This window comes from Dipteris shenzhenensis, chromosome 8 (genome assembly GCF_047967505.1).
Source record: "Dipteris shenzhenensis isolate YYH24624 ecotype China chromosome 8, Dip_SZ_1.0, whole genome shotgun sequence".
In the NCBI taxonomy this organism is placed as follows: domain Eukaryota; kingdom Viridiplantae; phylum Streptophyta; class Polypodiopsida; order Gleicheniales; family Dipteridaceae; genus Dipteris; species Dipteris shenzhenensis.
The window spans coordinates 30,814,596-30,938,078 of record NC_141603.1 but is presented as its reverse complement, the minus strand read 5'-3'; the positions used below and the strand labels follow the sequence as shown (position 1 = coordinate 30,938,078).

The following is a 123,483-nucleotide window of genomic DNA, read 5'->3' as shown; positions in this document are numbered from 1 at the left end:
GGATTAATGCTACAAATGCCATTTTTTTGTGTGTATTTTGCAGCATGAAATGTTTATGGCATTTTTCTTTTAAAAAATACAAAATTGTTGTGATTAATTGCGCTACAAACAACTCAAGCCGTAAAGCACCATGGATTAGTACAACAATATACATCACAAATGGATGCATACACTCATATACATCACCGATGGATGCATACACTTATACTCACATCAATTTCCAATATTGTATTAGATAGACCCTTAGCATATATGTGTGCATAGAAGACCATTTCCTACATTGATCCCTGATTTCATAGTTAAATTATTCCCTTTCTCACATTCTAACATGTGAAGATTTAATGTACATGCATTATGGGCACATTATATTGCAGTTTATGACTAACTTTTTTTATGAATGCATGATACTTGTATATGGTCAAGGAAGGTATATTATCATTTTTGAATGACAACATTACTCTATGCTCCATTTTATCCTATATTAGAAACTATGATCACTAGATATTACATAAATGTATTGCTTCATTATATCCTATACTAAAAACTATTTTGACCCAAATACATAATGCCAATTGAGGTTAGTACTGATGACAAGTGATGAAAACAATCTAATGGTATGAATGAGATCTTGTAAATTTTGGATATATAATATGGGTACTATGTTGATTGAGCTATTTTTTTAAGGGAATATTTTCAACTTAATTACTAAATACATACTTACAATGGTGACCTGATTCCCATCTATATATGTATAATCAAGTTTTACTTTGTGTTAAAAAAAAAGCTTTTGCATAAGGTTAAAATTTGAATAGTATTTATATTTGTTTAAGACTACCCATTGAGCTGGCTCCTATCCTTATATTGAACATGATAATGTTCATAAAGATTTTATGAATACAAATAGATAGCATTGGCTCTCTTTTTAGTGGTTGGGAATGAACCCTAAAAGTACCCTAAAATGACTATGTATTCCCTTATTTGTAGCATGGAAGTGATCAATGTAGAGTGGCATAATCCCTATTTTGCTTTTTTCATAGGTTCTTTTGCTACTCATGGTTGGCGGATACACCACGGCATAGATCCGAATAGATATTTGGTTTTTTGCTTCAACTTGCTTGACTAGACTTTCCTTGATGATTGTTTGATTGTGCATGATGAGTAGTCACTGGCTTAACTGATGCATTAAGTGAAATGTTTTCCTTAAAGTTTTTCATACTACAAGATACGAGTTTGCTTATACGGGTGGAAATAAAAGCTTGTTAATGCCTGGTGCATATTTTTCGTTAGATGCAGTAGGATACTAGTTACCGAGTGTCTTTGCCAATTATTTCACTTGAGTCATGCTCCTCTTATGCTTGAGTTTGTGGTCACGTATTGACTTTAACATAATAGTCTATAGGATACTGGTGGATGAGTTTAGATGCATTCATTTCTAGTTCCGATAGTTCTATAATAGAAATATGGAGGGCTAAAATCCTTTTTTGGCTCCCTAAGTTTTTTAAAGCATGGTATTGTCCAGATTACATAGGTATTTTCACTAAGCAAAATTAATCCTTATGATGAAAATGTATTTTTTTTCTTTTGACATAGTTAGTTCTGTTTCCATGTTTTTGGATCGAATGTATGGATGATCTTCTGCAAGCATAAAAGACATGATATGTATATGTAGCACATGATCATGTTTACATATTTTCAGTCATATATTCTACATTGTGATCTATCATTATCTTGCTATGTGGATGTTCAATCTGAGTAGTGTTTGCTTTTTTTATCGCAAATTTTATGTATTGTTGTGTCTCTACCTCTCCACAACGACTCAAATTGATAGTATGGGGATGAAAGAGAAGTTAATTGTGAGTTTCAGGCATGCCTTCATTGTTGGAATATGTTTAATTTGCTTATGATCAGATCAATTGTTCCAATGATATTGAGAGGAATAAGATGCTGGATGAGGTTCTCGCTCGCTTGAAACCTATTTAATCTTGCTCGCTTATTTGGGGCTGCTCACTTTTCTTCGCTCGCTTTTTGGTAATCCTCCATCACACCAAGACTAAAATTTGGACATCCCAAGTTTCTCAATAGTCCAAGATAGGTAGAAGGAGAGGGTGGGGAGAATTCAATACTTGAGCCAAACGTTCAGCACCAAATAAACTTGCAATCCTTTGTTGATAGTTTATCTTTAGACCAAAAAGAATTACAATTTGAAGCTCAAAATGAGGCACAAAGGGTTGATTAGGTACAAAGGGATTCCTTGGTCGAAACATTACCAACCATAGCCGAGTCTTAGAAACCTTTGTAGTGAGATTGAGAATAAACCATTCAAGATGAGCTTGTCCACAGGAATTAACAAGCAGATGCACCAAATCTCCCCCCAAGCTTGGGGAGCATCCCACCCTTCGATGAAGGACACCCTTTTAATTACCTTCGAAGCAGCAAGTAGCTTGATCATCGCACAATGAGTAGAATTAAAATCAAAGTTCTCCCAGTGCATCAATAGTTCTTCACCTTGAATCAATCATGGTGTATCATCCCACCCGTCGTCTCCTTGAACAATTCACTGGACAATCAGTTGTTGAAGGTTGATATGAAGATCAAGAAAGAGATCTCACCAATTGGTAGCCGTAATGAGCGGAGGACCAGGCACCAAATCCTTAAACTCATCGAGAAGTGACATAAATATCCACCCTCCTCGTGTGGCGTGCGTCCATGAAGTGAACTTGGAAAAGTTTCGAATCGGCGATCTAGTAGGAGATGTGAATAGAGCACATGAAATGAAATACTTTTGCTTTTTACAACAAGAGTAAACTCCCCATGATTAGAGAGTTACAGTTCCCGAGATTTCAATATATAAGCAAAAATCATTACATTTTCATCACTTCCTACTTGTTGGCCCAATGATAAGTCTCCCTTTTGTGAAGGGGGAGGTCTTGGGTTCAAATCCCACTCTTTAATAAAAAGAGAGGAGAGAAGAGGAGAAGGAGAAGAGAAAGAGAAAGAGAAGAAGAAGAGGAGAGAGAGGGGGGGCACGGGATCTATTACAATTTTGCACAAACCCAGAAAAACTGTCCACGACTAGAAGATGCAGGAGCCCAGAAAACCGTCGTGATCTGTCCGCAATGCGCACAAGTGTACACAGTGGACGTGCGCAGGAGCTCAAAGGGAGCATAGATGTTACAGTTCTGTAGATGCGACCGATACAAGCAGAAGATTTGCCAGCCAGAATACACGTAGGAACCGTGAGCAGAAAGTAGGCAGACTGGAAGTGCAGAAGCAGGGAGGTTTTGCAACCGTAGAGATAGGGAAGGCACACAGTTTGGAGGTGCAAAAAGTAGAGAACTGCGCACGGAAGAGACCGCAGAGCTGCACCCAATTGTCGGAGTAATAGATTTTACACCACTAGCCGTGGAGATTTCGATCTTAGCAGCCACACCATTTCTATTAGCCAGAAAAGAAATCAAGATAAGAGGCTAGACACTAAGCATGGTGATGCTCAAGGGCCATAGAGGAAAGGAGAACGTGAGGGCGAAATGTTATCATGGGAGGGAAAATGGGATTAGAAGGGGAGGGAATGAAGAGGGAGACTATGGCAAAAGGGGAAAGGGAGAGGGGGGAGAGAAGCATGTACATGATGGGAGGAGGAATGTAAAGATGGAGACATCAAGGGAAGAGGGCTATGCTTTATTTGAAAGGAAGGGAAGGGGGAAATCAAAGTACTAGCTAGGTGGCTTTACAAGAATGAGTGTGTCTCATCAAGGAATAGCCCCCTCCTTTTATCTCTCCCAATAAATGCATCCTCCCACATGCATGGTGTGTGTGGAAAAGTCTCCCATGTGGGCTAGGCAGTTACACACTCTCAATTGTGTGCGACAACCCTTTGCCTCATTTTTCCACATAAATCAAGCCCCATATCTCAAGTCTATGATACTCCCTTGGTCTCTCCCCAATTTTATAATACGTTCAAACCTCTAGGAGGACAAGTGGAGGGTTGGCACAAGGAATCTTACCACCTCATCCTACTTTCCCCATTATTTAACTTGCATTCTTGGACCTTCTATACCTCCCCCACATGGGCCTATCCTACATGGAGGGAATAATCCAATATAATATCCATCTCCACCTATTTTATATTACTTCTCCCATGGACTTTGGGCCATATCTCACTAAATGCAGCCTAGGTGGAGGGGTGGCACATGGAGCAGCCATGCCACCTTACATTTTATAATATTACTACCATGGATTATGTACAACACACATTATGGGTCTTATGTGGAAGGGTGGCACATGGTCATGCCCTACCACCTCAACCCTGGGCCCTATGCACTCCATATTTTATTATACTATTGGCACACATACAAGCACACACTCATATTTATGCCTTTTTACTTTGGTCAAATTTATCCATAACGATGGCATTTGTTCTTCTTGGTCATGCACTGAGTCCTCTTCGAGGCTATCGCTTTGGACCACAAATGCCTGTGGTCATCGCGGTTGAGAGGATGTAGATGGCTGCAAACTTTGGAGGGGGTCTCTTGGTTGAGGCGGTGGACTCTTTCTGTGCATCCTCTTTAGTGGCTGCATCTTTTCTGAACCTGCATCCATGTGCGTACCACTGATCATTAGATTGGTTGGCATGTAGGGATGACCTTTCTATGTGTTTGTGGGAGATCTTATTTTTATACATGCTTTGAGAGTGTGGAATGAAAGTGTGTGGTACAATTATTCATGCAATCATCTATGTGTCTAAGTGAAAGCGTGTGAGTGCACGTGACCTAGTAGCTAAGTAGGGACTAACTATATGCTTTTTTTATTACTGGGATTTTTATAGGGCAGCTAGAACTCAGGCATCACTTATGAGCCCTAGGTTGAAATTGATTGATGCTACCTATATGTGCGAAGATGTACATATGCAAGTGAGTGCTCGTGATACAATCTAATCCTAACTAAGGAAGACTTGGTTTTCCAAATCTTCATTTTTGTCAGGGATGGCTTGCGTGTTGAAGTAGTAGCGCTTCAGTCGGCTCCCGTTTATTGTTGTGTTGAATTGGACTCCATCCAATGTTTCTAGCAACACAGCTCCGATGGGATTCATCTCGGTAGGGTCCTTGACCTAGATAATTCAGTTTCCCCTTGTGTACTTTGGCATTGTATAACAGGACCAATTCACCTTCTTTGATGTCTTTAGCTTTAATATTTCTGTCAAACCATGCCTTTCTTCTGCGTTTTTTTGTTGTCATGGCATGGTAGGTGACTAGTCTTGTCTCTGTATGCTTCTCCAACTGATAGAGTCTTTCTTTCAAGGATTCATGGTCTCCCATGCATTCCTGTACTGCTATGCATAGGCTTGGTATTACAAATTCTAGTGGGACCACAACCTCAAGGCCGTACACCAATTGAAAGGTGTGTTCCCTATACTAACCTTGAGATTGGTTCTGTATGCCCATAAGGCTGCATTCAATTTCTCTGCCCAATCAGAACGTTGTGGTTCTACTACCTTGGTGAGGATAATGCATATTATTTTGTTGGTGGATTTAGCCTGTCCATTCCCTTGGGGGTAACAGGGTGTGCTTTTTCTATGGATTACCATAAAGCCAGACAAGAGTTCTTGGATTACCTCATTGACAAAATGTGTGCCTCTATCCGACACAATTTCAATGGGGCATCCAAGTCGGGTGATCACATTTTTGTATAAGAATCTTGCTGTACTTCTGGCATTTGCCTTTCTGACTACTTTAGCTTCAGCCCATTTTGTAAAGTAATCAGTGGCCACAATGATGTAGCGTGCCTGTGTTCCTTTTGCTATGCTGGATGGATGGGACCGACATAGTCAATCCCCCATTTTTCAAATGGTTTTTGTGCAACAACTATTGTTAAGGGATTGAAGTCTTTGTGTTGTGGTTTAGTAGTCCGTTGGCATACATCACTCCCCTTTACATATTCATAGGCATCTGCCCACAATGTTGGCCACCAGTAGCCTGCGAGGAGAACTTTTCTTGTTGTGATGGTTGTTAGAGTGTAGAGCTTGAAATTTTGAACATTTCTCCTTTTTACAAAAGCACATTCTGACACAACCACCAAAAGTTATGGGCAATCGATGATTAAAGATTCTAAATGCCATAACCCAAAAGAAAAATTAAAACCACCTCCCTAGTCAAACTTGGACAAATTCAAACGTGCACATGTGTTTGACTAAATCCACAGCTCCCTCCTTCCCTATAAAAGAGCACCCATCCCTCTCATACTTTTTCTTTCACATCTTGCCTCCATCCTCTTCCCCATTCCAAGCACTACGCAAGACATTCCTCTCTCTCCATCGACCACCACCCTACTCCCATCCTCATATGGTACATCATGCACAATTGTGTAGTAGAGTGCAGGCCTTGCTCAAAGGAGAGGGCAATCCTTGGTGGCATGGTTTTCGGTACAGATCCCACACCCTACGTTGTCATGCATTGGGAATAGGTGGGGATTACTTGGCCCTTCCCTTATCCATCCTCCCTTAAGTTGTTGACTCACCCGATTTAAGAGGTCGATGGCCACCTCATCTATACTTACACCCTTGGTGAGTGGAATTGCATCCTTGGCTTCACTCGCACTAACGGTTTTACTAGTGTGGGACACATTGGAGGAAGCCACCAGTGACTTTTCCACTTGGGCCTTTTCTTTCATGATGTCATCTAAGAGCACGACAGTCTTGCTGCATAACTCAAATGATGTGGATTCACAGTAAAAAGATGGTCATGAAGCTTTGGATCCCATAGTCCGTTGAGGAACCATGGCAGTAAATGCTCATCGCTCATCCTCTTGTGAGGCTTGCAGTGAGAGTTTAAGCATTTGATTCTTGCAATATAATCCCACAAGGATTCAGTGTCTTTTTGCTTTACCTCATATAGTTGGTTGATGGGACTCCACTTGGAACCAGTCGAGGGAAACCCCACTATGAAGGACTTTTAGCAACGTGTCCCAAACCATTGTCTAGCTTTGCCATCAAGGCTTAAGCCAAAAGAATTGACCTTGTCTAGATCCCCGATATCACCAAACGTCTCGCAGATCTGTTCAAAATTCTCAACATGGGAGATTGGGTCTCTTTCCCCTAAGAACTTGGTGATTAACTTGGAGATCACAATGGGTTTACTTCTAGAAAGATTTTGGTCTCTTCCCATAAATATTGGAGGTCTAGTGCTCGCACTAAGATCCTCATTGCCCCATCGGTAAGTACCGTTTGCAGTTTAAGCGGAGCTTGAGGATATGGTGACCTTGCTCTGTGTATTGGCACTCCCGATAGAGGGTTCCATGTATTTGATTACTGTACAAATGTATGATCTGAGGATCCCGACCCACTAGGCATTTGCATTGCAACTTGGGGATGGTCAGGCCTATCAGGCTAGGCTGGAGGTCTTCTAGGGAGTGGCATACCTTCTATGTTCTGTGACCATCTAGGAAATGAAGGGACTTCGTAGGTGCGATGTCTTATTTGTGGACCTTCTGGATTACTCATTTGTCCAGTTAGTTTCAACATTTGAAACTCTTGGGGAGGCTAGGGCCAAATTCACCCCTATGTGACCTGGCTTTCATTAAAGAATGGATGAGGTGGTGATTGATGGCTAGTAGATACAATGGGACTTTGTTCCCTAATTGCTTCTGGCATTGATGGTTGGGCTGACAGATGAAGTTCCACTGGCATCCCATTCTCCCCAGTAGCAACTGGGTTTAGCATGTCTGTTGGTGCCTTTAGTCCAAGTCTACCCATAAAACTAGATAAGGTTTTCCTTAATCTAATTATTGTCAATGGGGTAGGAGACTGGGGATCATTAAGGCTGGTGCTTGGAGCCATTGAGGCTCTAACATTGGCAGGTTCTCCCATGTCTCCATCTAGGCTTATGGACTCTTCTTAGCTAGACAAGTCACCTTGTGGTGGTTCATGTAAGGCGCAAGAACCGACTTTCAAGCTTGCTCACCCTAAGGATGTAGAGCTAGTGGGTAGGTCGACAAGAGGGTATTTGAGGCACTATCCTCAGGTTCAAGGTTAGCTCCTAGGACTCTTCTCAAGCACATGTGTTGATCAGCAGAGTTGAGGCCCCAATTCTAAGTTGATTTCGCTTTGGTGTGGAGTCAAGGGCCGGCAGACCCTTGTGGCTTCTACAAATTTCATCATTTTTTCTAAATCTACAGCAACTAGTGAACTACTGATTTTTAATCGCATTGTGTTAATGCTAACGCAGCAGGTTAGATATAGCAGCAACTTAGTTAACGCAGCAAGTGCTTAACGTGACGACTTGCTAATACAGCAGCGATTGCTTAAGGTAGACTAGCTAAGGCAACAACTAGCTAACGTAGACGACTTGCTAACGTAGTGGCTAGCTAACTAGCAACTTCTTAATGCAGTGTCTGGCTATCGCACCAACTTCTTAACGCAACGACTACACAGTGGTTGGCTAATGCAACGACTTCTTAATGTGGCGGACTCGCTAACGCAGCGACTTCTTAATGAAACAATTGGCTAATGCAATGACTTTTTAACGTGATAGCTAGCTAACACAATGAGTTTCGGACTCACTACATTAAGCTTAACGCAGTGACACACAAACACGCAGTTTCATCGACTAGTTTTTGGGCATTTTCTTTATTTTTTGAGTTTCTATTTAAGATTTTTTGTGTGGGGGGGTGCTATACTACCCGATCTACCTACTTAATGCTAAAAACAATAAGAAAAAATAACTTTTGAAGGACAAATGGGTGCTTTGCAAAAAGGGACAATTTTTCCCATTCAAACAACTTTGAAAATCACTCCTAGCATCATTTCTTAGTGTTTTTGATAGGATTTGCTATCATGCACTCCTTAGTAATCACGTGATCTACCTTTCTATAAATTTTGAACACTAAAAATTACTTCAAAATCACTCCAAATGACTTTCAACACGTCTCACTCTATGCACCAAAAACCAACAACTTTTCTCTACGATATTCAACATTGGGCAATGGGTGGGTAATGAGAGAGGCAATTGCAATGCAAAAGCACACTTCGAACTCCCCAGCAACGATGCTAAAAATGTATAATCTCCCACGATGACTCACGTCTCATGGGGATCTTGCATGAACATCAATGGAGTACTCCTCCAAGCTACTCTAGGTTGAGAGCAATGCATGCAAATGCCATCCACTAGTGTCACTCTAGCGACTCCCAACTTGTTAGAGTCATGAATCCATAAGGAGAAGAAGAGGGAGGCAATGGGGAAGCGGACAAGGGAGAGGAGGAGAAGAGGAAGAGAAGGAAAGAAGAGAGCATGGCATTCACGAAAGGCACTATGAGGGAACAAGAGACAACTCCAAAGAAGAGGAGGAGAGTTTGTATTCCAATGTTTGCAACCAACAAGTGAAGACGAAAGTCAACCATTTGGCCTTTTATACATGCCACCTTTTCAAGGGAGGGCCAACCCTAATCTCTTTATACCATTCTCTTTCCTCATTCTTTACAAACAACTTGGGCCTATTTGGCTCCAAGCCATAATCTTAGCTCTATGGACTTGCAACTATCCATCAAATGACATTGCTAACTAATGTAGTTAACAACTTAACAAGCACATGATGACTTGGAAAGGATGGAGGCTTGGAAAAATCAGCAAGCACATGATGACTTGGAAAGGATGGAGGGTTTCCTGAAATCAGCTTTAAAAAACATGCAAGATGCCCAATCTAAGCTGAAGCGTATGGATTAACATAGGAGATACTTGATTTTCAAAAAAGGGATTATGTGCATCTATGTTTCCACAAAAATCGATATGCTCCTTGAAAGGTAGCGCCCACACAAAGCTAGCTCATAGGTATTATGGCCCTTACAAGAAAGGTTCGAGAGGTAGAATATCAATGGGAGCCACCACCTTCCTGGAGGATCCACAATGTGTTTTGTGTGTCCTTGCTAAAATCGCAGATGGTCGAGGATATGAATGTTCTATCAAAGTTCCAACCTATGGATGAGCAAGGCCATATCTGCTATGTCCTTGAGCACATAGCAGGTGTCAGAGATCCCAATAGTTCATAAAAAAATATACTATGAATACCTCATCATATGGAAAGGACTGTCAGAGGATGAACATTCATGGTGGTAGCTAAATAGCATTGTGCAAAGTACCCACAACTGTTGCCAAGATTATGAGTACCGCTTTGCTATTGCAGCACCTCTATGTGATAGCCATAGCATATAATTTTGAGTGCAAATTTCTTTAAGAAGGGAAGCCTATGGGGGGAGGAAATGGCCTGACTTCAAGGGTTAGCTCTAGGCAAATGGTTACGATAGGTTAAAAATTGCTACGATGCGGTGTGCTATATATGCCCAAGCCTATTGGAGCACACATTTTGATGTGGCATTCCTACTCTAACCTATTCGGGCCCTCTGTGTGTGTGTGTGTGTGTGTGTGTGTGTGTGTGTGTGTGTGTGTGTGTGTGTGTGTGTGTGTGTGTGCATGTGTGTGTGTGCTATCTTTTCCCCCACTCTTAATATCAATCGTCCCGTCTTCCTTCTTCAAGTATGCTAACTTCCAAATTTCAATAAGTCAACCCAAGAACATTTAACTATTTCTTATTTTGATAAATGCATTAATACACAAAGAGGGATCTACAAAGTCTTATATGCATCAAAGGCAATCGGGTTCTTCCTACCGGGGGAACGCGAGGCCGCAAATCCTATTGGTGGTGCACTTTTGTTTTGGGGGAGGGGGGGGGCACCGAGCAAAAAATGTTTCGCTTCATAGAATCCAAAACACTTTTTTTGTCTAAGAAGAAAGCAAAACAACCACCAAGGGGGGGAACTGGTTTTGCAGTTGGTGGCCCTGTAAGGACAAAACAATGTTTGACTGCCATGTGTAAAGCATATCGCTAGCAACCCCGATCTGTAGCCATAATTTCCCCTTTTCTATTTAGTCAGCCTACTTGAAAGTCAAGATATGTAGCCATAATTTCCCCTTTTCTTTTTTGAAAAATTCACTATGCAAAATATGACCTTTTTTTGAAAAAATTATAATTTTAATGAATTTCTGGGGGAATCTTAAAATAGGTACCAATGTTACACACTTGAATTAGATGTTACACTATTCCCTTAGAATAAAATATCATTTGTGTGCTAAACATCCATCAATAAAGCATCCCACAAGGCAATCTGGGCCTATCAATGCATCCAACAAGGATTGCAATGCATCCAAATGGCCTATAAAGCATCCATTACAACCCAATGCAAACCACAAATGAGCGCACATGGATCAGACTGCAACCAAAGTGATCTACATAAGGAAAGCAAGACAATCTACAAATATTGTTGAGATATCGAGCTCCACTCATGATATTCCAGGGTGACCATTGTGCATTTATGTCACTGACTTGTTAGCTGCAGATGCGGTTGGTACACCGCCCATGAATAATAGCTGGATGACAGCTATATTTATGTACTCTAGTTAGTGGCTCAGTTAGTATGCCACCTTAGTTAGCTGAGTTTGGTTTGAGACTCACATATAGGGTTCACCTATTCTTTTGTACTTAGAGTTCTTTTGGCTTTCACAACTAAGAAGAGGAAAACTGTATTTAGCCTCCGCCTTTGTATGTATTCCCCCATTGTGTATGTGAGAAAGCTACAAGTGAGACTCCTTCCTTCTCTCCCACTCTCTTCACATGGTATTAGAGCTCGGTTCGTGGTAAGGAGCTCAAGAAAGAAAACCAAGTTCGTGGTGTCTTGGTAAGAGGATCAGCGTTGCTTTCCTTTTTTGAGTTTGGGAGCAAATCTCTGCAGGTAGCACAGCTGGAAAGTGCAAGAGTGCACTGTCTCAGATTGGGACGCCCTTTGCGGTGTGGTGAGAGGGCATTTTGGGGCCCATTTTAGTGGTGGAATTTTTTCGTAGGCACTCAGAAAAGCACCTTGTTTTTGCTGTGCGAAAACTGTTCTACAGGTCGGTGAAAAGTTATCGTAAAAATTGCATCGTATGCCTGTGCGCATAGATATTGGGAGTGATAGAATCATTCTTATTGCCTGTTGATGGAAAATCATCACTAGGAAGTGACTGTGTGGTCAAATACCACTTTCGTCAGTTTTGCAGATTTGCCCTTGTGAAAAAAGTTGTGTTTTTTGCAGTGACGGAATATTTTTGCAATGTTCTGTAATGGCATCTGATGCTCTTTCACAGATAGTCACTGAAAAGCTTGGCAATAACAACTTCCCAGCATGGAAGTTTAGAATGACGAATTTCCTTAAGGGAAAAGGCTATTGGGAGTTCATTACTGGAGCTGAACAAGAACCAGTTAATCCTAATGTTTTCAATCGACAGGAGTTGCAAGCATTTAAAAGCTGGCATGAGAAAGCCAGAAAATTTATGTATTGGTTGTCTATCAGTATTTCAGATTCTATGATTGTGCATATTCAGGATGCAAGCACGCCGAAGGAGGCGTGGGATACTTTGACAAAAATGTGTAGCACAAATATGCAAGCCAGGAAAATGCAGCTCAAGCAGGAGTTGCATAATGTGCAGAGAGAAAATATGAGCATCAATGACTACCACATGAAGGTGAAGAAGATTGCAGATGCACTTGCTTCTATTGGGTCGCCAGTGGAAGATGATGATTTAGTTTCTGTGACCTTGAATGGTCTAGGAAAGGATTATGCACAATTCCTGACATCCATTGCCATCCGTGAGAATTTTCCTGATTTTGAGGAGTTGGTTGCTCTTCTAATTTCTGAAGAGCAGAGAAATGGTGGTGCATCTTCTTCAGAAGGAACTTCAAAAGAAGTTGTCTTCTACTCAAATGCTGGAAGAGGTAGAGGCAGAGGTAGAGCAGGCCGATTTAGAGCCCATGGCAAAAATCAAAATATGCAGCAAATTCAAGAAAACCAGTCTTATGGAGGAGGAGGTGGTAACCTTAGAGGCAGGGGGAGCCAAAGAGATCGTGGCGGATGGCAAAGAGGCCAAAATGCAAACAGCAATGTTGAATGCTACTACTGTGGTAAAATGGGTCATATGGTTAAAGACTGCTATAAAAAGCAGAATGACATCATGACTGAAAATTTCAGCGAGGCAATTATGCATCCTCTAGTAGATAGGGTGATGACATAAATGAGCATCTGTTTATGGTGCAGCACATGACCAATTCTGTGACAAGTGCAGAATAAAGCAATGATGTGTGGTATGTTGACTCAGGTGCGTCAAACCACATGACAGGTCATGCAGAATGGATGCAAGATGCAAGGAAAATGGAAAGACCAGGGTTTGTGGAGACTGGTGATGATACTGCACATCCTATTGTTCCGATTGGTAAAATTCCTTTGTCTATGCAGGATGGAAAAAGAAAATACCTGTCTGATGTACTTCATGTCCCGAATATCACCAAGAACCTAGTTTCTGTTGGTCAAATGGTTGAGCAGGGCTTACAGGTCAGATTTAATCCTCATGGATGCTTTGTTGAGGATATGAAAAATAAAGGTCACTTGATAGCAAAATGGAAGAAGAAGGTCAGGATGTTTACGTTGGATGTGAACATGCCTGAATTGAGTGCAGCAATGTTTGCACATGGGACCCGTGTAGTTGCAGATATTTATATCTGGCATAAACGCATTGGTCATGTTAATGTACAATGACTTAAATTAATGCAGGCCCAAAATATCGTTGCAGGATTGCCTAAGTTCAAGGTTGCAGAAATGCATAAGGTATGTGAAGCCTGTCAATTTGGAAAACAGGCAAGGAAACCATTTCCTAGACATGTTCAAGAGAGTAAGAGGCCATTGGAATTAATCCACTCTGATGTGTGGACTACAAAAGCTGCATCTATTGGAGGCTCTCATTATTTTGTCACTTTTATTGATGACTATAGCAGAAAAGTTTGGGTGTATTTTATGAAAAAGTCAAGATATAGGGCCATAATTTCCCCTTTTCTTTGTTATAATACTTGAAAGTCAAGATATAGGGCCATAATTTCCCCTTTTCTTTGTTATAATACTTAAAGCTCTACTTAATTCAAAAGTGTCTAACCTTCAATGAGCATGATACCAAGCCCAACATTTTTCTATTTTGGAGTTGAAATTTCCCAACTCGGAGAGAGGAGGGGAGGAGGTGAGCTACGCGTGAGAAAGAAAGAAAGAAAGAAAGAAAAAGAAATTTATTAATTCGGAAGACCGATGGGTCTATGAGACTGTGAAAATCCTGATACAATGAGCTATGGTAGTGGAGCTACTAAACGAGCATCCATACCAATGCAAAATGCAAAATGCAAAAAATGCAAAAATGCAGAATGGTAGTACTAAGTCCTAAGTACAACATAGTCATGTCGATGGTTGACTATATATCAATCTTAGCATCATCATCCCCAGCAATAGCAAGATATCAGGATGGATGAGGCAGTGGAGGCATGAAGTCGGCAATAGAGTGATGTCGGCCACTCAGAGGTGTGGTCCTGGCACGTCTCCTGGTCGTAGCTCTACGTCTAAGCAGGGCTACTGTGACCCCCGTCGGTCGGGCTCTGACTCTAAACAAGGAGGGGATGTCTCCAAGTGTGCTTCGCTCAGCCATTATGAAGTTTCATTACAGCATCCTTTACCCCTCCTCTAGTGAAGAGGGTGCAGGATGTGGGACGAGGCATGTGTGAGAGGCTAGGGACTGTGTGGCTAATTTGGGATGTCATAAAATGTGCATGCATAATCAAACCAGATCTGGGTGTCAGTGAGTGGCGGATGGGACCGTCCTTCTAGAAATCTCTGCCATAAGTCCTTAGAGTTGTTACTAAACAAAATGTTCATTAGCTCCTCCTCGTTTCGACGAACGAAGTCTAGTTTCTTCCTCCGTACTAGTCTACGGTATTCACGTAGCGTATCTGGTGCGCTCGGAAGATTGTTTTTGGTTTCGAATTTGAGTTGATGGTGTAAGGCCTTACACTCATCATCGTACCAACTATTATAGGGTACGGTTCTAGGGGGTGGTGGGCGGGTGGAGCGGGTGGTGTGGGCAAAAGTGTGAATGGTAGCCTCGTGTAATGAGCGGGTGACAAGGGCAGCATGATCCTCTAAAAGGGGTATGAAGTCAATATAAGCGAGAAGTATGTACAGACGGCCAGAGTAAGAAGGTGAGTGATCCCGATCAAAGCGTATATTGTGGTAGGTGGAGTAAGCACTGAGTGGGGTGGAAGGTGCTGTGCGAAGGGAGGTGGATGCGAAAGAAAAGGTATGTATGATCAGCCCCTAGGGGGAGAGGTGCTACAGTGAAGTCAGTAATGCGAGATGTGAAGACAGGGGATCCCATGATGTAATCAACAACACTGGAGCCCCCCCCATGTGGAAAGCATGTGAAACCACCTGAAGCGGGCCATCTGTCAAGACCATTATAGATAATGAGATCATGTATCCTGCCTAGGTCTAATAGGGCCTGCCCATAGGATGAGAATGGACCTCGCCTGTCAGTCGAAACCCATAGCATACCTGCCTCCTCAAGGTCAACATCTACCAATAGAGTGGAATCATCTCTGAAATCAAGAAGTGGTACCTGACGGGCCCTTGTCCTCGCATTGAATTCCCCTACTAGAAGGACTTCTCCGCGGCTAGAAAAGTCAACGATGGACTGATAAAGGGCAGCAAATGGGGATGTCTCATCATCACCTCGAATATCTCTGGCAAAGTGGGAGGTCTCCGGGGGGAAGTAGCAAACTCTGACAAACAGATCCTGGCTGTCCATGTGTTGTATCCGGATCCAAAGAAATCTGGAATGTGTATCTCTCTGCTCTACTGAAATGATCCCCCGAAGTGTGGATTTGAAAGGACTGCAACTCCACCTAAACCTCGAACTCCTCCTATACCCCTCGTCTCATCTCTGTAGGCAGACTCCCATGTATATCCGCTGACTATTGGAAGAGGGCCCTCTGGACTCTGATGTGTCTCTGTATAGAAGACTATGTCGTGGCCTGTATAGGATTCCGAGAAGTTCCCTGGTTCTGACCATAAGGTACCATTATAGTTCCAAATGGTGCAGGACAGGGTCTCAGATATTTGAGTCTCATAGACCCCGCTTCCCTATGTAGGGGAGGGGGCAGGTGTCCTACGGGGGCCTGTAAGAAGTCGTCCCTCTCGTACCACTGCCCACTTCCCCTCCTTCCAGGCCTGATCCCGCTGCTACAGCAAAGAGCGCCTCTCCTCAACCTATAGAGGTGTGAGGTCCTCATCCATAGAGATCGCTGGCTGATCTCGAAGAACTAACCTGCGTCATAGAGCTGAAAGTCGTGCCTGAGTGTCATGAAATCGTATGATCAGGGGTTGCTCTCGGTTGGGATCTCTCCCCACCCGCCATGCCCTCTCTATCCTGTGCTCAGCCACACCCAGGGTAGCGGTCACGAACGCAGTCGCATCTACCATCGGTGTAGCCTCAGTGCGTGGGATCCCACGTACTCTGATGTTGAGAGCCTTACTGGCTCTCTGCTGCTGCTCCATGAGGGTAGCTGAAACGGTGACCCTTGCGGGTTCCCGTTTGGCCACATCAACCCATCTGGAAGTCTCCTCAATAGCAGATTGCATGCTCGCAATCTGTGCCTCGACCACCGAGGTACTCCCTGGGGCAGTGTGTATGGCTGTGACCTGTCAGAGCTGCATGATATCCTGTCTGAGTCCCTGAATAAGACCCGCCTGCTCCCGAATGGCCCTAGCCGCCCGCTACTCCTGTATGATGCGGCTTTGCTCCTGTATGATGCGGCTCTGCTCCTGGTTGAAGCGGACCTGCTCCCATGCGAAGCGAGCCAGCTCCATCTCACGCTCGCGAGAACTATGTATCTCCGTGAACAGGGTCTCACGGGCCTCTGGTGTATCAGTCCATGCATGTCCATGCTGAAACTGTGGTGACTGTGGCATGAAAGAGTGGGACTGAGTCCGAAAACTGGACGGTGGCTGAGTGAGGAACGGAGATGACAGTGGAATGGATGAGGCAGACCCAACGGGGTGTGGGAGGGTGGGCTGACTAAGAGGGAGAGGGGAGAGTGAAGCGTAATGCGGCACAGTGTATGACACCTCCGAAGTAGGGTTCATAAGGTATGCGAGAGCTGTAACAGAAGAAGAGGGAAAGGGAACAACAACCGGCGCCATGGGCATGAGTATGTCACTGATCGTAGATGTAGATGGAGCTGAGACTGGAACTAGAGCTGGGCCTGAAGCAGGGACTGAAGTCTAAGTAGAGACAGAGAAAGAGGGAGCTGAGGTTGGAGCTGAAAACGAAACTGACACTGTAGTGGGAGTTGAGGTTGAGGTTGAGGTTGAGGTTGAGGTTGAGGTAGAGATAGAGGCTGAAGAAGCTAAGGCGGGTGCTACCTTTGCCTTGCTGTCTACCCCGAGTCCACTTCGGTTGTAACGTGTGTTCACATCCTCCAAATTCAGTTGTGTCGTTTGCTTTTTTTTGTTGTTGTTATTTTCGTCTTTCTTGGCTTTTGTCCCCCATTTCTCTTGGGGTGCGGGTGCAAATCTTAGTGTTATTGTTCAACCGAGAGCGGGAGCATCGGTTCCCCCCCCATAATGGGAGGCACGTCCAGTGCGAGGTGGTGTAGAGGTTGGGCGGAAGCCTGAAGTGGAGAGGCAGCCAAGAGGTGGAGAAGGAGGAGAGGCTAAGATGGCGATGATTTTTTTTTAAAGGTGGTTATGGTTTCTTTTTTTCTTTACCCACCACCCTTGCCCCCTCCTCCTCTCCTGCGCAACAGGCCCCCCCCCTCTCCCCCTTTACCCACCACCCTCTCCTCCTCTCCTGCGCAACAGGCCCCCCCCTCTCCCCCTTTACCCACCACCCTTCCCCCCTCCTCCTCTCCTGCGGAACAGCCCCCCCCCCTCTCCCCTTTTACCCACCACCCTTGCTCCCCCCTCCTCTCCTGCGCAACAGGCCCCCCTCTTCTCCCCCTTTACCCACCACCCTTCCCCCCTCCTCCTCTCCTGCGCAACACGCCCCCCCCCTCTCCCCCTTTACCCACCACCCTTCCCCCCTCCTCCTCTCCTACGCAACACGCCCCCCCTCTTCCCCTTTACCCACCACCCTTCCCCCCTCCTCCTCTCCTACGCAACAGGCCCCCCCTCTCCCTCTACCCACCACCCTTCCCCCTCCTCTCCTACGCAACAGGCCCCCCCCTCTGCCCCTTTACCCACCACCCTTCCCCCCTCCTCCTCTCCTGCGCAACAGCCCCCTCCCCCAAAAAAAGAAGTTCCCAAGGAAAAAAAAAAAGAAAAAAAAGGGGGGAGGAAAAAAAAAAGGTGGCGAGGGGAACAGAGAAGGGGGGGGCGGTGGATGAGCGGAAAAGGAGGGAGGTGGCTGAGTGAGCGGGTAGCGTCGAGCGAGGGGTGGCTGAGGGGAGCGAGTGGTTGAGCGAGGGGTAGCGGGGAGCGAGGGGTGGTTGAGGGGAGCGAGGGGTTAGCGGGGAGCGAGGGGCTGAGAGCTGCGAGGGAGAGCATGAGCGTAGAGGCAACGAGGGAGCGTGAGCGAGGGAGCTGAGCGTGAGCGAGGGGGCTGAGCGTGAGCGTGAGCCAGGGGGCTGAGCGAGGGAGCGTGAGCGAGGGAGCTGAGCATGAGCGAGGGGCGAGGGTGCGGGAGCGAGGGGCTGAGCGTGAGCGAGGGAGCGGGGAGCATGATCCCCTACTGTCCCTGGCCTGGATCACCGGAGGAAAAAAATACAAAACCTCGTAAGAATGCAGAAAGAGCAATTGCTACAAATCGAAAGAGAGGAGAGGAGAGGAGAGGGGGAAGGGGGGAGTTGAGCAAGAGAGGAGCGGCTGTGAAGCTCGACGGGGTGAGGCAAAGTGCAAGGCGAGGCTGAAGAGGGAGAGGGAGGGGGAGGTGCGGACGAGGGGGGATGAGTGCAAACAAAGCCCAAGGGAGGGACGGACGGACGGAGCAGAAGAGGGGAGGGACCCGAGTGTGAAGTGCCAAGCAAGAGGCTAAGCAAGAAGAGGAGCGTAGATTCTTCCCCTCCCATATTATTCCACCCTTTATGAAGACACCTCCCACATTCACATTGCCTTCTTACCAAAACATGCTAGACATGCCTGTAGAAATATATCAATATACAACAATAGTGGTATCTTGTATCAAATATCATACTTCCAAGTAATGTAGTTACTTGAGATTACAACCACAAATTGGTTCCAAAATTTTTTATTATCATTAATGATAAGACGTATCTTAAGGATACTTTATTTGTTATAACAATTTTTCACACTGTAAAAATTTATTTCTATTAAGTTCCAAAAAAATAATGTTCCTTAAACCTAGATAGATCATCATGGAATAACACTATACCCCAAAGATTCATACCAATATCAACACAAGCGAAATCCGTAATCAATACGGAAATCAACTTTCTTTCTTTCCAAGATATAGACTTTTTCTTATCTTTGCGCTTTATGTAGGGGATATACACAAGTCTCAAATGGCACATCTCCATTGAAAAAGCCTAAGTAACACATGTCCTCCAAGAATATTCCCATCTATCTAGTTTAACAAGTTTCTAATATTTTATTTACCTTGTAGCTACTTTCTAATATTTTGACAAGTCTTCCTCACATCCGTGTTTTATACTCAAAATTCCAGGGACAGGTTTCAACCAGCCTATTGTGTGATTTCTTCATATTCTAGAAATTAACTTTATCTGGATCTCCAGAGTCATGTGGACATGAATATATTGAGCACTTAGCTGCTCAATGGCTTCCCAACATTTTAATATTAACAGTTCTGTTTTCCACCAGAAAAAAAAACAAAAAGGGCCTGCCAATCTATGCCTCACGAGTCACAAGACAGCGATCAGATAGAAGAAGACACGTTTGAAAATCAGGAGTCTGTACATGGCTCTTCCCGTGCAGCAACAGCACAAGCCTTTCTTGGTTTTATGTTTTCAATAAAAAGAGAGAGAACTTGCAGTAAACTTTCTTGGAGCGCTTTCTTCTTCCCCCCAAAAAACTCAAGAAGCTCCCGTTGTTCTGCTATCGCTTTGATGTCTAAGTGCCTGTTGGCCTTCCGCAAAATGACAGAGACCACATCATACATATTCTGCGTAGGAGCAATTCCAGCCCCTCTCATCTCTTCATATAGTTTCAGAGCCATCTTTTGATCTCCCACCCTGGAGTACATTGCCATGATGGCTTTGTACTCAAGTTCACCAGGACTCCTTCCTGATTCCGACATTTTGAGAAAAAGTGAGTATGCCTTCTCAGTTTTACCGGCTAATCCAAGACAATCTATCAGCTCTGCGCACGTAGCACCATCAAGTTGGAAACCTGCATCCTGCATTGCTTGTAGCATCTGCATCGCCTTCCTGCCTTGCCTGTTCTTTGCAAGACCCTGAATAACTGAAGCATAAGAAGCCTCATTGGGTTCCAAGTTGAAGTCTTTTATACGATCAAACATATCCAGAGCCCTTTCTACTTCACCATCATCAACAAAGTGTCTTATCACCATATTGAACATAGGAACAGTAAATTTCATTCCGTCTTTCATCATTCCTTCAAAAAGCTCTTCCAACAGGGAAATCTGCCTCACCAAGGAAGACGGAGACTTAAGAATCCTCTGAATCATCAGCATGCAGCTGTATCTATCATGCTTGAACCCTTCTCTATTTTTCACCCAGTGAAAGAAGGGCCAAGTCGTTTCTAGATCTCTAACTCGCCTTAGAACTTCTAGAACAAGGGAGCTTCGCCATTCGACATTTGCTTGCTCGAGCATCTCTTCCACCAACGGATTCCAAGAATACAGGGCTTGTGAAAAGGCATTAACATCAAAACCAACATGCGAGCATGTGACAGACCTCCATTCAGTCATAAGACAATCTGACGCAGCCGAACCATCTACTGTGTCTGCGTCATCATCACTTGATTGTCCATCAATCTCTGTGATTTCACTTAGATCCTTTAAAGGAGAGTCTGGCCAAATATCTCCAACTAGAGTTGCTGCATCCTCCAACCTACCTGCTTCTCGCAAGGCTTTAACAGCAGGAACCAACCGTTTGCTAGGTCTGTGGAATCGTTCTCTCATTTCATCCAAAAGCCTCAGCACCTTTTCAACATTGCCTGCTTTTGCATAGCCATTTATGAGGAGTTCATACGTAACCCTGCTGGGCACAACCCTCATGTTTTGCATAATATTCAGAATCCTTGCAGCAGGTTCCAACTTGCCAGCGTCAACAAGGTGTTGTATGAAAAGTGTGTATGTACGACTGCTTGGAAGGCATTCTTCCTTGAGCATTTCTTCATAAATATGAGGTATTTTTGTGTACCGTTCTGTCCTTACAAGCAGATCTATGTAAGCAGTATATATTGCTTGAGAGGGCTTGCTTCCTGCCCGCCTTAACTTCTCCCAGTGGCGAACAACACCTCTTGCATCCTTCGCTCTTGAAAGCCAAAGCATGACACTGCTTAGAGTCACAGACGTCACCTTGACACCCTCTGACTTCATCTCCTCAAACAATTCCTGCATTTCATTCACCCTTCCAACTCTTCCAAGTGCATTCATCATCACACCGTATGTGAATTCATTATGCCTAAATCCATTCTGACTCTTCAGCCATTGGAAAAAACTCAGTGTCACATCACACGGAATGTCAACTCTAAGAATCTGAGTGACCAGCGGAGTGTCAAAAGTCACTGATAATTTCCTTAAAGCCCTTTGTAATTCTTCACCCCATGTCATCTTTTTCAACAGATCCACAATTTGGGCAATTACTTGTGCCCTTTCCAAAAACTTCTGAACAGCAACTTCAGCTGGCAACTTCTCTGTTCTCTTTTTTGACGCGTCCTCAGACGATGCAGCATCTACTTCAGCTGATGCATTGTCCGCCTTTGTCAGACCTTCAAAGCTTGTTTCTGCCTGTGACTGATTGCCAAACTCTAGCTGCGAAAGTTGCATATCCACTGCCACTGAAAAGCTTCTGCAAGGTGCTGATACTGCTGGAGAAGATATGAGCATATGTAATGATGAAGGGGAGAAAATCCCCTGCACATTTCTTAAACTAGATGCATTCTCATTCTTGCTATGACTAGGCAAAGAAGAATGTGATGGGACCCTCGTACATAAAAACCGCCTCTTATAAAACTTTAACCCTCCATTGTCCGCAGATCGCAGTAAACTTGTTACAAGCCAACGCCACCGCATGTGCCCCATCTGAATCGACTGACGAACATTAGTACAGATAGTGGCACGTTAAAATCAATAGAATCTCCGTTGTATCTAGCGCTCAGCACACACTTACGTCAGCAAGTTTTCCAGTGTTCCTTGCTCATACTCGATCTAAAATTTCAGATCGGTACTCTCGATCCTCGCAAAAGCAACCCATTTCCACTTCAGTTCTGCAATGAAAATCCGTACAAGAGAGGCGTTACCCACGAAATGCGTACGAAAAAGGGTCGAACAATCGGAATGCTATAGGAAGCGCGGCCACATCTTGAAGGTACGAAATCCGTAAGTGACATTCTTGATAAGACATAATGATTGGGTAAGAATTGTTAAAGCTAACAGAAAAGAGAGACCTCTACGCACCTGGAATGCACGTCGTGCCTCTGGTCGCACAGAGATCGTTTCACAAGTCTGTCAAACGGAGCAAAACGAGTGCAATGCTGCGACCAAATGGACAAAATGTGTTGGAGCTGAGAAGACGAACTATAACTAAACCCTAAACCCCTTAGTTAATAGCTAATTACCACATAACACTAATGGCCCTCCATGAGGACCGATACCAGCACAACTTACTTCCAACTATCACACCAAGCGACTAACACGTCCCGTGTGCATGGGCCGGTCTTGAGTTCCCCAAGGCTTTGTCTTGATGGGGGCACTTCAATTTCAGTACAACACCCCAAAAAAAAAAAAAAAGATAGGTCTATGTAGCCCACCCGAAGTTGCCAAGTGGTAGGTGGGTAAACAACTCAAATTTCAATATGTCTGGATTATCATAAGGCAAGTTTTACAAGCGTCCGTCCGCCCTGCAGATCAACAAACATAGCAGGCGGCCAAAGGCATCTACATACCGGCAAAAGGAACAGTTTCTCAAGCATCCACCCATTGTGACTCACGCCTAGGCAAAGCTAGAGTTTCATCCAACGGGCGTCTGCGGGCTGATCGGAGCCCAAGCACAAATTTAACCTAGGACCCTCAAGCCCCAGGCATCAACTTTTCTAATATCCATCTAGATGAAAATGCATTTGTTAGTTCAAAACTGGTGGCATCCAAGCCCACCTTCACTCGTCCCCAACAGATGCTTATGAAACGGCCTAACTTAGCATGGGAAGCATGATTCTCAAGTCATTGGCATACAAATGGATGGGCTTTTGTCAAGGACGCTATGCAGTGAGAGCTCACTTAGCAATTCCCATATTCATCTCCCCCCCCCCCTCCTACCCCCTAAAAAAACAACCAAACCCCACTCCATTCATTGTGGTCTCTTTGTGTTGAAATGTCTATTACTTGTGGGAATGGTAGTCGCATGTGCTTGCATGCAAAGCAATGCATGGGGCATGTGTTGAAATGTCTATTACTTGTGGGAATGGTAGTCGTGTGTGCTTGCATGTAGAGCGGGCATGGAGAGGTTAGTGGAGGTAAGTGTCAAGTGTCGTATGAGTCGTCGTCCTACGCCTTCCCTAGCGCAGACTCAAAATAGGCCCAAAACAGGCCAAAATGACAAAAACACCATTTTTTCAATTTTTATCGGAATATGGTCATGTTGGTACTCAAAATGACCGGAATTCGACGAGGAATCCAAATATGAGGTCAAACCTGTCAAATTATACACTTTGAAAATGAACAAATTTCCCACATGCTCTCCCTTCCCCTTTGCATTTAGTAGATGAACATAACTTTCACATTCCTCATCCTCTCTCTCCTCCTTACACTCCTCTTTGCATACCTTATAAGTTCCCCCTCTACGTTCTCCACTATGATAACAAATATATGTTCCAACTCCCCTCCCCTCCCTTCTCCATGCCACCTTACCCATGTGCCCATCCCTCCCCTTTCCTTTATCTCCCCTCCCCCCCCCTCTCTCGTCTTAACTGCAACCACAACCCAAATTTTCAACCCACCCTACTCCATGAACCCCCCCCCCCCTCTCTCTCTCTCTCTCAAGTGAATGAAAAGCTCGCAATATTCATGAAAATTGAAAAAAAGCTCATGACAAAAAGCTCACCAAAAAATCACACCCAGGATAACGGAAGTTATTTAGAACTAGGCTCCTATCAGCAAAAGTTTGCCTAATATCCTCTCCATCTATCAAGCTTCTTTTAAACCTCTCCAAAAACCATTCCCACCTATCCTTCATGGATACATCAAACCCCATTGGTATGGCTAGTAGTTTGAAAATAGCATCTGAGCCGATTCAGAATTGTGTGGTCCACTCCACTCAACATGGCATATCCTATCTAGAGTCATTGATTAGAGACCTTGAGGCAATGTAAAAGGTTGTATTGAAGCACTCCAAAACCCACATACTTTTTGATTGCTGTTCTTGGGTGTAAGATTTGTATCATTTGCAAAATGCTAATTAAGTAGCTGATTTTTTAAGGGTAGTTTAATTCCTTTAATAGTTGAGATTATATCTCTTGAGGAGCCACCCCAAGGAGTCAATAGCTATGGCAAAGAGTAAAGGAGCAATTGGAAACCCTTGTTGATAGACCTTTTTAGGACAAAAGGTTGAGTCATTTCCCCATGCACACACACTTTGGTAGTGGTATTTGTGAGGAGGGGCCTGGTATACAAGACAGCAATAGAGCCTAGTCCCATATCTTGAAGAGATTGAACCAAGAAGTCCCATTCAATTCTATCATATGCACTATCAAAATCTACATATGTCTTGACCTATGTCCTCGACATGTTCACATCCTTCCCAAACATTGATTATTGCCTCAAGAACATGCCTGCCTTAATGAAGCCATGGCCCCTTTTTCTCTTGCATAATCCAATTTTCCCATCTTACATTGTATTCTTAAAGCCGAGACCTTAGCAAATGTCTTGCAGATACAATTAAGCATAGTAAGAGGCCTCCACTTTTTTAGTCCATCCTTGTTACTCTCTTTGGGAATGCGTTTAGTTATTCTCCCATTGATGTGGCCGGAAGATATTGGGTTATGAGGCTTTCTTCCCATACTTTAAGAGGGCTATTAAGCTCCCAAAAAACTTTATAAGAATTTAATGGGCAAAACATCCTCTCGGGGTCTTGCCATCTGTCATTATGTCCATTGCTTCTTTGAGCTCTTTTTGAGTTAGAGGTGTCTCCAAGAAAAAACTTTCAAATTTCTATATTGATTTATCTCTAGCTACCTAACACTCCTCCCTAACTCCCTCTAGCACTTCATTTGCCACCATAGAAGTGGAAAGGAGTCCTTTGGAATTGATGTTGAATTATCAATAGGTTTTCTTAGATTAGTCATTATTCTTTAAAAGGGGGATCTCCTCATTAATCCTTTTCCTCTGGATGAGTTTTAAAGTCTATTTAGTAGGCCTATCTATCTCACTAGCCCACCACTCTCTATAGTACACTTTTGTCTTTGCAATTCTGAGCTGTTCTTTTATTCTAAATTCTCTCTTTGCATTACATAGTTGCTTTTGAGCCATAATTCCCCTATCTAGCCATTGTTTCAAGGTTTTCGATAGTAGTTGTAGCGTAGCTGCCACATGGCAACCTACCATTGGATGCGTCGAGTACGAGGGGGTCCCACTCCCCTACCTCCTAGCCACGCATAGCCTCCTTTAGCCCCAAGCAAAAGGTCGGCGGGGCTAGAGGGTCTCTCATTTTTATCTCATATATACCAAGGGACCACCAATTCACCATAATATGTGGGATTTTAATCCCTTCATATATCCACATGTCACCTACACATCAAGGGGCTCTGATACCCCTCCAATCATTCATATTACCAACAGTACCACGAGTGGGGTTTGGACCACACAATAAGGCCCATATTGCCAACACCACCCCGTGGGCCTAACCCCATGAGCAGATCTGACCAACCAACAAACTCTGATCATACTTGAATAGGCCAGATCAGACTAATAATACAACCTCCTTCAGCCCCCAGCAAAAGGTTGGCGGGACTAAAGGAGGATCTCTCATTTTTACCTCATATATACCAAGGAACCACCAATTTAACATGGTATGTGGGAATTTTATCCCTTCATATATCCTCGTGTCACTTGCACATCGAGGGGCTCTAATACCCCTCCAATCATTCATATTACCAAGGGTACCACAAGTGGGGTTTGGACCACACACCAAGGCCCATATTACCAGTAGTAGCTTTGATGTTGTCCATTATCTAAGCTCTGTTTTTTTGGGAAATCTTGAGAATCCTCTAGGATCCTTCTGCTACAGTAACCAAGGATCAACTAAAGCTCTTTGTTTAGCAAAATTAGCAATCTAGAGACTTTGAATTTGTTCTTGTACCCTCTTCAATAGGAAAATACTCGGGTTAGCTTTGAACAAAGAAGTTTTTCTCTTGCCAAAGCCAAATTCACATATCATGAGAAGTAGCTTGTGGACAAACAACAAAAGGAATGAGTGCACTCGAGTGTGGATTGGAGAGCTAGACTACACAAGTCTATAGACAAGTAGCACCTGTCCAATCTTGCTTCTCTTTTATTGTTCCATGTTTTTCTACTACTCTAAGTGTAAGTACTAGGCCTAGTTAAGATGGGTTGCTCTTTAATGCCTTATGAAAGGGGTGGACTTCATAGTGGTGTCAATAATGCCCCAACAGGTACTCAGAGTAGGATTGAAACTTGGGAGTCACTTACGAACATAAGGGGAAATGCATTTGTCAAAGGTTTTGACATGGTAGAGGACAGGGTTTGGGCAAAGGCTCAATCATTAAAGGATTAGAATTGCAGTCTTGGGAGGAGTTGGAAGACTCGATGCATACGAACTTCTGTTTGTTTGGTTTCATTATTGTTTTGACTATCCTGCCACTTATTTTCTAAAATTGCCCAAGTCAACCCCTCAAATCGTTGGACATATCACAACATGCAGACCGACGTAGGTCATCACTTCCCACACCGCCACACCTTTCATGCTACCATCACAGTCTTACATAGTTAGTGTCATCCATCTCCATAATTGCGCAAATGCCATGGCCTGCTTTGAGCTGTAGGGTAGTTGCCACATGGTAGCCTACCATTGGATGTGCCGAGTACAAGGGGTCCCACTCCCTTGCCTCCTAGCCATCATCTACCCAATCTATTTTTACACCATTTTGAAAGCAAGAGAGAACCCCTATTGTTTCTCCTCCTCTACATTCCTCATCTTTGATGTAAAAATAAATTCTTGTCCTATTTATTGATCTCAATCTAGCCTCACGTTCAATCTCGTGACCTTAACTTCTTGAATGGCCAAAAAGTAGGGGAAAGATTGTTTGCTCTCAGCCATCTAGCTACTTCCTCTTTTGTAAGGGGTGAGTGAACCCACACACATTGAGTATGAGGAAGTTTGCTTACTATTCTTTTTTTGCTCCTTTTTGTCCTAGATTTTCTCCTATGAGGGTGCCTCTTTGAGATGTGAAATAATTTCTTTTGTTTTTCTTAATTGCCACAGCTTTAACTTGTAGCTTGAAGTCTTGCTCCTCTGGTCCTACCTATGGTAGTTCTTCCTCCAAATCATTTTAATACAGGAGGTAAGTTATCATGTCATCTCCCTTGTTAATCTCATCTTCAAAACCCTTTGACTAGCCTTGCTTTATCTTTCTGTCATCAAAAGAATCCTGATGAGCCTAAATTCACTCATGAGTTTCTTAATTGACAAGAACTTCAAAACATTTTTTGTGATGAAGGAAATATCCTCTTTCTCTTTCCTTTGTTTTTTAAAAGCACTAGAGCTGCTTTTCTTCTGCTGTTGAGGAGTTCTTCTTAGAATGCTTCTTAGAGACTTTAGGTACCCAAATGTCTTTAGCCATTGATGTAGGTTTGGTAGGTCCTACTACTAGATTTGGCTTTCCTTTTTCTTAAGGGCAGTTTTTCACTACGTGACTAGATAGTTTACAAAAGCAAGAGTTAGACAAGTTTTTGTGAACGAAGGGCTACTCCTTGGAGACATCTCCATTTTTCTTTAGAATGACCAATGAAGGTTTGCAACTATGTCGAGTTTAACACAAACTTGAGGTTTCACCCTAAGATTGATAAAATTTTCCTTCTCCATCCTCACTATTTCCCCTAGCCCTTTGCACAAGGAAGTAGCTTGATTGCACAAGGAAAGGGATAAGTCAAGCAAGTCCACCCAAATAGGAGTTTTTGGTGGATCTCTACTTATCAAGAGAGAAAGTGTTAGATCATTTCTCTAAATAGAGAGTATAGTCTACAACCCTTGTTGCAATGTTTTAGTTGCTATCTTGCCCCTCTCAAAAAGGAAAATGAAGTAACCTCTTCTTAGACAACGAGCATTCGTAACAACCAGATCACTTTTCACCCGATTAGCTCTGACCCATATTTCTACGAGGGGGCATGACGTAGGCAGAAAACCAACAAGTGCATGTGTCCTTAGCCACTCAATAGAGTCATAGTGCATGTGTCCTCAACCACTTGTTGATAAAGTTTGAATACTAATCCTTGTCAATGAAGGTAGAAACACTAGTACTTGAAATATCAGTAGCCTCCTTTGATTGAGCTGGGAGACTTGGAGTAGGAAGTTTTCATGTATCCTCTTGTGTGTTGCTGACATTCTTCCAAATTTTTCTATTGGCACAAGTTTTGAAAGCTCCTCTTCTTCCTCAAAGATATCTTCCACCTCAATTTCCTATTGAGAATTTCCTTAGGAGTGCGAGCTACTTTTTCTTGGTTGCCTTCTTTTTCTCGCTGCACCATGCTAGCATGACCATCTTTGTTTTGCAAGACCTTGGAAAGTGGATGCTAAAGAAACCCCTCCCCAATTTGTTTGGAGTGCAATCACAAAGTTGGGAGGGAGAGAGGGAGCTGGCTTGTCCACTCGCATGTTTGTTGGGTGTTGTTCCATAGCCATTGGCAGCTGACCCACCAAATTTTCCTAAGCTTCTATTGATAATCCCGACAATTGCATCGCCATGGGTTCCATCATGCAACAATCTTCTATTTTGGAGCGGAGGAGACTGGAGGTTGTCTCCTAAGCCTTTGTCCCATGCAAACGGCAAGTTTGGTAGTGGCAGTGTATTCGTGGTTAAAGTTGTCCCATCATCTCTTCTAGGAAAAGGCACAAATCCATATCTATCTCTTAAGACTTGTGTGTGAGCATCACTATGGGGAAAGGGGAGGAGAAGATGAGCTATTCCATTTGAGTCTCCCTCCTCTCCTCCCGATCTAGATTTCCTATCTCCTTTATAATAATCAAAAATTTCCTTTCATGTATCATGACCTTCTATACCATCTATCATGTATTTCACATAGTTTGAAGTAGGAGCTTTGATGATTTCAAAACTCTATTTGAGATAGGACCTTTGATAATTTTAAAACTAGATTTGAAAGCTCATGAAAATTTTTATCGTCTCATATGTCCCAATCCTTTGAGTGATTTTTTATTTTAATGATGCACACGGTTGTGCATTTCTTGCATATTCCATGAATTGTTATTTTAATATATATATATTTTCCTATGGATAATTATGGAAATTGGATATAATGGATGGGTATTGATTCAGATGTGACATTGAGAGATAGTGCAAGGGTACCAATTGAGGTGTGACACAAAGGAATCAAAATATCTAAAAAGGTGTTAGTCTATGTAGTACCAAATTGTGAAAACAACACTCATGCATAGTCTTTGATTGATATCTATAGTAACCCAAGCACCAAATTGTGATATGGAATGGTAATTAAGGTTGGGAAATTAAAGCAATATTGGCAATCAAAGGCTAATTCTTTTGCAAAGGATGAGGCTAAATCTAGATGATAACCTATTTAGTGAAGATAACACAAGTACCAATTTCGATGCATAGGATGATATTCCAATCAAAAGTGATGGAGAATATGTGCCTTCTCTAACAAATACATTCATATAGATATGCTACCCAACCACTAATTAGTTTCAAAAGCAAAGGGTTTGTGTGTGTGTGTGTGTGTGTGTGTACATGTGCTCGTGCACTTGTTTGTACACGTGCACTCGTGTGCACGTGTGTGCATGTGTGTGCTATCTATCTATCTATCTGTCTATCTGTTATCTGTTTGTCTGTCTATTTGTCTGTCTGTCTGTCTGTCTATCTATCTGTCTATCTATTTATCTATTACTTTTGAGTCATAATTTGTACTGGAGTCACTTTCTCATGTGAATGCCATTGCTATGATTAGAAGATTGATTGCTTCTTTTGAATAATTTTTTGCTAGAAATGATTGTCCCTTGCATAATGCTTGATAATGTTTTGGAAATTCCCAACGCTTGACTATACTGTTTTTTGCAAGAGCCTTACATGACATAGTGGTAATTCCTATTGAAGGTTTATCCAGATTGTTGGTGATGATGGTACTCACACATGGAGCCATTTTGTTGCTTAAGGTTCTCCCTTTTGAAGTCCTACCTTGATTAACTGTTGTGCTCACCACTAGAGGCCTACCCAACTTGATAAGCATTATTCTCTCTAAAAAAGGCTCCAAAATAATCTTATTGTGTGAATGTGCTTACTTGTGTTGATATAGGTGCTCATTGATGGAGGCTTACACTTTGTAAGAAAAAACATTGTATTTCTCTGGCATTAAGAAAGACTCGTGCCTGACTTGTGCACCAAAAAAGACATGGAGTATGGCACACTATAGACCTAAACCTTGACTTGGACAAATCACACACTTGAAGAATGATAAACAATGTTAGGGAGGACTATTTAAACAAATAACAAAACACTATCACAATGAGAATTACGTTAATGCAAAGTCTTTGCACAAAATTAATTTGTGACCTATTTGAAATGTTATGCAACAAGTAAAATGATATGCTTAATAATAGTCACTAGGCATTTCAAAAGCATGCAAAATGAACTGAGAACCATGTAACCTAATTAGTATAAATAATGACAAAATAAAGTCTTGGCATCGATGTGTCGCAGAAAAAATCAAAATGTCCTTTTTTTTTTTGTCTACATGGTTACTATTGTGGGTAATTCATGTTAATTATAGTGTCACTGGTGTGACTAGTTTTTTTACAATTGCACATATTTGATGGCTGTGTATTTTGATGTCTGTATATCAAGCATGATTGGCAGCTTCAGTATATATGATCTAGATAATGAAGAATAGAGATGGTAAGATAATACTGATTGAGTGAAATACCAATTGTTTGAAAAAGGCCATGGGCCAATATTGAAAAATACTGTTAATTAATCCATGGGCTAATTTGAATCATTAATATTGGATGAGCGGTGATTATGCCTTGTAGAGCTATGCTAAGGATCCCTCCAATCATGGACAAGGGATGCTTCTAGATGTACTATTATTGGATCTTTGCTTCATGGAATAGACAAGTATGTATACTCTATTAGAGCTACCATCTAGACGAGGCATATTGAACCCAATGCTGCCTTATGTCATCTCTTTCTTTTGAGCTTTCTTCCTTTCTTTTAGTCATGCTTTCTTATTCATAGTTTTTAGGTTGGTGTTAATGTTTGTTTTGGTTTCATTGCAAGTGATCAAAATTTGCTCTTATCTTCTGCACAGAGTTCATTATCATGAAAGATCACCATAGATTGATGGAAAAGTTCCAAAACTGAATGATGATATGCCAAGATTGTCTTGCAAATCTAGGTCATGCTAGAAATTATGGATTATCATAAGTAGTGAAAGATTTGTTGACTAATAATATTGCATATTGGCTCAATGTTGGTGATTGCTTTTGACTTGTCATCATTTGTTAAAAATTATTGTCCCTTGCATAATGCTTGAAAATGTTTTGGAAATTTCCAAGTCTTGACTGTATTGCTTTTTGCAAAATGAAGCTCTAATTGTAAAATTTCTGTTTTGGCCCGATACTTTTTTTGGGTTGCCCCAGTAGGGGAATGTCTTAGTGTTGATGTTCTCCTTGAAAGCGAATGGCATCCATCGGTCCACGTGGTTTTGTGTGAGGGCCTTACTATTTAACCTCCCATGCAATCCACTGCGCTAGCCCGAGTTTGTTGCAGCATTGATTCGGGATTCGTTTTCACACTGTTCTCTCTTATACACCACACTTATGGCAAGGAGGACCCCACACACTACCCTTTCGGATTCATTTTCACACAGTTGTCTTGCATACACTACACTTTCGGCAAGGAACCCCACGCGGAAGCGACGGACAAAGAAAGCAATTCAACTAGTTGTTGGGAGGTCAAAATACATGTTGGGAAAATAACTTACAAAGTCGGAGTGAAGATACATGTTGGCAAAAAAAAGAACGTGCAAATTTGTCAAAATAAATGTGGGCAAAAGCACTTAACAAATTTGTGTGCAAATGAATGAAGGTTTTTGAAAATGTGGGAAAGAAAACCTTTGTAGTAGTAGAGCTGATGCATTGCCATCTTCATCGTCATCTTCATTTTTTCCTACTACTGGATCAAGCCATTTCTGCTTCTCCATGTTTCCCCTAACCTTCGACCTTTTCGCCTGAATTATGCAGAGATCTTTGCTTTCCAATGGAAGTGGAAAATGCCTCCCTTTGCAACGTTGTCATCAAATTCCTGCTGGATTCACAGTATCTGCTCACCGCTTTCGAGCTTATGCACGAGCTCATTGAGGATGGGCATGCTGATCGGGCCACCAGACTTGCGCAATTCTTCGCGGATGCAGATATGTTCCCTCCTGACGAGATGCTGCGCTTACAGAATTTGCATGGTGAGCTTCTACATACGTGATAAAACTTTTATTGCCTAGGGAACGTGTTGTGCTTTCTTGATGAATCTGGCCTCATAGATCTAGGCAGGTGGGAAAGTGGGGAAAGGAGATTTTCTTCCTATCACAGCGTGTGTTAAGGCAAGCAATGCGATATTCGTCACATCTCAGGCGATCAGCTACAGGGCTGCCAAGGTTATGGGAATACTTGAAGATAACCGTTTGTAAAATACAAAATTACAAGTGTGAGATTTCAAAGTCTGAGGCCTCTCAGATTCTGTGGCAAGAAGTTCCCACTGCTAGATCGGTTGTACCTTTAAAATTTTGTTTGTTTATTTGGGGTATTTATTTCGTTTAACATTGGCTGTGTCAATTACACAAACTTGACCCAATGCTGCATCAACGTTTGTTGACAGGCCTAGATCGGTAGTTAGTCCCTTGCACCTTTACAGTTTTGTTTGTTTATTTGGAGGTACTTATTTGTTGGTGTAACATTGGCTGTGGTCCATTTACAAAAACTGGACCTAGGCTGCATTTGTGCACCCCTTGCTTAAGCTGCCGTTCTAGCTCAAATGGTAACGTCCTACGATTTGATCATGGTGAAGCGCCAGAACAACAAATCACCACTGACCCTCTTCAGCAAATCAAAAGCTGTTGTAGCAGACCAACCCATCTTTTAAGATCCAGTAGTAGTCAAGCTCCTAGCTATCAATTTCAAAATGAGAGAGAGAGAGAGAGAGGTGCGTATCCCCCCCCCCACACACACACACATTTTTTTTTAAATAGTGAAATCTTATATTTCTGTGTGGGAAACCTCAAAAGAGGTAAAAACTCACCAACAAGTACAAGGAAAAAATTTACAAGTAAAGCCTCAGAGCAAAAGTCATGAGGCAGCCAAGTAAAAAGTTACATATCAAGTTGGAGGAGGATCAAACAGAGCATTCTCTAGCTTCAAATTATTGCTCTGTAAAAACTGATGCAGTGATGGAACCACACCATCAATAAAAACAAGCTGTTTTTTGCCCTTGTGATTCTTCTTGATATAGGTTGGCCGAAATTTCTGAATCACAAGGTCAAAAACCTATTGTAACATGGGATGAAAAGATTCCAGTAAAAAAGTCACTTCCGCATCCCGAACAGAAGAAGACTCTGGCACAGGCATCAGAGGCAAAGGAGCTAGATCAACATTTGGATCCTCCGACGAAAGAGCTACATTTGATAAAGCAGGACTCAGCATTTCAGCTTCACTTCAAGGATCAACCTGAGAAAGCGCATGTGCAACATCCTGTATGATCCCCTCTGCAAGGGGCACATCCATATCTAGAGGAGAAGGAGGTTGATGATGCTCAACGGGATCCTGAACTTCTTCAGCAAGAGAAAGATTAATTTGTGATTTTTCTACCTTCCTCCAGTATTGCTTCAAAGCAGTAAAAGAAGGCTTATCCAGTAAAGCCTTAGCAGAAGCCGGAGGAGAAGGAAGAGTAAACTTTACAGTTGAAGAAGGAGCAGGAGGAGTGGTCATGGAAGCCGAAGGGCAAGCACGTGCAAAATGACCAATCTGCCGGCACCGATAACATGCTGTAGGAAAAGAGGCAAAATGCAGCCTGATGCGCATCGGATGAGCCCAGAGTAGAGGGCACGGGCTGCATCATATCCCATAAAATACAAAGGCGAACATCCCATGTAGCCTGTAAAAACTTGTCTCGGAACATGTAGAGGCCTCCCCCCCCCCCCCACACACACATATGTATGTATGTACATATATATATATATATATATATTCCTCATATACTTGTGCACATATATACAATCTTTCCACTTTGTTCTTTAAATGGTGCTGGAAAAAAAATCACTTGCAAGTAGAAGAAGCTGAAAGGTAGCCCCTTGCGTAAATGGGAAATGTCAAAGGGCCACATCATTTGAGATTGTGCTTGCTTAAAGAGGTTGCTTCTCGCAACAGCTTAGTATGACCAGAGTATTAAATAGAAAATCCCACGAAAGTGAATGTCAAAGTTTGTTGCTCCATAACAAGACTATGTGAGAAGGCCTTAAACAATCACTACTCTTTAGTATGGCTTCAAAACACTGAATAATTTGCATTATGGAAAACTCTTAAAGAGCTAAATGCTACGCTTGATCAAGTGGCAAAAGTTGGCACAATCTTGTCTTATTGCTTCAATTCTGTATAATTTTTCATCAGACAGCATAAAAAGATTCTTGCCAACGAAAAGTAAGTTTTAGAAATTTCAGACTTGTAGCTGCAAGATGAAGGCGAAAAAGGAGACAAGAAGAGGGTGATTTGTGAGTTGGGAGACAAAGACACAAGTGTCAACTTTCTCAAGATCAAGACGTTAACTTGCACAAGAGAGACTTCCTCATCATACTTACTTCGGTAGATGGATCTGAGAAGCGCTGAAGACACATTTCTACTTTGCACCCAAATTGGCCTCCATGGGATCCCTTGTCGACAAGAAGGTGTCTAGGAGGTGAATTGCATAGAGTAAGTGCATAGAAAGTGGTTGCCAACCACAAGCAGGCTTTCATCACTGTCATTATTGGTCAGTACCCCATCATGTGCAACAGGGTTTATTAGGGGACTTCTTGGAGGGGTGAGAGAGGGGAACGGAGGTGAATTTGAAGGTGAAAAGAGCTGAGATATGAGCTGAAACTAAGAGATGGGATCTGAGTGAAACTGAGAGATGAGATCTTGAACAGGTAACTGAAAGGCTCAAGCTATAAACTGGAAAAGAGCTGAGGAAACAGAGTACCAAACCGCTACCCCATTTGCTGTCCAAATGGCAAAGTGCTAAGTGACAGGCTGCCATCAAATCGCGATTGTATGGCTGAGTGGACGGCTGCTTTAGTTGGTCCTACTGCTGCACAAGGCTGGAACTGAGGTCTGCAAGCTGGAGGGCTGAATGCTGAAGAATGGGACCAAGGGCCCCCTAGCCAACCGCTTTGAACGCCAACCTGGCCAGCTAGCAGGTTGGTTTGTTTGGCTTGGTTGGCTGGCTGGTAGGGCCTGCCAAAGGCAGCCCTACTTGGCCGACTTGGGGGGGCTGAGGCTGCCTATAAAAGGTGCCTCTCCCATCTCCCATATCTATCTATCTATATTATGAAGGAGAGCTTAGGGCATCGCTTGTCCACCTGTTTCAACCTTTGCTTGATAATTTGTAAATAACTCTTTGCCATATACATAATAATTTTTCTTAGTGTCATTCAACTTCCGACTATAGTAAGCCATGGGTTTGTCTTCTTTCTGAATGCTGTCCTGATGGCCACATTATTTACATCTGTGATGATAGGAAAGGATCATCCCAGGATGCTATCTTCATGATTGGAGTTGTGGTCGAAAATCGTTGTAAATTGTGGAAAGGTTGTAAGGCTTTGCCAGTGACTGAAATCTTTTGCTGGTGTGTTTAAACCCCTTTTAATAAATCTGTGAAGGGTGCTGCAATTGTTGAGAATTACACCATGTGAGAGCTATAGGCCTGACAAAGCCTAACGAAAGAATGGATCTCGTGAGCTATTGTGGGGATTACCCAACTTGTGATGGCTTGAACTTTTTGGGGGTCTTAAGCGAATGTCATCTGCACTGACGATATAGCCCATATACTTTATCTCCAACAGCCCAAATTCACTCATCTTAGTATTGAGGTAGAGCTGATTGTCACACAATAATTGAAGGGCATGCCACACATCTTATAAGTTCTGCTTCGCTGTAATTGAAAAAATAAGGATATCATCCAAAAAGATTAATAAACACCCTTCTTTGTACTCAGCAAATACCTGTGACATCATCTTGTTGAAAGTTGGCGGTGCATTCTCGAGACCAAATGGCATAACCCTGAACTCGTAATGAGCTCGCTGTGTCCTGAACGCCGTCTTTTGGATGTCAGCGTTAACGAATTGGATCTGATGGTAACCACTTTTGAGGTTTATCTTGGAAAAGTACTTTGCGGCATTGAGTCTCTCCAAAGTTACTTAATGCAGGGCATCGGGAACTCATTGTTGACTGTGAGTTTATTGAGTGCCCTATAATCAACACATAAGCATGTTGACATATCCTTTTTCTATACAAATAGTATGGGAGCCGCAAATGGTGATGAAGACAGTGGGACGAACCAAACGCGCGGTAACTGAGTCAATTGTTCTTCTAACTCCCTGTCCATAGGTTTACAAAGGCGATGAGAAAACTTGGCACGGTAGAGTCTGGTATCAAGTTGATACAATCCTTTGGTCTATGGGGCAGAAGTTGAGGTGGCAGATCGTCCGGGAGCATAATATCTTGAATCTGTTGAATGAGATCGACCATGGCTTACCCCAATGGAGGATTGGCTGAATTGCATTTTGTTGGCAGCGGACGTAGACAAGTGCACACACTGCACCCTTGCAAATAGCACGATTTGCCGGAATGTAAGAAATCAACGGTATCCCTGGAAAACTCCTATCCTCGCGAATAATGGCCGGCTCAGGTGGTCCTTCAACTGTATTGAAGGAATCTTGCCACCAATTGGGAACAGGTGAGTGCTAACGGAACCACTGGATCCCCATTATTATGTCACACTTCAATAAAGGTGTACGGATGAAATCTCGCTGGAATGAGGCCTTCTGAACTGAGAAAGAAAACTGAGTGGCCTTATGCGTGATCTATGTATGTAATCCGGTCGTGAACTGTTACATAGCAAGCTCATGAGGTACCAGAGTGCAACCTACCTTCTTAGCTAGCTGTGGGGAGATAGCATCTTCGGAGCTTCCCATATCAAATGGGACAATGTTGCCACCAGATCCTTTCCCACAACTCGATCTGCACATGTCCTAGACAGGAAGATGCCCCAAAACCCCTGGTTTGACGATGAGTGCAGAGAGATGAGAGCCCACCTCACACGTGAGTGAGCATTGGGACATTCAACTTCACCAGAGGCACAACGGATCTCACGCCGAGTGACATGGCGTAAGAAGCGGGCTTTCCTCATACACAGGATGGATGAGGTGATTGGGTCCGTTCGCGGGGGGATCCTACTACGGGCTGGGGGCTCTTATCGGAGGGGAAGCAGCCCATCCCCATCACAAATCTAGCTGTTTGGCACACATATGCATGCTCCCTTTATGATGCCCCCGACTTGATATGTCCTCTATGCCCAGGCCCACTACGTGCCACTTGTTTACAGCACAAAATGTATGGGCTGCCCTTCTTCGGCTTCATAACCGGAGTTCACCAATCATGAGGAACTACGCACTGAGCACTTTGCACATGGGCAGGAGGTCTTGACCCCGGTTCTAGCGCAGCTGTTCAATCATGCAGTATGCCATGGCTTCCTGCCTACCTGGAGCACTATAGTACTGATACACAAGGTAGGTGATCCCATGGACACTGGGAACTACTCTACTCTTACGATTGGCCACACTCTGGCTAAGATATATGGGTCGGTAGAGAGGGGGATCAGCAGCCACATAGAGGCTCACGGGCAGGCAAGTTTTCGGAGACAACACTCCACCTTCTTCACCTTGAGGGCTATCATTGAGGAGGCGAAGTCGAGGCACCATAAAGTCTACACTTGCTTTGGAGACTTTCGTAAGGCATTTGATACTGTCCCACGTTCCCGCTTGATCAGGAGGTTACAGGAGTTGCAGCTCCCAGAGATCATGATTTGGGGGTTATGAGTCTATATGAGTCCGTCAGAGGGAGAGTACGTGCCCCGAGAGGTCTATCAGATTGGGTTGAGAGCACTATCGGAGTGAAGCAAGGGTGGCCCTCTCAACAACTCTCTTCGGGCTCTATATCGATGAGATTACATCCTTTGTAGATCGTTTATGTGGAGAGGGTTCACTTCTGGCTGACCTGATGGTGTAGATACTGCTGTACGCAGATGACATAGTCCTCATATCATCCTCAGTAAAGGGATTGCAGAAACATCTAGAGGCTCTGGAGATGTTATGCAGAGAAAGAGACTTAACAGTTAACCTTGGAAAGACCAAGGTTATGATCTTCAATACCTCGTGAGTAGTGTCCCGTCGCGATAGCTTCACGTACCAAGATGAGCGAGTGGAGATAGTGCAATCTTACACATATTGGGGGGTAGTGTTCACCGGGCCAGGTTTCACGATGATCCATACAGCTACAGCACGAGTCACGAGGGCGGGGTGCTCTGGCCTGACTAGAGAGGCAGTGCTTCCAGGCACACTTCTAGGACCCTTCGACAAAGGGTTGGGTTTTTGACACCCTAGTGAGACTGACCACCATGTATGCAACACCTTTCTAGAGGAGTGACATTTCAGCGACAAAGTGGAAGAGATTCGAGAGGCTACAGGTGACTATGGGATCTAGGATGATTTGGAGTAAGCCCTTGGTCCCCCGTCATATTATACAGGCAGAGTTTGACGTGGCCCCTCTCTAGGTTGATGTCATCTTTCAGATAGTGAAATTTCTCCACTGGGTCTGGGCCTTACCCCAATGGAGATTACTGAGGCTAGCATTGGAGTCTTCCAGGCGATTGGCAGAGAGCGGTGTCGATACAGCATGGTACGCACGGGTATCCACATGGTTTGGTAGTCACGGCATTCAGATGGATAGACTTTCCCCCTTTCAGTACAGCATAGATGGACCACCCGAGATGATCCCAGTGGGGATAACCGAGGCTAGCATTAGAGTCTTCCAAGCGACTGGCAGAGAGCGGTGTTGATACAGCATGGTACGCATGGGTATCCACATGGTTTGGTGGTCATGGCATTTAGATGCACAGACTTTCCCCCTTCAGTACAGCATGTAAGCACCATTCAAGATGATCCCACGAGATGAGATCAACTATGTCATACGGTTGGACCTCCTCGAGCTTCATACATCTAGGGCTTGGGGGGGAGACGAGTTCCCCACCAAGATCCAATTTTACCATGACCACTTCCTGAGGGTCTCGGAGTATCGTCTCGTCATCAGACCTTAGTATCTCAAGGATAGGAGAGTCTCACATGCACTAAAGATTGCCATTGGATAGTTGCGAGTCTTGTAACATCAGTTGAGGATTGAGGCAGGGAGAGCTACAGGCATACCCATAGAGCAGAGGATCTATAGACTATGCCCGATGGCGGAGGTCGAGACAGAGGAGCACTTTCTAGGTGTCTGCCCAGTCTACTATGAGATACGAGGGCGATATTACTTCCTCTTTCAGGAGGGGCATGGCTTTGGTCCGCTTACATGGCTGATCCATTTTCCTGACCAGGTTTGTGTTGGGCTCTATTTGATCGAGATGCGACGACACAGAGATATAGTGATGCAATAGACCAGAGAGGAGCAGGAGGCGAGGTCATAGGTCACCGAGATTGACCGAGCACAGACACGTGCTATAGACTTCTATGCATCTCAGTCAACTACCGGGGAGGTTGAGGAAGAGGAGCTTGATGAGATGAGAGCATCATGGATTAGTAGTGAGAGTCACCACCACGATGCTGCCAGACGAGAGGCACACACTCCACGTGGCACGGAGAGTGACCAGAGCACGCATGATCGAGGTCCGGTCTATTTCAGCCCTTCTCAGAGGAGACTGCCAGAGACGAGGCATCACCGTTGATGTAGCCCATCGAATACAGAGATCGAGGAGACCACGCCCTCCGCCGCCTCGAGAGACAGCTCGACAAACGCAGATACGAGAGCTCCTCACATCCCATCAGAGAGCCACCAGGGTACTTGGATATATGAAGCCTGGGCGTGTACTTGGAGCGTTAGCTTTGAGCACCTGATACTATTTTGCTATTTTGCTCACTAGTTTAGCGCTTTAGCTTTCAGCAAGGGCCTTAGTGAGCCCTTTGCTTCAGCCCATAGCGGCTTGTATGAGTTACTTTTGGTTTTGTACTTTGTCTCATAGGCCTGTGAGGTCTCCTGCAGATGTTAATATACCTTTCTTCCTTTCTTTCTCTTTCTCCCCCCCCGGATGGCAGGTTATGCTTGGGTACTATTGAGAACATAAGCTTAGCTTTGCTTATAACTATAAATAAATAAAATTTAATTTTCTCTTTTACTCTTAGTTTTGCTTTATGTTTCGTACAAACCCCTTCTTCCTTTTTCTCTGTTTCTCTCTCCTTTGTTCTTTGGCTCGCTTTGCAACGATTTAAATTGTAAGATTGCATATATTCTAGTTTTATGAAGGTATTGTGTGACTTTTGCATGCAGTTGCAAACCCACAGCGAGTAGTAGAAGAGCGTGATGCATTAGAAGAGAGAGTCACATTAATGGAATATGAACTGCGGCTGGCCAAAGAAGATGCCAGGAGGCTTCAGGAGAAGTTGGACATGAAAGCAGAGACAATTTCTTCGCCCTACCATGATGGTATTTTCTTCTTTTTCCAAAAGTTTGTCTTGGCTGATTTTACCTTCTGATTGCAATTCAGCAGGGGGAAAATCTATGCTGATTTATTTATACCTGAATGACGTTGAAAATGGTCCAATCAGTTTAGTAACGAAAAGTAAGATTTCGTTAAAGGCTAAAGCTCAACTAAGGGGGCTGCTGATTTATCTATATCATGAATGATTTGAATGATGTACGTGCTTCTTGAGAATATTGCAATCAGTTCAGTAATAAGATTTGGCATGTTGGCAGATGCTCTGGTGGGTGAGGTTGGATTGCTTTTGTTTTTGTTTGCAGTAAGATTTTGTTAAAGCTCAACTAACGGTGTTCTGAGGGTTCAGGGAATGAACATTGACTTCTTTTGTTATGAGCTTAGAGATAAACAATGAGGAGGCACACTTTCAATTAACAATTCTTTATGCAATTTTCCTGCATATAAGACGGGGCGCCTTCTTTCTTTGTGTGATGCATTGTGTGCAAATTTCTATGTTCAAATATTTTAGTTTGGAACTCTGACAGTACAACTTATTTAACAGTGTGTAGCTTTTTTTTCAAACTTGGACATATCATCTTTGCTTTAGAAGCACATCTGCATTGTGCAAATGATACTTACACATCTTGCCTGGAATTTGAACTCCTTATTAACTGTGCTGACACCTGCATGCACACACTTCGGAAATGTCCCTTTGACGGTTTTTTTCTATTCTAATCGTATATCTGAATTATGCATGTACAAATAAAACTTTCCTGACATTCTTTATTGAGTGCTGATAATCTGCAGTGTGTCATGACCTTACCTTTGCAATGCCCTTGTGGCCCTTCTATTGACTATGCTTCCTGTTTATAGTTTTCAAGATTTGCCTTTCTTTGTGTCCTTCTGTGTTTTATGGAGTATGGTTTCTAGATTTTCTGTCTCATTGTGCTGGTGTTTTTTCCATGTGCCTTTTATCCACATGTTTCTTTCACATCTAGCCATAGTTAAAAGCATAAAAATTTAAATAGGAATATCTAGTAACATCAAATAGATAACATGACCTCGGAAGGGTCAGTGGACGTTTTCCTTTAGAGAACCAACTTTTGTATTACATTTTATTTGTTTCAAGTAAATGGTTAAAGGAATCAATGTCAAGGTCTTGCCCTTGGTAAGGGCGAAATGGTGCAGACTACGTGGTTCTAAGGCTAGGGACTTAGGTGCACCAAATAGGTGTAAAAGCCAAGGGGCAAGTGTAATAAATGTACTCCAAGAGAGGTGAAAATGGTGTACCAAGAATGGGCCTCAGAATGTCGACATGTGGCAGTAGAACCATCTAGGGAGCTGTGGGTGTGTTGTATGCATGTAGGAAGACAAGACGTGTTACCTTGTGTTCATGCTATGCAGAGATTGGCTGGGTGGTAAAAGCAGGCACCATCGTCCGTGATCTTAAGAATTGAGTTCAGATTTTTGTGATTTTGGGTTTTTACATTTACATTGTTACTTGTTGCAATGTGTAGTTTATTGTGAGAGGATCCCACTGCTTCTTGTCTTAAGAGGTTGGGCTATTTTTTGGTGAATGTAACCACAAATCAAATCAGCTAATGGCAGAAGATATTTGTAAACTACTCAACTTTATAATGTCAAGCATACGGAATGAAAAAAAAGAAATAGTATTGAGCATCACTAGAGAGAATAGATGATGGCCAGTCTGCACTCCCAACAAATTGTAAATACGATTTGCTATGATCAAAATTCAGTTGTGTCATACATACTCAGGTGTCAGTTCACTAGAGAGTCATGAAAATCCTTGAGTCCTGCTACTCATTGCTGTTCTAGGATACAAGAGAAGACTTTATAAAATAACTAACCATCTTATTTTGATCGTCACGTCACTGTCCCATATGGTGTTGAACAAAATCTTGTTATGGTATGTTATCTCTAAAGTTGTAGCCAACTAGGAAGTGTTTCCATGTTTGATTCCATGGGTTATTGCTGAACGTTCTTTTTTTGTCTTGGAGCTTGAGCATGTGACTCTCCTAAGAAGTTGGATGGCTATTGGCCATCAATATTGCACCAATATAATATTTACATTGAACTGTTTCCATTACATTTATAAAGAAATCGATTCTGTGGAGCTAGACTCTCGTTTTTGTAGAAGTGCCTCAATGCCTGTTCCTTTTAACTTCTAGCGTCCTTGAAAAGTGTTTTGTCGATGGAATATTTTCTACATGCTTTTTCTATGCTGTCTAGGATCTATACATACATAGTCTGCAATAATGCACCCTAGATGTGCAATGGTGCGGACACAACATACATCGACCCTGACCATACATTCCTTATTGACTAAATGGATTCAGCACAGTCTCTGACATTTCTGTAAAGGTGCCTGCAGGTTGGTTTACTTTGTTGGTTTCCTGCTTTTATAATGTTTTCTTTACTTTCAGTTTTCCATCATTTAGTTTTCCATCATTTACTGAATAGTCTGACTATACCTGGATATGGGTTCATTCTGTCTCAATGCCCATCATGGCAGAAATTGGGATTCTGGAATTTTCTTTTCTTGCACTGCACAAATCTAAAGTGCTGTTTATCCTTTGTTCATGTTGAGGTTGGAAATCATGTAACTTGGGACTGGGTGGATCTCAGGAATATGACACAGTCTTGTCACCTTGTAATCTTGAAATTGTACAAAGCTGCCATGATTTCACAGATTTATGCTCTGCCAATACAAGACACATAAGTGCTGAAATCTTGGAAATTGATTTTCTGTATCTATGTTACTACCTTGTGTTCTTATTATTGTTTGCTTTGTTTGATCTCAAAGATGAAATTGGGAACTCTGTTGGATTCGACAAGCAAGAATTTATGCTGGATGCCAAGAGCAAAGCTCAGATTGCTTTGGGACCTCTTTGGGAAAGTGAAAAACGGGTTTTGAACTGGGCAGTAAAGGAGTATCTTCTTGCAGCAGGATACAAGCTGACTGCAATGACATTCTACGAAGAGGTGTCTTTTACCTGAAGAAACTTCCCTTGTGTTATCTTTGGGTATCTGTTGAGATTTAAGGAACGAAGATACTGTTTTGCATAGTACTTTTCTCAGGATAAGTAGGTTTCATTACAGAAAATTCTAGAATATGCAGAAAGATAATTTGGCTTGATTCTGAAAGTCTTTTGTGGGACCCCAGCCGCATTTGTAGTTGTGCACCACTTCACTTGTCGGAAGCTGCTAGAATGCTATAATTTTTAATTGATAAACAGATAGCAGAGTTGGAAAGCTCCAACATGCATTTTTGCATTTCCTTTACATAATGGGGAAAAGCTGCCTTGCCAAATTTCCTTCTGTCCCTGTCATCCTGAGCCTGTAAAAATGTTCTCTTGTCGCCATTGGCTATTCCTTGTAAGAGATTAGCACATCCATCCTTTCTAAGATAATTGAGTTTTTAAGCACGATTTGCATGAAGATTTAGGTGACTGTCCATATGAATTATACGTATCATTCTAAAGAAGGCCTATGCACAGGTTGACCACGAACTGGATGCTTCTCAGACTGGACCAGCATATGTCCCTGATGCGCTGCGTCGCTATTATATCCATTTCCTAGCGGCATGTCCAGAAGAAATTCAGGTAAAGCTGACCTCTAGTCCTGTGTTTCCATGATTCTTATGTGCCAGCAGCCAACATGCATAGCTTTTCATTGGTTAACATTTGGGTAGGTTTTCATTGGTTAGCTTCTTATATTTTTTGTGCTTTAGGTTGAGAATTTACCAAGTCTTCAATCATAAAACAATGTTGACTTCAGTTAATAAATATATAACCGCTGTCTACATAGTAGAAAATTATCAAATCTAAAATACCTGATTTTCTTTCAGAGAATGCAAAAATCCAATTTGTTCTCACAAATCAAAATGATGATTTGATTAACGTGACTGCTGCAAACAAACAACCCTCTCATATGCATGCTCATGCTGGTTGGCTTTTTGAGATCACAGTGAAAGATGTACGATTGTCTCAACCTTTACAATTGATATTTTCTCTACCCTCCCCCTTGGACGGAACTGCATAGGTTTTGAACCTCTTGATGGTCCCTCCACTCCTATGTCTGGCAAGCTTGGTGCTCCCACTAGTAAATGTGCTATGCTCCGTCCCAAGCTTTGAAGGTTTCTGAATGCTTTGACACATAATCCAGGTTAAGAGATGCACTCCACACGATATGGTGCTTGGAGAGTTTGCAAGGCCTTACATACTGTAACAAATCCAGTATTCTTATTATAAATGTGCTTAGGAGCAGAAAGGAGACTAAGAATAGCAGAGAAGAAGGAATAGTTGTATTGCTTGAAATGTCTGGAGTGTATGAAGTGTGTGATCCATACAACAGGGCCTCCCTTATATAGAGAGTGAAGAGCCACACATGAAAAGGTGTGTGCTCCCAAATGTATGTGCATGAAGAGGTGTGTACCCCTTTTGAAGCGTGTGACCCTTGATGAGAGGGTACATTACAATAGTACAAGTAGTAGTCCTCTCCATATGAATATGTCTCTTGTGAAGGGTTGTGCCTCATGGGAAGTGTCCTGTTGAAATGATATAACCTTCCACAAGTGTCCATTCATCCCATCATCCGTAAGTCTAAGGTATTAGGAAAGGAATATGTCACAGATCGTGACACATACAAATGCATATTTTCAGATTATAACATACCTCAACAAGGCTTGCAATATGGCCAGATGGAGGTGGCTCTCTCATCATCCATGGAGCTCACAATTGATGAGGATGAGGATTGCTGGTATGAGCAGGCTGCCAGATGGTTTTTTTCTCATGGAATGTCTATTGACCATCTCCCCTTCTTGGTGCCGCCACATTACACTTGACACATAGAGGAGCCTCCTTGGTTGATTAGAGACATTGTGTGCATTCAGTGGTTATGGGTCTCTGGCATGACCACACAACACCACAATGGCATTGTACAGAGATCATTTAGTTCACCTGATTGAGGATGGCTTCATTCAAGCATTGAGTTACTTACAGATGCACTTCTCACATGCAGTACCCGATAGCCATGGGCTGACTCTGGCGGCATCTCATCACTTTCAGATAGAGGCAGGCAATGAGATTGATTAAGAAAACATTGAATGCTTTCAATAATGAGAATAGTAACATATTACATTAACTGCTCTTCATGTTGTCAGAAGTTTCCTATTCAAGATATCTTTGATGACATATCAAGCACTTGTAAGTATTTTGTAAAGATACCAATTTACAATCATCAGGACACTCGGAGGTGCAGGCTGCTCTCTTGCGGAGGCTGCCATCCAGATTCTCCTATACGCAGACGATGTAGTACTACTATCCTCTTCTGCTACTGGTCTTCAGCGACACCTGGATGGACTTCAGGTCTTCTGTGATACACATGACTTGAAGGTCAACCTTGGGAAAACCAAGGTGATGATCTTCAACACTTCCAGACCCGCTATGCACCGAGAGCAGTTCCTCTTCGCCGGCGACCCTGTTGAGATAGTTGACTCTTACACATACTTTGGCGTTGTCTTCTCAGGCCTGATCTTCATGATGCGCCCGGCCATGCAGGCTAGGATCAGCCGGGGATACGCCGCTCTTGCCAGGCTGGAGCGACAGTGCTACCACTCCCACTTCCAGGACCCGCGGACCAAGTCTCTCCTTTTTGATTCTTTGGTCCGCCCAGCAGGCATGTACGGTAGCCCTTGGTGGGGAGTCGACCTTTCAGACACAGAGTGGGCTCGAGTCGAGCGCCTACATATACTGATGTTTGCTCGGATGATCCGCAGCAAACCATCGGTACCACACCAGATCATTCTAGCAGAGTTCGGCGCCTCACCCCTATAGCGTGATGCGGCTTTTCAGGCTATCACCTATCTCCACAGAGTTAGGGATTTCAGCTCCTCCGCCGACGGCCGCCTCCGCCTACCTTGGCTAGCCCTATCCTCCTCTATGGCTTTATCCGTTGATGGGGACCAGCGATGCTGGTATAGTCGTCTTTCCAGTTGGTTCACCCGACTGGGCCTCGACTTAGACCGGTTGCCTCCTTTTCAGTACAGCCTCGACGCTCCATCTCCCCTCTCCCCCATTGACCAGGAGGTCAACCGGCTCATTCGAGCGGATCTGCTCTAGCTCCACACGTGACGGACATGGTTTCTTCACTCCGAGCTTCCTGTGAAGCTCGATTTCTACCGCCGACACTGCCTCGAGATCTCACAGGAGGGCTTCATCACACCTCCGGGTTACACACAGCTTCATCTACCACATGTGCTCCGGATCTCCCTCGGTCAGTTTAGGGTCTCGTCACACCGATTACGGATCGAGAGCGAACGTGCAGAGGGTATCCCACGAGAGGACCGCCTTTGCCCACTCTGCGACTTGCAGGAGATCGAGTCGGAGGAGCACTTTGCTTTCAGATGTCCTATCTATTATGCCATTCGAGGCCGGTACCACTGCCTCTTCCGCGACGGCTCCCTCCCACACATGCTGCAGTTCCCGGATCAGCGATGCCTAGCCGCTTTCTTACATGAGATGACTCGCCACCGAGATACCTCTCTCCGAGCACGGCGACACGAGCAACACACATAGCGTGAGGACACCCAGCGGCCTATCACTGACTTCTTCCAGCCACAAGATACCTCTTCTCAGTCTAGCCGACGACGCGGACGTGAGTGAGAGCCAGAGCCACGACAGCTGCGCCAGCGGACAGACTCACACATCCAGGTCCATGACATCTCGTCTCTGCTCTCTGCCTGCCTCACTGGGGTTACCGTTGCCCTCATTCACAGGGCCACCCGCCGCCTTCGACGACCGAGCTCGACTAGGCCGCGTGACGTCAGAGGCCAATCATCTATCGCAGGGTTTTTTTTTTTTTTTTCCGACCTCCCATTTGACGGCCCCTCTATGATTGGTCTCTGACGATCACCACCTGCACATGTATACTGTGTCTCCCCCCTCTGCCCCATTTTTGGTGCCCCCCCCTTCTTTTTTGTATCATCTGGAGGTAGACACATATTTTTTGTATCAGGACTAGACACACAGTCCTTCATAACCTCTTTTTTGTAGAAACGGTTGGCTGGCCCATTTTGAGACTGCCACCGTTATGCTCATTGTATCAGTTATCTTTAGTCTCATAGACCTTCACGGTCTCCCGAAGACTTTAATAAACTTTCTTTCTTTCTCTCTCTACACATTGCTAGGGCCCAAGACAACATGTCGGGCTGGACCCCCCCGAAGGTATTTTATTTTTTGAAGAGAATCTGTTACAAGAGTTCAACGTAGAGCTGTCTGATACATATCTCAAAATCCAAAACATGAATCCTTCATTACAAGAGCTTCAAGCTGATTTTCAAATTGGCAACATGCCACTTGTCTAAAATCTAGACTAAGTCTTATTACATGCCACTAAGGGCCATTATGGAGTCTTCAAAGCACTTGGTCATGGGAACCGCCTCCTAGATGCTTGTTAGGCTCCCGTAGCGCTTAGGAAAAATAACTCTTCCTAGTACCTGCAACAATTAATTAAAGCGCACCACCATGGCACCCATTAATTGTTAGCGCTTTGCATGCAAATAACATACTGTGGACTAATTCTAGTCACGGTGGGCGTCCCCACTGAATACATGTGCACACCTAACAAATATAAAAATATATATTTATTCTCTGGTTGACTGGAGTCAACACTCTTGATCATAATTAAGGAGCTTTGACCAAGGGTCGAGGCGCCTTAATTATAGCCAAGTCTCTCCAACTGAAGTTGGCACATCTTGGTTAACCGTGGTTAACCCTCTTGGCGTATGCCAAGTCTCGTTGACCGAAGTCAACACTCTCTGACCGTAGTCAGCTCTGTGGTTCTTTGGTTAACCGCATTTAACCCTCTTGGTAATAAACCAAGTCTCCCCGACCGAAGTCAGGTTTACTTGACTAGAGTCAAGTATCTTTGACCGTAGTCAATCCTTTGACCATTAAAAGAATTCTTTGACCATAATTAACACATATAAAACTCTTTAATTATGATCAAATAAATGGTCAACTCTACTTTGACTTAGGATTTACATTGTGGTGACATCCCCTCAGCTTCTATTTAGTTGACCTCAACTGAAAAGCTTCCTTGTAAACATCCAAAAGATGTGGATGATCGGATGACATGTCTTTGTTCATCCAAGTATAATTCTTGAATTTTACAAGATACCTGTAAAACTCCTTGCCTTGAGGGCCTTTACGTACAGTATGGTACACAATTTGCTCTGGCTGAAGGATCCTCCAGCTCATCCACTTCTGGTGGATCCTCTGATACTGGTTCTGTAGGCTCTGGCCCCTAGAATTTCTTTAGAAGACTCACATGGAATGCATTGTGAATCCTCCAATGTTCTGGCAATGCTAACCTGTATGCAACCTCATTTATTCTTTCTGTAACCCTGAAAGGGCCATAGTATCTGGGAGATAACTTTGCTTACACTTTCTGTTTGCCTTTAAACTTGCGGATCTTAGCTTTTTCAAACTTCAAAAGTACCCAATCCCCTTCCTTGAGATCTAACTGTCTCCTATGCTTATCTGCAGCTCTTTTATGTTTCTCTTGAGACCTTTCAATTTCTGTCCGGACTTGGCTGTAAGCTGTCTGGAGGTCTCTCACAAACTGATCAGCTGCAAATATTTCATCTTTGGTCCTCAATATAGGTGGCAAAATCACCTTCCCATAAATGACCTCAAAGGGGGCTTTCCTTGTAGAGCTGTGTACTGTATTATTGTAAGCAAACTCTACTAGTGGTAGGTATTTTTCCCAGTCTGAGCCTTGGTCACCCACGTAGCATTTCAGCATATCTAATGCTGTAGAATTTGCTACTTCACTTTGACCATCTGTGTGGGGATGGAAAGAAGAAGAAAAATTCAAATTCGTCCCCATGTTATCAAATAAAGCTCTCCAGAATAGACTGGTCATTCTGGGATCTCGATCACTAACAATGGGCGTAGGCATACCATGATGCTTAAAGATCTGTGCCATGAAAAGCTTAGCCATATGATAGTCCAAATCCCATCATTCCCTAACTTTGATCTTGGCAAATCAAAAATAAAGTCCATTGTAATACTTTCCCATGGTGCCTGAGGCATGGGAAGAGGCATAAGTAGGCCAAGTGCCTTCCGTCTGTCATACTTAACTTTCTGACACGTAAGGCATTCAGTAACAAACTGATGTATATCTTTCCGCATCCCTGGCCAAAAGAAATACCTCTCTAGTGCTAGAGTTGTTGCTGTAATCCCTCTATGTCCAGCATAGGGAGGTGCATGGCATTCCTCCAAAATCTTTTTCCTCATCTCCTGGGTGATGCATGGGCAATCATCTTTCATTAGATACCCATCTTTCAGGGAATAGTGACTGGTGGATTGCCCCTCTTGCATTTGCTGTAAAATCTCACCAAAATCTGCATCACTAGCATATTGCTCCCTCATGCCTTCTAGGTCCTGATGATAAGCAATAGTCACATTATTGACCTGGGGTCTTCGGGATAAGGCATCATGTTTGCCCATTTCATATGCTTCTCGGAAAGCTTGGTCTGAGTCAAAAAGTATCTCAGACTTTGGTGATCTGTTTTAACAGTAAAATCTGCACCCAAAAGATAGTGCTTCCATGTATGGATGGCATGAATTACAGCCAATAACTCTTTCTCATAGATTCCCAGATATCTTTCTGCATCACGTAATCTTCGGCTCTCGTAGGCTACTATATGTCCATTCTGATGTAATGCAGCCCCAACACACTCTCCACAAGCATCGCAATCAACATCAAAAGGTTGATAAAGATCCGGGACTACAAGAATAGGCTCTGTAGTCAACTTCTCCTTGAGTGTATTGAATGCTTTCTTCTGTGATATTCCCCATGTGAAGGCTGCATTTTTCTTAGTAAGGTCATGTAATGGAGCTGCGATATCAGCAAAATGCCTGATAAACCTTCTGTAGTAAGAACACAAGCCTAGGAAACTTCGAACTTCATGCACAGTTTTCAGCTCTGGCCATTCCTGAATGGCACGGATCTTTGCTGGATCCATCTGTATCCCATTCTTGGATATTATATGCCCCAGATAATGGATTTCTTCCAAGAAGAATTCACTTTTCTTGCTGTTTGCATAGAGCTGATGATTTCTCAGCTCTTGAAACACTATAGCAAGATGTTCCGTGTGCTCTTCCTCTGTCTTTGAAAAGACTAGGATATCATCAAAGAAAGTACCCGTGAAATGCCTGTACTTTCGGAAGATGCGATCCATCATTCTATTGAATGTGGCTGGAGCATTTGTCAACCCAAAAGGCATCACTAAGTATTCATACAACCCGAATGTAGTGCGGAATGCTGTCTTGTGCACATCCTGAGGCTGTATCCTCACTTGGTGATAGCCACTCTTTAAGTCTATCCTGCTGAAAACTGAAGCTCCATTTAACTGATCCAGCACATCATCAATGCGCGGAATAGGGAATCTATTCTTGATGGTCATTTTGTTCAGTGCGCGGTAATTGACGCACATACGGAATGAACCATCTTTCTTTTGTACTAGTAGTACAGGGGAACAAAAAGGAGACGAGCTGGGCTGAATCAACCCTTTGGACAGCAAGTCCTGTACTTGAGCCATAATCTCCTCTCTCTAAGTCGCACTGACTCTATAAGGTGGTCTGTTTGGTGGCTCACTACCAGGCATTAACTCTATCTGATGATCTTCTGGTCTCTCTGGGGGTAACTCCCCTGGCAAAGCATCGGAAAAGCAATCTTTAAAGTTTACAAGAAACTGAAACTTATCTTTGTCTACATCATTCATTTCAGCATGCATATCATTCTCTTTTTCTTTTACAAAAACCATGTACGCAGAAATTGCAGACTTTATTGCTTTACCACATGTAACATCAGATACAATGGGAATAGTCTCCCCTTTATTCTTGGCAACTAAACGCTGATTTTTCCCCCTATGCACAAACTCCAGCACTCTTTCAGGAAGAGTCAACTTCACTGCCTTCCGATGAAACCAAGGCATTCCCAAGACTACATCATGATGTTTCAGTGGAGAAATGAAGAAGTCTTCCTGATCCACATAACTCTGTACATGAAGACGGAGCTTCCCTATCAAGGGAGTGACTGGCACAGGATTCCCACAGAACATCTGATCGGCATCCAAAGCCCTGCCCAACTCTCTTGCATTCACAATCTATGCCAGTACTGGCTGTCAATTCAAGGCATATACCCACACAGTTGCCAAAGCATCAACAACTATATTGCCCTTTTTCTGGCTGCTGCAGATGACTTCAAAAAAAAAAAATCTGTTTGTCCCTCTTTTCACTGCTCAAAGGCATGCATACTCTTTTTCTGCAAATCTCTGTTTTCTCTGCTTTTCTGCTGCTTTTCTGACAGATAGGTGAAAACTGTCTTTTTTTTTTTTGGGAAGAACAGTAACCGGATGAAGTAACTGACTGGTTACTCTAACCAGACTAACTGGCTCTGGTCTGGTTAGTCTGCAACTAGACTAACTAGACTGGTCACACCAACCAAACTGGTCTGGTTAGGCCAGATTAACTGGACCAAAGTTGAACTAATTAGATACTGGTTCAGCTAACCAGAGTTTACTAGTTGTAGTTAACTTAACCACGGGTTTACTAACCACGGGTCAACCAACCAGGATTAACTCTACCAGGGTTAGCTTAACCACTGGCCTGCCAGGCTGGCTGCCACGTGTCAGTGCCACATCATCTAGTGCGCTGTCTGCCACGTGTCAGTGCCACGTCGACTGGACCTGCTGGCTGCCACGTCAGCTTCCTGTCAGCCCTGCCACATCAGCACCTACCACGTGTCCTGCACCACGTCAGCCTAAGGTTCCAAACGTTGGCTGACTGATCAGCGTCGCGCTTTGCGCCTGCGGCAAGGTGGAATTCCCCGTACCTTTACGACGTCTGCCCGCCTCGTATCTCTGATATGATCCTTCCGTCGAGCCATGGACCTGCTCCATGTATGCCTTCATGAAAGCCTCGTTGATCGTTGCGCAAATAAATAATGGGACCACACACGCAATCCATAAAAGAAGTGCCCCATTTGCTCTTACGCCATTCGTCTTGGCGTTAGCGTTAGCGTTCGTCTTCCGTTGGTCGTTCACCGACAGACCTCAACATAAGACTTCCCCAAAATACACTTAACGCGTTGGCATATTTGTTCAACGCTTTCTCCTGCCATTTCAAATGCCTTGCATCCCTTTTTGATGGCATGTCAAAGTTCCATCTCCATCGCACCCTTTGCGATCATCTCGTCGACCTTGCAAGCAATTGGGTAGTTGGCCTATGAGCAAAGGCCTCGTTCATTCTCCCATCGTCACACAGGCGCAAATTGTCTTCTCTAATCGTGATTGCCATAGAAGGCAATTCATGCCTTGCTCTGATACCAATGCAATCGAAAAGCTCTCTCTCTCTCTACAGATCCTCATGCTTTGAATTTACTGCAGAAATACTCAGTAAAGCTCTCTCTCTCTCTCTCTCTCTACACATTGCTAGGGCCCAGGACAACATGTCGGGCTGGACCCCCCCGAAGGTATTTTATTTCTTGAAGAGAATCTGTTACAAGAGTTCAGCGTAGAGCTGTCTGATACATATCCCAAAATCCAAAACGTGAATCCTTCATTACAAGAGCTTCAAGCTCATTTTCAAATTGGCAACATGCCACTTGTCTAAAATCTAGACTAAGTCTTATTACATGCCACTAAGGGCCATTCTGGAGTCTTCAAAGCACTTGGTCATGCGAACCGCCTCCTAGATGCTTGTTAGGCTCCCGTAGCGCTTAGGAAAAATAACTCTTCCTAGTACCTGCAACAATTAATTAAAGCGCACCACCATGGCACCCATTAATTGTTAGCGCTTTGCATGCAAATAACATACTGTGGACTAATTCTAGTCACGGTGGGCGTCCCCACTGAATACATGTGCACACCTAACAAATATAAAAATATATATTTATTCTCTGGTTGACCGGAGTCAACACTCTTGATCATAATTAAGGAGCTTTGACCAAGGGTGGAGGCGTCTTAATTATAGCCAAGTCTCTCCAACTGAAGTTGACACATCTTGGTTAACCGTGGTTAACACTCTTGGCGTATGTCAAGTCTCGTTGACCGAAGTCAACACTCTCTGACCATAGTCAGCTCTGTGGTTCTCTGGTTAACCGCAGTTAACCCTCTTGGTAATAAACCAAGTCTCCCCGACCGAAGTTAGGTTTACTTGACTAGAGTCGAGTATCTTTGACCGTAGTCAATCCTTTGACCATTAAAAGAATTCTTTGACCATAATTAACACATGTAAAACTCTTTAATTATGATCAAATAAATGGTCAACTGTACTTTGACTCAGGATATTTACATTGTGGTGACAGCCAAAGTGCTGCCCATGTGGCAGCCACATATTCTCTTGGTCCCCCCCCATGCTTTCCTCATGTGGGGGCTTACAGATGGGGAGGTGACCATATAATCTCGAACACCCCCTGTCACTGACACATCTTGGCTCGATGCCAACTCGTCGATGAAGATGCTCCAGTAGCTTCCATGTTGTAGCCCGTTTGAACACTTTGTCTTGATGTCGCTTCCGAGCTTTTCATCCAATGGCTCCTGCTCCATCAGGTCCGGTAACGTACAAGCAAACTACCCTAATACATAGGTCCATCTTTGGTAGCCGCAGATGGCACCACCTCCTTTAGTCACTTACCCGCCTTTGTAACTTGAGCAATCTAGGTACCAACATCCTCCAACTTTCCCCTGATGAGGGGTGAACAGCTCAGAGTCTTCTAGGCACCATGCTGTCAGGGTCTGTTCAACCCGTCATCCCTCTAGCAAGGTCTGCAACCAAATAACATACTCAAGAAATCAAATCCCAAGCATAAAGCTAGATTACCAGACATCAGCTTCCATGTGTAGTCGTGAAATGCCCCCCCTCTGAGTCACAACCATTTGACTCTGAATCCAGAGGTCTTGTCGAAGAATCCTCCTCTATGTCAATAATACCAGCCAAGCATCTAGAGTGGTCTAGGTACTCAATGTTGTGCTTCACCTTCACATAGGTTTTTGACTCCTCATCTGACCATCTCTCTATGTCAAACATCCTCACTGTGACATCGGGGTCTGCATACTTAACCTTAGCAACACCTGGAGATGTCACCAAGAAAAGCTCTTCTGTGACTACCACGTTAGCTCCTCTTCTTCCTCTGATTAGCCTTCTTCTTTCTGCAATCCTTCATAAATTGTCCTGGCTTATCACAATACCACTTTTTTTATTTCTTCCTCTTCTTCTTGTTTTTTCGTTTGAAGAGTCAGCTCCATCATCAGACTTGTCTTTCTTGGGCTTCCCTTTGCTAGGCTTACCCTTACCCTTGTCTTTGCTCCTGTTCTAAGCTATAAGGGCTTTGTCATCAGTTCCGTCATATTTTTTCTCCCGAGCTTCTTGCTACAGAAGTAATGGTACCAGCTCCTCGAATGTCATTGGTGCCACTTGCCGGTGCAAGCGTTGTGGCTGAAGTCACCGTGGGTTGAGGCATTAACTCTGTGCCTGCTACAATCTCCTACGACTCCCTCAACACTAAGTGGCTCCGGACCTTTATTTTCCACAATGTGTAATTGCTCCCATCCAACTTGCCAGTGTCCCCAAAATTAGGGATAGCATATCTCTACGCCATGACAATGGACTGAGAAGAGATAGAGTAAGAGTGTCTTACACCTATCTGAACCTAAGCCTCCCTCCTCCTCGCAAGGGTACAATCCTTCAGACGTCGAAGTAGATTCCTCCGAGCCTTGAATCAAGGTCGTCCTTCAGCAAGGTCCTTGCCTTCAAGCTCCACTTCTCGTGAACTTCCGATCAGGGTTCTGATACCATGCTAGAAATGAACCAATAGAGGGTATCCAACAGCGAAAACTCAATAGATGTGTGTGTGCAAGCCAGTAAGTAGACAATGCTCCAAGAGAGATATAGAACCAACAAAAGATATGTTTCTGTCCACAACTAGACACAATACAAAAGAGTCAAGAGTCCCACTAAACCGTGGTCCTCTCTCCTTACCAAAAGTTTCCCCGATCCCCGAGCCCATCTGCTCCTCGTCGAGCTCATGTAGACTTAGTCACCGTTCCTGCTCCCCGCACCTTGCTGCCCTAACTGTCAGCAGCCCCTACCAAGCTATGTCTGCAGCTCTTCAGCCTCAAATTGACCTCCTGGATGTAGGCCCCAGTGGTGGTGATCTGCTGCTCCAATCTTCTGGAGGACCTGCTGCTCTGGTGGATATGTTATGAGCCCAAATGGCTCTCCTTATATAGGGCTGGAAGCCCCCCAAATTGAACGACCTAGTAGGGTAGCCTGCCCTGCCTGGCCATGTCGCAGCCAGCCACTGGCCCAAGCTCTGCAGCCTCTATGCCGACCTGTTCTAGGGCCTAGATCTGGCCCAGAGCCACTCCAATCCAGGTGCCTATCTGCTGTACACTTCTTGTCGTCAACCTGCCTCTGTTCTGGCCATTGCCAGGCCCTGGAAACACTCCAAAAGCTCTGTACAGCCTGCCCCTTTGATCCGTTCAGGTCCTTTTATGTGGCAGGCTCCCATGATCCACACAGCCTTGATCCAGGCTCCTAGATCTGCCCCAAACCCCTCCGTACTGCTGCAGGGGCTTGCGTGGCAGATCCGTACTGACGATGTGGCAGATTCGTACAGCTTCAGGCCTCCAATGCCCTCTGATCTGTCCGGTATGCCTTTGAACCTGCTGCTGACATGGCAGCCATGTCCTGCCCATGTGGCAGCCCCATCTTTCTGTGTTTTGCTCTATGTGTGCTGCCCATCTTTATGTGTTTTGCTCAATGGCAGCCACATGATCTCTTGGTTCACCCTCCCCTTGCTCTCCTCATATGCGGGCTTATAGATGGGGAGGTGACGATAGAATCTCCAACACCCTGTGGACCGTTGAAATGACTACGGTATATGGAAGGTTATGATGGAGTCCCGGTTGCAGTCCTATGACTTGGCTGATAATTGACTTTATTCTGGTTGAGTTGTAAGGCCACATCGGAGGAGCTTGGCATAATAGTCCGGAAGGAGCAGGAAACCTTGGCATAGTAGTGGGATCGTGTCAGTGCTGGAGTATGTTCCTTCATCTTCCTCAACTGCACACCTCAGGTGATCAATCATGTGAAGCACAAGACGCTGGCCAGGAGCACTTGGCCTCTCTATACGAGAGTGTATCACCCATGACGTGTGTGCTGAATCCTACAAAGTCCTCAACAATGCGGGAGCACATCTTCAGCAGGAGGTCCCCTTCTCCATCACTCTTTCTACCTCCGCTTTCACTACTCTATCTTCCAGTCCTTACATTTGTTTTCCAGCACTTCCCTAGGCTCTTTTCCTTTCATTCTGCCTTTGTTCTCTTTTCAAGATTAAGTACAAACACAAGCAAGCATACCACTGCTGCCCAACAATGAAGAACCGAAGGTTCCAATTGTCAAGGAAGAAGCAGACAATGTACAACAGCTCCACAAAATGATGACCCTCAGACCCACCGTCAATTGTCCTCATCATTGTTGCAGTCCTATGACTTGGCTGATAATTGACTTCATTCTGGTTGGAGTTGTAAGGCCACATCGGAGGAGCTTGGCATAATAGTCCGGAAGGAGCGGGAAACCTTGGCACAGTAGTGGGATCGTGTCAATGCTGGAGTATGTTCCTTCATCTTCCTCAACTGCACACCTCAGGTGATCAATCACGTGAAGCACAAGACGCTGGCCAGGAGCACTTGGCCTCTCCATACGAGAGTGTATCACCCATGAAGCACATCTCCTTGGAAGTGCAGATGCGTGTGCTGAATCCTACGAAGTCCTCAACAATGCGGGAGCACATCTTCAGCAGGTCCCCTTTTCGATCACTCTTTCTACCTCCCCCTTCACTACTCTATCTTCCAGTCCTTACGTTTGTTTTCCAGCACTTCCCTAGGCTCTTTCCCTTTCATTCTGCCTTTGTTCTCTTTTCAAGATTAAGTACAAACACAAGCAAGCATACCACTGCCCAACAATGAAGAACTGAAGGTTCCAATTGTCAAGGAAGAAGCAGACAATGTACAACAGCTCCACGAAATGATGACCCTTAGACCCACCGTCAATTGTCCTCATGAGTGTTGCTTAGCCCTTTCTTCTGTTTGCTTGATTGTTGTAGAGCAGCGTGTGAACACGCTACAGTTTCCAAGCCGAGCTATAGGTGCATCTTGTCAAGTGGGAAAGGTACTCCATACCCTCCCTTGCAATTCACACTAGTTCAATGGATAATTTTTGCCCCCCAAAGCCCTCCCCGTCCCTGCTTGCATCTCATAAAGGGAGGGACAGTACCCGGTCCCAGTTATGGTAAGTTGAATCCAGACCCCAAAAATAGAAATTACTCCTCTATGTGTAGGAATGGCACCACATGCTATTTCTAAGTTATAGGGTACATTATCACTGTAAATTTCCTTTAAAGCAAACAAGGCTCATCCAAATCACCAAATAAACTAGAAAGCCAGCTTAGAGATCTCCTTTGCTGATGTACGTTTGAAAAGAATGAGAGGGTTTTGTGGAAGATTTCTCTGTTGTCGTAGGGAAGTTGGTGGAGGAGCAGTGGAGCGAACAACTGAGCTTGTGTAACTGCTGGTTTCTTTGTACGAAGCTGCACGAGAAGTGCTCTTACAATTGCATAGTTTGAGGGTTCATCATTGAGTCATTGACTGTGAGAGGGGCACTCCAAGTGCCAGACCACAATATGAAGTCACTTGATGTGTTCATTTGGTTTACCTTTGTTCTCTTCATTTTACAATTTTACTGGAGGTATCATGAATCACTTTTGATGCCTGGGACGCAATCCAAAGTAATTGAATTTGAAAAAGGAAGGTCTTATAAGATGCTATTTGTTTTCCTAAGTTGCAACCTTTTGGTCTAGCAGTCATTCTTGACCAGCAGCCTGTAAATATATCTCCCATGACAGTTTATTTCAAAGTAGAGAATCTCTTTTAATAGCTGATTGACCATTGATGCAGGAAAAAGCAATGCTGCAGGAAGAGAAAGAGGTACTGATGAAAGACAAAGAGAGGCTTCTTCTTGAAAAGGAAGCAATTGCGAGGAGTAAAGATGCTGTTGAACAAGACCTCACTTTTTGGAAGAAGTCATTTGAAGCTGCTCAGAAGGATTTGAAAGATAAGGAAAGGAAGGTAATTTCCATGTTGCTGGTTTGTTTTTATCACCAACCTGGAAGCATTCTTTGTTACTTGAATCTAACATCAATTGTACATTCCAATCCAGATTAGTCAGTTGAAGGAGTCATTGGAACAAGCTTCAAATGACTTGAACGGATGTAGGATAGAGATAACATCATTAAAGCTTGAGCTGGAGAGCTCCAGGGTCAGCAGAGGACATGAAAGCATCTCCAGGGCGGACTCACCATCATCGGTTCAAGAGAAATTAATTGCATATAAAGCACAGATTGAATCATTAAAAATGGAACTTGATTCAGGTAAGTCTAGAGAGACTGAATACATGCGTGAAGTGGCTAAGATGAACGAAGATAATAATAGGGTTGGGCCAGTACATGCTTGCTTGGAGAATCCACCTGTGGACATCCAGGAGGACAAAAGCACGCCAATAGATTTGAAAATAGACTATCCTGGGAATGATCTGAGCCCTTCAGATCTTTCAGAAGTGGTTGAAGGGATCTCTATTATTCACAAAGAAAACAGTCAAGCTGCGTCCTTGGAAGCAATTTATAATATGAATTCTGGAGCAGAGAACGAGCCTGAAGAGATAAAAAACTTGACTTCCTCAGATGAATCTATAATTCACCAAAGCGAGGTTGGCAGTGTCTTGCCAAGAAATTTGGTAAAGTGATAAGTTGAGCAACAAATCGTTGCTTTTGAGCTTTGCAGAAGTTCTGTTCAAAAAATAGTCTTGAACACAGCAACTTGTTCACGAGTCGAATGTGTGTCTTGGCTGCTTCCAGAAACAGGAACTGGAAACGGTGGAAATTCTTGCAGATTCATTGCCGAAGATAGTGCCATATGTTCTCATCAATCACAGAGAGGTTGGCATTTTAAATGACTCTATTTTCTTCCGGAAATGTATTTGGCAATTTTGCTGGCAAGCAATAAGGGTTGTCATTGTGTGTGTTTTAAACAGGAACTTTTACCGCTTATGATGTGTGCAATTGAGCGGCATCCAGACAGTAATATCCGAGACTTGCTTACTCACACTTTATTTAATCTTATTAAAAGGCCAGATGAGAATCAAAGGAGAATAATCATGGATGTGAGACCTTATCCTTCCAGATTTTGCTTGAATGAATAGTATTTAATACACCCATTGTGTTTTACATGTATTCTTTATGGTCAAAGTTTAACTGTTTTCTTCTATTTTGAAATGGGTAGGCATGTGTGTCTCTATCTGAAAATATTGGGGAAGAAAGGACAGAGCTTGAGTTACTGCCACAATGTTGGGAGCAGGTATTTTCCTTATTGCAACATTTGGAGAATCCTAATAACTCTATGCCATTTTTGGTTGTACGAATTTGTAATGCAATATCAGGAAGTCGAGTTAATACATGCTGCTTGGTTTCTTAGCGTCAGAATTAATATTGCCTTCAGTTGATAACTCGGCTTCCTTCATTTTAGATTGTTAAAAGGTGGTCTTTTCATTGTTATTGAATTCTTGTTTCTTATCTTTTTGATGTGAGTACTGCTCATAAATTCTCAAAATTTTCAGTTTGGAACTAAGCTGTGCAATTATAAGAGAGTAAAACTTCTCTTTCTGTGCAGATCAATCACAAGTATGAGGAGCGCCGATTACTGGTGGCACAGTCTTGTGGGGAACTGGCTAAATTTGTCAAGGCTGATATTCGCACTTCTTTAATACTATCGATAGTTCAACAACTGGTTGAGGACCCAGCTGCTGTTGTCCGGGAGGCGGCTGCCCACAATCTTGCTATTCTTCTACCACTTTTTCCAAGCATGGATAAGTATTTCAAGGTCAGCATTGCTAAAATATGATGGAGCAAAGTTGGCGCAGAAAAGTGAGTTTGCAAGGTGAAGAACAAAAATTGGGGGAATATCTCATAACACAAAAATTTGGTCCATGTTGGAGAAAACATGCACACGAGGTATGCCGAAATTATTTTGATAATAAGTTTACTGTGTGTAGGTTGAGGAATTGATGTTTCAGCTGATCTTGGACTCGTCGGGGATGGTGGTGGAAATGACTCTGAAAGAGCTTGTGCCAGCTGTAGTTACATGGGCAAAGCATGGAAACCAACCATTGAGCCAGATGCTTCGTTTGTTGTTCTCTCATCTCTTGGGGTCTGCACAGGTATGAGATCGACTACTCATGAACTTTTAGAAATACGCTGAGTTGAGGCTATCCCTCAAACATCAAATCAAAAGATAAGCTCATATAAGGGTGAGTGGGGGAATTGCGGATATTGTCAAGCTAAGTTGGTGGAAGGATACATTTTCAAAGTAAAGTTCAGCCATTTGGGAGTAAGCAAGCAATCGTGGAGCCTACTACTTCAATTCTTACATATAGAGTTTGCATGTTTAGTGCATATTTATTTTCACTAAGAGTTATCAATCGTATGCTATAAATGGTGCACAAAAGCTCATTACAAAGACCTTTGTATAAAGGTTGCTCATGTGTGACACTTGAGTGGAATACTTTGACCAATAGAAAATAACTCTTTGACCGTAATTGAACAAATAAAGAACTCCATAATTATGATCAAATAAGATCGTCAACTAGATCTTTTTGAGAATTTACAACTTGGTGACAATTAATGAAATTTGAGTCTAGTGGTCAAACATTGGAGAAAACAAAACTCAGAAGGCCTAATATAGTAAACTATAGGCGTGAGAAACTTGCAGTTATATGAAGGAGAGAAATCATTGAGGGTTGACTTCATAAGTGAGATGAAGCTTTTGATATTTGTGCAGTGGATAGTAACATAATGAAAAACAACAGAAAGATGGTATTGCTTTGGTTATATGTGGAAGTTTCAAATTGGAGTCTAGAAAACATTTGCTACCCCTTGATGAATCATCCAAATACAAGTATCTTAGGCAAAATAATTTATTGATAGCGGAACATACCAATACATTTCGTGAGATAGTGATGAAGATTCTTGAACCTTTTCCATAGTTTGTGCAAGTTCAAAATTAGCATTGTTATGTTGAATTCCAGTTTGTGCAAAAAGGGGTTTTAATGTGAAAGATGTAACCCCACTTTGCCATGAATGCTAGAGGAACCTATGAGCTTTGGGATGTGACGAGAATCTTGAAAATCGGAAATGCTTGGAGGAAGATACGAGATTTGTTTTGTGTAGGGACATGCTCCCATTTTGGCGGGGGGGGGGTGAGTGGTTAGTTTTTACAAACTAAGGTGTGGTGTAAATGTAAAAAAGAGGAAAGTTCTAGATGATTGGCGAATAGAATTTCTCTAGAGGAGTGTGAAGGGAAGGTGCACATGGATGGCCGTCAGGTGATTACACCATGAGGATCTTAAGAGATACTGTGTGTATACATTTTTTGGTCGTGGAATGGATGTAGAAGACTTGATGAATTTGTTGGAGATATCATAGCCAAAGAGTGTGGTGATGTGATGTGTTAGTGTGAAGTACTAGGTGATCTAGTACTAGTCTATGTGAGTGAGTCTTGTGTGAGTGCCACATGTCATCATGGGACTTATCCCATATGCACGAGGTGCTAGTGTGTGAGTGAGTAGCCTATATAAGGTTTGTACTTCACTTGTCTTGCTACACTTGATGAATTTATGAAAGCCTTCTTCATGTCTTCATTTGAGCATCATTTCCTCACACTCTAACCTTCTCTCTCTCTCTCTCTCTTCACCATGTTTCTAACATGGTATCAGAGCAGGTCAAACTTGCCATAGCTGTCCTGCCACGTCATATCCCAGTCCTAACCCTAATTCTGCTTCAGCCCTTCTTCTTGCAGCCGCCTCAGTCCTGCTCAATTCCACCTCAGATTCTACCCTTTTTCGCCTCATATCAGCTGCTTTCTACCTTTCTAGGGTTTTTGCTCAGCCGTCTTCGCTGGAATCAGTGACCTGATGCAACATTTCGAAACCTCTAGAGAGTCGCTTGATCATTTTGGAGCTGGTCTACTGAAGTGCTTCTAACATTTCGAGATATGTTGCTGCATTTGGCGCTCCTCCAGCTACCTTCTTGAGGATTTTGGATTTGCTCCAGCTTCTATTTGCTCATTCTTACACTTCAGGCTGTTGGACACATTTATTCAAGCATTTCTCAAGCTGTTGGTTCATTTCAGAGCCCTAGGCAAGCTCCTTTATTGGCTGGTTACTATTTCAGCTTGCTGCCTTTGCTACCTTAGTTTGACACTATGGAGCCTCGTCATAGTGGTGAAGATTCATCAGCACTACTTGCATCTAGGGATGAGCACAATGATAGCATTGGCGCATCTTGGTGTTAGGTTGGTCAACAAACTAGTTACTACTTCATCATCTTGACCTCACTACTTCAGCCAAGGAGACACGGGACAAGCTTGAGAATATCTACGCCACATCTACTGGACCTGAGGAGCAAGCTCTATCTGCTATATGACATAATCTATCCCTCTCTGAGGTGGTAGATGATGATCAGTGATGCTATGTGTGTTTGTGTTGAGTCGAATAAAGGTTCTCAGCCTTGATTTGTCCCTCTAAATTGAATGTATTTGGAGTCAATAAGAGGTACTCTGCCCTGGGTTGTCTCGCAAAAATGAATGTATTGTCTTTTACTTTGGTTAATGGTATTGACCACCCAGTTCAGAGTAAGGGGGGATGACGAGTGATGGTTTGCCCTTGCTGGTCGCAAGCTCACTGAGAAGTCACTATCACATGGGAGGTGTTGGATAGTTGGACTTGCTCTTTGCAGTATTGCGGTGGAGGGGGGAACGGTCTACTTTTTGCGTGTTGGGTCTCACACTCTTTGCTCTGAAGGGGGGTGTTAGAGATATCATAGCCAAAGAGTGTGGTGATGTGATGTGTTAGTGTGAAGTACTAGGTGATCTCGTACTAGTCTATGTGAGTGAGAGTGCCACGTGTCATCATGGGACTTATCCCATATGCACTAGGTGCTAGTGTGTGAGTGAGTAGCCTATATAAGGTTTGTACTTCACTTGTCTTGTTACACTTGATGAATGAATGAAAGCCTTCTTCATGTCTTCATTTGAGCATCATTTCCTCACACCCTAACCTTCTCTCAGGTCACGACATAGTACCGGTGATTGGTACGTAGAAAGAAACTAGACTTTGTCCACCGGAATAAGGAGGAGCTACTTAACATTCTGTTCAGTAACAACTCTAAGGACTTTTGGCGGAGATTTCTAGAGGGATGGTCCCCCTCACCACTCACTAACACTCAGGGGTGGTTTGATTATGCACGCGCACACTATGATATTCCAAATCAGCCAGTCCCTAACCTCTCACATATACCACGCCCCACATCTTGCACTTTCTTCACTAGGGGGGGGGGGTAAAGGATGCCGTAATGAAGCTTCATAATGGCCGAGCGAAGGATCGTGAGGGACTATGCACTGAGTTCATTGCATATGGGATTAACCTCCTAGCCCTGATCTTAGCAAAGCTATTTAATGAAGCTGTTTGTTTGGGATTTTCACGCACCTGGACCATTAACAGTATCTCATCCATTCATAAGGCAAGGGATCCCATGAGCCCGGAGAACTACAGGACCATTATGATTGGACATGTCATGTCCAAGATTTATGCATCAGTACTTGATTTCGAGGTCAGCAGATTTGCGGAGTGTCGAGGACTTAGAGCAGCAGGATAGGCCGGATTCCGGCGTGATCATGGGACTATGGACCACATTCTCACCATAGTTCAATGAAACGTTTCAGAACGTTGAAACGTGAAACATTTTGAAACGTTTCAAAACGTTTCAAAAAAATAGGTGAAGTTTCAAAAAACCAAATTGTATTTTTTGGGTCTAAAAAATATAAATTTTATGCATGCATACATTTGGTATGCCAAAACTGTGCAAAACTAGCTAAAAACATAGAAAAAGACTTGACAGAAAGCCTATAATGGCCAATGGTAGAATAGATTATAGACTCCAGATTAGAAAGCTCAATCAAGCCTTCAACTTTATCAACAAGCCTATAATGGCCAATGCTAGAAATTAGAATAGAGTGTAGATTACAAAGCTCAATTAAGCCTTTAAATTTTAGAAATTAGATTTCAGTTGCGTAGATACTAGAATCTAGATAGGTCGCAAAAAATCAGATTTCAGATTACAATTTACAAGCTCAAGCCTTAAACTTTATCATATTTCAGTTTTCACAAGTTCAGGAATCACAACCATGGAGTCTGGACATAAATCAAGTTCTCAGTTTCACTCTTGTAAATAGTCTGCTAGTCTATAGACTAGAACCTAGATTACATAACTCAAGAGTCAAGACTCAAGAGTGAAGGCATCAACTTTAAATTTCAAACAAAACTAAAGTTCAAACTCTACTGAAATCTGAAAGAAAGTAGCAAGTTAATCAGCAAGAATCAAGATCTGTAGGTGCTTGGGCATCTTCTCCCTGGCCCTCAGCCCCCTCCTCCTCCTCCTCCCCATCATCACTATCAGAATCTGCAGAAGTGGATGAATCCTCTTCTGATGATGAGGAGGTCTCCTGTTCTTCTGGAGCAGCTGCTATTAAAGTTGGTTCTGTTCTCCCTGCTCGTCTGCCTGCCTGAGATCGTGTGGCACGTGCCAACGATGCCCGCTCCTCAGCAATGAATGCATATGCATCATCATCCTCATGCATAGGATGAAGCATTTCATCCTCAGGGACTTGCACACGTATCTTATCAGGATCCACCTCCTGTGGACCTTCAATGGTCTTCATTCGTCGAATAAGTCGTAGATTGGCATGGACATATACAAGCCTACCATACACCAAATGAATTAACAGCAAATACATGTAGGTTGTAGCATAACTATAATTCAAATGCTAATAATGAACTGTGTGCTGAGTGCATATAAAAGAAAATAGATATGCCGAGGCCCGAGTGCTCACACACAAAATTATGAATTACCTGTCAAGTTGTCCAGTGCCTAGTCTATTCCTTTTTTTAGTGTGTATAAGTGAGAACACACTCCAATTCCTTTCACAGGCGCTAGATGAGCAATCTTGTGAAAGGACTCGGAGGGCAATGCGCTTCAACTCCGGCGTGCCCCGACCATACTTCTCCCACCAGGTAACAGGCCTCAACTGACCATCACGGAGACATGCACGAGCTGATCCAAACTCCCCAAAGGAGTTCCTAAATGAGAGGAGTTGGTCCTCCAAAGCATCTTGCAATATTGCATCTTGATATGCACGTTCAAGGAAACCTGTCCACCCTGCAGTCAACTCAGCATCATCCGATTGGTCCTCCCTCCTCCATAGAGGATGCAAAATGTGTGCTACTGCATGAATAGGCCTATGGAACCATGTCCATCTTTTTTCCCACAAGGCCATAATCTCTTGCTCTCTGTAGGGTGCAAATGAAATATATTTAGGTTGCTGCAAACCTAGAATCTAGATTCTAGATTCTAAATACAAATGTAACATCATACATGCAATTCCTTAAAGCTGCAAATAAGAAAATTAATTGCAGCCAACAGTGAATTGAAAAGTCAAGATTCCTGATTTGCATTTACCTTGTTGCATCAAGCCATGTGCACCCTTTCAATGCCTCTCCAACCTTCTCCATGAACTCATACACGAGTCCAATTGTACATCCTTCTCTATCAACAAGTCGAAGGGTACTGAAAAGGGGCTGCACAATCCCCACAATCTCCTCAGCTGCATGCCAAAAATCACCATCAAACACAATGTCCTCAAATGCACGTGCCTTTGGTTTGCTGGACTTATCCCAGCTCAACCATTCCTCACTGACTACCATGCGCCTTAAGTTAGGCTTCACCTTTACCAAGCGTGACAAGACTATAAAGAGATAGGCAAAGCGGGTCTTTGAGGGCTTCAGAATCTCATGGGAGCTATGTTGCCGAAAAATTGCAAGGGCTCTATGCTTCCTTGTCAAGAAAGTCACCATGCTCCGTGCCTTGTCAACCACCGAGGAAATCCAAGGAAGCTTCCCTATGTCCTCTATAAGAAGATCCAAACTGTGTGCAGCACAGGGAGTCCAAAAGATATGCGGATAGTCACTCTCAAGTAGCGCACCCATGCGCTGACAGTTACTTGCATTATCTGTAACCACCTGTACTACATTCTGAGGCCCCACATCCTCTACTGCCTTCTTAATGTGGCTGTAAATGTACTCACCTGTATGAGATTCATTTGATGCATCTATGGATCTCAAAAACATAGTACCCACGCAAGATGATACAAGAATGTTAATGAGCGGGTGCCTCCTGGTATCTGACCACCCATCACACAAAATGGAGCACCCGTATCTACCCCATGATGCCTTAATAGGCTGCAGCTCCTTCTCAACTTGCAAGACCTCTGCTTTCAGCTCCCGAGTGCGTAAAGTCTCTGAAGATGGAGCCCTAAATGAAGGGCCAGCCTCGGCCACTGCCTGAACGAACTCCTGAAAAGCTGGAGTACGAGCAAGGTTAAAGGAAAGGTCACACTCATAAAAGAGCTTGCAAGTTGCCCGACGAGTAGATGCAAGCAAAGTTGTGACCCAACTGGCTCGTAAAGTCCCTGGCCTGGGTGGTAACGTGGTTGAATTTGGAAACCTTGGAGGCTTCACAACTCGCACTGATGCCCGTCTAGTGGAAGCACTACCAATAGAAAAAGAAGCCCCTTGTGTAGGTGGTGAAATTGGAGGAGGGGGTCCAGATGTCACAGATATAACGGGACTCTTGGGAGGAGATCCAGGACGTACTAGTGTTGATGAGGCCTCAACTCGTGCCCTCTTTGACGGGCCACTTGGTGTGCCTCCCAAGGAAAGAATTACATCATCTGGAACTTCTCCTACACATGGATTGACACCCTTTCCAGTGATACCAAGAAGATGTGCTCTTACACGAGGTGCACTACCACAAAATGAGCCACCACAATGCTTACACTTCCATTGTTTCGAACCCGAAGCACCATACTGTTGCTCCACATGCACTTGCTCCCAAATAATGTCCTTTGCTCGCCCCATCTCTAAGCTATACTATCCTAAGTCCTTGGAAGTTGGAACTGGTTACAGGTTACTCTGTAGCCCTCTGACACTGCGAGTCTTTGACCTGCGAGACAACCAATAATCCCTTTGATTATTTGTCGCTTCAAGCTTGCAAGACAAATTACAATAAATTTTGTATTGTGAATCGTGAATGTAGTAGTAAGTAATACGTATTACGTATACTAATGAACATGACCAACCAACTGCTTCCAATGCTCACAGCAGCTAGCTAATAGCTAGCTAGCTGGCAATTAGCAGCATCATGCATGCAGCAATCTACTTGCCAGGCTCCAACGCAACGACACATGGCAAGAAGGAGCACGTAGAAATTCTGCCAAGTTCCAACGAACAAAAGGCCAGCGAGCTGTATACGAACCAAAGGGGCTAGTGAATCCATGAACAAAAGGGGCTACAGCCTACTATCGTCATGCATGTACAGCTAACGAACCTGCGTCCACGATGCACTTGGGCGCTCCTGTTCGTCGTTCAATTGGCGTTGGAGTAGATATCGATTGCTGCTCGTGGACCGTGGTACTTGCTTGCTAGCTTGCAGTGTGCACGTATTGCGTAGGGGCCAGGGCGCTTGAGCCTTGCAATCTGCGATTCTGCCGACACTTGGAGATAGCTAGCGGCGCAGCCTGCAGGTGTTGTCAAAAAGCCCCTAGACCCTGCATGGCTAGTTGTTGACAGTTGTGCGCAAGGGATGGCCTAGTCGAGGGCCGAGGCTCGTGGGCTTGGATTTGCAGGTAATCGAAGAGCAAGGTTGTCACCTGCACATGCACGCCGCCGTATGGGAGATTTCGCCTCTATAAATTTTTTATCTAAGCTTAGGATTACAGTACCCTAGCCACGTTTCATTGAACATGAAACGTTTCGAAACGTGCTGCATGTTTCGAAACGTTTCAAATTCAATGAAACGCGTTTCATTGTGACTATGATTCTCACGCTCAGATGTATCATCGAGGAGGCAAGGGCACGAAAGCAGAGGGTTTACTATTGTTTTGTGGATTTCTGCAAGGCATTTGACACGGTTTCGAGAGCCCGCCTCATACGGCGCCTACAGGATTTGGGTTACGACCAGGAGATCATTTGGGCTGTCATGGCACTTTATGAGAGAGTTTTAGGTAGAGTTCGGGCATGATCTGGGTGGACAGACGAGATCATGAGCACTATCGGGGTCAAAGGAGGGTGTTCATTATCACCTACCTTGTTTGGCCTCTACATTGATGAGCTTGAGATAGTGATGCAGACATGGGGGGGTAGGTTGCTCTCTTGCGGGCATGCTGATCCAGATATTCCTTTACGCAGATGACGTGGCTCTCTTGTCTTTCTCAACAGAGGAGCTCTAGAGACACCTTGACGCACTACAGTCCTTTTGTGAGTCATGATTTGAAGGTCAACTTGGGTGAAACCAAGGTTATGCTCTTCAATACATCTCGAGCCATCGTGCGCCAGGAGTAGTTTGCATTTTGGGTCACCTGTTGAGGTAGTTTCATTATACACTTATCTTGGGGTCGTCTTTTTCTGACCCATCTTCACTATGAGACCTGCGATGCAGGCACGCTTAAGCAGAGTATGCTTCATTGGCTAGACTAGAGAGGCAGTGCTTCTGATCTCGCTTTTAGGATCCACGGACCAAAGGGTTGCTTTTTGACTCCTCGGTACGTCCATGGCAGTCCATGCTAGGCGCTAGACTGTCGGGTACAAAGTTGGCCAGGGTGGAGCGGCTACAGGTTCTCATGTTATCACGGATGATCCGTGGTAAGCCATCCGTTCCTCACTAGATCATTCGGGCGGATTTACACCTCTGGGCGTAGCAGGCTACCATGGCTAGCATTGTCCTCTTCTATGAAACTTGCAGTAGGAGACCAGAGGTGCTGGTATGCACACACAGAGAGATGGTTTGAGGGACTGGGGCTCCACATGGATAGACTACCTCCATTCCAGTATAGCATGGATGCTCTGTTTTCTCCCCTCCTATCGCATGAGGTCAACCAGGTTATTCGTGAGGATCTATTACAACTACACACATTCTGGACCTGGTTGGGCCTGAATGATCTTCCAGTGAAGCTGGGCTTCTACAGAGATCACTTCTTATATATCACAGCAGAGGGTTTCATTGATCCACCAGGGTACACTCAGGTTTACTTACTCCACTCACTGAGGATCTCTCTTGGGCAGTTCCAGGTCTCTTCACATAGACTTCGTATCGAGAGCGGTAGAGCAGAGAGACCACCCAAGGAGAGGCGGATATGCACTTTGTGTGACATGCAAGAGATTGAGACAGAGGAACACTTCATCTTTAGGTGTCCTGTTTACTCTGAGATTCGAGGACGTTTCTATTGCCTCTTCAAAGATAGCGATGGGGTTTTGGCCCGATTCATCTCCTACCCAGACCAGCGATGTTTGGCAGGTTTCGTTCATGAGGCACTCAGACACCGCGAGAGGATGCTTCGAGCATGGAGACAGGAGCAGACTTTTTTCTTGGCTGATCCCTCTCGGAGCTCTATCACGGAGTTTTTCCAGCCAGATCACATGGACACCCACGGGACGAGGCCTCAACATGACCGTGACCCAGAGCCTGTGACCCGACAATTCAGACAGAGGGTTGACACACATATCACACTTGGGGACATCCCCGTCATGTTTAGAGTTGGGTCCCGTCCAACGGGGGTCACAATAGCCTTGGTTAGACGCAGAGCTATGACCAGGAGACATGCCAGGGCTGCACCTTTGAGTGGCCGACAACACTCTATCGCCGATTTCATGCCCCCATTGGCTCATCCACCCTGATGTCTTGATGGTGATGGATGATGATGACGATGAGATAGTCGACTACCGACAGGACATGACTATGTTGTACTTAGGATTTAGTACTGACATTTTGCATTTTTTGCATTTGCATTGGTGTGTGGATGCTCGTTTAGTAGCTCCACCACCACAGCTCGTTTGTACTAGGTTTTTCACAGTCTCATAGACCCATCGGTCTTTCAAAGACTTTAATAAACTTTCTTTCTTTCTTTCTTTCTTTCTTTCTTCACCATGTTACAATTTGCTCTTGCCTCTCCCTCCTCCACCTTGGCTTGCATCTCACAAATGAAATACATAGCACAACACTAAATAAAAAACACGTTGTCAATTTTGGTGGAGGTGATAGGTATGCTTGAGTTCACAGGAGGAGAGAGTAGTGATTTTGTAAACTCTTTATTAATGAAAGCTTTGGATTTAATAGAGGATTCTTATCGTGCTAGAAGAGCATGTTTGAAGTGTCAATGATACATGAGTGGGGAGCCTGTATGTGTGGGTGATTAAAGCTAATGAAAGAAGATTGCAGCTGCATAGAAGCTTTGGATTTTATAGAGGATTCATATCGTGCCGGAAGAGCATGTTTGAGGTGTCAATGATACATGAGTGGGTGATTAAAGCCAATGAAAAAGATTGCAACTGCACATAAGCTTGAATTGGAGGCTGTGAGATGGAAAGTGACGTACGTTGAAAGGTGTTGTTGCTGGAAAAGGCAGCGTGATAAAAATGGAAGCACGTGAGAAAACAATAGAGAAAGGGGATGGGGCGGAGAATCGATAGTGTGGGGTGGTGGTGGTGGCTATAGCAGCAGAGAATGAATTGAAGATGGCTATGGAGGTGGGGGTGTTGGCAGAGGCATATCAACATTGGAGCCACTGACAGGTGTACCTATTGGAAGCTATCGAGCACCCGTTGCTTCGTCGAGGGCCTTGCTTGGTGGTCCATACTCATTGCAGTCTAGAAGATGCCTTCCACTCTTCGGTGATCTGATCGAGTCCAAGTCTATCGATGACCGTAAGATTGGTAGATTGTGTGGACTTGGTTTTGTGACTTTTGCCAATGAGCAATCAATGACAGATCCGATTGAGTCCATGAACGACAAGTGGATGGCAGGAATATAAACATCAACTAGGCACATCATTGGAGGCTAATAGAGAGATGGTGGGCAGAGACAACATGAGGTGACACTAGTTTGGTTACAAATGATGTGGAAATTTTAATGCTAAGCACAAGGAAGATCGGCAATCGACTATACAGGCACAATTGAGAAGGAAAGAGTCATGATTTCTCCACATGGGAATATGTTAGGGAAAAGAAGGTTTGGGTAGGAGCTAGGTGGGAGAAAATTGCGAGTGGGAATTTTGTGAGAAATAAACAGAAATTTGCAGGTTGGAATTTTAATCGGAAAACTCAGGAAATTCTTTAAATAGAGGCAATTTTGAGCATTGTTTTCAAGGGTTTTTGAAGGGGCTTAATGCAATTAGATGTTAGTACATGGTGTTGGTGAGCAATTATGATGCATTACTCAGTCGAGAAGGCATTACAAAGAGGCTTGCTGCTGGTTTATGCTTCTTTTAGGGTTTTCTTGGCCTCGTTTCAGTCAGTTACAGGAAAGTTATGCATGAGTGAAGGTCATGGTGTGTTTGCTTGTTGTTTGCTTGGTGCCCATTTCTGGCTGCCTTTGATGGAGTTGCCAGTGTTTTGTGGATCTATTGGTCCCTACGGGGTGTCTCTGTCATGCATTCTCGTATACTTGGCCCGAGGTAGATTGGGCTGATATCTTGGGTGATTTTCTTGAGGGCCATGCAGTAATTTGGTATAGATATTTGCCTTTGATAGTGAGGAGCAGTTGGCATGCCTTGTCTAGTGTCTTGGTTGAGCAATAGAGTTTTTTCGAAGGAGTTAGAAGGGGAGTGTGTTCGTGTGTGTGGGAGGGGCAGATTTGGAGAAAGAGGATAGACTAGCAGAAGGGAAGAGATATAGGGGAAGAAGGGAGGAGAGGGGCAAGGAGAGAGTATGAGAGGGAGTAGGGAAGAGAGAGGAGTGAGAGAGTGTAGGCAGGAAGGAGGGAGGGAGAGTAGATAGGATTAGATGTCACATCAAAAGTGTCCATGTACATGAGAGGATGGCAGTTATATAGTACCTCCTTAGCCCTTTAGACCCCTCTATCTTGCAAACACCCCAAATACTAATTATCCTAACCCCCACTAACCTGACCCACTTTTGGCCTTCATTACAACCATCTCTCCTTAAAAAAAATAAAATTGTCCTCAAAATTGCAGGTGGTGGGCCCCCTGCTGTAAAGAGGACATACGCCGTCATGCCTACCACCAGGGTCAAAAGGAAATGTAATATATTCCTGCGCCTTGGGTGTTTTGGCACCTCCAGGATCATGTGCGTGGTAAGCCCTCCTGCCAGGATCATCATCATGAAACTCCATAATCACATAAGTTCCGGCTGTCCCCATGTTTTTTGTTTTGCACACCACATTGTGCTTTGCTGTCCACTTTTCTCCACATGTAAAGCATTGAGTGCTTCAATGAGCTGTCTTTGCATTGTAGCTCTGGTTATTCTGTCCTTGCCAAATGTCAAGAACTGAAAATCATCTTCATTATAGCTGTTTTGGACTCAAACAGCTCCATAAGCTTCTTCAATACCCCAACATGCCATGGATCTAGAATTCTGACAACACAGGCCTCCAATATTTGGATGCTAGCAGCATACATGTCTTTCAGATGGCTTCCGGGTGCATCTAGCCTGCGAACAGCCAAATAATCTGAGAGAGACGAATTAGGCCTGCTAGGAGTCATGTAGGCATGGTCCCACAATCTTTCCTTGTCACTGGATACACCAAAGTCCAACCCCATGACAACAAAATATTCAAGCATATTGTTTGAACCTAATGTGGCAGAACAAGGAGGGGGCATGGATGAAACAAGCAAATGCCAGATCCTGTGTGACCTCTGCTTGCTTCATGCTGAAAAGGGTCAGCTGTCCATGGTATAGTTGTAGTTCGAAGACAGCATAAACATGCCCATCCCCCAAAAGCTATCAGCCATGTACAACCCAAAGTGCATGTGGTGACCCATAGTCTTGAGTGTGCATGCCATATTGACTGCATCTGAGCACTATGGAGCAACTCATCTCTGCCATAATCTACTAACAAGCTCCACTCAAGCACTCTAATGAGTAGCCCTTCTTTCTTGAAGGTGAGGCATGAAATTGCATATGTAGATGTGCTGCAACCAAATCTGTAACAGAATTACCAGTATCTGGTTGCATGCTTCTGGCCCTTTTCCCAAACAACACCAGCAGGTTGCATGTAACATGAACATTAAGTTTGGACTGACAAGGCCTAGCCATACATTCTCATGCAATCGTTTCGTTCCAAGTGGCTCCTTCAAGCTCAGTTAGTTCTTTTGCAAAGCTGCCTCTGCTTAAGCTTTCCATATAAGGGACAATTCCCAAGATTGATATCATTGGATGGTTTCCAATCAGCTGATAAATGAGGTTCCATAAATCCTCGTTGTGAATGGACTGAAATAGTGACATGCACATACCGCTTGAAAAGAATCGCATCAAAAATTTCAGATCCATAGCCACTATGCTCCTATCTAGAAGTATAGTGGCTTCATTTTCGTCCAGGCTTGAAAGCATGTCTATCAAGCAGCCACTCATTTCAACAGCATGATTCCCCAGGCTGGACCGCTGTAATTTCATTCTAACCATGACACCGATGAGGTCTTTGAAAGCTGCCCTTGTGTAGGGCTTCCAAGATGAAATCCTAATCATCAACCAAGCGTGGGCATGGTGCATGCTATCATAAAGAATCTTGCCCTCATTATCCATTGGATAAAATCTGAAATCTCCTTCCAAAGCTGAGAGCCATTCTTCCTGTTTGTTAGGATTCTTGGTTCCTCCTTTGAATCTGTGGTCCACCAAAATATCTTTTGAGTGTCTACCACACACTTGTCCAACCAAGCCGCTGCCATAATGTAAGAAAGACAAGTTATCCCTGACCTTACATGGTATGCCCACATAGGCATGGTGTTGTTTTGACAAGGCAACATTAATGTTCCACTTGGCCTGCAAACTCATGTGCACCTTGGGCATGTGGCGTCCTTCCACATAAATCTGTCCAGACCGCATTCGTTGTCCAAGCTGCGTTTGACATTGTTTGGACTCTATGTAAAGCCTCCTATCTGATTGAGATTGAGGCCAACTCCTCTCACAAGCATTGTGCTGACATAGAGCTGAGGAATAAGTCCTCAACTTCTGTTGTGGCAAGTCTGCCTCATCCCCAACTATAGACTTACCTTGGTCTCCTGCAATAGCACTTCCATGTGGACCTTTTCCATCAAGTTGCATATCTGCATTACCTTGCTGTTGTGTACTAATGTATTGCTGGGGACAGAAAGTATTTAGACCAATGTGGTTGTGCAAGGGCTGCTTGCCATCAATATTATTATGCCCATTTTCAAACTGCCATAACAGCCATCTTCCTTTTGCTGTCCATTGTCTTCATAACTTTGGCTATCCTTTTCAGTTTGTACTGTGTACTTGCAGCTCTTGTCATTCCTACTGGTCATGAACATATGCCATCTAGGATTGTCGTCCTTCTTGGCCTGGTTTCCATTCCCTCCACTAAGTTCAGTCCTAGATGAATGCATCTCTGTTGTGTGCTTCATAGACATGTCATGTAAGTTGAAGAGTTCAAATTTTGATTGCCCTTTGAAAACTATGTCCCCAAATTTTGCAAGTGTCAATACATGGCAACAATAATTATGGCGTGCTGTACACTGCAGGAGGACATCCTTACCTTGCTGGTCAACATCTGCATCTTGTTTTCTATCACAGATGTTCTCAACATTGCTTTGCTCATCATCTATCTTTTCAACAATTAGGCCTACTTCTTTGTCACTGTTATGTAGGCTTCTGCCATCATGTGGGCTGCTGTTTATATTTGAGCAGCTATTACCACAAAACCCTTTTGCATGTGCAGCTGTAACCGCCTGAAAACAACCAGAATCTTGTCCTGCATACAGAGGCAACTTCCATGGCTTTGAAGCATGACTTGGCTGTGTACTGGGGAGAGGCATAGCATGGTTAGGCTGCATAGCTCCTCTAGGCATCATAGCTCCAAGAGACTCTTTGGGTGGATCAATATCCTTCCCATTCCCATCTTTTTGGTGCATAGGAGGAAGCATGGGCTGCTTTCCCATCATACCCTTGGGTGCTCCTGAAATGACAGCATTTGGTTCTTGCTGTTCATAGCCATTTACGCCGCTATTTTCATTAGAACACTTCTCCCCACGGTATCCTTTAGTATTTACAGCTGGAATCACTTGATAAATACTTTAGTTTTGTCCTGCATCCAAAGGCATCATCCATGTCTCTAAAGCATTGTTAGGCTGCATGTCAAGGAGTGGCATAACATGGCTGGACTGCATTACAAGCATTGGCCTGACTGCATTCTCCGCAGATGTTGGGTGTCTACTTTTATAGGCTTGCATAGCCTTTGGCATCATAGCTCCAACAACTGGCTGCTCTATGGCATTTGTGTCGCGACAGTTAGCATAGGACATCGCTGTCAAATCAAACAGCTGAATATGTAAGGTACAACCACCATCATATATATCCGGACCTTGCAAGCAAGCTGTTTCATGCTTGCAATGCACTAGCCTGTGAGGCATAGTGTAGTTCAGCTTGCAGACCACCTAAAATCCAATGCATGACAATCTTCTGAATAAGCCTAAAAGGAGAAAATAAGCGATGCAACACATCCAATGAAAGGGGGTACAACAGATTGTGGATGGTAATCGAGAGGATTCCATTAGGCTGTGAATCTCCCACGCGTTGAAGCTGCCCCAAGTTTTTGCATGCTGGCCAAAGCCCTGCATAAGCTTCCCAAAACTAGAGGCATGTTGCCCCTTGTTCCATCCATAGGCATGTGGCTGTCCCATACTATGTAACAAAGCTTTGTTGCTGTCCCACTGTGCCAAATGCTTGGTCCGCGTGGAAGCTATCAACGTGCGTGCTCAGCTTGGTGCAATGGATGTCAATCCCACCCAGCTCAAGCCCACTGAAATTGACCAGCCAGATTTCAGCACCCGGATCTCAAAAGAAAGATCGATGAAGAGGCTTCGAAACGGGCCTGAATAAGCCAAAATAGGGCTTGTGGAAAGCCCCTAAAAGAGGCTGGAAAAACTCTGAGTTTGTTTGTTCTTTTTTGTGAGGGGAGGGGGGTCCTAAGTCACCTAAGACACTTAGCACTCCTAACCTAATACAGCTAAGACAGTTAGGTCTATTAAGTCACTTCTGGTTAGTGTGACTCTATGACTTAGTCTAACCCTGGTTACCTCAACCAACTAATCCGACCCAACCTACTTACTAAGTCTTTGAAATTAACCTAACTTAACCTAACCCAGCCTACTAACCCTGATAAAACTAACCTAGGAATTAATCAAGACCTAAGTCTAAGGTCTGCATGCAGGAAGATGGGCAACGACGGACGGCGGTGGCGCGACGGACAGTGGGTCTTGACAGGCAAACACGGCATGCGGGTGCTGCGTATTTGGGGTAGAGGGCGGCGCATCAGCGTGGCATCGATAGAATAAGCAAGGCGGGTGGCTCACGAAGTTAGGGACGTCACGGTGTCGCGGAGAGGTCAGCTGCAGGTAGGGGTTGACGACTTGACGAGCAGCTTGCGGGTGAAGGCGTCACGTGGGATCTGGGAAGGCAAGTCAATCGGTTGATATAGTTGTGATGTTGGCAAGTCGTCCGTTCACATCATGGCACGCTTGCGTTTGTAACCAGATAGCGAAAGAGGTAGGTCTCGTTTAGCTTATGAGCATCCGAATGTAGGCGTTTGAGACTTCATGGCCTTTTCCAGATTGAAACAATTTCTGGCATAGATACCCATCGCTTATAGTTAGCTCCTCTATGTGTCACCAAGTTGGTCATTGTGTTGGCCATTGTGGCTGTAGCGCTTGAGTTCTCTGTTGCTTGCGGCTTGTTTGTGCTAGGACTTGTTTGCATAGCTCATTGCTTCTCTAAGCTACATTGTGTGGGCTTGGACGGCAGCACGTTGTGTCAAGGTGCTTTCTCAAGCTAGACGTCGGTCCGGATGATGGGTTGAATGAAAGATGGAAGCGGGGGAAGCAAAGGCCAGGGTCGGAGCTGTGATACCAATGTGAAAAAGAGGGTAGGGGCAGATTTGGAGAAAGAGGCTAGACTAGCAGAAGGGGAAGAGATATAGTAGGAGAGGGGGTAGGAGAGAGAATGAGAGGGAGTAGGGAAGAGAGAGGGAGTGAGAGAGCGTAGGCAGGAAGGAGGGACGGAGAGTGAATAGGATTAGATGTCACATCAAAAGTGTCCTTGTACATGAGAGGATGGTACTTCGATAGTACCTCCTTAGCCCTTTAGACCCCTCTATCTTGCAAACACCCCAAATACTAATTATCCTAACCCCCACTAACTTGACCCACTTTTGGCCTTCATTATAGTGTTTGGATGTGTATATATGTGTGACGGCATATGTTTACACTATGGTCTACACCCGTTGTTGGGCATTGATGATGTCGATGGGCATGCCATAGTGGCTAGTCCTTGCTATAGGTGATGTTATATATTGTTTTTAACTTGGTGTGATTGTCATGAGGTTGGAGGATGAGTTGTGGGCATGCTCATGGATTGAGCTTGACATATGTCTTTTTCCACATTAGAGGACATGCAAATTCCAACTCTGAAGTTTTTGTCAAAGTTGAGGCTTGCCTATATTGCTTTAATTATTTCTATTGTGTATTGGATTGACCTATTTGAAGTATGTTTTGCTTAGAAATGCTTGCTCAAATGAGATTCTCGTCTTTATAAGCACTTTTGCCTGGATGAAGAGAATGTGGACTACTTTTTGACTATCTTCGGTCATCAAAGCTATCCTTGAACTTAAGCTCATTGTTTCTCTTTGATGCATTCTCCATTTGAGAGGAAAAATATGGCACATCTTTCAATTTGCACTTGTCATGATCTCTCTCATTACACATATTCTGGAAACAGAAAAGCTATTGTGCTTTGATGGAAACATGGTTGCTTGAAAAGACCTATATGTTGTGCAAACTACGAGTTCAATCGATGGTGTGATAGTCATATCTATTTTTACTTTGTCCTTTATTCACTTTCACCTCATGAGACATATTTTGCACTGAACTATTGATGAGGTGCTGTTTACGACGTGTTGATTGCGCCCTTATGGAGAGGTTGACGGTAAGCCATTTTACTATACCTTGGGCACTCTGTAGCCTATCTTGATGGCATGTTAATTGTAACATGCAACGGTTAATGATCATGTAATCACAGTGAGACCTTCTTCAAACCTTTGTACGAGGAGTATGCGTATGCACGAAGAGAGAGATTAGGGTTAGAGCGAGAATGTAGATGACTCTAGATTGGGTCCTTGTACCCACTGAGGGCCCCCTTCCCCAGAATTTGCTTAATACTTGGAGAACTGCAAAATATACAATAACAGTCCCTTCGGAGAGCACGGGATGCAATTCTTAGGATGACTCTTCGACATTGAGAGCTGACACACGAATGCTTGAGAAGCAACCCAATCTCAACCAAGACCAACGCTGCCCACACGGAAGATGACCACCACTGTGCAAGGCTATTGAAGAGGCTTGTGCTGTCCTCGGGCGTGCAGCAGAGCTGTGTGATTGAGAGAGATGAAGGGAAGACGGAAATCTGAGATATGGAGCTTGAGTGAGCTATATGGAAGCTGAGAGAGATGGAGCTAAAGAGTAGAACTGTAAAAGAGCTGAAAACTGTAAAAGAAAGCTGCTGAAACAAGAACCCCAAACCTCTACTCTGAGCCGGGCTATGGTGTTGCGTGGACACCAACCTGGATCACCCTTAGGGACTGTTGGACTGATGACTGTCTTGCAGGGGATTTCTGGAAGGGCTAAGGCTGCATCAGGATGAAGAACTGAGGCTGAACTGAGGGGAGCTGGATGAGGAAAGAGGGCAGCAATCCCCCCTTTATATAAGGGGCTGTGGGGTGAGCCAACCAGCCGACCAGCCAGTCGGCTGGTTGGCTGGCTGGTTGGGCTCACTTCCCCACCCCTTTGCTGCCTAGGGAGGGGCACAAGGCAGCCTTCCCCCAGCCCTTTTTCCATTGATGTAGAGCTGCCTCAAGGGCCCTTTTGGGGCTCCTTCCTTGGTTGCTCCTGTCCCCAAACCTTGGTCCAGCCCTTGGGGGCCCTTCTGGGCTCCTACCCTAGGTTGAGACCTAGACCTAGATAAAACTGTAAGATAGAAACACTGACTGACTGTTCTCCAACGGGTACTAGTGAACAAGGAATTGACTTTTGACTTGACCTAAGGCTGAGAGATTGACCTATGTAGCTCGTAAGGGCTCACGGGGGTTGGCGTACAACAAAATATCCTATCATAGGAACTATTGGCACTTTGTCAATGCAGCGTGTTGTCACCTTGCACCCAATGTAGGGGTGCATGTGACATTCCCTTCTTAACTTGGCGGTAGCTGCATGGCGGTAGCTGCCAATATCTGTGGGAACTCGTGGAAGAAACCTTCGTCTAGCCACACCGCTTCATGGGTGCCTTGATCTCGAAACTTCATGTAGAATTTGTGGATCTGGCGTCCTAACCTATGCTTCCATTTGTGGAGGAGAATTGCTTTGGCTCAATGACTTCTGGTTGACACATGTAGAATCCACGGATCCAGCGTCCTGACCCATGCTTCCATTTGTGGAGGAGAATTTGCTCCGACTCAATGACTTTTGCATCATTGATCACCTCGGGCTGCTGCTCATCTGTAATAGCACTAAGTGTTGGGCCAAATACGACTTCAACCATGCCATGTGAAAGACATTATGCATCATCCAATTGTCTGGTAACCGCAGCTTCATAGAGAAGTCGTTGATCTTCTTAATGATGGGGAATGGTCCAAAACTTCTGAAGGATAACTTAGGGCATCGTTTGCCCACTTGTTTTAGCCTTTGTTTATAATCCTTAGATAAACCCAATCATTTTCTTTATAATTGACATCTCATCAGGACTTATTGGCTTGTCGCGTGTACATTGCTTGTGCTTTGGCGAGGTGGTCTTTAGGTAACTCCGTGATCCGGCCATGGATTATGTAGTTTTATTGGCTTCGAGAGATGGGAATATCATCTTGGTGAGAAGTGAAGAGAACCTCCTGTCGAAAGCTGCTTCAAACGGGGTACACCCAATACTTGAAGAATAGGTATCGTTCAATATGGCTTGTATTAATGGAAGGTACTGCTCCCACTTGGATTGCGCATCATGACAATACAATTTTAGTACATCAAAAGCCAATTGATTATATACCTCTGATTGCCCGTTTGTTTGCGGATGAAAAGCATTGGACATCTGGTGCTTGGTGCCAAAGTTTGCGAATTGAGCCCTCCATAGATGTGAGGTGAATTTGGAATCTTTGTCCGTGGTAATGGTATGTGGCAATCCTCCAATCAGGTACCAATACTTGATAAATAAGCGGGCTACGTCTTTTGCGCTAGCCGTTTGCTTGCACTGAATAAGCATACAAAATTTACTAAAACAATCAGCAATGGTTAGACATTGAGTGTTTCACACGCTTGCAGATAAGGGGTCCCATAAAATCCATTGTGATGTCCTGTGAAGGACCTTTGGGGATCGGTAAGGGTTGAAGCAATCCTGCCACCTTCTAATAGGACACTTTTATCTTCTGGCAGATTTGGTATCTCTGCACATAGCTATTCCGCATTTTGGTCCTAGTTTCTCCAATGTACTATTGATGCCTCTATGGCAACCTGTGAGGGTGTCATGGAGCAGAGCGTGCCGCTTGTCTTTGAGCACACAAAGTCTTTGCTTGTAGAATAACCATCCATCTTGGATTGAAATTTGAATAATGGCCGTGTGTAAGAGTCGAGGCAAAATGATATTGAGTGTCAAACTTTGCGGAGTCTGCGTACTTTGTTTTCCCTTGAATCTCTAGTACAGTGGCCTTTTGTATGTTTGAATGGAGGCTTTCCTGCTAAGAGCGTCGGCAACGGGGTTATTCTTTCCAGAGACATACTCAATCATGCCCCTGAATTGCTAGAAGATTTGACTCCATCGAGATTGCCGATCGCTCCACTAGGAGCTATATATTCTCTGCTATATATTGTTTGCAGCCACTTTAAGTCTTCGTGGTCTGTCTTGATCGTGAAGGTCCATCCATAAAGGAACGGCTTCCAATGTTTTAAAGCCTGGATGCCGCCGAGTAATTCTCTATCGTAGATCAAGTAATTCTTTTCGGCAGGGTTGAGCTTTTTGTTCTAGTATGCCACATGTCTGTTGCAGGGTTGAGCTTTCTGCTGTAGTATGCCACATGTCTTTCTTCTTGCTGTAAAACTGCCCCAATGGCTACATTGCTTGCATCGGTAATGACCAAGAATGGATCATCCCAAGATGCGATGTTCATTACTGGAGCTGTCGTAGCCAACCCCTGACATAGTATCTAGGTTGTGGTTTTTAGCTTTGCAGATGAGGTTAAGACTGTACTCTTGGTTTTGTTTAGAGAATGAGCTTGGGCATGTTTGTGGATCCATCTAGATGTTTGCCAATTGTGTGCCTTAGTTAAAACGCTTGGTAAATTAATTCATCATGCATAAGATAGGGGATTTTTAGAGATGAAGCCACACGGGAAGCAACGAACTTAACCGTCTCCTTATGCTAAACCAAAGCTAAGTATCAGAATGTTTCTGGGGGCTTTCTAGCAAAGTAGAAGTACTATATCTTTAATGCTGCGTTGTGTATTTAAAGTTTTTGTCGCTGTCCAAGGTTGGACTCAATAAGCTTCATGGAAAGCTGTCTCAAGAATTCAAACAAGGAAAAATCTTCTGTGTATAATGTTGCAAGCATCATCCAAGCTATGCAAATACTCTGAATCGTGGGTATAGAGAAGGGTGAGAAGATAGCAGAAGTTGGGAGATGAAAGAGGGAAGGAGAAGATGAGAGGGCAAGAGTGGGGGAAGAGATAGATAGATAGAGAGAGAGAGAGAGAGAGAGAGAGAGAGAGAGAGAGAGAGAGAGAGATTATTAAAGTCTACGAAAGACCGTTGGGTCTATGAGACTGATAAAAATCTGATACAAACAAGCAGAAGGGTGGAGCTACTGAGCGAGCATCATCACCCATGCTTAAGTTCTAAAAAATACAGTCATATAGCATTAGTGGTGTCATCAACATCGTCCTCATAAGTGCAATGTGTACAATGTGACCTCATGATGGTGTAGGTCTCAAGGGGACTCGAGGTAAGGGTGAGATCGTGATGATGTGTAGCCCATGATGGAGCGCTAGTGGCTGTGTTTGGGTGCAGTCCGTCTCGGTCTCCTGGCGATGACCCTAATCTGACCAAAGCTACTGTAACTCCTGTGGATCATGCTCCAGATCTGAACAAGGAGGGGAGGTCGCCAAGTGTAATCTACATGTCCGTCCGCTGTCAAGTGTGGCGTGTCTCAGACTCTGGGTCTTTGCTGCGTCTCCTGGCAGGAGCTGTGTGGTCCATACCGTCTGAGTGGAAAAACTCAGTAATCCTGCTCTGAGAGAGATCGGACTGTGTGTTGGAAGCCTGTCTCTGCGCCCTGAGTAGAGACTCTCTATGCCAAAGTGCCTCGTGAAGGAAGGCAGCAAGACACCTCTGGTCTAGGTATGTAAGGAGATTGGTGAGGGGCCCAAAACTGGCTTTGAAGAGGCAGCGAGATCCGGGGCGGGCTGGTGTGGGACATCGTAAAGGCTGCATGCATATGCGTGCCAAGTTCGGGTATCGGTGAGAGGTGAGGGTGATTTTCACTCAAGGAACTTGTGCCAAAAATCCTTGGAGTTGTTACAAAATAGTGTATTTAGTAACTCTTCCTCATTTCGGCTCCTGATTGAAAGACTCCCTAGGGAGTGAATTGGGTTCTCCGAAAACAGGGTGGTTGATGGTCACTGTTTTTTTCCATAATCAGCATCACACGGTTCGCTGATTTGCATGGTTGGTTTTTCTCTCAAGCAGTAATGGAAAGTTCTTTTCTAGGGGATAAAAATGGGGGAGTTTGAAATGCTGCAATGATTGGAGCCTGCATGTGTTGAATGAACTGTAGAATATTATTTAAACAACATGTGTAAATTCATTATTCAAGTTCTTGTCCTCAAATCCACCCGTGGCAGCTTGAGTATCCTCTCGGCGTGAGTATCCTCCCAAGATGCGCTCATTTCTATGTGATGCCCTTGCAGCCTCAAACCCCATGCTTGCTTTCCCCGTTTCTCTCACAATTGTAGGCCATCTTCTGGTGGTTCTAGTGATGCCCTATAGGCCATGGTATGTGTAGGCACTTATAGTGTTAGTGCCTTTTAGGCCACATAGGACACTTAGTCCTATGTGACACCTAGGATACTTAGTCCTAGGTCTAGGTACAAGTACTTTGTACTTGTGTGTTATCATCTATCTAAAGTTTGACGTGACTATTGATCTATTGACTCGTTACGTACCTACACTCTCTCTTTCTTCGTTTCGTACCTTCAGTGGTATCAGAGCGCTACTGGACCTGTTTCCCTGCCTCCGGATCTGCATCACTCACAGATTTCAACAGCCTGCGCTCCATCCGTACAATCCGTACGATTGTACGACATTCCGTACAGATCCCGAATCTTGCCGCCCAGCTACGTCACTAGCTGTTCTGCCCGTCGCACCTGCTCCGTACAACAGCACCTACAGCGATAGATCCGCCGTACAACGGTACCTGTGCCATACAACCGTACTTGCACAGGAACTTCTCAGTACAAGGTACCTACGTCGTACAACTGTACCTGTGCAAAAACTTCTCTGTACAACTATACCTGCGTAGGAACTTCTCCGTACAAGGTACCTGCATCGTACATATTCCGTACAAGGTACATGTTTTCCGTACGATCTTCCATATATGTATACCTACAGATCAGTCGTCAGCAGCTTGTACCAGCTTTCCGTACACATGTACATGTAGAACACCTGATCGTACAGCTTGTACTTACTCTGGGTATTCCGTACAGTTTCACACGTGCGAATCTACCTACAGGTTCCGTTTTGGCATTGGCTGTGAACCAAGTTCTTGGTTCCTGCTTGCTATAACTCTTTTTGGGTCTCACTGCAGTCATCTACAAACATTTGCAGTTTTGGGGCTTCTGCAGGACATTGGCAAATTTGGGGTTTTCAGTTCTTTTCACCTCCTTTGGTTGCAATTTCTTGCAAAAATATTGGAGTTTTGGGATTTGGTCTGTAATTTCTTGTTTAGATTGCAGTACATTGGGTCAGATTGCAGGACATTAAGTTACATTTGCAGGACATTGAGTCAGATTTGCATACATTGGGTCACATTTGCAAAAATTTCAGTAAAATTTGGGGCTTTTCTGCATTTGCCCTCTTTTTGGCCTACTTGCCCTCAATAAATTTGGGGCTTTTGCCAAATTTGCTGTTTTTGCAGTGAACATTGCCTGTCACAGTCACATTTGGGTCAGATCTGCATTTGCCCTTTGATTTGGGTCAGAAATTTGCAGATATTTGCTGTCATTTTTGGAACAGCCAGCTTTTTGCAGTGATAGCCTTGAGGCTTTTGGGTTTTCAGGTCTTTTTCAGGGTAGCACAGTTGCTATGGCTGGGAACAATCAAGATTTATTTGGAGTTCTTCGTGAAGATGATAAGTTGGATGGCACCAACTATCCGATGTGGTCTTATCTCATGAAACATATTCTTGTTGCAAAGCATTTGTGGAATATTGTTTCTGGGGCTGATCTGAGGCCAGCCAATGCTACAGTGGTTGTTTCTACTGCTGGTCCTTCTGCAGGGGGTACTCCTCCTGATGCCTCTTCCTCTAGCACTCCTGCCGCTGCTCTTCCAACTCAAGAACAGTCAAGATGGGATGCAAGAGATGCAAATGTACATTCATGCATTGCTTTATCATGCAAGAGAATCATTATTCCACACATCCGGTCTTGCAGGACAGCAAATGATGCTTGGGATAAATTGGCTTCTCTCTATGAGATTCGCAATGAAGCTCGTGTTGCATATTTGAGAAGGCAATTACAGGAAGTGAATATGAATGAAGGTGAGTCAATGGATGCATATTTGACAAAGGTCAAGGACCTCATGGAACAACTTGCCAACATTGATGAGGTGGTGCCAAATTCACAGCTTGTCAGTACCACATTGAATGGACTGCCAGATACATATCAAGGGTTTGCTACAACCCTTTGATTAGTGGCCATGGGTAATCCAGACCACTATTCTTTTGACCAGCTAGTTACTTTGCTTTTGCAGGAAGAGCAAAGTAGAGCTAACAGACAAGCCATAATTCCTGATCATGCATTTGCTTCACAGCAGACAGGAAGAGGCAAGGCTTTGCAGCTCACATCCATTTCCAGCCATCCTGTCACTCTGACAAATGTTCTTTTTGTGCCCGGCATTGAAGTCAACTTGATTTCAATTTCAGCAATTGCTACTTCAGGTTTCAGAGTAATTTTTGATGGCTACAGATGCCTAGTATATGATCTTCGTGATGACAATGCCATAGTTCTCACTGGCACTTTGCAAAAAGGGCTTTATCACCTTGATCATCATCCAGCTGCAGTTTCTATTGAAGCATTGGCTATTTCGGATTCACAACTTGCTGAAACTCATCTTTGGCATGAGAGAATGGGCCATCTCAATTATAGAGCTCTTGCAAAGCTACATTCACAGCAGATGGCAAATGATGTACCTCAGACTCACACAGTTTCCAAACATGTGTGTGAGGGTTGTCTTTTGGGTAAGATGCATCGATTTCCTTTTCAAAAGAATTGTCCCAAACTCTCACAAAGGAAATTGCAGCTAGTACACAGTGATGTCTGTGGCCCAATGAGGACAAATGCCATTGGAGGATACAAGTATTTCATGACTCTCATTGATGATTTCACAAGGTATTGTTGGGTATATCCTTTAAAGGCCAAATCTGAAGTTTTCTTATGCTTTCAGAGATGGCTGAATATGGTTGAGAATGAATCAAGAAACAAGCTTGTCACCCTCAACACAGATAGGGGGGGTGAGTATATGTCAAAGAAGTTTGATGCATTTCTATCCTCACGGGGCATTATTCACTCATGCACTACTCCTTACACTCCTCAGCAGAATCCTGTTTCTGAAAGGAAAAACAGGTCCACAATGGAGATGGCCAGATGCATGCTTAAGGCCAAGTCTTTGCCCAATAAATTTTGGCTTGATGCAGTAATGTGTGCCAACTGTGTGCTGAATAGATCACCTACACGGGCATTGAAGACTATTACACCTTATGAAGCATGGAAAGGCAGGAAGCCTTTACTTTCACACATGAAAGTTTTTGGGTCTCTTGCATATGTTCATGTACCATCTCAGCTGAGACATAAGCTTGATGACAAGGCAATCAAATGCATATTCATTGGTTACAGCCAGGAGAGCAGAGGGTATAGGTTATATCAACCAAATACTGGAAAGATTATTGTCAGTAGAGATGTGATCTTTGCTGAACATTCAGCTTCTCCTCTTGTGGACTGCAAGGCAAAGCTAGATGTTGACATGTTTGATGCCTTTGAATCCTGGTTACCTCTGCCATCATCAGAAGAGGATTTTGACCAGCAACATGAGCCTCATGCAGGCCCTCCACTAAGCAATAATCAGCCACAACCTCATGCTGATTTGCAGGTTTCTCTTCCGGCACAAGATGATCCCACTACTCATTATGCAATCATTGAAGAAAGAGCTGTCAATAGACAGCAAAGGCAAGTTCCCAGATGGCTTCTTGATACATTGAGAGACAGCAAACAAGATCAGCCTTTTGCTGCCCGGACAAGATCAGGGAATAGACAACATGGTCACTTTCTTGAGTTTGCACTCCTTGCTACAGCTTGCAATGAAAAGCCTCTGTGCCATAAAGATGCTTTTGACAGCAAAGAGTGGATGGATGCAATGAAAGCTGAGTTACAATCTATTGCCAAAAATGACACATGGGAATTAGTAGATCTCCCTCCCGGCAAGCATGCCATTGGAACGTGGTGGGTCTACAAATTAAAAAGGAAATCTAATGGCAGCATAGATCGATACAAAGCCCGTCTTGTTGCAAAAGGGTATGCCCAACAACAAGGCATTGACTTTGAGGAGACATTTGCTCCCACATCCAGGATTACTACCATTAGATGTGTCATTGCCATTGCAGCCCATCATCATTGGCAAGTGCACCAACTTGACATCAAGACCGCTTTTCTTCATGGGGATTTGCAGGAAGAAGTCTATGTCACACAACCTCCTGGCTTTGAGGTTGTCAATTCTGAAAATAAGGTATGCCGGCTTAGAAAAGCCCTTTATGGTTTGAAGCAGGCACCCAGGGCATGGTATGCCAAAATTCATGCACACTTACTATCCCTTGGTTTTCAGAATAGTCCCACAGAACCCACTCTTTATGTCCGTGGGAGTGGATCTGATTTTTTAGTGCTGATTTTATATGTGGATGATATGCTTATCACGGGCCTAGATACTCAGCAAATTGCAGCTTTCAAGGCTGATTTGCAGCAGATTTTTGACATGTCAGACATGGGACGGCTCCATTATTATTTGGGCATTCAGTTTGCTCATGTTGAGGGGGGTATCATGATGTCTCAGTCCAAGTATATTGGACAGCTCCTTGATCGTTTTCAGTTTGAGGATTGCAAGCCAATCTCTACTCCAGTGGACCCTGGCTTCAAATTCTCAGCTCATGATGGGAGCCCACCATGTGATATCACTCTTTATCAGCAGGCTGTTGGATGCCTTATTTATTTATGTCACACCAGACCTGACTTGTAGTATGCAATATCTCAGCTCAACAGATTCATGCACATGCCCAGTTCACAGCATTGGCAGGCAGTGAAGAGAGTCTTCAGATATCTCAGAGGCACTCAGGATTTAGCCCTCTTCTATGGTGATCAGGGTTCACTCACCATGCATGCTTACACGGATAGTGACTGGGCAGGATGTTCCGACACCAGAGTGTCGCATACTGGCAATTGTTTTTTTCTTGGCAATTCATGTATTTCTTGGCTCAGCAAGAAGCAACCGACAGTTGCCACGTCTAGGTGTGAGGCTGAGTACAGGGCAGCTTTCACCGCTACAATAGAGTGTGTTTGGCTTCGACAGTTACTTACAGATCTTGGTATTTGCCAAACATCCTCCACTATTGTCTACACTGATAGCCAGAGTGCTTTGGCCATTGCGCGTAACCCAGTGTTTCATGCGTGTACCAAGCATATTGAAGTTCACTATCATTATGTTTGGGAGCAGTTGTCAGCAGGAGACATAGAGTTGTCCTATCTTCCCACAGAGGAGGACATCGCAGATATGTTTACAAAGGCACTTCCTCGTCCCAAGTTTGAAGTCTTCCGACAGGCTTTACACTTGGTTCCCTTTGTTACATGATCTGACATTCCTTGTACATTCATAGGTGGCTATATCCTTTTGGATGAACATGTGCCACCATGACCAGAAACTACAAGGTATTCTGACACGTTTCCAGAGTACTTCAGCCCATCCCACGGAGGGGGGTTTGTAGGCCATCTTCTGGTGGTTCTAGTGATGCCCTATAGGCCATGGTATGTGCCTTGTAGGCATAAGTGTAGGCACTTATAGTGTTAGTGCCTTTTAGGCCACATAGGACACTTAGTCCTATGTGACACCTAGGACACTTAGTCCTAGGTCTAGGTACAAGTACTTTGTACTTGTGTGTTATCATCTATCTAAAGTTTGACGTGACTATTGATCTATTGACTCGTTACGTACCTGCACTCTCTCTTTCTTCATTCCGTACCTTCAACAATCACTGCTGTCTGGCTATCTCAATTTTCTACCATGTCGAGACTGCCTTGATGTCTATTGCTACCTTTGTCGGAGGTGCTACTGTCTATCGTCATTTCTTCCCTGAGCAAATCGTACTGCTTCTGTGTATGCTACTTTGCAGTCTGTTGTAGCTTCACCTTGCTCAGGCCGTGAGGATTTGATTCAGGCTGTGAGTAATTGGTTTAGTGATTGCATTGAATCGCTTCTGCATTGAATCTTGTCCTGCATGCCTTATGAATTAATCATTACAGTCAATCTTGGTCAGTAGTATTTGCTGCAACCTTGACAATATATCTAAATTTGAATTCTATATTTTGGCAATCTTGGAGCCTCCATAAGGCTTACTGTCATATGAAGGAATAAGGGCTCTGCTTTGGTATAAAGGAGGGTACGTGTGTAAACTATTCTGCATGGCTTTGTTGGAGGTCAACATCTCCTGATGTCACCTTAGTGAGAGAGGGCCAGTGTTTGTGGGTGTGCCCGCCCAGTGTGAGGCTAGGGTAGGTAGAGAGAGGGCTTTTGTTGTGGGTGTGCCTGCCCCCGTGAGGGTAGATCTACTTGTGCTTGCAGGTGCATTTGGGGCAGGAGACTAGGCCCCAGCAGCCCCTCTTATAGGGTGCTGGGTCAGCCCTATCACCAGGCCTGGTCAGCCATAGGCCGGGGGGCAGTCCCTTATAGAGCTGCGTGGAAGCCTCTATGTAGAGCAGGGGCGGGTCAGCCCTAGAGGGATGTTTCCCAGCCTTCATATGCAGGTTGGGGGTGAGCCCCTTATATGCAGGAGAGGCACCCTGGTCGGCCCCTAGAGTGCTGTCGGGTCAGCCTATTTGGTTGGCTGGACGGTCCCCTAGCAGGCTGGCTGACTAGGGGGGCTGGGGCTATATATGGACCTCTCTCCTCCCCTCACTTCTCACTCACTGGAGCAGTCCTTCCATCTCTTGGAGCAGGGTTGTGGAGCAGTCCTTCCACGCTAGTGTGCATCTCATTGTTGGGGCAGTTCTCCCATTGTTCAGCAGAGGTCATCCCCAGCAGGCTGTGGGGGTTTGGCCTGAGATCACTTGCAGTTCTCTCTGTTTTCCCTTCTCCATCTCAATGTGGTATGTGTGAGGTTGGCTCTCTCCTTCCATTTCTGTTCATTTCCTCTGCACTTGTTACAGGCTTGATATAGATCAGGCTGCTTCCTCATCAAACAATGGAAGAAGCTTTGTTATAAGCTTTACATGTAGAGAAGGTATATTCTGAGAGTATCAAATATACTCATGAGATAGCACATAGGTCATACTGAAGTGTTAATGGATTGTGTAGGTACTGGGAGTAACATTTTGTGGTAATAAATAGTACATGAGCAGGGTTAGGAGAGTTTCTAGGGTAAGACACATTTTATGCCATTTTCCTCATAGAGTATGGTTATGTTACAAGAACACACAATCCGTGTAATGTGTATTGCAATTTTGTATCGCACGACAGAGCAAACTTGAACTGATAGTCTTGATCTTCAACACCTCTTGTTTCTGTCATCCTAGAAACGCTTAAAGTAGCAAAATAACTCAAGTTGAAAGGCTACAACCAATTTGTTGATCACACAGTTTATGTCAGATACAAAATTGGAGTGGTCACTTTTGATGAGAATGTTATGCTATTCTTTTCATCCATTATTATACGATTGATGGATTGTTGCTCCATACATGCTCAAGCACTTGTCCTGTCTATGCTATCTGTGTATACCAGCATTGTCCACCAGTATCAGGAGTCGAGGGGTCTATGGAATCTCATCTGCGAGTTTTAGGGGAGAGAGAGCGATGGAATGTGGATGTCTTGTTAAGGATGCTTACGGACTTGCTACCTGAAGTGTCTGAGTTGGTGAAGGCGACATGCCCTTATAGAGATATGAGTATTGGTGGGGCTCCTATTCTAACAGAGGATGACTCTTTTTTTTCAGAGAACTTGATTCGAGATTATCTCAGGTAGGGAATCTTTTTAAATGATGAGTATTACATGTTTACAAAATAACTTTCTTGTAATATGTACTCACAAAATGATTTTGTATTCCAGGGGCCAGGAAGAATGGCCGGCTTTTGATTGGCTTCATATTGACTGTTTGCCAGCATTGTTACAACTTGCATGCATGCTTCCATCTAGGGAAGACTCCCTTCGGACTCGTTTGAGTAAGGTAATGCTTCAGGGCCAGAACTCTTCAATCTTTATAAACATAATCTGATACCATTGAATGTATGTTTTTCAGCTTCTTCTGGCCATCAGCAGAAGCTTTGGTGACCATTACCATACTCTCATCATGCTACCCCTATTTCTTACTGCTGTTGGTGATAATGCAAACATATCTCATTTTCGATCCAGCCTTGCTGCACGAGTTAAAGGTTAGTAAAGCAACATAAGTCTTTTACAGTTCAAACGATTTAGCCCTGATGCTTTGTTCATGTATTGATATGATGGGAATGAATATGGCAGCCTTGAAACCCAGAACAGATACGGATGATCGCTTGGCAATCTTGTGCGTTCTTCCACTGCTCTTAGCAGGAGCTTTAGGATCACCGAACATGCAGGGACAGCTTGCTGAATATTTGAGAGCTTTGGTATTACATTATACTCTCAAAAAAGGTGCTTTAACCCCAGCACACACTCCAGAGCTAATTGATGCTGTCAGATTCCTCTGGTATGTTTTCCTCACAGCTTGGTTATACACAGTGAACACAAATGTCATATGACATAAGTAAGATTAGCAAGCTTGCCACTATATTTAGCTTCCACAACTTGATTTCGAGCATTATTCCTAGCTTTATAAATAACAAGCTCCATTTTTAGCGCTGGATGCTTCCAGCTGACTAATCTCAAACAGAAACATCACTTCCTGGAGCGTATTTTTCACATGAGTTGTCTTGTATGAAGGAAAACGAGAGTATATCAATGCAAAAACAGCACATGAAATGGGTGGGAGCGTGTATTATATCAAAATTTAATGATACAAGACTAGTGCAGATCAAGCTACCAGTGTCTGAAAGATCAATGTAGTTGAGAGAAAGTCTAAGGAGGCTTTTAGAGAGTGCCAACTTTTTCTAGAGATAGTAAACATGGTGTGCATGCAACAGTGCCTTTCTTGCATGCTTCAGCGATACATGTATAACAAAATCCGGAGGTATTGATGTGGCAAGGATGCCATGTGTCATACTGAGGTAGCAATATCCACTGGCATGTCATGAACATATAACATGCCATCTGAAAGCACTTGATGAATGCAGGTTAATGGTGCATGCCACCAATCCACCAATCAACAACTATATATGCAAAGAATGGGAAGCGCCTTTTGAAACTTGACAAAAAGTATTGCTTGCTAGAGGCTTAGTGAAGATTTCAGCTTATATTTTGTGATTTTGCATAGTGGCTTCCATTCTTTATTGTAACCTTAATAGCAAGCTAGGGTTTTTGTCGCGGGTAATTCTCTATCAAGAGCCTTGCTATTCTATGGAACGCTGTGACCATACATGGTATTACATGTTACATGTCTATGTGTTCTTGCAAAATCTATTTGGAGCTGTTCTGAGGTCTAGCTCCTGTAAGTTTGATTGGAGGTGACAGACGAGAATATCACATCGATTGTAGTACCAAAATATCAAGGCTTTAGTGAGACTATGGCTTTAGGAAGCAGAAAGGGTTTCTAAGAAACTCATTATGACAAAAGACCCCTAGTCTTCATTGACTAGAGTTTTCAAATATAGTTTTGATATAGGTTGCATCAGTACCTTGTGGCTTCTTTTATTGATAGGAGTCGTTGGAAGGTTGTGCAAGCTCAGCTACATTATACGCATTTCACTAAAACTACTAGTACGTAAGTCAGATACCTTAGCTGCATTCATTATTTGTGTGCGTGCAGGTCGTCTAGAAGATTTACGTATTGTTGTTCCCCTTCGAATTCCTGTGGATGCCTTCACAGCTTGGAGTATCAGCCTCAGTAATTTTTAGTATGATGATGCAACCTGGCATACCAAGGACAACATATGTGGCATGCTCAGGAGAACATCCATTTGAATTACTATAATGCAGCATGGGTTAGAGGAGAGTGGCCCTTTATGAGGTCATGTTTTTGCATGACATCATCACAACCATGCCATTTTGGCTTGATTCACAGGGAGGCTTAGTTCCTTGAGCATAATATAAACTCCATGGAGCCTTGCTCGAAGAAAACTTCCAGGGATCGTCAAAAGAAGTATTTCAAATTCAGTCGTCCCATGGTGAACTAGTACCTAATAAATAGAGATGGTCTCAGATACCTCAGGTTGGAAGCTCCTTTCAAAGCTTGACTTTTCTTCGAACATGGAGCATAAGAATTTTCCTTTCTTGGAACAGGCCTGTTGTCCACATCAATTTGGAAAGTTGGGGTTTGCCACATGAGTGGAAGAAATACTTACGGAATTTTACCATAAAGGCCCCTTGCTGTCTTAATGAAAGAATGCATCCGAGACTTGGTTTGCCACATGAGTGGAATAAATACTTATGGAAATTCACCATAAAGGCCCCTTGCTGTCTTAATGAAAGAATGCATCCGAGACTTACAATGGAATTTTACCATAAAGGCCCCTTGCTGTCTTAATGAAAGAATGCATCCGAGACTCAAAGGGCAAAAATTTGGGTAAACGAATTGGTCCACAATTAGCATGACAAGGTCAGTTTCAACGGGTGAGTTTGGTGCAGAAAGTCTAAAGAGGCCAGGTCACATAGTTCAGTTTGTTGGAGGGTGGTAGGCATATCAAGTCATACTGCCTTAAATACATGCTCTTTGACGAGCGACAAAAAGTTGGTGCAGGTAGGCATTAGAGGATCAGCTCATATTGTTGTTTGGTGGTTGAACTCTGGGCATAGCAAGACTCCAACGAGGGATCGTCATTGGGGCCCCATGGTTATTGTCATGTGTTGTGTTTGGTTGGTCATGCAGTCCGGTCAGTTGTCATCTAGCTTATCACATTATAGGCTTATAATAGCCGTTGGGATCACATCCAAACTATTGAGGTTTGGAGTTACCTTATGTTCATATCCCTCTGATTTGCATCATTGGTCGGCCAAGGGACTTCCCATTGGACATACTCATGAGTTACACTGTGAACAAGGGGATGGCTCTATGTAAAGCACCTCATCAGGTGCCTTGTTTTTCTGGTGAATTTCAACAGCCTAGCATGAGTCTCAGGCATGATGAAAGTAACGACTCCTAGTTTCAAAATATCCCCAAGATTGATCAGACTTGGCAGAAAGTGAGGAGTTTGGCAACTTCCTCCCAATTTCTGTATACATTGGAGCATCTGCCTCCTATTAGCAGAGATATCCCTTCTTAAGCCGTTGCTTTACGAAGGAACAATAACTAAATGAAGAGTAACTTAAAGTTGCAAGCATGATTACATTGATGATTTTATTTTTTCTGTTTTATAATCATAATTTGAGTGATTATATATGGTTGGGAGAAACTAAACCCTATTAAGGTTTACTTAAAGGTGGGTATTCTGGATACGTATCAAATTAGCATTTCTCAGTAGAAAACAACACCAAAACGCTTGAGCAAGGCCAATTCCATATCAATTTTTGTAGGTCTTGAGGTCCAAACACTAAGTTAAATGAGGTCTACACCAGCTGCAAGAGAACAGCCATTTTTATTATAAAAAATGCAAGTTGCTCAAGTCTAACAAGCAACATGGGTGCCTCGAAGGTAATGTGCTTCTTTTGCCTCCCATTCCCATGTAAACAGAGATCATGGATCTATTTAATTGCACACATTTATAGATGGTTTCTGTGGCATGGCTGCTTTGAAAACCTTTGGGCAATGTGCTGCTTTCATCTCCCATTTTCTGTGTAAAACAAAGATTATTGATCGACTGACATGTACACATTTGTAATTAGAATTGTGCCATCTACCATCCCTTGGATTCCAAGTGATAAAATGTGCAGGTGTGATGCATCTCTGCTCTGAAAACGAGAACAAGGATGTGCATGCTAGATAAGATGGTCGTCAAAACTAAAGGTTTTCTGCGTTAATTCTGGACTTTTTACATGCCTTTGGTTGCAGTACCTTTGAAGAGCAACACAGTGTCATTGTGGGTGTCTTGTGGGAGCTAGTGGTCAATGCAAATGCAGACGTTAAAATCAGTGCAGCTAGTCTCTTAAAAGTGCTTGTCAGTAATGGCTGACCTTTGGCTACTTGTGAAGCTGCAATTTCAGGGCATCTGCTCCAAAATTTCCAATATGTTTGTTCCATTCCTGAAGCTTCTTCTACTGTATATGCAGGTTCCATACGTGGATGTAAGGATTGCAACACAAGATGTACTCCCTGCACTAGTTACTCTTGGGTCAGACCCAAATCTTCTAGTCAAATACTCGAGTATTGAGGCTTTCGGGGCTGTAGCTCAACATTTCAAGGATGAAGTGGTATACAGTCTGCTCCATTTGGAGATTTGATCCTGAGTAATAAAGCATAGTTTTCAACTTCTGGGGTTTGTTGGAACATTTTGATACGCTTGGGTAATCATGTCACCCTAATCAGCCTCTTGTTCAAATAGATCGTGGACAAGATACGGGTGCAAATGGATGCCTTTTTAGAAGATGGCTCCCATGAGGCTACAGTTGCTGTTGTGCGTGCATTAGCTATTGCAGTACCCCTGACTACTTCCAGCCTCAGAGATTATATCCTTTGAAATATCATACCTCAGTTTGGGTTACCTAGTTTAGCAAGTACTGTTTAGGCCCTATCAGCAAGCATTGACTTAACAAGGCACACATCTTCTTCAGAAACTTTTGTCACTTACAGGTGCAACTACTCAGGGAACCACTCTCATGCGAAGACGGGAAAAGGCTGATGTCTTCTGTGAGGCTATTCGTGCTTTGGATGCCGGTGGTATATTCTTTGGACCTCATACCTTTTTACATTCATGGCACATAGGTGGCCCAGAATCCGACCTTTTTGACCCTGCTAAGGGGTGTATGGGATTGTGGTGATATTTTTTGGGTCAAAGCGTTTATAGTCAAAGGAGGGGTGTGTTAGTATTTGGGCTTTAGTGTTAATTCGAGCTTTAGTCTTTAATTAAGGTGGCTTTAAAGCTTTGGCAGGCCTTTATTAAATGTATGACGAGGGCTCCACTCCCTATTTACACCATTTCCCCCTCCTTAATTGATGCCCCTTCCCCGAACATTGTCTCGTTCTCTTCACCCCTCTCCTCTCCTCCCTTTTTCCCCTTCTCTCTCGTCCCTTTCACCCCCTTCTCACGGTTTCTTATGCCACTGTCTTTGAGCTACCTTAGAGATAATAAAGATAACTTTCACTTTTATCGTGCCACCACCTTTAAATGATGATTATAAAGGGGTCACACCTTTCAAGGTTCAACCTTCCATTTAAAAATTTAAAATGCTTGTCATCATTCACAGTGTATTGGAGTGATTTTTAAGGTGCTTTTTGACATACCTCTATTTCAGGTGCACAAATAACTATATTTGTCTTGTTTGGCTTGACAGAAATGTCTCCGACAAATGTCAGAGAACTACTTCTGCCAGTTATTCAGAACTTGCTGAAGGATCCTGATGCCCTTGATCCAGCTCATAAAGAAGCCTTGGAGATGATATCAAAAGAAAGGGCTGGTGGCAGGCTAGATTCTCTCACAAAGGTAATGGGCAGTCACTTAAGCTTGTCAGGAATGTCAAGTCTTTTTGGAGAAACTGGGTTCTTGGCCAAAAAGGATACTTTGGATTCAACAGAACCTGTTAGTCCTCAGCCTGCCCCACAAGAAGAGGGAAGATTGTTTCGAATAATGAGGGGTAATTTTGGTGATATGATTAGAGGAAGGGGGAAAACAAATGATGAGTAATTTTCATTTTATAATGGTAAGGATTTCCCCTTTTTTAAATGTAAGTTCTATCAAAATTTTATTCATTGATTATTTGCCCTATTGGGTATGTAACCCCTGTGAAGGTGGTATAAGAAATGTCATTTTTGCAGAACTAAGGCATCAAACTTTAGAGGACTGCAGGGTCTCTGTCCCTTCCACAAGAAGAGGGAACATCCATTCTGACACATGAGGGATATATTAAGTCGAATGAGAAAATAAGCAACCAGTTTAGTGCGCCTGTCATAATTGAATATAAGTGTCAGAGCTCTGCAAAGAGAATGATACAATGCTACATACGCCAAACAAATCGTTATGAACTATCATCAGCAAAAAACAAAAAAAACAAAAACAAAAACTACCATCAGGATCTTAAGCATCTAGGTAAGAATGGAGAGTCAATATGCATGCATCTCTCATAACATGATCTCAAATCTTGTATGGGAATTGAAGAAGCAAATAGTATGTGTGACATGCAAGGCACTAGAATACAGACCCTGAAAGAAATATGAGATTTAGAGATGCCTAGGTAATATAGACACATGACTACATACTGGTTGAAGTTTGAGATGAAGGGCATGTAGGAAGGTAAAGAATAATGAAAATGCAATTTCTTGTAGTGGGAGGGGAGGTGGGTTTGATGGATTTGTAGTTGATTGATGGAGAAATCTTGGTAGTGGAGCAAGGTGGTGTTTGAAAAAGGCAATGAAATTATTAATTGATAAGTTCATGATGCAAAGTAGCTTGGTGCCTTAAATGTTCATTTCTCGTAACACATGAGGAGGGAACATGCAAGCATGTATAAAGGGAAGCTTTGAAGAAGATGCTTTCCAGGTTTGCTCTATAAAAGCAAACCGTGTTTTCTTGGAGAATTTGTGTTCAGAAAAACTAAATACATTGTTTAATAAGGACTCTCTCTTTCTCTCTCTCTCTCTGCTCTGCTCCATTCGCTGCTGGTTGCAGCTGTGTGTGTGGTCGTTTCTCTTCTCTGCTTCGTCGTCCGTCGTTGCTCTGCCGTCACGTCACTCGCTAGTTCCGTCGCTGCTCTGATCTAGTAGTTCATCATGTCTGATCTCCTAGTTCGTCATGTCCATCGCTGCTTTTGTTGTCCGTCGCTCATCGCTACGCTTTGACCGGCAGCTCACATCCTCTCCCGTCTCATCCACGTGGTCTGCAGCGACGCAAGCAACACCAGGCCCAAACGGGCTCACGATCAGAGACCATTGCCAGGGCACACAAGGTCCCCTGTTCTGTCTGCGACGCTCCAGCCACTCCCCAAGTTTGCAACGCTCTAGCCACACGCGCAGGTCACGGGACCCTTGGGAGTTCTCGCCAGGGAACACCTGCCCTCCCGTTTGCTCTACAACGCAAGGGTTGGAATGACTGTATAGGGCTGAGAGCAGCCGGTGGCAGGCCCCAAAAGCCAAAGTACAACCTGGCCTGATTACACACGTGCAAGGTCACCTGCAAGCAATAAAAATACACAGAAATAAGCCTCTAAACCAGAGAGAAGACACAATGCAGCTTTGAAAAAGTGGGAAAAAATAGGACAAGGGAAGGAAAACATCTATTCTATCAAAGAACACCACAAGCTGGTTCAAAAATGTGAGAAACCCACTCTTCTTTTTGCAGTTTTGAAATTCTGAATTCAACGGGTGTCTTCCAAAATATTCGCTATGCGTATACTAGGATGCTTTGAGGATAAATGGTGCTAGAGAATGCCATGACAGCTTATTCAGCAGGAACATCCAGTAAGAATGCAGAAAATGTCCTTATCAGCCTCAACAAAATCCGCATAGCCCTCGTGAGAGAGAGAGACAATTTGGAAGCCACCAAGGTGGCCCTCCTTGTTGAGAAAACACTTGTGGACAAGGCCTTAGCAAAAGTGAAGAAGCAAGGAGGGAAGATGCAAGAAGAATGAAGGAGAAAACCAAGAGAGAGGAGTGGGAGAAAGAAAAGAGATAGATCCGATAGAGCTTGGGATTACGAGACAATCAGATGATGCACCAAGTGTTACTGCATATGGTCAACATCTATTGGATATAGGAGCAGTTCACAGTTTGATTATATACAACGGACTTCCCAAATGGTCGTTTTCAGGGGGGCTCACCTGCTTCCCACATGGAGGGGGATTGAGTACAATGGACTACCTTTGGGATCCCCAACTTTTGTATCATATATACATGATCTCACTGTGCCCACCCCCCCACTAAATACTGACCATTCCTATTTTACTTTCAGTGTCTCGACCCCCATGCTGGCCATTGGGCAAAGCCCACTAGCCTCCACTCGGGTCCATGGACATTTTGACTATGTCCTTGAAATAGTATACATGAGTCACCTAGACCGTTAGCTGCCAAACTCTCTTGGGGACTCCTTGTCTCAAACACTCTAGTATCAGTGGTTTAGAATGCTACAGTCAAATCTTTCCCCACATTCCGATCCACCTCACGCTCCCTAGCAGGGAAGATACTTGAGAACCCATGGTTCGATGATAAGTGCCGAGAGATGAGATCCTATGTCATACGGGAGCAGGCCCTGGGGTGTCTTATGAGGATTGCGGCACAACAGATGCTACGCTGAGTGACTTATAGGAAGAGACGAGCTTTATTCTCAGATCGGATGGATGAGGTGATCAGGTCTTTTCGAGGGGAAGATCCCACTTTTACATGGGGGCTCCTCTCTGAGGGTAAGTCACCCATCCCTATCACTGATCTAGGAGTTTGGCACACATATACGACCTCGCTCTATGATGTCCTGATGCAGACATTGTTGGGCTTGTCTTCATTACCCAAGCCCACGATTTTCTCTTTGTTCATTGCACAAAGTGTACGGGCTATGTTATGCCGACTCCACAACTGGAAAGCCATGGACCACGAGGGATTGAGGACAAAATCCTTTGGACATGACCATGAGATTCTGGCCCCAATCCTAGCACAAATGTTTAATCATGCGGTATGTCATGGCTTCCCTCTTGCTTGGATCACCACTACCATCGTGCCGATACACAGAGTAGAAGACCCAATGGATAAAAGGAACTACCACACGCTCATGATAGGACATACACTAGCCAAGATATATGGATTAGTGTTAGAGCAAGAGATAAGTTCCTATACTGAGCAATGAGCATTGGGACAGGCAGATTTTTTGTGACAACAGTCCACCTTGGATCACATTTTTACCTTACGGCGGTCATTGAGGAGGCGAGTTCTAGATCCTAGAAAGTCTATGCTTGCTTCGTAGACTTTAGAAAGGCTTTTGACACAGTTTAGTCTATTCTGGAGAGCTTTATTTGAAAATATGGGGGACGAATCTGAATTTTTCTTCTTCCTTCCATCCCCAAACAGATGGTCAAAGTGAGGTAGCGAATTCTACAGCATTGGATATGCTGAAATGCTACGTGGGTGACCAAGGTTCAGACTGGGAAAAGTACCTACCATTGGTGGACTTTGCTTACAATAATATAGTTCACAGCTCCACAAGGAAAGCCCCCTTTGAGGTCATCTATGGGAAGGTGATTCTGTCACCTATCCTGAGGATCAAAGATGAAATATTTGCAACTGATCAGTTTGTCAGAGACCTCCAGACAGCTTTCAGCCAAGTCCGGAAAGCAATTGAAAGGTCTCAAGAAAAGCATAAAAGAGCTGCAGATAAGCATAGGAGATAGTTAGATCTCAAGGAAGGGGATTGGGTACTTTTGAAGTTTAAGAAAGCTAGGCTTCGCAAGTTTAAAGGCAAGCAAAAAGTATATGCAAAATTATCTCCCAGATACTATGGCCCTTTTAGGGTTACAAAAGAAATAAATGAGGTTGCATACACGTTGGCATTGCCAGAGCATTTGAGGATTCAAAATGCTTTTCATGTGAGTCTTTTAAAGAAATTCCAAGACCGATTGATGCAAGGGCTTCAGGAGATGCAGATACCAAAGGACATGATCTAGGGTGTGATGAGCCTATATGAGTTTGTCAGAGGGAGGGTACGTGCACCTAGAGGTCTGTCAGATTGGGTCGAGAGCTTGATTGGGATGAAGCAAGGATGCCCACTCTTTCCAACCGTCTTTGGGGTCTACATTGATGAGATCATGACATTCATGGACTGCTTAGGAGGAGAGGGATCCCTACTTGTAGATTTGATGATACAGATCCTACTGTATGCAGATGACATAGTTCTCATCTCCTCCTTTGTAGCAAGTTTATAGCGACATCTTGAGGCTCTAGAGGTATTTTGTAGAGACACCTCACTGTTAACCTTGGCAAGGCCAAGGTTACGATTTTCAACACCTCTTCGGCAACACAGCTTCACGTATCAAGGGGAGCCAGTGGAGATAGTACAGACATATACATATCTTGGAGCAGTTTTCACAGGGACATATCTCATAGCAAAATTCATAGGGCCTATCTTCACGATAACACATGCAGCTAGGGAAGGACTCACATGAGGACAAGGAGCCTTAGCTAGGGTAGAGAGACAGTGCTCCCAGGCACACTTCCAGGATCCCCTGACAAAGGGGTGACTTTTGGATACACTAGTGAGACTGATAGCCATGTAGTTGAGTGGCGTAGATTTGAGAGACTATAGGTTGTTGTGGGTTCTAGGATGATTAGGAGTAAGCCGTTAGTTCCTCACCAGATCATACATGCTGAGTTCACTATGACACCATTGTAGATTGATGCCATCTTCTAGATAGTGACATATCTACACAGGGTGTGGGCCTTACCTTGATGGAGATTACTGAGGCTGGTACTAGAGTTATCCAGATGGTTAGTTGAGAGTGGGATCAGCACAACTTGGTATGCACGTATCTCCAAATAGTTTCAGTCTCAAGGCATTCAGATGGACTGTCTCCCCCCCCTTTCAGTATAGTATGGACTCCCCATCCCTCTAGATCCCACGAGATGAGATCAAGCGCATCATATGATTGGATATACTTCAGCTATATACATCATGGACTTGGGGGGGACCAGGAGTTTCCTACCAAGATCTAGTTTTATTAGGAACAATTCCTGAGGATATCAGGTGATGGACTGATCATTCGGCCCCAGTAGCTAGAGGACATCTGAGTTACCACGTGCTGAGGATTGCCATTGGACAGATGCATGTCTCATCTCTCACCAGTTGAGGATCGAGGTAGGGAGGGCTACACACACACCTAGGGAGCATCAAATTTGCAGGTTATGCACACTAGTAGCAGTGAAGACAGAGGAACACTTCATATGCATTTGCCCTGCTTAATATGAGATTCGAGGACGCAACCACTACCTCTACAAGGAGGGGCGAATGTTCAAACCACTCTCCCAACTGATCCACTTTCATGATCAGGTATGTGCCAACCTCTTTGTGATGGAGTTGCAGCGACTCAGGGAGACTCTGTTACACTAGATCAAACAGTAGGAGGAGACACTACCATGGGATACTGATCGAGCAGCTCAGGGAGACTCAAGGAGATGTGGCTCAGGGAGACTTGGATACACTAGATCAAACATCAAGAGGAGATAGTACCATGGGATACTGATCAAGCACAAATCATTGATTTTTATGCCTTTGGGTCATCCTTGAGACACATCGGAGTAGAGGATGAGGAGATAGCTGACATGAGAGCAGACTAGATCAGTGGTGGATAGAGATGACATAGGGCAGAGGAGAGGGTGTCACAGAGGAGGACCAGAGCACACATGATAGAGGTTCTGCCCATCATTGCCTTACTCAAAGGGGATTGACTGATTCGAGGTGTCAGCCTTGATGTTGCCCATCGATGGATACTGAGATCTTGGAGGCCATGACCCCCATCACATGATAGGAGACAGCTCGACAACTATAAATACATGACATCTTTGCTTCCTATCGGAGAGATACCATGAATCTTGGATATGTCATCAGAGCTTTTGCACTACCCACCGGAGTCTCTTGAGAGCTCTGACAATGTGTTTCTAAGTTTTTGAGATCATTATCTTAGTTTAGCGCTTAGCAAGGGCCTTAGCGAGTCCTTTGCTTCAACCCATGGCGGCTTGTATGAGCTATTTTGTTGATTGTACTTTGTCTCATAGGCTTGTGAGGCCTCCCAAAGATGTTAATACAAAACTTTCTCTCTCTCTCTCTCTCTCTCTCTCTCTCTCTCTCTCTCTGCGCTCTATAAGCTGCCATTTAGTATAAGTAGGGATTCCTTGCCGATAGAGCAAGCTTTGCATCTCATTCCATGTGGTCTACATCTTTTGGTATTGAATCTCTTTTAAATCTCTTTTAAAAAAACAAGAGTAGTGTAAGAATTTAATCTCCATGAAATTTTATATTTTGCTTTTCGTTAAAACTTCCTTGATTCAATGCATGCATTGTTTTTTGTTTCTTATTGACATGTGCACCAAATTGCTACTTCTTTAAAATCTTGGGCCTTAAGTTATGATTTTTTGATAGCATGATCCCATTTAGCCTATCTAGTAAAGTATTTAAGGTACCACTATCCCTATCCCAACAATCCTTGTATTTAGGTATGTCTAGTAGGGTCCTGGTTTAAAACATATCCAATTTAGCTACTGAAGTTCAACATGAAGTGAGTGGCTTGCCTCGTTGAGTATCAATATATACAAGGAAAATTAGACACATGTCGACAATAAAATTGGGGTGGCTAGTGCAATAATGTAAGATGAGAGAGAGAGAGAGAGAGAGAGAGAGAGAGAGAGAGAGAGATTAACGTCCTCGAGAGGCCTCACGGGCCTATGGGACAAAATAAAACAAATGGAAAGAAGCTCAAGCCACTGAGGGATGAAGAAAATGGCACGCTAAGGCCCTTGCTAAGTGATATGCTTATATCTAAAAAATCTAAAAAAAGAGAGGTTGAGACTCAACAGCCAAACCATGGCATGATGGTACGGGCTGTCACCCGTTGTGGTAGAGGGCATGATCTCCTCAATCTCTATATCCAAAGAGCTATTTCAAGAGTGACGCCTCATGTTGAGCAGTCTCCTTTGAGGAGGGCACCGATGGGTTGGGACCTTGATCGTGCACGCTCTGGTCGCTATCCATGGCATGCGTTGACTCTGCGTTCCTTGCTCAATAGTATTGTGTCGCCTCTCTCTGTTGACCCATGCTGATCACATGTCTACTAACTCCTCCTCCTCCACCCTAGTCGGTCGTGGAGACAATTCTAATGCATAAAAATATGTGACATGTCACTGTGGTTGGTCTGCCTCAACATCATAGGGCATTGTCAATGTCTGCTGCTATATAATCTGTCATATTAGCTTCTCTGAGTGTCACCGTATCATGATCTAATCGAGTGCAATGCAGACCTGATCGTGAAAGTGGATCAGTCGGGAGAGTGGACCAAAGCCATGCCCATCTTGAAAGAGGCAGTGAGAGCATCGTCGGATCTCATAATAGGCTTGGAAGACACAAAGGAAATGCTCCTATGTCTCAATTTTCCCTAGTGTACAAAACCTCTAGATCCGTTGCTCTCTAGGAATGCATGCAACTCTCCCTTCCTCGATACCCAACTGGTGTGATGAGACCCACATCTGTTCAATTGCAATCCTCAATGCATGTGTGACTCCTTTATCCTCAAGGAACAGAGGTGTAATGATGAGTCCATCCTCTGATACTCTCAAGAATTGATCGCGATAGAATTGAATCTTGGTGGAGAGCTCTTGCTCCCCTCCCCAAGTCCGAGATGTATATAGCTATAGGAGATCTAGCCATACAATACAGCTCATCTCATCTCAAGGGATCGCGACTTGAGTGAGGCATCCATTGTATACTGGTAAGGGGACAACCGATCCATTTGAATACCGTGACTCGAAAACCATGTGGAGATGCATGCATACCATGTATCAGCCCCGCTCTTTGCTAGCTCTATGAAAAACTCTAGTCTTGGCACTACTTACCTTGGTAATTGAAACTATGTTAGTGTAGTACATCATGTGAGGTGTTCAAGATCATAATTGTTGTCTTCCCAAGGTTAAATGGCAAATATCTCTCCTTGTAAAACACCTCTAGTGCCTCTAGATGTCTTTGCAGCCCCTCTAGTGATGAGGATGATATAAGGACTATGTCATCCGCATATAGCAATATTTGTATCATCAAGTCAGTCAGCAATGGACCCTTGCCTCCTTGGTGGTCAATAAAAGGTGTGGCCTTGTCAATGTAGAGCCCAAAGAGGGTCGATGAAAGAGGGCATCCCTACTTCAGTTCAATGGTGCTCTCAACCTAGTCTGATAAACCACTTCGGGCCTAAACTCTCCCTCTGATGGACTCATATAGGCTCATCACTCCACATATCAAGACCTCTGGAATCTACATCTTTTGAAGCCTCTTGATCAAATGGGAGCATGGGATAGTATCAGAGGCCTTTTGGAATTCTACAAAGCAAGCGTAATCCTCAATGATGGTCCTCAGAGTGAAGATGGGGTCAAGGGTGGAGTACTATCATCGAAAAGCTGCCTGTCCTAGAACCTGTTGCCCATGTGCCTCTGTGTGACTATGGATATCCCTCTCTAGTGCCGAATGATAGATCTTGGCCAAAGTGTGGCGATCATAAGAGTGTAGTAATTCTCTGTGTTGATGGGATCTCCTGCTTTGAGTATGGGCGCAAGGGTGGTAGTGCCAAGAAGATGGGAAGCCATGGCATATAGCATGGTTGAACATTTTCGCTAGAATCGAAGCTAGGACCTTCTCCCCATGTGCAAAATGCTCAGTCCTTAGTCCCTCATGATTCTAAGCTCTTCAGTTATGGAACTGAAAAACAGTGCTCCATTCGTTCTGTCTAGTGAAAAGGTGACATGTGGTGGGCCTAGGCATGGAAGACATGTTAGGTGGTGTCTGCATCAAGACATCATAGAGTGAACTCGCATAGGTATGCCAAACCCATGGGTCAGCAATGGTTATAGGCAGCTTCCCCTTAGTCAAGAGTCCCCATCTGATGGTAGGGTTACCCCCTCAGAAAGATTGGATCACCTCCTCCATCCTATGGGAAAGGAAAGCCCACCTCTTATGAAGTGTCAGTCTCGTTGTGCAATCCATTATACCTCCTGTGTTGTAAGATGGACTAGGGCTTGCTCATGTGTAAGGTGAGATCTCATCTCTCTGCACTCGTCATCATACCAAGCATTCTAAGGCATAGTCCCATCTAGGGCATGTGCTACAGATCGGGTGTGGGGAATGATCTAGCTATAATATCCTGTATCTTTGAGATAAGGATAGACCATTGGTCAAAGTGGACTTGGATATGGGTGGTGGGTTCTCTCGATGACTGGCACGATGCTAAAAGCCAAGTATGAGTGGTCAGCACCAAGCGGGGGGGGAGGCACAATGAAATCCTATATCTCTGGTACCAAGACCAAGGGGCCCATCGGATAATCATTTGTACTAGTCTCACCACAATGTGGGAAGCAAGTAATCCTACCAGATGACGGCCATATCTGGAGACCATTATATATAATCAAGACATGGACAGCTCCCAGCTCAAGTAGATGATGCCCATATTATGTCACATGTGATGCATCTGTCAGGTGTCTCACCATCCCAAGCTCTATTGGTGGCTAGTACTATCAGAGACTCATCCTCAAAGTTCTGGAAGCCCACTTTCCTATCTCCTATGCGTGCATTGAAGTCCCCAAGAAAGAAGATGTCTCCCTATCTTGAGAACTCCATGATGTGATCGAATATTGTCTCATATGGGCTATGTCCCTCCGTGGCAACCTCATGTGCATAGGATGATGTATCTGGGGTAATGTAGCATAGTGTGATGAATGCCTCTAGTAATTGGACTCATATCCACATATGTTCTACATGCTCCTCTCTTTGCACTATGGATATGAAAGAGAGACAGAGAGAGAAGAGAGAGAGAGAGAGAGAGAGAGAGAGAGAGAGAGAGAGAGAGAGAGAGAGAGAGAGAGAGAGAGAGAGAGAGAGAGAGAGATCTATTAGCATCTATGGAAGACCTCATATGTCTACGAGACATAGTACGAACACCAAAAAGTGGCATACTACATCTGGGTAGACATTGAATTGGGGAGTGCACAAGGCTCAACTCCTTTCGAGTTACATATGGGACATAGCTACATTGTAATATTATCATAATGTGGCCTTTGTAACATCTAATATTATCATATGCTAGCCTTTGTAACATCAGTTTAAGATTGAGGAGTCTTTGGCTTTGCATTTAAAATCCCTCTCATCAATGACAACATATCTAGAAAGAAGTAGCCTTATTTTCACTCCTAATTTACCAATAAACCTCCACCTTTCACCTCCCCTAGCACTGGGTCTCCTTTACTATTGTGGATTAGATGTAGTGATGATGCACTTTGGGAGATCTAATGGCAAATTGAGAAAGAGTAGTTGGTCGGTCCTTGATTGGAGGCCTTTACAAAAGGTCATTTGCTTAGTGCTCTAGAAACATAAGCTACAATGTACCATCCCCATTCTTTTATTTTTTAAAGGAGATGGTGGGGAAAGATAAGAGAATAATGGCAACATACTTGGAGCAGGCTCTGCAAGCATTAGCACTTGAAGAGGAGTCATCTAGGAAATTATTGAAGAGGTAATGGAGGGAGGGGTAGGCAAAAGGATGCAGACACACGCACGCATGCATTCATAGACACATGTGTACACACACATGCACGCACGCGTGCGCGCACACACACACACACATGCAGGACACATACATGCATGCGCACGTGCCCACCCACAAAGATCCCCTTGGGGATTTTGGTAGTTCCCTTGCATGGGGATTATATGTGGGACCTAATCGGTCTTGCTCTGGCCTCATCTTTGCTAGTCACCTTAATGAAAGAAAGGTTTGAGACCAAAAGTGTGATAGATTTTTGTATATATTTTTTACACATTACTTGAATAGGTTTGGACCTCTACTTGGAACTTTGGAGATTTTCTATTTGTTAGCCTATGTGTCAGAAGCACAATGCCTCACCTTCACCCTATAATTGTTGACATGGCTTAGGCATGAGGGCCATGTTATTTCCCCCCCTTGCATGGACACTACCCCCCCTTGCATGGACACTATATTCTTTGATATCCTATCTAATTTAGCATGAGAGGCCCATGTTATTGCCCCTATACATGGATGAATAAAGCACAATATGAAAGCAGATTATACGGAGATCGTTTGTTAAAAATTTTTCATTTTAAGTAACTATTTTCTTTCTTGTATTTATTTAAACCTTACACTATTCCTTGAAGGCAAGCAAGTGCCAGAAGTGAGACTAGTAATAACTATGATGGTAATGAAATGTACTTTATATTAGGACATAGACTAGCATGAGATATTGTGGATTGCATGATAAGGATTCTTGGCAAAAGAGAAAAAGATTGAAAATGAGTAATTGAATGCTGAGCTGCCTACCATCACATTGTATTGGTACTTTGGATTCCTTAGAGCCTGTGCACACGAACTCGTTTGCAGCAGATCTAGAGCGCAGATTAATGCACAACTAGAGGCGATGTAGCCGGTCCTGTAAATCATCACTTCTTGTTCATGCGAGAAAGTGGAGCGTTGAATTTTGGCGACTCAAGTCACCGGCGACGCTTCTGATTTGTCATTAAAGCCTCCTCGCAATGGCACTCTACTCCCTCCATTAAAAAAAGACAAATCAACTCCCACCCATTCCTCCTCTTTTCTACTCCACCTTCCCACTCGACTTCATCCACCACTTCCTTCCGACTCCATTCCTTCTAAGTCTTGCCCACTGTACTCCACTCTCTACCCTTTCTTGTTGCCTTCACCCTTATGGACCTTGCTACTCAGGTTGGTGCAATTGGCACTATCTTAGACTATTATGTCAAACCTCTCTCATTGGATTGGTGGAATCATTACATCATGGCTACACATGTGGATGCTAGGTTCAATGAGGTTTTCCATCTCCCTGTTACTCTTTTCTTAGACCTGTGTGCCTTGATAGGCCCCCAACTCAAACAAGATCCCATTCCCCCTTCTCTTGCTACCATTAGTGGATGCTTCCTACCCATCGAGAAGCAAGTTGCCATTGTTGTCTTGCATCTTGCTAGCGGTACTAGGGTCATTAAAATCAGTGAACACTTTGGAGTAGGAAAGTCCACTGCTTCAAAGATTGTCAACAAGTTTGTCAAAGCCCTCTTGACCCATCAAAACCAGTTCTTACATTGGCCAAGAACTCCAGCTAAGCTTGGCAAAGTGAAGTGGGGCTTCTTTCGCCAACGTGGTCTTCCAAATGTATGTGGCACCATGGATGTTACCCACATTGAGATGGAGGTGCCTCTGGATGAGTCTAGTGTCGATTGGTATGACAAGGATAAGAACATCTCCATGTCCTTGTAAGTAGTTGTTGACTTTGACATGTGATTCCTTGATGTCTTTGCAAGGTGGCTAGGGAGCTCCAATGACAACCGTGTGCTTCACAATTCTGCTCTCTTCCATTGTGTGGAGCGAGATGAGTATCTTGGTGGAGAGCATTTTGTAGATGGCACGTTTTGAATACGTGAGTATATCATTGTTGCTGATGGAAAATATGGCATTAAAAGCCATGGTTGATGGTACCATTTGAGTTGCCGTTCACCTTGAAGCAGAAGGACTATACTTTTTGGCTATCTTCCTCTCACATTGTGGTTGAACGAGCATTTGGGCACCTCAAAATGAAATGGCAGTACCAGCGAGACAAGATGTGGCAGTTGTAGTTGCAAATGCTAAAGGATTCTATTGCAATGAATACTCAAATGAAAATAGTAGCGCAAGGGATGGAAATGAATATGGACATCAAGAGAAAGAGGGTTGTTATGATAGCTTGCAAAAATAATACATTGCTCCAAATGATGCTTTGAACTGTGCTAATGCTTTGGCAACTCATCATACTCAAATTTGTTCATCTAAAATTTAAAACTGGCTACAAGGAAACCTGGAAAACCAGGAGCAGTTCTAAATGTATTTATAAGAGTTGGGAAATATTGCATTTGGGAGCACCAAAAAAGTTTTACAGGAACTTTTGCATCATGTATCTATTGCAGTTGGAAAATTTTACAATTCCGAGAATTAATAAAGTTTTACATAAGCTTTTACATCTTGGAAGTTATCATATATATTATGAGTGTGAAATATTACAGCCTCGGAGCACCCAAAATGGGCAAGCCTGAAAATGTGCTTGACAATCAACAACTTACAGCATCCCAAAATAAGCATTGAAGCCATGAAAATGTTGTGGAAAGTTATACGGATTTAGGTGGCAAAGGCCATTACAAAAACTTAAAAATACGTCCAACACCTAAAAATCATCTTTCACTTTTAGCAATGCGAGAAATTTTCTATTGCACCGGCACTTTGGAAGAGCGCTTGATTGTCCTTCCTCTCAGTCTGAAGGTGCACTCAAGCAACCCATACGCCTTCCTCGAACTCTTTCTATGTTATCTCAATGAGATCTTGTTGAGCTGAACAAGGCCTTCTCACTTAGGTCATGCTACTCCTTTGATCAAGACATCTCTACATCAATGAAGAAACCTAAGAGTTGCTTTGTTGTATCCTCGAACTCCTTCTTCACAATGAAAACCTTGCCCAGCTATTGTCTCTATGCCAACATGGACTTTGGTAGCACATAATGTGTGTGTAGAGTAGTGACAAAGCTCCGCTTGTACTTGCATTAGGCTAGGAATAATCTCTCTTAGGAATCCAATAAGAATGTTCTACATGCAAGTCCTACATGTGATTCCTACATGCAAGTCCTACATGCAATTCCTACATGCATGTTCTACATGCAAGTCTTACATGCAGTTTCTACATGCAATTCCTACATGCATGTTCTACATGCAACATGCAACTTGCGATTCCTACATGCAACATGCAACTCCTACATGCAACTTATAGCTCCTACATGCAACTTGCAACTCCTACATGCAACTTCTATATGCAAGTTCTACATGTAGAAAGAGAATGTCTTACAATTCCCACATGTAGAGAGAGAAGCTCTCCAACTTGTATAAATACCCCATAATGGAATGAAGCCCACACTCCTTGGGGCATTGTGTTGAGTATTCCAAGAAATTGTCTCCAAGTGTCCATGCTTCCTTGCACTCCTTCTCCTCCCTCCTCCTCCTAACCTTGGATCCTCCTTCTAAACCCTGAACCTCTTCTAATGCTTGGAACCTCCTTTTGAACCCTGAACCTCCCTCTAACCCTTAAACTCGTCCTTAACCCTTTAGCCCCCAATGAAGGCGAAAGCCTTCATTACCCCACTCATGATGATGGGCGTTCCTTTTACACATGCACACACTATGTTTGCTTACCACACTTAAGCCTACATCTCTCACTGGAATACAACCCGAGGTCTTAAGCTACACTTATACTCAAGGGAAAGGAGAGTAAAATTTTTTTCCAACTCTAGCCAAAAGTATCAAACCCAACAAGCATCAACCTTAGGGTCCTACCTTAAGAAAATTTCATTATTTCTTAAAAAGAAGCCACTTGACGTACAAATCAGGCTATGTAATGGATACCAATCCATAGATCTTACAATTTTAAAAAATTCACCTTTTTACAAAAGAGCGATCTGAGCTAACCATGAAAAGTTATGGCCCGGGAAGAGTTTAGGATTTAACCCTAACCCCACATCTATTCCCATAAAAACCCACTCCACCCCCACATTCTTCTTCTTCCACATCCTCTTCCTCATTCCGAGCCCTACACAAGACCCTCCTCCCTCTCCATCGACCACCACCCTACTCCTATTCTCATCGGTGAGTAATTTCGAGCCCTTCTCACAGTGATAACCCACCTCGCAGTGATAACCCACTGTCCATTCGCCCTCAACAATCCTGTAACATCGAGAAAGACTTGGGAGAGTGTTGTAGGTAATCATCTCCTTGTCCCTTTGAATTTTTGTCAAAGTTTTCTGTCCGTCAAGTTTCCACCACCACCCTTCCACCCTCCACCACCACCACCCCCCCCCCCACCACACAAAAAAGGGTCACATTTTACCCCTATGTTAACCCATCGCAACTCATCCATTTGGGACCCAAAATGGACCCCGATTGAACCAAGATTTTACACACGAAAACACCACGCTATGGGAAATTTTTCCATCGCATTGCACACCATTTTGACATCCGTAGAACTCGCTAATTTGTGCCCCCGTGTGGGCGCCTTTTTGCACTTATTCACTTATAAATTTTTGTCGTGACCTCCGATTGATGATCCATCTGCACTGACACATTTTCCTACTCACGTGGGAAAATCCTAGGCACATTATTAACATGATGGTCCCTACAACACTAACACATCTCTAACCCCCCTAACACACCTACATCAACACTCGCACTTGTGAAAGAGGCACCCGTCCCACCTCTCACCAAATCTGCATGCCACTATGCTTTGGCCACAACACCTCTGACAACACTCCTGTCCCAAATTACCCCTTTGAAATTCAGCCAATACCTTTGACTCCTCCATGACATGACATGGCAGAGTGCTGTCGCGATGATGGTGACCTTGAACTCGAAGCAGATGGGAACAATTCTTTAACCTCGCAACGATTTTGGCCACAACAATAACAATGAAGGAAGGCGCCCCCTGGGCAAACTCAAACTTCCCAAATATAATGGTTGAGGAGATCCATCAAGATTCCTCTAGCATTTCAATGCCGCATTCTGAGCTGGAGGAGATCAATCCAATGAAACCAAGGTCGCTTGGTTTCCCATGGCCTTAATCGATGAAGCCTTAGAATGATACCTAGACCTCCTAGTGGAAGAAAGAGCCACATGAGACCTGCTGCAAATTGAATTCAAGAGGCGTCTTTAAACGAAGAGACTATAAGATGATTTCGATCTCCAACTAAGCAAGCTCGAACAAGGTTGGCGAGAGGATGTACGCATGTACCTAGGCAAGATGAAACAACTAATTGCCAAATGTGGCCCATGCCCCAATGATAAGTACCTCATGGCCTGGTTCATTGTTGCAGTCCTAAGAAAGAAAATCCGCAAAGACATGAAAAAGATTAGCAGTTACGAAACATTCAATGCTACTCATGCGACAGCCATTGACATCGAGGATGGCATGACTGACTCTGACACCAGCAGTGGTGATGGAAGAGCTAGTGCGCATGATAAACGCTCTAAAAAGGGGAAATCCAAGTCCACTGCAAAAACATCTCATGAAGATTGCCTAGAGGCCATGACCATGAAGCTAAGAGAAGAAATGATGCAGGCCATGGAACAAAAGCTTCACATGTCTAAGCCACTACCTCAGATCCCAGTGTACAGGCAACCATCACTTGCACAAGCACCCCCAGCTGTGAGGCTGAATCATGTTCCCATCTGAACCCAAGTTTTGCAATTACTCAGGAGTCCAAATCCACAACCATATCCAAGAGCACCAAATCTACCTCCGACTATTCCAATATAACAACTTCAAGCCGAGGAAGTGGATCTCAATTTGAGTATGAAGCTGATTACCTAGTGTACTATGTGGAAGGAGTAGAAGGTTTAATACCAGTCTATGCGAATCAAGTTCGGCATATCAAGCACCAGTCAAGTGCTACGGTTGTGGAGAGAATCATTGGATCGTAGCATGCCCTCATCGTGGTAGCCCCGCTACTTTCCAACCACTCTACAAAGATTGTGTAATTGGCCATGCTTGTATGGATTGTCCCATGAAAAATAAGGTCCCACAACAAAATGAGACTAAGCGTGATGTCCCAATCAACATTATTGGGGTGGAACATCAAAGTCTAGGGCTGGCAAGCATATTATCACAACCTGTGAATGTAATTACACGCTAGCAAAAAGAGGCCACCAAGGGCCCTAATATTCCAATTCAATCAAGAAGACCTCTTTAAAATAAAGCACAAGTGCCTATCCCTCTGCTAAGCAATGATCAGCCAAGCTCATCCACATCATCTCCTGAGCCTCAAATAAAAGAAGCTCCATACCCCTAATGCAAAAGTGGAGAAGGCTCCATTTCAGGCACTTCAACAATGGGTGCAAAAGGAACAAGCTCAATTTGATTATCAGAAGTGAGCACAAGATCAAATCCTTGACTTGGCCTCACTGAGTATTGACACTGTACTTGAGCCTCTGTTCCAGCAACAAAATCCACAACATAATGTACCACCATGCCAACTTGAAGGTGCCACACTCTCTAGCATTCTAAGTTACCCTATGTTAGTTCCCATTGGAATTCTCTTATGGAATTGTCTCAATATCTGGGAGAGTTTCAAAGGATGGATTGAACTAGCAAATCCCCCTCCACCTAAGGAACATATAGAAGACATCCTTGTGTGGATGGGTGAGAGAGATGACATACGCAACATCACTGTGCCTTTGATCCATAAAGCATATGATGAAGTCCAAGTCATAGTGGATGGTGGAGTAGGTGTGAATGTCCTATCCAAGGAACTCTATGATGAATGAGGTATCCCACCTTGCAAATGAAGGCTAATTTTGACATACACCTTGCAAATGATTCACATGCAAAGCCCTTAGGAATAGTGAATGGAGTGTCAACAAAAGTCGCAAGAGTTCGCTTTTCTCTTCAATTCACAATCTTGGATCTACCCAAGAAATCCTATCAAATCTTACTTGGACGTCCTTGGTTGCATGAAGCATCAATCCTCCATGATTGGGGAACTGATAGACTGACAATCCAAAATTGTGACATTGAAGTAAGAGTCAATGTGGGGACAAGAGCAATAAAACCAATTGTGCCTAGAGCGTTGGATGAAACCTCTTCAACAACAATCTCAAGCAAATCAGCCCCCCTGGAACAACATGCCATAGTGGGTGATACACAAAGAAATGTCAATAATTGGATCCAAGCATTGGCGACCATTGACAATTGCCATTCACTAGATCCCATCTTCTTGCAAATTGATGCTAAGGTCATATAGGTAAATCCTCCACTTACACATGAAGAACCAATTAATCTAGAGGTGCCATTCTTTATGGTTGACCTTGACTAGAATGGTGAACATAATTGCCACCCAGTGCCCATAGCCCATGTCATGCTAGTTCAACACCATTAGAGGCTAGTCTTCGAGAAGTGCTAGAGTACTTCAAGAACTACACAAGTAGTAGTGTCCCCATAGCAATGCCAAGGCCACTAAGAGAATCTAAAGTTAGCATTGGAAAGACTCAGATTTATGAGGGACCAGCCAAAACTCACACAATAAACCTCGCCCTTGAAGGGGAGGAAGAGAAATTGGTATCCATTGGGAAACAACTTACAGAGGAAGATGAAACAAAGCTCAAAGCACTCCTAATGAAATACTGAGACTGCCTAGCATGGTCATACAAGGAAATGAAGGGAATTTCACTAGAAGTGGCAGTACACACGATACCTATTCAAGTAGGTACGGTGTGTGTGTGTGTGTGTGTGAGAGAGAGAGAGAGAGAGAGAGAGAGAGAATACTTGGAATTGCATAACTTTATCAAAATTGCTTTTCCAATTCAAGATAGTAAATTTAAAGGGATTTTTCAAATTTTGGTGCAAGGTGTACCAGAACAATCACCATTTTCGTTGATGAAAAGGAGGTTGCAAGGACAAGCTTTCCCTTATCAGGGGAAGGGAAGTTCAAGCAAGAAGGAGAGAATAGATAAAATTGAGTCCCGTTCTAGGGAAAGACATTAAAAGAAGACCAGAAACCTGCAGATTAGTTACTTTTTATTTTCTTGAGAAGTGTGATGCTCAATAGGATTACCATCTGTTTTATGGGATGTGGAACAAAGAGCTCAAATATGCTGCCCTTTTGGAAACCCACAAAACTTTTTGGTAGAGGAGCTAGCAAAATTTCAAAAAAATTCAAAGAAACAAAAGGTAACCATATTAGGGAAGTCGTATGTTTATGCCAAGGATTTGATTACAAACAAAAAGCTTTGGATTCCCATCAATAGGAGGATTGATAGCTTTCCAGAAAAATACAAATTGGTTTGCAATAGTCATAGTGAAGGATGCAAGCTCTTGGAGGAAAGCCTTACTTTTACTGTGTTTTTAAGCTTTGTCATGAAGGTACTGAAGACATGCCTGGGGAAGAACCCGATATTGAAGATAAAGTCAGAAATATAAAAGAGGCACAAGAACTATAAGAGGAGAATATTAATTTTGAGGATGAGAGCAAAGGGGATGCAACCTTGGATCTTGTAGCCTTGAAGTCACAAACTGTAAATGGAGTTGTGTCTACTGAAGGACTAGATCTTGACACATGTAGTCTAGCCATACCTATCCTTTCTTCCTTCACTATTCAAGGTTGAGAGTATTATATGCTCTCAAATATGCGCGTCATCTTTGACCTCAAAGAAGATTATGCCTTGGCCTTAATTGCTCAACATTGTAGCGTAGATAAGGAGGTTGGAATTGAAGACAACGAATTAATAGTACTAGAAGATACATTTGACCCCAAGGAAGTGCTCTCGATGTGCTTTAAAAAAGCTGAGGATGAGGAGGACATGGATGATGAGACCTTTAATAATGTCAAAACGCAAAAGGTGGAGCAGAAGAATATTCAGCTAAAGGTGAAGGAGCAAAGGAAAACACAAAGTAGCCTAGAAAGAAGCACTAATCTTTGGAGCAATAAAATTTTGGAGGATGATGAGAATATGAAGGTATGCTATCCCTATTTTCTTTGCTATATCTTTTTTATCATGACCTATGTACACATTTCTCATTACTTCTTTTTTTTTGATATTGTAGCTCTATATTGAAGATGACAGCTTCCTGAAGAGACAAGAAAGGAGACTTGGACAGTTGTCTTCCCCTGCACACTACATGAACAAGATGTCCTTTGCCAAGATTTTGATAAACCATGGACAATTAAGTAATGACAAAGAGATGGCTAACTACTTTTTTAAATGTTTGTCAAAGTGTCTTGGTGGGTACCATGTAAATTGGTAGAACGACAAGGTTATATTAATTGAGAAGTTATTTGCTTTGGGCATTTTTGGGTATTGCTCAGGCAAGCAGTGCTCAAGGGTAGGGTAGTTTTTGACATACGTTGCTTATGCTTTAGTACTTGGAATCAAAGTCCTAGCTAATTAAATGGTTATGGAAAGCATCATTTGATTAGGTTTATAGCCACTTCTACTAGATTCTGAGGCTAAGTAGATCGAAGAAGAGCAGCTCCATGTAAAAGAAGTACAAGAGTAAACTCAAATATATTGTATTGTCAAAAGTTACAAAGGACACAAAGTCCTACAAGAAAAGATAGTCAGTCAAACTTTGTACTAAATTTTTTGAAAAATATTACAAAGTCTCGACTTCATTCAAAGATCTTTGACTGCCTCCACTCTGCGTGTTTTTGTGTAGCTGTTGAATTGTTAAGGATCTGTCTTCTTCTTCTTTTTTTGTGCCATATTAAAGGCAAGTTTAACTTTTGAGAATGAAACTTTTTTTCTGGATTTGCAACCTTTAAAGTATATCTCTAAAGAATAGCTGAAATACTTCTTTGAGACTTTTTGCATTATGTGCTCCTCTAAAATGCTGTGTATGTCGAAAAAAAGCATTTTTGGATGTGTAATGAGACTTTTCCATTCCTTGTGTGGACCATATTGCATGGCATCCATACTTCTTAACAAAATAGGGAAGGTGGTTATATAGAATATGCTGCAATCACAAAAAATATTAAGTCACTGTTTTGTAGACCATGTTTGAAAGTACAAACTATGCATACAAAACAAAGTAGTTCAACTTACCATGTAGTGTGTTATGTTGCTGCTTGTCTAGGCTTGTATCATTGATTTTCCAAAAGTCTTAAGCTTCTCTTCTAACGCACAATGATTGCTCTTGGTCCATGTCTTTTTGTTACAAAGCTGGAAAAGCTTGTCTAAGGATTTCCATACATCTATAACATTTCGAGCATATAATCTTTAACCACATTATACGCATGCTTCCAAAGGTTGTATCTCACCCTCGAAACATATCTTCATCGTCTACCAAGCTTCCCTTCTCTTTGGTTCTGATAAAAACCTTCTTGCTTTGACTCCACCAAGTGATGGCTTGATCAAAACATCCTTTCCATTTGAAGACTTCTTGATGTCTGTTATGATATGAACATCTCCTCCATGGAGACCCATGTTCAATAATACTTTTTCTAATGCAGCAATTGCTTTTTTCCTATGCTTCTCTGGTCGAAGCTTCCAAGCAAATCCAATATATAAAAATACCAACTTTTTGATGATTCTACATAAAGCATGCAATGTGCATATATGTACATTGCACAGAGGAATATTAAGAACTGCTTTGAATTTGGGATCAATCTTATCCCTATTAGGAGCTCATCTCCACCATTTAGGATCCATGACATGGGCTGGCTCCTTGCAGTAAAGACATGGAGATTTTGCATTCCATCCTTTGCTTATGTTGAACATGCATTTGAGGGTCGAGATTAGTTATGGTGTTCTGATAGAGAAGCTTAACAATCGTGGAGATGGCTAGAAAATGATTGAGAGAAAGATGTGGCTTGTTGGAGCATTGAATGTAAAAGCTCATGAGATATGGGTGTGAATATAGAAGAATATCTTTATTCTTTCACGCTCTTACATATTTACAGTACTCATGAATATTTTATTTAGTATTTTATTATTTTTTGATATTTCGGACTCACCAAAAAAGAAGAAATCGTGGATTTCTCTCAGGGCCCCAAAATGAGAGATTTCTCTCGTTTTTACTAATGCAAGACCTTGGCCAAGATCTTGTACGCCGTGTTAAGAAGGGTGATTGGCCTCCACTAATGGATATCTAACCTATCTCCCCCTTTGGAATCAGGCATATCCAACCTCTAATCCATGAATGTGGAAGGGATCCAGAGACGAAGATTTCTTGGCAAGTTAACCTGAGTGGGGTGGAGATATACTCCCAAAAGCACCGAAAGAAGCTTGAAGTCAGGCCATCCTCTCCAGGGAACCTCTGGGCTAGGATAGCCTGAAAGGCCTTCGAAAGCTCCTCATAAGTAAAGGGCACCTCCAAACATCTACTAAGACTCCCATTGAAAGAGCTGACAGTTGAAGACCGTGGTCATCTCAAGGATCTCCTGAGGATCTGTGTGCCTATGTCCCTATGAGTCCCTGAGTCACTAGAGTTTGGATCCCTACAAATCATGGTCCTGTGATCTGGAAAAACTATCAAGCCATCCTGTTGTCTTGTTGGACCCATCTGGCTCGGGAAGAGTGATAAGAGAACTCTCCTCTGCGAACCACCAAATAATGTAGCTCTAGTCATGCACACTCCAGGTGATCCTTGAGCCACTGGGACCCTAGATCCTACTCCGTGAGTCTCTCGATAGATGCTAGGTCTTGCCGAAGTGCTCTCTCCCGCTCTTGAAGGGTAGCTCTCCGTCTAAGAGCCTGGTACTAGAGCTCCTAACCCCTCATCTGGATCCTCTCATACCGCCCATGCCGCTAACCCCTCAAAGGGTCCGTCCTCAGGCTGCCTCCAGAGCTTCGCTATCACCTGCTATACCTCCACCTGCTATAGGATATCTATAGGATATCATCTAGTATACGGACCCTCTTTTGGGAAAGTCCACCGCGGATGCTCCAAGTGAAGGACCCCTCGAGAGTGGTCTGACAACGTGGTTGTTGCTAGAATGCCAATGGAGCCGCCTGGAGTAGAGCCCAGTCTCGTATGTAGAATCTGTCTGGGCGCTCCAACAGCCCATCATGACGTTGCTGTCCAAAGGAGAATTGCAGAGGCTGCTCGAAAGCTTGGTAAAATCAGCATCATGGGTCTCACCACCACTGATCGCAAAAATAAGCTACTCCCCTGTGCTCCTCTCTCGAGTTGGCATCTCTGCAAAAGAGGCTCCTCCGCACTTATCCTCCGTGAACTCTAGGTTGTTGAAGTCACCTCCAACAATCCACGAGTCCACCTCTGGGAGGCAATCTATGAGCCACTGCTAGAATGCCGGACGATGCTTCCTGCAAGTGAGTGCATACACATTCAGGATACCAATCTGAGCCTCTCCTACCTGAAGACCCATCCACACTACGCGACTTGATCCTGTGCAAATGTCTTTGGGTGATCCTGTGCAAATGTCTTTGGGGTCACCGCCTAAGATAACGACATGCATACCCCTCCGCTCCTACCAAATGCAGGGACCAAACCTCTAGGCCCCTCCTGGTGAGGAGATGGTGTCGACGTGTGATGTCCGCTGCTGCTGAACATGTGCTCCCAAATCAAGATGAAGTCAACTGGTCTGCCTAAAAGAGCCCGCTGCAATTCCTAAAGAAGAATCACATATTGCGACTGACTACGTGCAGTCGTGAAACCCATGTACATTCGAACTCACCACTATCAAGCTCATGGGGATGGGACAACAGTGAACAAGGCTCGCCCGAGCCTTATGCACGGGAGGCTACTCTAGGAAACCGACCTTAAACAACTGCACCAAAGGTTTGGAGGGGACAGCAGGTCCGTGGGGGATAAGGGAGGAGGTTGAGGGATCTACCACTCCCGAAATCAAAGGTCGTTGCAATGGTGGCATTTAAGGCTCAGGGTGGCCGTGGGCACTAATGCTTCGGGTGCCTCTAGTGCCTACGCTTGCTACTGCGAAGGATCCTACCGGCAAGAAGTCACACCTCCGGAGAGGCCTGAAGAATATCCTAAGGTCGAGGGCCCTCTCTTCGGATCTTGTGATACGCCTACCTAGGGGCCTCCAACCTGGTCTCCCTGTGGTTGTGCAGCTACATGTGCTCACCTCTCTTACGGTTTGCACGTTGTCGTTGGTTCTTTTTGGCCCACTTGCTCCGCTTCTTCTTCCCTTCTTGGTCCATCTTCCCTCGTATGGCTCAACCCAAGGGGTCTAGGACACCAACTGCTTTCACAGAATTCTTGAAAAAGACAACGGAATGCATCATGGGAAGCTGCCAAGAGAGAGAGCGAGCCACCAATCATCTTTGAAGCGCACTACGAACTCGGGGCTGCCTTCAATGAATGATGAATCTGAGGAGACTGGCGAGACCTACGAAGGAGAGGCTGATCACTCTTTTCCAACCCCTGGTACATGAACTGGCTGAATCCGCTGCAAGGTGTGCGCTCGAAAGGACCTTGTTGGAAATCGCTTACATAAAGAAAGGCCCTAATTGACGATTCGTGATGAGCTAGAGGTAGCCTTGCGCGGGAGCAACACCTAGCTGCTAGTGGTGAATGCAGATTGGAGCACGCCCTGAATGACGGTACAAAGGCATGTATACCACCCGGTGTTTATCTATACCGTGCGATGATGGATATACCACACGGTCTATTTCTTGTACCGCATGGGTTTTTTGTACATACCGAGCGATACTGTGAACATACCGCACATTGCAATTTCTTATATATATTTTGTGCTAACCTTGTACTATTTGCATTCCTGAGAATATAGCTCTACTTGGAGTCTCGGAAATAACAAAGGACGACAAGGAAAAAGGGGTAAAGAAAGCTTCCAAACTAATTTGTGAGCTTTTATATCCTAGTCATGTTTTTTTGGTGATCTTCCTTCAAAGATATAGCCTAGGGGGAGGGGATGAGAGAGAGAGAGAGAGAGAGAGAGAGAGAGACCTAGCGCCTGTGAGTGAAAAAACCTCGTGGACAAGCACAACAAAAACTTCAAATACCCTTTTCTTTCCTTAGTTGACATTTTCGTTGTCGTGTGAGAGGAAGGAAGAAAGAAAGATGTACCAACATCCTTACAGGCCTATGAGAAAAGGTACAACCAGGAAGAGCAACTCATACGAATTACTATAAGCTCAAGCAAAGGGCCCACTAAGACCCTTGTTGAGTACTATACTAAGAAACTCAAAACTCAAAACACCGAAACTAAAAATTTTGAGGTGCCAAGAAATGGCATCAAGTGTTCATAATAATTGCCACTATGATCTTTGGTATATCTCCATTGTGATGCAAAGGTATCGCATACCTCTATAATATAAGAGGATGCACTAAGGGGGGAGAATTATCTACAACATGCAAGACCAAAACTCACTATATAGCCTCGATCCATAACCAAATATATCTTGAATGCTTTTTACCCCTTTAATTCACAAAGGTAATATATTCTTAACCCTAGCAATAGGACCCTACACCCTAAGCTAATAGCCTTGCACTCTATGTTCTCCACTAAGTGTACGACTAGCAACTAGCAACCCATGGTTAGCCAAGGGTGTAACAACCCATGGTTAGCCAAGGATGTAACATACTTTCCTTAAGGTATTTAGTCTTCGTGAATAGGTGCCCACAACCTTGGAAAAATGAGTATTTGTATTAGTCGTCGAGCGCGATGCCGGATTTCTGCATCATATTAAATCTTGACTCACTCCAAAGTCCTTGTGTTGGCATATCTATAAATAACTTCACCAACCCTTATGGTGCCCCATACCACTATATAAGTCATCCCAATAAAGATGCTTTGACTAGACTTCGCCATTAACAAGTTCTAGTTCCTTGGGTTGATAAGTTTGAACAGCCAACAGATTACAACTTCCCAGCAACCACAGGTAAGGACTGCATTTGATTTGTGAAATCAAATACCACTGCTGCACTACTACAAAACTCACAAAAAGTTTCACACCTACCAACCCTTTTCCCAACTTTGATAGCATTAAGTAGCAATGTCTAATGAACAGAGACTACCCTATGAGACTATTAGACGAATTGCCAATTGCTAATAAACATTCACTGCAAGAATTGGCTGGACATCATAGAGTCACAAAAATAATAACCTTCAAAAATT

At 43.7% G+C, this 123,483-nt stretch overlaps 3 protein-coding genes across 3 annotated transcripts; 1 reads left to right on the top strand and 2 right to left on the bottom strand.

The window, feature by feature from the left end:
* Window positions 1-19,741: 19,741 nt before the first annotated feature.
* Window positions 19,742-22,580, bottom strand: LOC147899376 (uncharacterized). Its single transcript, XM_087378578.1, has 3 exons — window positions 22,503-22,580; window positions 22,216-22,312; window positions 19,742-22,127 (listed from the first exon to the last, which is right to left on the bottom strand). Exon 3 carries the CDS (start codon window positions 22,125-22,127, stop codon window positions 19,803-19,805), a length of 2,325 nt encoding a protein of 774 aa, XP_087234704.1. The 5' UTR covers window positions 22,216-22,312; window positions 22,503-22,580; the 3' UTR covers window positions 19,742-19,802.
* A 9,834-nt stretch (window positions 22,581-32,414) lies between these two features.
* On the top strand, window positions 32,415-97,939 carry LOC147899374 (HEAT repeat-containing protein). The gene is made up of 20 exons (XM_087378100.1): window positions 32,415-32,759; window positions 40,921-41,076; window positions 43,893-44,071; window positions 44,587-44,691; window positions 59,115-59,285; window positions 59,377-59,949; window positions 60,071-60,151; window positions 60,247-60,375; window positions 60,495-60,569; window positions 60,882-61,091; window positions 61,264-61,428; window positions 91,680-91,915; window positions 92,004-92,121; window positions 92,194-92,326; window positions 92,418-92,622; window positions 96,016-96,121; window positions 96,234-96,374; window positions 96,506-96,631; window positions 96,726-96,840; window positions 97,455-97,939. Exons 1-20 carry the CDS (start codon window positions 32,561-32,563, stop codon window positions 97,802-97,804), a joined length of 3,573 nt encoding a protein of 1,190 aa, XP_087234226.1. The 5' UTR covers window positions 32,415-32,560; the 3' UTR covers window positions 97,805-97,939.
* Window positions 65,634-68,238, bottom strand: LOC147899375 (uncharacterized). Its single transcript, XM_087378126.1, has 3 exons — window positions 66,782-68,238; window positions 66,175-66,612; window positions 65,634-66,024 (listed from the first exon to the last, which is right to left on the bottom strand). Exons 1-3 carry the CDS (start codon window positions 68,236-68,238, stop codon window positions 65,634-65,636), a joined length of 2,286 nt encoding a protein of 761 aa, XP_087234252.1.
* Window positions 97,940-123,483: the final 25,544 nt, after the last annotated feature.

Coding starts and splice junctions, on each gene's coding strand:
- LOC147899374 (XM_087378100.1), top strand. CDS start 32,561: ATGGAAGTGGAAAATGCCTCCCTTTGCAACGTTGTCATCAAATTCCTG. Junction 92,623..96,015: donor GATGCTGTCAGATTCCTCTG/GTATGTTTTCCT, acceptor CTTTGGTTGCAG/TACCTTTGAAGAGCAACACA. Junction 96,632..96,725: donor CTTCCAGCCTCAGAGATTAT/ATCCTTTGAAAT, acceptor CAAGGCACACAT/CTTCTTCAGAAACTTTTGTC.
- LOC147899375 (XM_087378126.1), bottom strand. CDS start 68,238: ATGGGGCGAGCAAAGGACATTATTTGGGAGCAAGTGCATGTGGAGCAA. Junction 66,613..66,781: donor ACATGGCTTGATGCAACAAG/GTAAATGCAAAT, acceptor TGCACCCTACAG/AGAGCAAGAGATTATGGCCT. Junction 66,025..66,174: donor GGCACTGGACAACTTGACAG/GTAATTCATAAT, acceptor GGTGTATGGTAG/GCTTGTATATGTCCATGCCA.
- LOC147899376 (XM_087378578.1), bottom strand. CDS start 22,127: ATGGGGCACATGCGGTGGCGTTGGCTTGTAACAAGTTTACTGCGATCT.